General features: G+C 45.6%; 1 long non-coding RNA gene and 1 other non-coding gene across 3 annotated transcripts; one reads left to right on the top strand and one right to left on the bottom strand.

The window, feature by feature from the left end:
• The first annotated feature begins 42,991 nt into the window (after positions 1 to 42,991).
• Positions 42,992 to 85,426, top strand: LOC148138550 (uncharacterized). 2 transcript variants are annotated; one of them, XR_015753923.1, is made up of 5 exons: positions 42,992 to 43,099; positions 45,800 to 45,882; positions 47,601 to 47,696; positions 48,585 to 48,671; positions 84,665 to 85,426. It is a non-coding gene; the product is annotated as an uncharacterized LOC148138550 (long non-coding RNA). The 2 variants fall into 2 exon arrangements; XR_015753924.1 differs by lacking the exon at positions 84,665 to 85,426 and adding an exon at positions 64,891 to 65,000.
• A 52,654-nt stretch (positions 85,427 to 138,080) lies between these two features.
• trnah-gug (transfer RNA histidin (anticodon GUG)) lies at positions 138,081 to 138,152 on the bottom strand. Its single transcript has one exon. It is a non-coding gene; the product is annotated as a tRNA-His (tRNA).
• Between the last annotated feature and the right edge of the window lie 6,027 nt (positions 138,153 to 144,179).

Genomic DNA, 144,179 nt, shown 5'->3' with positions numbered 1-144,179 from the left:
GAAAACAAGTTTGCAGATGTTACAGAGATAGGAATGCAAGGCTGGAGATGTTACAGAAATAGCACATCCAGGTTGGAGATGTTGCAGAGATAGGAAAGCAAGTTTGCAGATGTTACAGAGATAGGAATGCAAGGCTGGAGATGTTAAATAGATTGGATTGCAAGGCTTGAGATGTTAATGAGATAGGAAAGCAAGGCTGGAGATGTTAAGGAGAGAGAGGAAAGGAAGGCTGGAGATATTACAGACATAGGAAACCAAGTCTGGAGGTGTAACGGAAAGAGGAAAGCAAGGCCGAATATGATACAGAGATAGGAAGGCAAGGCTGGAGTTGTTACAGATATAGGAAAGCGTGACTGGAGATATTACAACGATAGGAAAGCAAAGCTGGAGATGTCTCAGAAATAGGAAAGCAAGGCTGGAGTTGTTACAGAGAGTGGAAAGCAAGCCTGAAGATGTTACACAGATAGGAAAATAAGTCTGGAGATGTTGAGCAGAGTGAGGAAAGGAAGGCTGGAGATGTTATAGAAAGTGAATAGCAAGGCTGGATATATTTTTGAGACAGAAAAGCAAGGCTGGAGATGTTACAGAGATGGGAAAGCATGTCTGGAGAGGTTACATAGATAGGAATGCAAGGCTCTAAATGTTAATGAGATAGGAAAGCAATGTAGGATATGCTCTGGAGAGGGAGGAAAGCGAGGCTGGAGATGTTACAGAGAGTAGAAAGCAAGGCTGGAGATTTTACAGTGATAGGAAAGCAAGGCTAGAGATGAAAAAGAGGTAGGAATGTAAGGCTGGTGATGTTACTGAGATACGAAAGCAAATCTGGAGGTGTTACAGAGATAGGAATGCCAGGCTGGAGATGTTACAGAGAGGGGAATACAAGTCTGGAGATGTCAGAGATAGGACTGAAATGCTGGAGATGGTACAGAGAGAGGAAAGCAAGGCTGGAAATATTGTTGAGATAGGAATGCAAGGCTGAAGATGATACAGAGATAGGAAAGCATTCTGGTAATGTTACAGAGTAAGGGAAGTAATGCTGGAGATGTTACAGAGAGAGGAAAGCAAGGCTAGAGATGTTAAAGAGATTGGAATGCAAGGCTGGATATGTTACGGAGAGAGAGGAAAACAAGTCTGGAGTTGTTACAGAGATAGAAAGCAAGGCTGGAGATATTACAGAGAGAGGAAAACAAGTTTGCAGATGTTACAGAGACAGGAAAGCAAGACTAGAGATGTTACAGAGAGAGGAAAGCAAGGCTGGAGATGTTCCAGTGAGGAAAGCAAGGCCGGAGATGTTTCAGAGATAGGAAAACAAGACTCGAGTTGTTACAGAGAGTGAATAGCAAGGCTGGACATATTACCGATACGGGAATGCAAGACTGGAGATGTTACAGAGATAGGAAAGCACTGTGGTAATGTTACAAAGATAGGAAAGCAAGTCTGGAGAGGTTACAGAGATTAGGAATGCCAGGCTGGAGATGTTAATGAGATAGGAAAGCAAGGCCGAAGATGCTACAGAGATAGGAAAGCAAGGCTGGAGATGTTACAGAGAGAGGAAAGCAAGTTTGCAGATGTTACAGAGATAGGAATACAAGGCTGGAGATGTTACAGAGAGAGTAAGGCAAGACTAGAGATGTTACAGAGAGGGGAAAGCAAGACTAGAGATGTTTCAGAGAGTGGAAAGCAAGGCTGGAGATGTTTCAGAGAGTGGAAAGCAAGGCTGGAGTTGTTACAGAGATAGGGAAACAAGACTCGAGTTGTTACAGAGAGTGAATAGCAAGGCTGGACATATTACTGATACGGGAATGCAGGACTGGAGATGTTACAGAGATAGGAAAGCACTGTGGTAATGTTACAAAGATAGGAAAGAAAGTCAGGAGATGTTACAGAGACTAGGAAAGCAAGTCTGGAGAGGTTACAGAGATTAGGAATGCCAGGCTGGAAATGTTAATGAGATAGGAAAGCAAGGCCGAAGATGCTACAGAGATAGGAAAGCAAGGCTGGAGATGTTACAGAGAAAGTACATCAAGGTTAGAGACGTTACAGGGATAGCAAAGTAATGCTGGAGACGTTACAGTGATAGGAAAGCAAGGCTGGAGATGTTACAGAGATAGGAAAGCAAGGTTAGAGATGTGACAGAGATAGGAAAGTGAGGCTGGAGACGTTACAGAGATAGGAAAGCATTCTGGTAATGTTCCAGAGATAGCAAAACAAGGCTGGAGATGTTAGAGAGAGAGGAAATAAGTCAAGAGATGTTACAGAGATAAGGAAAGCAAGTCTGGAGAGGTTACAGAGATAGGAATGCCAGGCTGGAGACGTTAATGAGATGGGAAGGCAAGGTAGGAGATGTTACGCAGAGAGTGCAAAGCCAAGCTCGAGATGATACAGAGAGGCGAAAGCAAGGCTAGAGATGTTACGGAGTGGAAAGCAAGGCTGGAGATGTGACAGAGAAAGTACATCAACGTTAGAGACATTACATGGATAGCAAAGTAATGCTGGAGACGTTACAGTGATAGGAAAGCAAGGCTGGAGATGTTACAGAGAGGGGAATACAAGTCTGGAGATGTCACAGAGATAGGACAGAAATGCTGGAGATGGTACAGAGAGAGGAAAGCAAGGCTGGAAATATTGTTGAGACAGGAATGCAAGGCTGGAGATGATACAGAGATAGGAAAGCATTCTGGTAATGTTACAGAGAAAGGGAAGTAATGCTGGAGATGTTACAGAGAGAGGAAAGCAAGGCTAGAGATGTTAAAGAGATTGGAATGCAAGGCTGGATATGTTACGGAGAGAGAGGAAAACAAGTCTGGAGTTGTTACAGAGATAGAAAGCAAGGCTGGAGATATTACAGATAGAGGAAAGCAAGTTTGCAGATGTTACAGAGATAGGAAAACAAGGCTGGAGATGTTACAGAGAGAGTAAAGCAAGACTAGAGATGTTACAGAGAGAGGAAAGCAAGGCTGGAGATGTTCCAGTGAGGAAAGCAATACTGGAGATGTTTCAGAGATAGGAAAACAAGACTCGAGTTGTTACAGAGAGTGAATAGCAAGGCAGGACATATTACTGATACGGGAATGCAAGACTGGAGATGTTACAGAGATAGGAAAGCACTGTGGTAATGTTACAAAGATAGGAAAGAAAGTCAGGAGATGTTACAGAGACAAGGAAAGCAAGTCTGGAGAGGTTACAGAGATTAGGAATGCCAGGCTGGAAATGTTAATGAGATAGGAAAGCAAGGCCGAAGATGCTACAGAGATAGGAAAGCAAGGCTGGAGATGTTACAGAGAAAGTACATCAAGGTTAGAGACGTTACAGGGATAGCAAAGTAATGCTGGAGACGTTACAGTGATAGGAAAGCAATGCTGGAGATGTTACAGAGATCAGAAAGCAAGGTTAGAGATGTGACAGAGATAGGAAAGTGAGGCTGGAGACGTTACAGAGATAGGAAAGCATTCTGGTAATGTTCCAGAGATAGCAAAACAAGGCTGGAGATGTTAGAGAGAGAGGAAATAAGTCAAGAGATGTAACAGAGATAAGGAAAGCAAGTCTGGAGAGGTTACAGAGATAGGAATGCCAGGCTGGAGATGTTAATGAGATGGGAAGGCAAGGTAGGAGATGTTACGCAGAGAGTGCAAAGCCAAGCTGGAGATGGTATAGAGAGGTGAAAGCAAGGCTAGAGATGTTACGGAGTGGAAAGCAAGGCTGGAGATGTGACAGAGAAAGCACATCAAGGTTACAGACGTTACAGGGATAGCATAGTAATGCTGGAGACGTTACAGTGATAGGAAAGCAAGGCTGGAGATGTTACAGATAGAGGAAAGCAAAGCTGGAGATCGATCAGATAGTGGAAAGCAAGGCCGGAGATGTTATAGATAGAGGAAACCAAGGCTGGAGATGTTACAGAGATGGGAAATCAAGGCTGGAGATGTTAAAGAGATTGGATTGCAAAGCTTGAGATGTTAATGAGATAGGAAAGCAAGGCTGGACATGTTACGGAGAGAGAGAAAAAGAAGGCTGGAGATGTTATAGATATAGGAAAACAAGTATGGAGGTGTTACAGAGAGTGGAAAGCAAGGCTGGAGATGTTACAGAGATAGGAAAGCAAGTCAGGAGATGTGACAGAGAGTGGAAAGCACGACTGGAGAGGTTACAGAGATAGGAATGCAAGGCTGGAGATCTCACGGAGAGAGGAAAGCAAGGGCGAAAATGCTACAGAGATAGGAAAGCATGGCTGGAGTTGTTAGAGAGATAGGAAAACAAGTCTGGAGATGTTGAGCAGAGTGAGGAAAGGAAGGCTGGAGATGTTATAGAGAGTGAATAGCAAGGCTGGAGATATTTTTGAGACAGGAAAATAAGGCTGGAGATGTTACAGAGATAAGAAAGCATATCTGGAGAGGTTACAGAAATAGGAATGCAAGGCTGGAGAATTTCAAGAGATAGGAAAGCAAGGCTGGAGATGTATCAGAGAGAGGAAAGCAAGGCTGGAGATGTATCAGAGAGAAGAAAGCAAGGCTGGAGATTTTACAGAGGGAGAAAAACAAGGCCGATGATGCTACACAGATAGGAATGCATGGCTGGAGTTGTTACATAGAGTGGAAAGCAAGGTTACAGATTGTACAGAGATAGGAAAGCAAGGCTGGAGATGTTACAGTGATAGGAAAGCATTCTTGTTATGTTGCAGAGATAGGAAAGCAAGGCTGGTGAAGTTACAGAGAGAGGAAACAAGTCAGGAGATGATACAGAGAGAAGGAAAGCAAGTCTGGAGAGATTACTGAGATAGGAATGCCCGGCTGGAGATATCAATGAGATAGGAAGGCAAGGTAAGAGATGTTACAGAGTGAGGAAAGCAAACCTGGAGATTTTACAGTGATAGGAAAGCAAGGCAGGAGATGTTACAGATAGAGGAAAGCAAGGCTGAAGATGTTACAGAGATAGGAATGCCAGGCTGAACATGTTAAGACACAGGAAAGCAAGGCTGGAAATGTTACGGAGAGAGAGGAAAGCAAGGCTGGAGATGTTACAGAGAGGAAAGCAAGGCTGGAGATATTACAGAGAGAAGAAAGCAAGGCTGGAGTTGTTACAGAGAGTGGAGTGCAAGTCTGGAGAATCTATACTGGGTGGGCCATTTCAAATCCATCACCCAGAGAGGCTCAGCAGCAGCATTGCCGATCGACATGGTCGTGTCCATAAGGTCATAGCTGCTTGACTGGGTCTGCACCGGGTCGGGAGGGAATGACTGACAGGGAGAACCACACTTTACCTCATCTTCTTCAATCTACCGGCTGCGGACACATTGATGATGGCCTTATTGGGAACAGTGACTGCTGCACACAGTATTTCTGGAGACAAAGCCCCACTTTCACATTGTGAATATTGTGTTAGTGTGTGTTTGTGTGTGTGTGTGTGTGCGCGCGCATGAGCGCACATGTGAGTGATGCTATCACTATTCGAAACGGAACAGATTTCAGAGATCTCGAACTCAGCACTGGCCTGTGTGAGGTGATGTGGATTATTACCTACAGAAGCAGATTTGTACTCTTGCATAATTTTCACTGTCCACGCCTGGCATATGCTCCACTTTACCCTGACCATCAGGCTAGTGGATAAACCCTTGTTCAATGGGGAATACAGGAGGACGATCCAAGAGCAGCACCAGGTACACCTCAAAATGAGGTGACGTTACCAAACAGGACCACTTACTCACCAAATAGCATAAACAGCTAGTGAAAGACATACCTAAACAACAAATCAGACCTAATCTCTGCAATGCTGTCACATGCAGTCAGGTTGAATTGTTTGGTCAATCAAACAACTCAATAGAGAAAGAGGATCCCACATACCAACTTCCTCAATGATGGAAAAGCCTAGAACAGCAATAGAAAAATTTAGGCTCAATCATTCGCAATAATGTTCTGACAGAAGTATCGATGGGATGATCAATTTTAGTCCCCTCCATGTGGCATTCTTCAGCTAATTCGATACACTGTATGTGGTATCTACAAACGGCTGGAGGGATTGGAGAATGCAAAGGCTGTGGGCCCTGATAACGTTCCAATCAATCTGTTCCTGCTGGGATACAGCACTGGCACCTATCTGACAATGTGGGAAACTATCCGGGTGTGGGTTCAATGATATGGTCAGTCCAGTTCTAGATAACGGTAATCCCTGGGATATTGCTTGGTGGGTGCTCAGTGACGGTGGCATTGAAATTGGAAGATATGGGTGTGTCCGGGTGTGTCCTGTACACACACTGTCAAAACATCAGGCAATCAATGATTGCCCTAATCCCAATCATTAATAAAGTGATGAAGATATCATCTACAGTGGGATCAAGCAGCACTTCCTCAACACCAACCTGATCACTGAAGCTCAGTTTGGGCTCTCATCCCTTGGGCTCATTGAACCCTGGGTTTAATGATGCACAACAAGAAAACTAGAGGGGACGCGACAGTGACTGCACTTAACATCGTCATAACTGCATTTGACCAAATGTCGTATCTAGGATTAACGGCAAAACTGGAGCAAATAGGAATCATCTGCACTGGCTGAAGTTATTCCTGAAAGGAAGGTGGCTGGGGTTGATGGGGAGCAGATATCTCAGCTCCAGGACAGCTCTGCAGCAGTTTCCCGGGAGAGGGGTTTCTGAGTAAACCTGTAGATCAAAATTGGAAAGGTAAGGCACCATACTCCTACAGGATGATAGGGCTGCTCTCTCGTTAAACAGAGACGACTGGTGGCAGTTTATCTGGACAGTCATCATGCCTCAAGTGAGGGAGAGGTTGAGTAGGACAGTCCTTTGGTCACCCCAGTCAGTGAAGAAAGTAAATCCACACTGTTAGCATTAATATCTAGCCGTCCAATTGATTGAGCTAACCAAGTCCTCCCTCAGCTTCATGGGGAAGATACTGTAACATTATTCTGCTCAGATATGTTGTTAGACACCTCTGGAGCAGGTGGAACTAGACGCAAGCTTCCTAGCTCAGACAGAGGGACAGCATCAGTGAGCTCTCAGAGTGCTCTCTGCCCCAGGCCCAATCATAAATGACCATCCCTACACTGCAAAGTCACAACTGGGGATGGTTGCCAATGATTGGATAATGTTCAACACCATTCATGATTTACTCAGAGACTGAAGCAATCCTTATCCAAATGCAACAAGGGCCTGAAATATGAAGGAGTTTGCTTAACAGTGGCAAGTGCCATTTCCATTACACACGTGCCAGACAACGATTACCTTTAACAATAGAAAATTTAATAATTCCTTCCAATGTTCAATGCCACCACCATCACTGAACACCCACCGAGCAATATCCCGGGGATTCCCGTTATCCAGAAAAGGTCTGACCATATAATTTCATTACCCATTCCTGTGAAGGGTTTATACTCAAACGTCGACTCTTCTGTACCGCAGATGCTGCCTGACTTGTTGTGCTTTTTTCCAGTGCCACAATGTGATACATATAAATTGATTGGCAACAAGAATATGTCAGGAGCTAGGAATCCTGCAGAAATAACTCACCTTGTGGTTTCCGAAAGCCTGCACGCCATCTATAAGACACACATTGAATGTGTGTGTGATGGAATAGCCACATTTGCCTGTGTGAGTGCAGCTTCAACCCTCATCCACTGGCACTCAGTAGCAGAAATGTCTGCCATCTACACGGTGCTCTGCTGAAATTTACCAAGGCTCCTTACAATGTACTTCCGAAACCAAGACCATCAAGAAGGACAAGGGAAGTAGACACACGGGATCATCACCATGTTCACGTTCCATTCCAAGCCACCCAACATCCTGATTGGGAAGCATATTGCGGGTCTTTCAGTGTCACTGTTTCAACGTCCTTCCGTAATGCACATCTACAACACATGGACTGCAGCGGGTCAATGCGGCAGCTCACCCCCGCCTTCCAAAGGCAATACGGGATGGGTAATAAATACCATCCCAATCATATTCCATGAATAAATTAAAATGAAAAATATTGTCATGCCCAATGCTGGACACTGTGCTTTGGGTTTTGTCTGCTCAGGCTGGTGAGGTCCAGGCAGTAACTTGCTTTACGTGAACAGCTGAAGGAAAATGATGTTTGAAACAATCTGTCCATCTCTCAGATGCATGATCTACATACCGAGCATTACACAGACACTGAAATTCATATCCCACATTAATGAGCTCTGAGATAGACAGAAGCAATTCAAAATGCACCCCTATCAGACTGTAACTTGTTTAAACACACAGTGATATTGTTGCCACGAAAATGATTGAGTGCGCATTAACAGGGAGAAAGTGAACACTGCAGATGCTGGAGATCAGAGTCAAAACGTGTGGTTCTGAAAAAGTACACCCGTTCAGCTTGCATCTGAGGAGGAGGAGAGTCGACTATTCGTTCACAATATTAACATAACGGAAAATAGTTGCATATTTTCAAAGTCCTTGTACTTAATAATAATGTGGTCTTGGTAGTGGTAGAGTTGGGCACTGTTTTCATCATATTGTTGTTATAAAAGTGAACTGTATAAAGGGGGGATATAATGTTTATTGGACAATCTAAAAGTTGGTATTAATAAAGGCTGTTAAACTTCAGCAAAGAGACTTTACTGTTCAATGTGAGAACAATGCTGCAATCATTTACACAGAGATTTCCAGCTCAAGTCACACACAAGGATGTTGGGCTGGGATCATACTGTCCATCAATGGAGCTGCACAATTCTGTTTGGATACTGACATTGTGGGGCTAACATACACTGGATATGGTTTATGAGGGATTCAATGTAAGATGCCATGTGCTGCAGGAGCCCACTACCTTTATAACACCTTCATTCAGGATTGTGTCTAAGGTATAGGATTACAGAGTTTAGGTGGCACACAGAAGAGATGCTTGTTTACAGGTCATTGTTACAAATGTTGGACTGCGTCTGGACCAGCGACATGTGCTAGTCCATTGACCAGTATGCCCCACACATATCTCCCCGTTGTTCAGGTATGTCTCTAACCAGTCTGTTGTGAGGCATTGTGTGAGTAACAGCCCAGCTCCAGTTTAGAAGCTCTCTGAACAGATTGTGAAGATAGCCAGTGTTTTGGAGGTCATGATGAGGCTTAATAACACTGTGTCTGAATTCAGGCTTTTTTCTCAAAGTCATTTTCGACAGCTTTGCTGCCTGCAAGATGGTGTGTTCACTGATCTGAACATGAATCGGCTGTTTACTACAGTCACTGAATTGTGTAATAGTTAGCTGTGTACTCTGGTATTTTAATTATTGTTCACTTCAATTGTTTTCAACTGAAAAACAATGATGTTTGGTTTATTTAAAAATATGTAAGAAACAAAGCGATATTAACTCTTCATTATACAAAATGTAAAAGTGACCTGCTGTATATTTCCCTCAGAGTAACCAAGCAAAAGTTAAAAATTGCCTCTGAAGCAGGATTATGTGAACAGGACTTTGTCCCAGGCAACATCACCATCCTCTCTGGTAGGGTCTGTCCTACGAACAGGACACAGCCAGGCAGAGAGGGCAACTCCTTGGTAAATAGTCAATACAGTGCTCAGCATTGATGCTGGATACTGTGGCTGCGAGACTGCTCTGTGGCAGGTTATGGGGAAATCAATAAAAGGGAAACATATCATTGACCACATCGTCACCGATCTGCCTGCTGCAGATACACTTCTCCATTTCATATATCGGTAAGAATGGTCACTGCACAATGGGAAGCAAGGGCACATTTTTCAGACACTCCTCATGATATGAAGCCCTCTGGGCAATGAATGGGATAAACTTTAAACAGATTGAGCAACAAATTGATGAGGCATCCATGAGATGCAATGGGCCATCGGCAGCAGAAGAATCGTGCTCTGTACAACTCATACAGTCTGCAACTCCATGGCGCGACATACCATCTAGTGCACAGTAACGATCACGGTTCGACCTACCTCCATCAGTACAATAACCAGCACGGCCCAACATACCACCCACTGTACAGTAACCATTACGGCCCGACATACCTCCCACTGTACAGTAACCATTACGGCCCGACATACCTCCCACTGTACAGTAACCATCACGGCCAGACATACCACCCACTGTACAGTAACCATTACGGACCGACATACCTCCCACTGTACAGTAACCATCACGGCCCGACATACCTCCCAATGTAAAGAAACCATCACGGCCCGACAGACATCCCATTGTACAGTAACCAACACGGCCCGACATACCTCCCACTGTACAGTAACTGTCACGGCCAGACATACATCCCACTGCACAGTAAACATCATGGTCCGACATGCCTCCCACTGTACAGTAACCACCACGGCACGACATATCTCTCTCCGTACAGTAAGCGTCACGGCTCGAAATACCTCTCACTGTACAGTAACCATCACGGTCCGACATACCTCCCACAGTACAGTAACAATCACCACCCGACGTACCTCCCACTGTACAGTAACCATCACGGCCCGACACACTGTACAGTAACCATCACCACCCGACATACTCCCCACTGTACAGTAAACATCAAGGCCCGACATACCTTCCACTGTACTGTAACTGTAACAGCCCGACATGCCTCCCACTGTACAATAACCGTCATGGCCCAACATTACCTCCCACTGCACAGTAACCACCATGGCCGGACATATCTCTCTCCGTACAGTCAGTGTCACGGCTCGATATACCTCCCACTGTACAGTAACCATCACGGCCCGACGTACCTCCCATTGTACAGTAACCATCACGGACCAACACACCTCCCACTGTACAGTAACCATCACGGCTCGACATACACCCCACTGTACAGTAACCGTCACGGCCCGAAATACCTCCCACTGTACAGTAACGATCACGGCCCGACATACACCTCATTGTACAGTAAGCATCGCGGTCCGACATATCTCCCACAGTACAGTAACCATCAAGGCCCCAAACACTTCCCACAGTACAGTAACCATCACGGCCCGACGTACCCCCCACTGTACAGTAGGCATCACGGCCCCAACATACCTCCCACTGTACAGTAACCATCACGGCCCCATATACCTCCCACTCTACAGTAACCACCACGGTCCGATAAACTTCCCATCGTACAGTAACCATCACAGCCCAATATACCTCCCACTGTACAGTAACCACCTCGGGCCAACATACCTCCCACTGTACAGTATCTATCACGGCCTGACGTATTTCCCACTGTACAGTAACCATCACGGCCCGGCATACCTCCCACTGTACAGTAACCTTCACGTCCCGACATATCCCCCACTGTACAGTAACCGTCACGGCCCCAAATACTTCCCACTGGACAGTAACCACCACGGCACGACATACCCCCCCACTGTACAGTAGCCATCACGGCCCCAACATACCTCCCACTGTACAGTTAGCATCACAACCCGACATATCTCCCACTGTACAGTAACCATCACGGCCCGAGATACCTCCCAATGTACAGTAACCATTACGGCCCGAGATACCTCACACTGTACAGTAACCATCACAGCCCGACATACCTCCCACTGTACAGTAACCATCACGGCCGACATGCCTCCCAATGTACAGTAACCATTACGGCCCGAGATACCTCCCACTGTACAGTAACCATCACGGCCAGACATATCTCCAAATGTACAGTAACCATCACGGCCAGACATACCTCCCACTGTACAGTAACCATCACGGCCAGACATATCTCCAAATGTACAGTAACCATCACGGCCAGACATACCTCCCACTGTACAGTAACCATCACGGCCAGACATACCTCCCAATGTACAGTAAAGGCCACGGCCCGACATACCTCCCATTGCACATTAACCATCACGGCCGACATACCTACAACTGTACAATAACCGTCATGGCCCGACATACCTTCAACTGTATAATAACTATAAACGTCTCAAATAACTTCCACTGCAGAGGAACCATCACGGTCCCAAATGCAAACCACTGTTCAGTAACCTTAACGGCCGGTATACCTCCGACTGTACAGTAACCATTATGGCCCGACATACTTCCCACTGTACAGTAACTGTCACGGCCAGACATACATCCCACTGCACAGTAAACATCATGGTCCGACATGCCTACCACTGTACAGTAACCACCACGGCACGACATATCTCTCTCCGTACAGTAAGCGTCACGGCTCGAAATACCTCCCACTGTACAGTAACCATCACGGTCCGACATACCTCCCACTGTACAGTAACCATCCCCACCCGACATAGCTCCCACTGTACAGTAACCATCACCACTCGACATACCTCCCACTGTACAGTAACCATCACCACTCGACATACCTCCCACTGTACAGTAACCATCATCACCCGACATAGCTCCCACTGTACAGTAACCTTCCTGGCCCGACATACCTCCCACTGTACAGTAACCTTCCTGGCCCGACATAGCTCCCACTGTACAGTAACCATCACCACCCGACAGAGCTCCCACTGTACAGGAACCATTACGGCCCGACATACTTCCCACTGTACAGTAAACATCACGGCCCGACATACCTTCCACTGTACTGTAACTGTAACAGACCGACATGCCTCCCACTGTACAATAACCATCATGACACGACATTACCTCCGACTGCATAGTAACCACCATGGCCCGATATATCTCTCTGCGTACAGTCAGTGTCACAGCTCGAAATACCTCCCACTGTACAGTAACCATCACCTCCCGACATACCTCCCACTGTACAGTATCCATCAGGGCCCGACATACCTCCCACTGTACAATAACCATCACCTCCCGACATACCTCCCACTGTACAGTAACCATCACGGCCCGACATACCTCCCACTGTACAATAACCATCACCTCACGACATACCTCCCATTGTACAGTAACCATCACGGACCAACATACCTCCCACAGTACAGTAACCATCATGGCTCGACATACAACCCACTGTACAGTAAGCATCACGGTCCGACGTATCTCCCACTGTACAGTAACCGTCACGGCCCGACATGCCTCCCACTGCACAGTAAGCATCACGGCCCGACATACCTCCCAAAGTACAGTAAGCATCACGGTTCGACTTACATCCCACTGTAAAGTAAACATCACGGCCTGACATACCTCCCACTGTACAGTAACCATCACGGCCCGACATCCATCCCACTGTGCAGTCGACCGACACGGCCCGACATACCTCCCATTGTACAGTAACCATCACGGACCGACACACCTCCCACGGTACAGTAACCATCACGGACCGACATACCTCCCACTGTACAGTAACCGTCACGGCCCGACATACTTCCCACTGTACTGTAACCATCATGGCACGACATGCGTCCCATTGTACAGTAACCGTCACGGCCCCAAATACTCCCACTGTGTAGTAACATTCACTGCCCGACATACCTCCCACTGTGCAGTAACTACCACGGACCGAAATACCTTCCACTGAGCAGTTACCATCACGGCCGATCATAGCTCCCACTGTACAGTAAACATCACGGCCCGACATACCTTCCAATGTACTGTAACTGTAACAGACCAACATGCCTCCCACTGTACAATAACCATCATGGCCCGACATTACCTCCCAATGCACAGTAAAAACCATGGCCCGACATATCTCTCTCCGTACAGTCAGTGTCACGGCTCGAAATACCTCCCACTGTACAGTAACCATCACGGCCCGACATACCTCCCACTGTACAATAACCATCACCTCACGACATACCTCCCATTGTTCAGTAACCATCATGGCTCGACATACACCCCACTGTACAGTAAGCATCACGGTCCGACATATCTCCCACTGTACAGTAACCGGCACGGCCTGACATACCTCCCACTGTACAGTAACCATCACGGCCCGACATACACCCCACTGCACAGTAACGATCACGGTTCGACATATCTCCCACTGTACAGTAACCGTCACGGCCCAACATACGTCCCACTGTACAGTAACCGTCACGGCCCGACATACCTCCCACTGTACAGTAGCCATCACCTCCCGACATACCTCCCACTGTACAGTAACCATCACGGCCCGACATACCTCCCACTGTACAGTAACCGTCACGGACTGACAAACCTCCCACTGTTCAGTAACCATCCAAGCCCGACATACTTCCCACTGTACAGTAACCATCACGGCACGACATACGTACCATTGTACAGTAACCGTCACGGCCCCAAATACCTCCCACTGTGTAGTAACATTCACTGCCCAACATACCTCCCACTGTACAGTAACTACCACGGACCGAAATACCTTCCACTGTGAAGTTACCATCACGGCCGGACATACCTCCCACTGCACAGTAAGCATCACGGTCCGACATGCGTCCCAATGTGCAGGACCCGTCATAGCCCGGCATACCACCCAATGTACAGTAACCGTCACGGTCCGACGTCCCTCCTACTGAACAATAACCACCAAGGCCCTACATACCACCCCTCCACTGTACAGTAGCCATTACGGACCCAAATACCTCCCACTGTGCAGTAACCATTCATAGCCCGACATATCCCACACTATACAGTAATCATCACGGCCCGACATACTTCCCACTGTACAGTAACCATGACGGCCCCATATACCTCCCACTCTACAGTAACCATCACGGTCCCACATACCTCCCACCATACAGTAACCATCACAGCCCCATATACCTCCCACTGTACAGTAACCACCACGGGCCAACATATCTCCCAATGTACAGAAACCATCACGGCCTGATATACCTCCGAATGTACAGTAACCATCATGGCCCGGCATACCTCCCTCTGTACAGTAACCATCATGACCTGACGTCCCTCCCACTGTATAGTAACCATCACGGCTCCCAATACTTCCCACTGTACAGTAACCACCACGGCCAGACATACTCCCCACTGTACAGCAGTCATCACTGCCCCAACGTACCTCCCACTGTACAGTAACCATCACGGCCCCATATACTTCCCACTCTACAGTAACCACCACGGTCCGATATACCTCCCATCGTACAGAAACCATCACAGCCCCATATACCTCCCACTGTACAGTAACCACCTCGGGCCAACATACCTCCCACTGTACAGTAACCATCACGGCCTGACATATCTCCCACTGTACAGTAACCATCACGGCCCGGCATACCTCCCTCTGTACAGTAACCTTCACGTCCCGACATATCCCCCACTGTACAGTAAACTTCACGGCCCCAAATACTTCCCACTCGACAGTAACCACCACGGTCCGATATACCACCGATCGTACAGTAACCATCACAGCCCCATATACCTCCCACTGTACAGTAACCACCACGGGCCAACATACCTCCCACTGTACAGTAACCATCACGGCCCGGCATACCTCCTTCTGTACAGTGACCTTCACGTCCCGACATAGCCCCCACTGTACAGTAACCATCACGGCCCCAACATACCTCCCACTGTACAGTAACCATCACGGCCCGAGATACCTCCCACTGTACAGTAACCATCACAGCCCGACATACCTCCCAATGTACAGTAACCACCACGGGCCAACATACCTCCCACTGTACAGTAACCATCACGGCCAGACATTCCTCCCAATGTACAGTAACCGCCACGGCCCGATATACCCCCCACTGCAAATTTACCGTCATGGCCCGACATACCTCCCACTGTACAGTAACCATCACGGCCCAACATATCTCCCATTGCACATTAACCATCACGGTCCGACATACCTACAACTGTACAATAACCGTCATGGCCCGACATACCTTCAACTGTATAATAACTATAAACGTCTCAAATAACTTCCACTGCAGAGGAACCATCACGGCCCCAAATGCAAACCACTGTTCAGTAACCTTAACGGCCGGTATACCTCTGACTGTACAGTAACCATTATGGCCGGGCATACCTCCCACTGTACAGTAACCGTCACGGCCAGACATACAACCCACTGCACAGTAAACATCATGGTCCGACATGCCTCCCACTGTACAATAACCATCATGGCCCGACATACATCCAACTGTACAGTGACCATCATGACCTGACATCCCTCCCACTGTCCAGTAACCTTCACGTCCCGACATACACCCCACTGTACAGAAACCGTCACAGCTCAACATACCTCCCACTGTACAGTAACCATCACGGCTCCAAATACTTCCCACTGTACAGTAACCACCACGGCCCGACATACTCCCCACTGTACAGTAGTCATCACTGCCCCAACGTACCTCCCACTGTACAGTAACCATCATGGCCCCATATACTTCCCACTCTACAGTAACCACCAAGGTGCGATGTACCTCCCATCGTACAGTAACCATCACAGCCCCATATACCTCCCACTGTACAGAAACCACCACGGGCCAACTTACCTCCCAATGTACAGTAACCATCACGGCATGACATATCTCCCACTGTACAGTAAGCTTCACGTCCCGACATATCCCCCACTGTACAGTAACCATCACGGCCCCAAATACTTCCCACTGTACAGTAACCACCACGGTCCGATATACCTCCGATAGTACAGTAACCATCACAGTCCCATATACCTCCCACTGTACAGTAACCACCACGGGCCAACATATCTCCCACTGCACAGTAACCATCACGGCCGGCATACCTCCTTCTGTACAGTAACCTTCACGTCCCGACATACCCCCCACTGTATAGTAGCCATCACGGCCCCAACATACCTCCCACTGTACAGTTAGCATCACAGACCGACATATCTCCCACTGTACAGTAACCATCACGGCCCGCGATACCTCCCACTGTACAGTAACCTTCACGGCCCGACATACCTCCCAATGTACAGTAACCATTACGGCCCGACATACCTCCCACTGTACAGTAACCGTCACAGCCAGACATACCTCCCAATGCACATTAACCATCACGGCCGACATACCACCAACTGTACAATAACCGTCATGGCCCGACATACCTCCCACTGTACAGTAACTGTCACGGCCAGGCATACATCCCACTGCACAGTAAACATCATGGTCCGACATGCCTCCCACTGTACAGTAACCACCATGGCACGACATATCTTTCTCCGTACAGTAAGAGTCACGGCTCGAAATACCTCTCACTGTACAGTAATCATCACGGTCCGACATACCTCCCACTGTACAGTAACAGTCACCACCCGACATACCTCCCACTGTACAGTAACCATCACGGCCGGACACACTGTACAGTAACCATCACCACCCGACATAGCTCCCACTGTACAGGAACCATTACAGCCCGACATACTCCCCTCTGTACAGTAAACATAACGGCCCGATATACCTTCCACTGTACTGTAACTGTAACAGCCGGACATGCCTCCCACTGTACAATAACCGTCATGGCCTGACATTACCTCCCACTGCACAGTAACCACCATGGCCCGACATATCTCACTCCATACAGTCAGTGTCACGGCTCGAAATACCTCCCAGTGTACAGTAACCATCACCTCCCGACATACCTCCCACTGTACAGTATCCATCAGGGCCCGACATACCTCCCACTGTACAGTAACCATCACCTCCCGACATACCTCCCACTGTACAGTAACCATCACGGCCTGACACACCTCCCACTGTACAGTAAGCATCACGGTCCGACATACTTCCCACTGTACAGTGACCATCACGGCTCGACCTACACCCCACTGTACAGTAAGCATCACGGTCCGACATACTTCCCACTGTACAGTAACCATCACGGCCTGCCATACCTCCCACTGTACAGTAACCAACACGCCTGACATGCCTCCGACTGTACTGTAACCATCCCAGCCGGACATACTTCCCACTGTACTGTAACCATCACGGCACGACATACATACCATTGTACATTAACCGTCACGGCCCCAAATACCTCCCACTGTGTAGTAACATTCACTGCCCGACATACCTCCCACTGTACAGTAACTATCACGGACCGACATACCTCCCACTGTACAGTAAGCATCACGGTCCGACATGCCTCCCAATGTACAGGAACCGTTATAGCCCGACATACCACCCAATGTACAGTAACCGTCACGGTCCGAAGTCCCTCCCACTGAACAATAACTACAAAGGCCCTACATACCACCCCTCCACTGTGCAGTAGCCATCACGGATCCAAATACCTCCCACTGTGCAGTAACCATTCACTGTCCGACATATCCCACACTATACAGTAATCATCACGGCCCGACATACTTTCCACTGTACAGTAACCATGACGGCCCCATATACCTCCCACTCTACAGTAACCATCACGGTCCCACATACCTCCCACCGTACAGTAACCATCACAGCCCCATATACCTCCCACTGTACAATAACCTCCACGGGCCAACATATCTCCCACTGTACAGAAACCATCACGGCCTGACATACCTCCGAATGTACAGTAACCATCATGGCCCGGCATACCTCCCTCTGTACAGTAACAATCATGACCTGACATCCCTCCCACTGTACAGTAACCTTCACGTCCCGACATACACCCCACTGTACAGTAACCGTCACAGCTCAACATACCTCCCACTGTACAGTAACCATCACGGCTCCAAATACTTCCCACTATACAGTAACCACCACGGCCCGACATTCTCCCCATTGTACAGTGCCCCAACGCACCTCCCACTGTACAGTAACCATCACGGCCCCATATACCTCCCACTCTACAGTAACCACCACGGTCCGATATACATCCCACTGTACAGTAACCATCACGGCCTGACATATCTCCCACTGTACAGTAACCATCACGGCCCGAGATACCTCCCACTGTACAGTAACCATCACGGCCCGACATATCTCCCTCTGTACAGTCACCATCGCGACCGGGCATATCTCCCACTGTAAAGTCACCATCACAGCCCGATATATCTCCCACTGTACAGTCACCATCACGGCCTGACATACCTCCCACTGTACAGTAACCATCACGGCCCGGCATACTTCCCACTGTACAGTCACCATCAAAAACTCAGTGCTTTTCACTGCTGCCTCACCTCAGTCCTAGTTTCAATTCTGGCCTTGGGTGACTGTCTGTGGAGTTTTCACATTTACCCCGTGTCTGCGTGGGTTTCCTCCGGGTGCTCCGGTTTCCTTCCACAGTCCAAAGATGTGCAGGTCAGGTGAATTGGCCATTCTAAACTGCCCATTGTCTTTGCTGCATGAGTCAGGGTTCAATATCGTGCAAGGGCATGGGTCTGGGTGGGTTACTCTTCTGAGGGTTGGTGTGGACTGGTTGGGCTGAAGGGCCTGTTTCCACACTGTAGGGAATCTAAACTAATCTCCAAGGTTAAAGTCAGGAATGTGATGGAATAAACACTTGTCTGAATGATTGCAGCTCCAACAGTACTCTAGTATGGACTTACTCGCAACAGGCAACACAGTTTTGTGGGGAATATCCTGTCTTACAAACTTGATTATTTTGGGGAAGTGAGACAATTGAATGATGAGGGCATGGGGCTGGATGCTGGCGTTTTGGACCTCAGCAAGGCCTTTGATATGGTTCCTTATGGCAGGCTCATACAGAAGGTGAAGTGAAGTTGGATAGTTAGTAAGATGGATCGAGAACTGCTTGGTCATAGAAGACAGAGTATTGGTGGAACAGTGTTTTTGTGACTGGAGATCTGTAAATAGATTGGTGGAGTTGCAGCTTGTGAGGATGATTGCCAGAGAATACAGCAGGATGTCGGTCAGCTGCAGACTTGGACAGAGAAAACACAGATGTAACTTTATCTGGACAGTTGCGACGTGATGCATTTTAGAAGGTCTAATGCAGGAGAGAGGTACAAAGTGGATGGAAAAACTAATGGCTGCATCAACATCCAAAGGGATCTAGTTGTCCAGCTTCACAGTTCCCGGAAAGTGGCAACACGGGTGGATAGGGTGATCAAGAAGACTGATGGCAAACTTGCAGACAAGCATCAGAGTATGCAATATGAAAATTAGCAGGTCATATTGCAGTTGTAGAGAAGCTTAGTTCGGGCACATTTAGAAAATTGTGTACAGTCCTGGTTGCCACACCAGCAGAACGATGTGGAAGTTTTGGAGAGGGTATGGGAACGTTTTACCAGGATTTTGTCTGGTTTGGATGGTATTAGCCAGAAGGAGAAATTGAACAAACATGGTTTGTGTGCAGCTGGGCATCATTGGCTATGGGGCTACACGATAGATATTTACAAAATTATCAGAGACATAGAGAGAAGGACAGTTAAATACTTTTTCCCAGAATAGAAATATCAATTACTCAGGACTTAGGTAAAGGAGAAAGTTCAGGAGATATACTTGGCAAGTTTTTTTTTGCTTTTCCAGATAGAATGTGAAAGTGACTGGAATACACTGATAAGAGGGGAAGAAGCTAATATCGCAAGGTTTAAGAGGCATCTTGATACAGAGTAGAGACAGCAACGAATTGAATTACATAGAATGTGTAGAAGCAAAACCTTTCGTTTTAATTTTAGAAGGGCATCATGTGTCATTATAGGATGTCTGGGTTGAATGGCCCGTTCCTGTACTTAACTGTTCGTTAAATAAAGATTTGTGCAGCAGTGGCGAGATGCTCAGTGAATGATTACTGATGATTAATAACCACATTATTGTTGATCTCTCCTCATGAACTTGCAGGTTTATGTCCTATCTTCCACTGTCGGGAAACTCATTACGGAGAATTGGACGTGAAAGTCCGAGCTGGTAACTGGTAATTCCATCTCGCCCCTCGCTCCTACGGCCTTCTATCTTGGACCCCAACGTCTCAGGGGACACTGCACTAACAGAAGCTGCACGTATGCCACATCCCCGACGTTGGCATCTGGCATATGCCAGCCTCACCATGCCATCTCAGCACATCTCCGACCCACTGACAGTACACGTGTACTTCCATGCTGCAGCTCAGAGTGCACTGACAACTCTCATTGCAATGCTGCTGCAAGTACACTGTGCTCAGGGACACAGACCCAGCTCATGGGCTGCTCAGTTCTTGTCCGTACACATTCACTTTGAGCTGACTTGAATGCTCAAAGAATTATTGCCTTGCCTTACCCTGCCCTCAGCAGTGTTTCCCCTCAGCCAGAGCTACCAGGCTTACCCGCCTGCTGTACTGTCGTGGTGTTTCTCACAGACACAAACCAGGAAGCTTGATATCATTGTCCACAGTCAGTCACGGTGCCCAGCACAGTGAGTCAGGGGGAGTCTCAGATCCCAGTCCGGGAGCTTGGACACGGTCAGTCAGCCTATCGTGGTTGTTAGGGTTGGATACATCCCCTGTGAGAGGGTGTGGAGCTGAATGTTGGAGAGACCCTTAATCCTCTTGGCTCTTTCTCTCCTATTGTGGGATGGTTCCATCTGGAATGTGAAAATTAGCAAGAGGTATTAAAGGAGATGGAAACGGTTGGTACAGCTTTTAGTGCTGAGACAGCTGAAGGAAAGGTGGGGAGGTGTCCTGAGTGAGTGAGTGGGCAGCACAGACACCAGGCAGAGTTGGGGAGAGGGACCGAGAGAAGGTGCTGCATTTAGGGAGAGTGGGAGATCATGGTGGGAGGTGGGTGCAGTAACAGAGAGAGAGTGAGGGAGAGGGCACGAAGTGTAGATGGTTGCACTTACCCTGGTGGAGGGGAGAAGGTCACTGACCTCCTTCCTGCACTGCTGGGCATTCACCCAGAAGGCTGGCACCTCACTGACGCATGGGGCAGCTTCGGACCAAGCAGGCAGGGTCTGGTGTTGTGGCCTCCCCTGCCAGTCCTGGAGGAAGATAATGTCCCTCTCCTGCACCATGCACTCCACCAGGACCTCAGGGATTTGGCCACAAAGTGGGGCCCCAGGTTTACCGTGTCTGCCATGTCCAGGCCAGTTTTGAATTGTCAATCTAAGATTGTACTTTCATTTTAATAATGGCACCAAGAACAGCGAGGCGGGTTCATTCTGGGATATCCAGCAGTGGGCAGTTGTTATGACGAAGGGGAAAATCATTGCGTAAGTGTCAGATGAGAGGAAGACTACCTGGGCATGGAGGGTAGTTAATGAGTCAGATTGCGGATTGTATCATGAGAAAGTGCACTTCACCTTGTGGAGAGAAACTCTCCATGAAACTAGACTAAAATGAGACTTGACCAAATCATAAGATGGTTCAGGCTTCTGTCTGTCTGAATCAAAATAGGGATGCAGTGTTAAATATTGGGAACGACAAACTTGGAGCGGAGAACTTTATAGAAGATTCATATCCTTAAAATGGGGTAACACAATGTTCCAGACTGTTAAAAGAAGCCGGCGAAAATTTCCTTCCTTATAGTTAACCACGTTATCCAATCCTCACTGGATGCAGGGATGGTGCCGGTGGACTGCAGAAAGGCTAACACCGCACCTTTGTTTAATGTGGAGCAAGGGACTGACTGAAAATATCGAGGCTGGAATTCTGAGACAGTGGATAAAGTGTCACTGAGGTAGTCCCACGGACTCCAGGACAGTCGGTCTGGATTTATTCAAGGAAGTTCGTGTGCAATTAATCTGACTGTGTCGGTTTGAGGCACTAACCTGTAACTGCATGTGACTTACTTGGATTTAAGGAGAGACCCCATGGCAGACTGTTTAAAAACAGAAAGTATGGAGTCCAGGTGAATGTAGCGAACAACCCAGCGAAGTGCAAAGCAAGGCATTTGGGGACATCGACAATAGAGAGAAATGTACAATAAATGAGAGTATGGTCAATGTGGGCAGATAAACTAAGGTAGCTGGAAACACTAATAATCTCGTTAATGTAGCAAATGGCATTATTTCCTCTATCAGACAAAATAATGAACTTCAGAGCAGGAAGCTGATGCAGGAACTGTATAAATAATGAGTTCAGTCACAGCTTGGGGACTGTGTACAGTTCTGGTCACTCCATCACATGGAAGGATGGAATTGGACTGGAGAGGGTACAGAGGAGATTCTTCACCCTGTGACAGTGGAAGTGCAGTTATGGGGAAAGATTGGAACGGAGGATGCTGAGAGGAGATTTGATTGGGGTGCACATATTGTCAGGGACCTGGGTGGAAAGGGAGACAACATCTTGTTGCTGTTAGAGAGCTCAGTTACCAGCGGTGAATCTTTAATGTAATTGGATGAAATATTAGAGAAGTGGTGAGGAAAGTTGTTATTTCACCCAGAGTATGGTCGGGATCTGGGAGTCACACATGGAAGCGGAGTCGAGGCAGAAATTCTCAAACCATTTTATAAAGGTGCCGGGTTCTGCACCTGAAGACCTACACTATCCGGGGAGACAGAACTAGGGCTTTAACAAACGTTACATCTTGTCCAATGCAGACAGTGGACAGAGTCATCTCCTCTATACTGTGCTATTTTCTGAAGTTTTCAAAGGTTACCAATATCTGATAGCATCAATACGCAGTGATGATGGATGAAGACAGGGAGGAGCAGTGTGTGAATTAATTAGCATCACAATAATACTGATCCCATCCTGTATACACAATGCTACTTCACTGTGTTGGCCTATTTACCCTTCCTGTAGAAATGGGGAAAACCTTTGATTATCCAATTCTTAGTCGTGGTCACACTGCAGCCCCATATCCATAATCCCAGCTCAATCTGACCTGGTTCACACTATTTAAAGCTACCATTTCACTGGCCTTGTTGACAAGTTCCCAGCTTCATTCTTGCTCCATTGAAGGCTGCACTCAGTCAACTAATGTTTCTCACTCTCAATTATTGCATATCATTCTCTACCATCATGCTGAACTTTACAAAAAAAAAGATCGCTGCGCCCCAAAACGTTCCTCTACTGACACTAGATCCACTTGCCCCACCTCTTTCCCAAGGACCAGTTCCAACACTACATGCTGTCTTAGGCTGGACACATACTCCTGATGTGAGCTCTCCTTCATGTAATCCATGGGCGTTGGCCCCTCATGACCCTGCACCAACAGTAACCATGTCAATATATGGATAAATTAAGTCTCTCAGTATAACTAATCTGTAGTATTGTCATCGCTCTCAAATGACCCTGCATATTTATTCTCTTCATCCTTTCCAATGGTTGCTGGCTGATAGACTGTACCTCACAGTTTAATTGTAAACTTTTTGTTCTGTAGCTCCAACCAAATTCATTATGTCCTTGGATGGATGCTCTTTCTCTTGGACTCCTTAACTAACGCTAATCTCAACCAGTACTTCTACCTTCATCCTTTCTCTTCCCTTCTATCATTTTGGAATCCTTTATCCCCAGCAATATTTAACACCCAGTCCTGCTATTCCTTGAGCCAGCTCTCGGTGATCAGTACATCAGATTTCCACACACCAAACTGCATTTGGAACTCCCCACTTGGGAATACAGTAAGGAATCTAATCTAAACTCTCCCTCTGCGTTCCATTTTACTGTCCCTAAATATATCCATAAACAGCCCCAAACCCTTCAAACCTCCAAGTCTCCGTGAACTCCCACAGCTCCAACAATGCCACACCGATCCTCCAAAGGGTAACTCACCCAGACCCACTTATCGCTGACAATGCACCTAACACTATGGGCAATTTAGAATGACCAATCCACCTGACCTGCACATCTTTGGATTGTGGGAGGAAACCGGAGCACCTGGAGGAAACCCACGCAGACATAGTGAGAATATGCAAACTCCACACAGATAGTCACCCAACGCTGGAATCGAACCTGGGATCCCTGGCATTGTGAGGCACCATTGCTCACCACTGAGCCACCGTGCTTCCCCAAATTGCAGAATTACATGACGAGATATTGTTTGAGGTGCTGGGAGGGCTGTCGGGAGTGGAGGAGCGAACAGAGATGTGGAATGCTGTTGCGGCTTGGAAAGGGTCCGGAAGTGTTAATACAGATAAGGAGGTCTGTTAGGGATGGGAGAGGTCGTGTGGTGCTATAGGCCAGGAGTGTTTTAGGGCCTGCAGAAGGTTACAGTGATATCATGTTTCCTTGGGGATTAAGGAAGGTACACAGGTGGGTGCTTTGGTCCAGGCTGGAGGATTTTACAGTGACGGGGGCACTGTAAGTATTGTGCAAGACTACAGAAATCGGGATTATTGTACTGAGATTAGTGAGATTGGGCATGTTATTGACACTGGAGCAATTTACATATAGGGAGAGTCGTCAGCATTGGAGTAGTTTTCAAATATACAGCAGGAATATGGGAGGGGTGGAGGTTACAGAAATAGGAACATTTCTGGGAATAACAAGCATTCAAGACAACACGTTGGACCAAAAGGCATGTTTCTATGCTGTATAACTGCATCACACGACAAGAGACAGCGTGAGGAGGGAATACAGAACAGAAAGATCCCAGGTTTCAACACCATCTCATTGAGAGAGGCCTGCTTCCCCCTCTGTTGAACTGATCCTCACTAAGACAGCACAAGCCTGGATTGTTAACTGTGAACTTCCTATATTGTCAGATGAAGTCTCAGTACAGCAGAGACGAAAATTAACAAGACGGTGGGGATTGAGGCTGGGACCATCATGCTCTGTGTTCGTTCTTCAACACCGTATCTGTGTCATGTCTTCTGGACCAAAGTTAGATCCCTTAAATGCACTCTGTTCTGTTCACTGTGAGTGATCTTACCTATCTGCAGGATTTACTGAAGGCTCCAGATCTCTCTCTCCATCTCTCTCTGGCTCACCAACTGTCTTCAATGTGGTGATGAAGGAAACAGGAATTTGGAATTCTGCTGAGTCAGGAGCATTCTCAGTACCTACAGGATACAGAGCAATGAACAGAATTGGAAATTAGACTGATGCAGTGAGGATTACCCAGGGAGAATGGCACTGAGTCTCACAGAGATCTGGAAAATCCCAGTCTCCATCCCTGGCCTGTGCTGCCCGTCTCGATGGAGTGGAGAATTCTGTTGCCTCAGGATCTGGAGTAGCTGCAAAAGGTGCAGTCACTGGCATCAATTAGACCCTCACAGTGACATATACCACACGGAGAGATACTGAGTGATATCACGAGAGTGCAGGAAGGTCTCAGGATCAAACCACGGTCAGGAAGAAGGTGCACTGGGAGCAGTACTCAGGGATGAGGGAGCTATCAGTTGTCCAGGCAATGGCTTAGTGTTACTCTCACTCGACTGTTCATCCAGAATTTAATGCCAGTAGCAGGGATACCCATCTGACTGCTTAATACCCTTTAAGTAAGGAAATCTGTTATGGGCTGCCGGTCTGGCCTACATATGAATCGAGACCCAGAGCAAGGAGGTTGACTCTCAACTGCCCCCTGAAATGATCTGGCAAGCCACTCAGCTCAAGGGCAGCTCGGAGGTGGGCATGAAATGCTGGCCAGCCAGAGACAGCAAAATCCCACGAGTGAATTAAAAACAACACTGCAGGGAGCAGTGTCCTGGCCAATCATGTCGGTAGGTTTATGGACAGGGCTTTAAACTGACAGAGAGGATGCAGGGACAGGGTTCAGGTGAATGGAGCTTTCCAAATCCGAAGAGAAAAGGTGACCCATCAGAACAGCATAAGGACGTGACTGAATACAAGCAGAAGGGAACGGGAAAGGGACAGAGTTTAACTAAAACTGTACACCAGTGAATTCGACTTTGACAGCAATTTCTGGGTAAAAGTTTTTTTTTGGAATTGTCAAAGTATCAGCAATAACTTGTGACAGAGGGATAAATAAGATTTGGTCACCAGAAAGATGTGATTACAAGAGAAACTGTGCTGTGTTCTAAACAAGGAGGGATACAATGGCAGGAAGAGGTTTCAGGAGGCTGACAAGGATGAGATCTGAACGAATAGACACAATTAGGAAGATTTGCTCGGAGTGCCAGGGGTAACAGAAACACCAATGGCCTGATCTGAAACAGATGACCCAGACTGGGATGGGTGTGGGGATTGGAGGTGGCTTCAGAGGGAGGGTTTTGGGGGCGGCCGGGGTGTTCTGTTCGAGGCGGGCGGAGTGTGATGTTGGATGGGTTTGGGGCGGGTTTGGTGCTCTGTTGGAGGCGGTGGAGGGTGATGTTGAATGGGTTTGGGGGCGGGCGAGGTGCTCTGTTGGAGGCAGTGGGGGCTGATGTTGGATTGGTTTGGGGGCGGGCGAGGTACCCTGTTGGAGGCAGTGGGGGTTGATGGTGGATGGGTTTGGGGCGGGCGGGGTGCTCTGTTGGAGGCAGCGGAGGGCGATGTTGGATGGGTTTGGGGGCGGGCGGGGTGCTCTGTTGGAGGTGGGCGGAGGGTGATGTTGGATGGGTTTGGGGCTGGGCGGGGTGCTCTGTTGGAGGTGGGTGGAGGGTGATGTTGGATGGGTTTGGGGGCGGGCGGGGTGCTCTGTTGGAGGTGGGCGGAGGGTGATGTTGGATGGGTTTAGGGGTGGGCGGGATGCTCTGTTGGAGGTGGGCGGAGGGTGATGTTGGATGGGTTTAGGGGCGGGCGGGGTGCTCTGTTGGAGGCGGGCGGAGGGTGATGTTGGATGGGTTTGGGGGTGGGCGGGGTGCTCTGTTGGAGGTGGGCGGAGGGTGATGTTGGATGGGTTTAGGGGCGGGCGGGGTGCTCTTTGGAGGCGGGCGGAGGGTGATGTTGGATGGGTTTGGGGTTGGGCGGGGTGCTCTGTTGGAGGATGGCGGAGGGTGATGTTGGAGGGTTTGGGGGCGGGTCGGGTGGCAAGTGGAGGGTGGCGTTGGGCGGTTTTTGTGGTGGGTGGCTGGTGTGGGTTGGTATTGGAAGGGTTTGAGAACGGGTAGGGGCGATGTTGAGGTGTGGGTGGGGGGTGTTGGAAGGGTTTGGGGGCGAGTAGCGGGGTGTTTGTGGGGGTTGGCGGGGCTTGAGGGCTCACGCATGGTTTGCTGCTGCCTAGTCACCTCAACAGGGACTAGACATTACCGAAAACTCCGAGCCCCAGAGGAAAGGTATGGAATTGATTAATCGAGTGACCAATTATCTGAATGTACTATTGCCCGCTCATCTCGTTCAGATAATCGAGGTTCCTGTGTAAACCAGCTGGATGTTAACCTGGTGTTGTGTGATTTTTACCTTCACCCAATGAACCCTTGATCGATCCTTCTGAATGGCTCCAATGTTGGCCCTGTTCCAGTTTAAGACCTTAATCTGTGGATCTGTCTGATCTTTTTCCATAACTATGTTAAAAATAAGACAGTTGTGGTCACTGGACTTAAAGTGCTCTCTGACTGACACTACAGTCATTTGCTGGAAATGTGTTGCTGGAAAAGCGCAGCAGGTCAGGCAGCATCCAGGGATCAGGAGAATCGACGTTTCGGGCATAAGCCCTTCTTCAGGTTTCCTGAAGAAGGATGTATGCCCGAAACGTCGATTCTCCTGTTCCCTGGATGCTGCCTGACCTGCTGCACCTTTCCAGCAACACATTTCCAGCTCTGATCTCCAGCATCTGCAGACCTCACTTTCTCCTCACTACAGTCATTTGCCCGACCTCGGTTTCTGAGGGGTGATCCAGTGTTGCCCCCGCCTGGGTAGCATAGAGCCCTCTCCATCTTGATTTAGGAAACATTCTTCGACATATTTGACAAATTCCACCCCGTATGGTCCTTTTACACTCTGGGTGACCCAGTCAATCCATGGGAAGTTAAAATCTCCATCCAATACGACTCTATTATTTTTATAGGTACCTGCAATCTCACTGTGCATTTTCTCCTCTCGTACCCGCTGGCTATTTGGGGGACTAGAACACCATCCCAGCAGACTCATCCCCCCCTTTTTGTTTCTAACTTTTAAAAATATGGCCTCTTTTGATGACCACTTAACAAAATTGTCTCTCAGCACTGTTTTTCTGTCCTCCCTAATCAAAGGGACAACTTCCCCTCCTCACTTACTTGTCCTTCTGTCACGCCTGTAGCTTCTGTATCCTGGAACACTGTGCTGTCAGTCCTGCCCTTCTCTCAGCCATATTTCTGATATAGCTGTAATATCACAGTCCCCGGAGCTAATCCATGGTCTGAACTTGTCTGCCTTACCAGTCAGGCCTCGTGCGTTGAAATTAATGCCCTTTAAGCCAGAAGTATTTCCCCTCCCTATACTGTGCCCAGATATCCTGGATAGGAAACTTGCACTCAATGGCTCATGTATCTTCCCCTGATTAGTTGATGGTCCCTGTCATATTCAGAGTCTCAATTCCCTGCCAAACTAGTTTAAATCCTTCCGGGTAATACTAGCAAATCTCACCCAGGGATACTGGTGCCTCTCTTCTTTCAGTGCAAACCATCCCCCTGGTACACGTCACCTCTACCCCAGAAGAGATCCCAATGACCTAAGAACGGAAAACCCTACCCCCTATACTAGCGCCTCAGCCACACCTCCATCTGGCCGATCTTTCTAATTCTATCCTCACTGGCACGTGGCACTGGGAGTAATCTGGAGATGATTAACCTCAATATCCTGTTTTTTAACTTCTTACCTAACTCCCTCTACTTATTTCATAGGGGCCTATCCCTTTGTCTACCTCGGTCACGTGGGCCGGTGTGCACAATGACCTCTGAATGTTCACCCTCCCCTTCAGAATGTTCAATAACCTCTCAGAGACATCCTTGACCCTGGCACACTGGAGGCAGCACACCATCGGGGGTCTCTTCTGCAGCCACAGAGTCTCCTGTCTGTCCCCCTCACAACTGAGTCTCTTTTCAGTATTGCGATCATTAGACAGGATCTGGCAAACAGACAGGGAGGAACTTCCTGCAGTTGGGTCGATATGAGGAAAGTGGGAGTATTTAAAAGTGATGCTGTGAAAACTTGGGGCCAGTGCGTTCCTTGAAGAGTGAATAGTAAAGGCAGCAACTCCAGCGAATACTGATCAAGGGATATCGTGAGTTTGATAAAGAAAGTACAGTGCAATAAAATCAGGTGAAGCCATTCACAAGTATAGAGAGGGCAAGGGGATTTTAGAAAATGAGGGACAAACATTGGTCATGAAGTACATTTGGCAGATACAACTGAGGAAAAACCACAAGGTGTTTCATCACTATCGTTAGCATAAGAAGCTTCCCAGCGAAAGAGTGGGGCCTGTTAGAAACGAAAGGGACAATCTATGCATGGAGCCAGAGGATGTAGGTGAGGTCTTCAATGAATACTTCCCATCTGTATTCACACAGGAGAAAGGCAATGTAGCCGGGGATTTCAGTCGTGATGGTGAGGTTCTAGAACATGGTAAGATCAATAAGGAGGAGGTATTAAATGTTTTCACAGGCATAAATAGGTCGAGAAATCCCCAGTGCCCAATGAAATGTACCCCAGGCTGCTATGGGAGGTAAGGAGGGAGTTTGCTGGGGCCCTGGTGGATATATTTAATACTTTGCTGGCCATAGGTGAAGTGCCGAATGACTGGAGGATCGCTAATGTGGTTCCTTTGTTCAAGAGCAGCAGGGATAGGCCAGGTAATTACAGAGCAGATAGTCTGACAGCAGGGGGAGGGAAATTATTGGAAACAATTCTGAGGGACAGTTTCAATTCATAACTGGAAAGGCAGGGATTGATTAGGGTTAGTCAGCACGGATTTGATACCGGAAGATTTTGTCTGGTGAAATCAGTTCAGTTTTTTGAAATGGTGTCTGAAAACATTGATGAGGGCAGTGAGATGATGTGGGTTCCATGGAGTTCATTAAAGCCTTTGACAAGGTCCCACATGGAAGGCTGGTCCAGAAGGGAAGAGCCCATGGGATCCAAGGCAAGTTGGCAATTTTGATCCATAATTGCTGGAGGGTTGGTTTTGTGATTGAAAGCCTTTGCCCAGCGAGTGTACCACAGAGATCTGTGCAGGAGCCATTGCTGTTCCTTAGGGACATTAATCACTTGGATATGAGAACAGAAGGTATCATTATTAGGTTTGCAGATGACATGAAAGGTGAGGGTGTTGTCCACAGTGAGGGGGATGGTCTCAGGCTACAGTCTGAAGGTTGAGGCTGGGACAGAATTTCAACAGAGTAATTTCAATTGATAACCAGGCTCGAGCACAGCAGGCAATGAGGGAAAACTGATTAATTAAATTGCATTTACTTTGATGTAAAATGCCTGACAGGAAAGGCAGATGAACGCACGGCATGGATGCAAACATAGGACTGGGAAATGACAGGAAATGCAGAAACACAGCTGAGGGAGGGACAGGGCTCGCAGATCATTGTTCCGGGCGACAGATTCAACAGGAAGGATGGAAGGGGAGGCAAGGGAGGAGAGGGAGTGGAGTCTTTGATCAGTGAAAACATCACTGCAGCACTGAGAGAGGATATTACCGGGGATCGCCCAGTAAAGCTGTTATGGAACTGCGAAATAAGAATGAATAATCAGTTTGATATGACTGTACTACAAGCCTGCAGTAGTCAGCGGGAAATTGAGCAGCAAATATGTCAGAGATCTCAGATATCTGTAAGAAGGATAGGGTTGTCATGGTCGAGGGATTTTAACTTTCCAAACCGAGACTAGGGGACTGTCAGTGTGTTCACAGCTTGGTTGGGAGGGATTTGTTCAGTGTGTTCAAGAAAACTGTCTCGATCAGTATGTAACTGGCCCGACTGGAGAAAAGGACCTGACCTCCCTTAGGGGAACAAGGTAGAGAAAGGGGCTGAGGAGTTTGTGGGGCAGCACTTTTGCAAAGTCACCACAATTCTATTAGTTTGAAAATAGCGATGGAAAAGGACAGGCCTCGTCCACAAGTTAAAGATCAAAGCTGGCCTTGCCCCGTCCAGAAGGTATGAGGCAAGACTGTCAAAAAATTGATTCCTGGACGCTATTTGCAAGTAAACGAACGTCGGGCAAGTGGGGCTCTTTCAAAAGAAAGATAAATTAATATTTCAGGGCCAGCATATTGCTGTTAGTGTGAAGAACAATGCTGACACAAGTGGGATACACTGGATGACTGTGGATATTGAGGTTCTGGTCAAGACAAAAGGGGGCACATGTCCTATATAGCCAGCTAGATTAAGTCAATCCCTTGAAGAATATTGTGGGTGTAGTAATACTCTTAAGATGGAAACCATGAGCTCCTAAAGGGGAACTGACAGAGCTTTAGCAGAGAAGGTTCAGGAAAATCCAGAGAGATTCTAAAAGTATATTAACAATAGAAGATTAACTTGTTCAGAATGTGACCCCTTAAAGTCATCTATGTGTGAACCCACAGGAAATGGGTGAGATCCAAAACAAACACTTCACGTCAGAACCTACTGTGGAAAACACAGTGGGGAAGCAGGGAAATAAACAGTGATATTTTCAAACGAGTCCACATTGGAGAACAGGATGTGCTGAAGGTTTTCAATCACATTAAAATTAGACAACTCCCTGAGAACCAATCAAGTATATCCCAGGACATTGGGGTAAGTTAGGGAAGAAACTTACAATGATATTTCTATCACTGACAGCCACGGGTGGTGAGCTCGGAGCCTGGAGGTTGCCTAATGTTGTGCCAGTATTTAGGAAAGGCTACGACGGAAAGCCAGGGACATAAACACCAATTAGCTTGATGTCAGTAGTGTCAATGTTGTTGGAAGCAATTCCGCAGGACAGGACTTGCATGCATGTGGAAAGGCAACGCTTGATTAGGGAGAGTCAGCACAGCTTTGTGCATACAAAGTCATGTCTCTCAAATTTGATAGAGTTTGTTGAAGACGTGACCAAGAAGATGGATGAAGGCAGAGCAGTAGACGTTGTCTATCCTGACTTCAGCAAGGCGTTTGACAGGGTTAAGCGTGGTGCACTGGTTCGTAAGGTTAGATCACATGGGATCAGGGAGTGCAAGACAAACGGACACAAAATTGACTTGACAGTAGGAGACAGAGGATGGTGGGAGAGAGTTGTTGTGCAGACTGGGGGCCTCTGACCAGCGGTGTGCCATAAGCATTGGTGCTGGGGTCACGCATGTGCATTATTGACATAAACAAGAATATATAAATTATTGTTAGTAAGTTTGTGGATAGTAAAATAAGTGTTATAGTGGGCAGTGAATACAGTTATCAAAGGTGCTCTTAACCAACGGAGCCAATGGGTCAAGAAATGAAAGATGGAGCAGAATTCAGGTATTGGATTTTGTTAAGATAAACCAAGGACGATTAATACAATTAATGGCAGAGCTCTAGACAGTGTTGTTGAACGGAGAGAGACCAAGGGGTGCAGTTACATTGTTCCTTGGAAGTGGTGTCACAAGTGGACAGGATGGGGAAACCAACATTTGGCACACTGGCCCTCATGGGTCACAGCATTGAGTACATGAGTTAGTACATCATGATACGGCTGTTTCAGACATTGCTGGGACACCTGTTGGGGTACTGTGTAGAATTCTGATCCTCCTGCTTTAGGAAACATATTCTGAAACTGTAAATGGAGCAAAGATTGACGAAGATGTTACTGATACTGGAGCGTTTGACAGAACAGAGAGGCTGGATAAGCTGGAAAGCAACATGGGTGGAATGAGATAGATTTGGCAGATAAGGTTAAGGAGAATCCAAAGAGATTCTACAGCATACAAGTACAAAAAGGCTACTAGAAAGACAATAGGGCCCCTCAAAGATCAATAAGGTCATCCATGTCTGGAACCACAGGAAATGGGCGCGACCCGAAATCAATTTTTCATGTCCGAATGTACTGTGGACAAAGACTAGGAAACAAAAGGAAATAAATAGTGATGTCTTGAAAAGAGTCCCCATTACAGAAGAGGTGGTGCAGGGGGTCTTAGCACACAAAGGTATAGAAAGCCCTAGGTCCTGAACAAGTGTATCCCAGAACATTGTGGCAAAGTTGCAGTGGGGACCGTGGCAGAGATATTTGTATCATTATCCTTCGTATTTCCATTGGGTGTAGGTGGCTGAGGGGTGACCTTATAAAGGTTCATAAAAACATGAGGGGTATACGTAGGTTGAACAGTGAAGGTCTCTACAGCAGGGTAGGGGAATCCATAACTAGAGAGTAAAAATATGAGGTGGGAGAGGAAATACTTAAAAGCGACCAGAGGAGCACATTTCCACACAGAGAATGGTGCACATATTGAATGAGCTGCCGCGGAAGTGGTAGAAGAAAGTACAATTACATCATGGAAAAGATATTTGGGCAGGTACATGGAGAGGAGAAGGTTTGACGGGATCGGGACCAAACGCAGGCAAATGGGACTCGACCAGGAACCGTGGTCAGCATGGCTCTTTTTCCAGTTATTGGAGGAGGAGACTACTGAGATAAGGCATGTTGTAGGCACTGAAGCAAGTTACAGAGATAGAGATGGTAGTCTGGAATGCAGTATATTTCAAATATGTGGAGGGACTATCGGGAAGGGAGAAGGTTACAGGGACAGGAACTGTGATAGGAGTTAAAAATTATTGAAGACACTGGTCCACGAGACATTGTATACGTACAGTTAGGGAACACAGAGCAGAAAGATCTCAGGCAGCATTCCCACACACTCATGAGAAACCTGCTTTCCCCTCTGATGTTCGCTAAGACATCACAGGCCTGGATTGATAATTGTGACACTCCTGATGCTGTCTCAATGCAACAAAACTTACAGTAGGGCTGGTGATTGACCTGGGGTGTGTCTGTACTGTGCTCCCCCTCCAGAACTGTATCTAAGTGATGTCTTGTTAGCCGATGTTTGGAGCCCTCTCAATGCTCTCTGCTCTGTTCACTGAGTGATCTTACCTCACTGCAGGATTTATTGAAGATTCTAGATTTCCCTGCCCTTTGTCTCTCTGGCTGACCAACCATCTTCAATGTGGTGATGGACGAGACATACTGTAGTTGGGAAGTCTATTGAGTCAGGAACTTCCGGATTACCTGCAGGAGACAGAGAAATAGACAGGATGGGAAATTAGACTGATGTAGTGAGGATTACACATGGAGAATCGTCCTGAGTAAAACAGAGATCTGGAAAATCCCAGACTCCGTCCCTGGCCTGTGCTGCTGCGTCTCTCTGGAGTGGAGAATTCTGTTGACTCAGGATCTGGACTAACTATAAGAGCGAGGGAAATTGACAGAGGCAGCAATTAGATCCACACAGTGAGGGATACCACATGGAGAGAGATATTGTGTGATATCACCAGAGTGGTCAAACAATCATGTCAGAAGGCCTCAGAATCAATCAATTGTGTGGGAAGAAGGGGTTCCGCTTCATGATGATATAACTGGTCAGGAAGGAGCAACCAGTGAGCAGGCGAAGTGATGGCCCAGTGGCATTATTGCTAGAGCATGTGTCCAAAACCTCAGCTAATGTTCGGGGAGACATGTTTAAATCCCACCATCAGAAATGGGGGAATATGAAAACAATACTTTTAAAGATAATAATTAATAATCCATAAATAAATATAAGACAACTGCAGATGTACAAAAAATACAAACACTTGTCATTTCGAGAAGGACACCTGCCTATCCTCACGTGGTCTGCACAAAATACCCACAGCAAAGTGTTTGTCTCACAATGACCCTCTGAAATGGCTGAGCAAGTTACTCAGTTCAAGGGCAGCTCGGGCTGGGAATGAAAGGCAGGTCAGACAGAGATACCAACATCCCATAAGTTAATAAAAACAATCCCGTTGCACTGGGCCCCACTGGAACCATGATGGGACAAATGTCCTGGCCAATCATGTCGGTAGGTTTATGGACAGGGCTGTAAACTGACAGAGAGGATGCAGGGAATGTGCCTGAAGACAAGCAGAAAGGAACAGGATTGGAAAAACGTTTAGTTAAAACTGTAAATCAGTGAATCGGTTTGTGACAGGAAATTGTGGGAAAGAGTAAGTTATGTTTTGTTTGGAATGGACAAAGTCTCTGCAATAGGGTAGATGGACACAGAGATAAAAAAGATTTAGACAGCAGTGAGACATGGTTCCAGGGTGAGCAAAAGGTGGAACATAAATATTCAATGGTTCACAACATTGTGGAAATTCAGGCAAAATGGGCAACGCTAACAATTTTGGATAACAAAGGCATTACAGAGAAAGCAATTGGCATCAGAACATGAAGTAGAGTCAGTCTGAATGTAAATTCTGGCTACTACTTGCCAAGGACACAAGCAGCAGAACAGTTTTAGCCACCGAACAGCGTTTCATTGCTCATCATTGCAATAAACAGGAATCAATTAGAATTTTTAATAAAAGCATTGTGATAATTTTGGGAAACTTCAATATTCCCAAAATCTGGGACATTCACACTGACAAGAGCGATATTGAAAGAGGAGTTCAGAGATTTTTTTCAGTGTTTCTTTGAATAAAACATTGTAGAACTGTCTAGGGATGTAACTATTTCAGAGCGACCGTTGTGTGATGAAACTTAGTGAATGAGTAATGTCACCTGGAGAGATCCTCTGGGAAATTGTGAGAAAGTGCAGTTTAAAGAAATATATAGTTTTAAAGTGAATCACAGAAAGGACAAGCTACGACTAGAAACAAAAACAGCCAATTACATGAGTTTGATTGGAGAATTGACCAAGGTAAACAGGCGAAACATACTGAAACATGTGTCTGTAAATGAACAGAGGAAAACATTTGAAGGAACAGTGTAAAATATTCAACAAACGGACATTCCATTGAAACAGACAAAACCTCGGCAAGAAACTCCCTCCCATCCCTCATTAAGGACAAAATTGATCATATTAAAATTATGAGGCTGAGAAGATCACTACAAAGTACTTAAAATCCTGAAGTGAGAGAGTGTTTTAGGAGCATGTTTAAAAGGAATTGCAGCGGGTCTGCTAGCAGGAAGGAGCCAGTGGGAAGGGGAATCATTGTCAAGGCTTAATGACACGATATGAACAGGGAGAGATGAAGGTGCTGGAGGTGGTGAGAGTGTTACAGAGAGTGGTCAGGGCCTGAACAGTGTTACAAAGCCAGTCCGGATTGCTGCAGCTGGAGGGGTTTGCAGAGGTAGGGAGGGACATATGTATTTTTATTTATTCATGCATGGGATGTGGGGGTCAATGATTGGACCAGTATTCTTTGCCCCCACTGCTAATTGCGCAGAGGGGAGTTCAGAGTCGGCTATATTGCTGTGGGTCTGGATTCAAGTGGAGGCCAGACCAGGTTAGAATGTCAGATGTCCTTCACTAAAGGAGGTAAGTGAACCTAATGAGTTCTTCCTGCTGATCAACAATGGTTTCATGGTGGTCTTGCCAATGTCTTGTACAGATACAACATGACATCCTTCTCCTACTTTCAATGCTCTGACCAATGAAGGTAACCATCCCAAACGCCTATTTCACCAGCCTGTCTACCTGTGACACCACTTTCGAAAGAACTGTGTACCTGCGTCCCTGGGTATCTGATGGACAACATTACCCAGGGCCCGAACATTAACCGTACCAGTCCCACCCTGATTTGTTTCACCAAAATGGAACACTTCACATTTATCTAATTAAACTCCATCTGCTATTCTTCAGGCCACTATCCCAGAAGTACTGTTTATCCTGTTGAACCACAGATAACCTTCTTCACTGTCCACTTTGCCAGCAACTTCAGTGCCATCCAGAAAACTTACTTACCACAAAACCAATATTCCCATCCAAACCACTTATCCAAACGACAAACAATAGTGGGCCCACTACACCGCTTGTCACATGCCTCCAGTCAAAAAAAACAAAATGTCTCTCATCACCCGCTGTCTCCTACCATCAAGTCCAATTTTGTATCCAGTTCCCTCGCTCCTCCTGAATGCCATATTCTTTTACATTGATCTGAGCTTATTACCCAGTTTATCATACAGGCACAGAACACAGAACAGAACAGTACAGCACAAGACCCTTCGGCCTTGATGCCATGCCAACCCTTTATCCGACTGTATGATCAAACTAACCTACATACCCTTCATTTTATTATCATCCATGTGCCTATCCAGAAGTATATTAAATGTCCCGAATGCATCTAATTTTACTGCCACCACTGGCAGAGCATTCCACTCACCCACCACTCTATATGTAACGAACCTACCTCTGAAATCTCCCCTTAGCCATCCGAGAATCACCTGAAAATTATACCCCCTTATAATAGCTATTTATGTAAGGGTAAAAAATGGCTCTCACTATTCACTCTCTCGTGTTCACCTCTACCAAGTCACCCCTCAGCCTTCTTCACTCCAATGAGAAAAGCCCTAGCTCTCTCAAGCTTTCTTCATAAGACATGTTCTCCAGTATAGGCAGCATCCTGTTAAATCTCCTCTTTACCCTCTCTCAAGCTTCCACATCCATCATGTAATGAGGGAACCTGAACTGAACACAATATTCCAAGTGGAATCTAACCAGGGCTCTATAGAGCTGCATCATAATTTCACGGCTTTAAAACTCAATCCTCCAGCTAATGAAATCTAGCACAATATATTCCTCCTTAACAAGCCTATCAGCTTGGGTGGCTACATTGAGGGATCTAGGGACTTGGAACCCAAGATCCTTCTGTTCCTCCACACTGCCAAGGATCCTACCTTTAACCCTGCATTATGCATTCAAATTCAGTCTTCCAAAATGAATGACTTCACATTTTTGCAGATTCAACTCCATCTGCCACTTCTCAGCCCAGCTCTGCATGCTGTCATTGCCCAGTTGCAACCTACAATAGCCCTCCACACTATGAGCCATTCCACCAACCTTCGTGTCATTGCCGAACTTACTAACCCACTTTTCCACTCACACATCCAAGTCATTCATAAAACCACAAAGGGCAGAGGTCCTGTAGCCTCTCCCTGCAGAAAACCACTGGTCACTGAACTCCAGGATGAATGCTTTGCATTCATTATCACTCTCAATCTTCTATGAGCCAGGAATTCTGTATCCAGACAGACAGGTTCCCCTGTATCCCATGTCTCTGTACTTTCTGAATGAGCCATAAGGGTGTTTTGTCACATCGCCAAAGGACTCAATAAGATTTGTAAGGCATGACCTGCCTCTTACAAAGCCATGCTGACAATCTCTAATTAAACTATGGTTTTCCAAGGAATTATAAATCCTGTCTCAGAGTCCTCTCCAATAATCTGCACACCACAGACATAAGACTGACAGGTCTGAAATTCCCAGCGTTATCCATATTCCCTTTCCTGAACAAGGGAATAACATTTGCCGCCCTCCAATCATCTGGTACAACTCCAGTGGTCAGTGAGGGCACAAAGGTCATCGCCAAGTGCACAACAATCTCTCCCCTCACTTCATGTCGTAAATTTGGACACATCCCGTCTGGTCCAATAGACTTATCTATCCTTATGTTTTACACAATGCTCAGCAAATCCTCATTGTTAACATCAACCTGTTCACATATATCAGCCTGTTTCACGCTGTCCTCACAATTAACAACGGCCCCTCTCAGGAGTGAATACTGAAGCACAGTATGCATTAAGGAAATCCCCTACCTCCTCCGACTTCAAGCACAAGTTCCCTCCACAATCCTGATCGGCACTACCCTCACTCTGGCCATGCTCTTGTTCCTCACCTAAGTGGAGGATGCCTTATGGTTTTTCTTAATCCTTCCCAATAATGCTTTTTCATGCCCTCTTCTAGCTGTCCTAAGTCCATTCCTCAGTTCCTTCCTGGCTACCTTCAGGGAATCCCTACAGTGTTGAAACAGGCCATTTGGCCCAATACCTGCATATCAACCCTCCAACCTGTACCCCAACCAGAACCATTCTCCCAACCTAATTCTCTCCATTTGTCCCAGCTAATTCGCCAAACCTACACATCCGTGAACACTATGGGTAATTTAGCATGGCTGAGTCACCTGACATGCACATCCTTGTGCTGTGGGCGAAACTGGAATACCTAGGGGAAACCCACGCAGACACGGGGAGAATGTGCAAACTCCACACAGACAGTTGCCTGAGGCTGGAATCGAAATGGAGTACGTGGTGCTGTGAGGTAGCAGTGCTAACCACGGTGCCGTCGTGCTGCTCCATGTTACCCTCTAGAAACCTGTCTGATCCTTGCTTCCTCAACCTTAAATAAGCTTCCTTCTTCCTCTTGACTAGATGTTCTACATCCCTTCAAACTCTGTTAAATGCTTTGCTGAAGTCCATGTGGCCAACGTTGACTATCTATCTCTTGGTCAACTCCTCAAAGAGTCAATCCAGTTTGTGAAACACGGTTTTCCACTCACAAAGCCATGCTGACTATCTCTAATCAGACCTTGTCTTTCCAAATATATGTAGCTCTTTTCTCAGAATCTCCTCCAACAATTTCCCCATCACTGGGCTGTAATTTCCTGGCTTTTCCCTGCAACCCTTAAGTGATGGAACAGCATTATCCTCCCTCCAGACTTCCGGTACCTCACTGTGTCTGTTGAGAATAGAAATATCTCTGTTCGGGACACTGCAATCTCTTCCCTAGCTTCCCACAATGTTCTAGCATAGAGCTAATGAGCTACTGAGGATGTATCGAGCTTTATTTGTTTTAGGATTCCAACACTTGCTCTTCTCAGTTGAGGATTCTTTACAAGACATCACTATATTTTTTCCCAAGTTCCTGAGCTTCCATATTTTTCTCCACAGTAAATACAGACAGATTGTTTTGTCCAATATATCACCCTTCTCCTCTGGTTCCACACATAGCTGACATTATTGATATTTAAGAGGCCCTATTCTCTACTAAGTTACTCTTTAGCCCTTATTGAAACTTGCGTAAAGGCTTCTGAAAAATCAAATACACCATATCCCTCGTACCACTACACCCCTCCTACACACTTACAATGCTGCCATTTATACTCACACCAACAAATTAAATCCAACAGGCTCAAAAAAACATTCTCCTTTATAAAATGTGTTTCTAAGGGTCCAGTTATTTTTTATTGACCTACCCCTTCTCACTCATTTCAACACGCTCTTGACTTACAGTCAGGTTAACACTCTTTGGTTTCAGACTGGAAGCAGGTTGTGGGAGATCTTGTTGATCAATCTGAAAAAGGTAGCTTACAGGATCAGCAGGTAATAGAGAAGGCAAATCAAATGCTGCCTTTTATTACAGAGGGAATGGAGTTAAAACTAGGGAGATCTTGGTAAAATGACGCAAGGTACCCATAGTTTACACGTGTACCTCAGTATTTACAAATTTACGACAGTTCATTGAGGAGACAACAAGCAGGGCTGATAAAGGGCAATCCAATGATGTTCTGTATTTGGATTTTAAAAATGTAAATGATAAGGTGCTACATAAAAGTTAATTGCACAATTTAGGAGCTCATGGTATTGGGGTAATGTATTAGCATGGACTCAGGATTGGTTAACCACACTGGCTTTTGCTGAGTCCTCACTTAAAGTACTGTATACAATGTTAGCTCCCATATTTAATAAAGGATAAACCAACACCTGAGACCATTCAAAAAAGATTCACTTAGCTGCTTTGAGGACGAAAGGGTTGACATATCAAGAATAGATAAGCAGGGGTGATCTTATGGAAACAAGATTCTGAGGAGCTTGACAGGGTAGATGTTAACTCGATCTTCTAGCACCAGTGAAGTCTCAAAATAGGGGACATTACATAAGGGAACATTCATTTTAGAAAAAGTAAAGAATTTTTTCTCTCAGTGAATGGCGAGAGTTTTCTCGCCCAAACAATTGTGAAAGTTAAATGTGGGAGGGGAATGGTTGGGTTACTCTTCAGAGGGTTGTTCTGGCTTGTTGGGCTGAAGGGCCTGTTTCTACACAGTAGGGAATCTGTGATTCTATCTCAAATTATTTTAAAAGACGGCAGATAGATTTTTGAAATATTGAGCAGTTGAGGGCTATGCGGATCAAGCATAAAAGAGCTGTTGAGGCCTGGGTTGGCCCAGCTGTGATCTGATAGAATGGGGGAACAAGCTGAAGGCGATGAATGCCCTACTCCTGCTCCGATTCCTTGAGGCTCCATTTCATGTTTTTTTTGTTTCCGAGGAAGAGCGTGATACAATGTGCTAAAGATCTCAGATGTTGTGAAAATGGGGTGTTTATGTACTGATTCAGATGGCATTGATTCATCAATCACAGCTATGCAGTCATGAGTAGGAAGGCAATTCCCTCCATGAATAAAGGAAATCTACTGCAGAGCTCACACAAAGGGAATTCTTAGCCCTCAGTAAACTCTCCCATCACATTACCCAACATATCAGCTAAAGCAGGACGCACTGCGCATGTTCTCGCCAACAAAGTGACCCGAAGTTGATTGATGTCAGCACCGGACCAATGAAAGGACGGTGGGCGGTGTTGGAGGACCTGGCGGGGCGGTTGGTCCTCCAAGCAATCAAAGTGAATGATGGGCGGAGCTAAGCTAAACCATGTGATCACGAGGTAAAAACAATGACTGCAGATGCTGGAAACCAGATTCTGGATCAGTGGTGCTGGAAGAGCACAGCAATTCAGGCAGCATCCGAGGACAGGCAGTGCTGCCTGAATTGCTGTGCTCTTCCAGCACCACTGATCCTAAACCATGTGATCACCCTCGCGCGCGGCGCACAGTCGCTGTAATGAATGCTCGGCAAGATATGGAGAGAAAGGATACGGTAAGGAAAGAACTAAACAGGGAAACGGGAGAAAAACTGTATTGCTATGAGCGGAGAGGTTTTACAAACAAATTGTGCACGTCGGAAAACACAAATTTGAACGTCCCAGTCCCGTGTTTGCAGTAAATGGGGAATTGCCTTAGCGCGGCTGCAGGCCTGAGTGAGCGCCGCCATCTTTATTCGGGACAACGATTCACTGGACATGTGCACCGCCGCCATCTTTGTAGGGGGCAAGGTGCAGCCAGGCGCATGTGCAGCCTTTCTGTTGTATAGAATCTTTGGGATCATAGCAGTCAATACTGCTCTGATTCATCTCTGGGCCCCCTCATCACCACTTTGTCAATATCTAGCTTCCTTAGTCTCGAACCATGAGTGTATTTTTGACCTGTTTACGACTGTATTATTACTATTATAGACCCTTTGCAAATGAGTTATTCACTGCGGCCCAGCCCCTGACCATGTGCTGCTCTATTATCAGATTACTTTTTTTCTTGAATATTTTTGACAGTCAAGAATTCTTTTTTCCAACAAGCAAGTGTATTTTCCTTTCATTTCTGACTATCAAATTTTGCACCATTTTCATTCCCTGTAATCCATTTTGCACTCCCTCAAACATCAACTGTGTTTCTCCTTCCACAGATACCAGTGGTTAATGCCAAAGCCCTGTTGCTTGTGGAGAGGGTGATGTTTGACTTTCTTGTACAGCTGCAGTTTGTGTGGTGAAGGTGCTCTCACAATGTGGTTGGGTAAGTGGCATTATAGATTATTCATTACAGCAACAGTGATGATTTGAAAATAATGTCAAATCAACAACAGTTTGTATTTTTATTATCATGCTTATAAATTCACAAAAAATACTATTGAGAACTTTAGACATAAGGCCAGAGATGGAGATATTAGGTCAGGTGACCAAAAGCAGGTTTTGAGGGATGTCTTCAAGGTGGAAAGCAGACCTGAGAGGTTTTGGCTGCGAATTTCAGACCATGCTGCTTCAGCAACTGTAGAAACAGCCACACAGATGAAGTAATGAATTAACAAATGGTTGGGAGTCTCAAAGAAAATGGGTTGTTGAGGTCTCAAAGTGTGTGTGGTGCAGGGAGCTAGGGATTATCACAGCCAGGAATTAAATCAAGTGTGAGAAATTTAAATTGAGGGATATTGGCCACATGCTGGCAGGTGAGACTAGATTGGGTTGGGATATCTGGTTGGCATGGACGGGTTGGACCGAAGGGTCTGTTCCCATGCTGTACATCTCCATGACTCTATGTTGTTGCTTATGAATAGGAGACTTTTGATGAATCAACAAGCAGATATTTAGATGTTCTTGAGATTACAGGGAGGTTGAATGTGGGAAGTTGGCCAGGGAGTGAGTTTGGATAATGAAGCCTAGAGATAACACAATGTGGATGAAAGTATATGAGCTGAGACAAGGGTGAAATCAGCTTGAAATAGTGGTGTTAGAATGGGACTGAGCTATCACCCTCACCTCACCTCTGGGATTCAGCTGGTTGTCAAGTTGTGAATCAGGGTGGTAACACAATCGGGAGCTGAGTGGCCCTGGTGGTGCCTAAAATGAGTGTCACTCAGCTGACTGTTGCAGAGCAGCTGCTGATTGATTTCCCGTTAATGACATTTTCCATCACTTTACTGCTGATCGAGTGTAGACTGTTGGAGGGAAATTGCCTCGGTTGGATTGCCCCGTGTTTTTGTGTTGAACATCCCTGGGCAATGTTTTGCATTTTTGGTAGATGCCAGTGCTGGAGCGGTACGTGGCTTGGTGGGTGGCAAGTTCTGGAGCGCAAGCTATCGGTATTATTGCCAGAATGTTGGCAGAATCATAGCCTTTGCACTACTTAACCATTTCTTGATGTTATTCAAACTCAGTCGAACTGACATCTGTGATGTTAGAAGCCACTGGAGAAGGCTGAGATGGATCATCTCACTTTACACTTCTGGATGCAGATTGCTGCAAATGCTGTCATCTTATCTGGTGCATGGATGTGTGAGGCCCCTCCATCAGTAAGGGAGGGGATATCTGTGATGCTTCCTCCAGTGAGTTGTTTAATTGTTCATCACCGTTCACAACTGGGTGTGGCAGAACTGCAGAGTTCCGATCTGTTCCTATGGATGTAGGATCATGTAGTTCTGTTGCTTGCTGCTGATGCTGTTTGAAAGGCAGATGGTCCTGTTTGGTAACCTCACCAGGTTGGCACTTCATTTTTAAGTCAGCCTGGTGCTGCTCATGGCATGCCCTCCTTTACTGTCCATTGTGATGGGTGAGTGCGGGATTTACAACCCCATGAGATTACAGATTGTGCAGGAGTACAGTTCTGCTGCTGTTGATGTTCCACAGTACCTCATAGATACGCTGTTTGAGATCCTACATCTCTTTGAAGTCTGTCCCATTTCGAACGGTAATAGTGCCACTCAACACAGTGGAGGTTTTCTCAACTTTAAACCAAGACTTGTGTCTCCAAAAGGAACGTGTGATTGTCGTTCTTACCGATACTGTCATGGCCAGATGTATCTGCAGCTGGTCAATTCATAACAATGAGATCAAGTATGTTTTTTCCCTCTTGTTGGTTCCCTCACCACCCGCTGCAGACTCAGTTGAGCAGCTATGTCCTTTAGGACCTGGCCAGCTCAGTCAGTAATTCTGTTGCAGAGCTAGTCTCGATTGTGGACATTGAAATCCTGTACCCAGAGTACGTTTGACACCATTTTGTTGCCTCAGTGCTTCCTCCAAATGTTGTTCAACATGAAGGAGAAGTAATTCATCAGCCAAGGGAGGACGGTACATGGTAATCAGCAGGAGCCATGAGACTCCCAGGGCGAATCCTCCCTGTCTGTACACCACTGTGCCACCACCTCTGTCTGGTCTGTGCTGCCGGTGGGACAGGACATATCCAGAGATTTTAGGAGAAATTGAAGACTGCAGATGCTGGAGGTCAGAGTCGAGAGTGTGGTGCTGGAAAAGCACACCAGATCAGACTGATGAAGGGCTGAGGTTCAAAACGTCGATTCTCCTCCTCTGATGCTGCCTGACCTGTTGTGCTTTTCCAGCACCACACTCTCGATATCTAGGATGGTGATGGTGGTGTCTGGTCTTTGTTTGTAAGGGATCATTCCGTGAGTATGACTATGTCAGGCTGCTTCTTGACTAGTCTGAGGTACAGCTCTCCACATTTTGGCACCAAAAACTAGATGTTAGTGAGGAGGATGTTGCACCATCTAGAGGGCTGATTCTGTGGTTGTAATTTCTAGTGCCTTGTTAGATGCCACATGGTCCATCCAGTTTCATTCCTGTGTTGAGACTTTGCAGTGATTAGTACAGTGAGTCGCTGGCTGGGCTGCTGTCAGGTTGGCAGGATTTTTTTTCACCATTGACAATGGTTTCATGGAAATCAGGAGATTCGTAATTCCAGTTATTTTTTTCGTGAATTCAGATTCTACCATCTGCCAAGATGGGATTCGAACCAGGACTTCAGTCGCTTGTTTTAATATTCTGGATAAAAGCTAAATACATCAGGTTTGTTCACTCATTTTAAATATCACTAACCCTGAATTTGTTTCTTGTAAAACACTGTCCATCATCCTGTCTCCTCTATCCTCCCCTCCAACAACATGAGTGAGGAGCACATGGAGTTTCTCTGTCACCATGACTGAGATAATCCGATCTGCTGCTTCCCTCCCTCCCACTAGCCCACTGAGCCAAACTGCCTCACGTAGTGTTCCTGGTTTTTGTCCTAAACCTACATCTTTCTCCAGTCTCTTGTTAAGCCTTATCAGAGCTCCTCTTTACAATTTACCCAAAGCTCGCTAAACCACAGACTTTCCAACACTCTGTCTCCTCCTTCTCACCGATTCACAGATATTGTTCCTTGTTCTGTCTGTCTGTCTTTTCTGGTTATGCCCTTCTCTCCCCTTCTTTGAAAAACTTCCTTTTGACCTCACGGTTTTTGGAAAATCCTGCTCCATTTCCACTGTCTCTTTCCTTTCTGAATTCCTTGCATTTGGTGTCCCTCCAGTATCTATCCTTGCTCTCTCCTGTATCTCACCTACATACTGCCAGGAGTTGACATTGTGAAAAAGCACCATGTTAGGTTTCACATGGACAATGACACTGCCCAGCTCTCCCTCCCCACCATCCCTCTCCATTACTCCACTGTTACTCAGTTACCAAACTGCTTATCACATTCCCACTACTCGATTAGCTGCAGTTTCCTCCAATGAAACATTGTCATGGTTAAACCCATTGCCTTCAGTTGTTATTCCAAATTCCTTTCTCTTACTGCTGAGCCTCTCCCTCTCCCTGGTAACTGTCTGAGGCAGAAATACGTTCTTCACAATATTGCTGTTATATCTGACCCCAAGATGACCTTCTGATCAGACATCTGCACAATCCCAAACACCAGGAATTCCAATCTCTTAAACATTGTTTGTCTCCTCCTCACCCCAGCTTCATTGCTACTGAAACCCCTTACCTGCCTCTGTGTCGCCTTAAACTTGATGAATCTGAAGCAGAACCCTTGATTCCGCGACTGACCCAGAATTTGGTTCCAGACTCCCTTTTCAGTATTAACACTCGGAAACGTCCACTCAGTATTTATCCTGTCAAACCCCTTAAGAATCCCATCTGTCTCAATGAGATCACCTCTCTTTCTCCAAACTCTAGTGAGTAGTGTCCCAACCTGTTCAGCCTTTATTTAAAAGATAATCCCTCCAAACCAGGGATCATCCCAGTGAATCTCCCCTGCTGAAAAATGTGTTGCTGGAAAAGCACAGCAAGTCAGGCAGCATCCAAGGAGCAGGAGAATCAATGTTTCGGGCATAAGCCCTTCAGCTTATGCCCAAAACGTTGATTCTCCTTCTGCTTGGATGCTGCCTGACCTGCTGCGCTTTTCCAGCAACACATTTTTCAGCTCTGATCTCCAGCATCTGCAGTCCGCACTTTCTACGAGTGAATCTTCCCTGAAATGCCTCCAATAAAGTGACACATTTCCTTATCTAAAGGGACCAAAACTGCTCACTTTACTCCAGATATGGTGGTCTCACCACCACTTCCTCACGTTACTCTCAGGTATATACTCCAAACTCTCATACTGAAAACCCTCTGAACAAAACACTCCATTCCCCTTCCTGATGACCTGTTGTAACTATGTACAGTAATCCTGCGCCAGGAGGAGGGGATGGTGTGGGTTTCTAACTTGAACTGAGAGTGACAGATTTTATAAACTTGTATTACAGGATATTACAGGTGGACATTCAGATGGTAATCTCAGTAAATGTTCTGCCAAACTCTGATTGAATTACTCAGTACATCAGGACCTGGATATTCGCATTGTGAGTATTGCATTCCAGATCAATCCCCTTTGCTGCTTAAAATTTCTCCTTTGAATCATCACATTCTCTCAAAAGGTCTCCCCAAACCATCATGTGTTATGTAATCCTTTTATGATGATGTGATGAATGTAATGTTTATTATTCGAATGTGTAATTTTTGTACAAGGATGCCTCAGAGAGGGAGCAGAATATTCTTAAAGGGGAGAATAACCATTTTGAGGGGTGGCTGTTGTTTATTGGTATCAATGACATAGGAATAGAAGAGTTCACATTGTTGGATCATTCGAATCTCTTGTGGGGTAGAATTGACCTCCATCAGAAGGATGGATTGTACCTGCACTGAAAGGGAAGAGTTGCTAGTGCTATTCAGGAGGCATTAAACCAGTGAAGGAATGGAGGTAAACTCAAAAGAGTGAGGAAAGAGCCAAGTCTGAGGCTGGTACAGTTCAGGCGTCAAACAGTCAAGGCAGGCAAAGGCAAGGCACAGAATGAGGTAGGACTGAGCAGTTACACTGCATTTATTTCAATGCAGGAGTCCCGATAGCTCAGGGTATGGTTTTGAACATGGCACTGGGATATTACAGCAATTACAGAGGTATGACTTAAGCTGCTGGTCCTAACCATTCCTAATGTTCCAAGGTATAGATGCTATAGCAAGGATAGAAAGGGGGCAACAGAGCGGGGGGGTGAGGTGGTTTTGATGAGGGATAACATTATGGCTGGGCTTCAGGAGGATATTCCTGGAAGTACATCCAGGCAAGTTGTACAGGTGGAACTGAGAAATAAATAGTCAGCCGGGAATTGAGAAGCAAATTTACTAACAGATCACTTGTCTGTAAGAATAGTATGATTGTATACAATACTTGACCTTTTTTAATTCATTCACAGGATGAGGGTGTCACTGGCTGGGCCTCAAGGGCAGTTAAGATTCAACCATGTTGCTGTGGGTCTGGAGTCACATGTAGGTCAGACCAGGTAAGGATGGCAGATTCCTTCCCTGAAGGATATTAGTGAATCTCATGGTTTTTTTTTTTTGCAACAATCAACAATGGATTCATGGTCTTTAATAGATTCTTACTTCCAAATTTTTATTGAATTCACATTCCACTGTCTGCTGTGACGGGATCCAAACTCTGAGCCCCAGAACGTTATCTGGGTGTCTGGATTATCCATCTAGCGATAGTATTACTAGACCATTGGGCAGGGTGAGTGACTGAGGTATCAATGGGGCAGCACATCAGCACCAAATATCCCATGGTCTCTGTGGAACATAGAAAGGGCTGGGGAGGGAGATATATCCCTGGTGGTGGGGTCTGACTGTAGGTAGTGGAAATTGCAGAGGTTAATGCGCTGTATCTGGAGATTCGTGGGGTGGCAGGTGAGGACCGGTGGATTATATTCTTATTGTGGTTGGAAGGGTGGGGGGAAGGTGGAGGTACGGGATGTGGAGGATATGCATTGGAGGGAATTTTTGATCACGTGGGAGGGAAATGCAGTCCTTGAAATAGGAATCCTTTCTGGGATGTCCTGGAGTGGAATTGCTTCTCCTGGAAGCAGATATGGCAGAGGCGGAGGAATTGGGAGTACAGGTTCATGTTTTTACAGGAATATACTCAAGGGAAATCAGATGAGCAAAAAGGGAACATGAAATATCTCTAGGAAATGGTTTAAGTAGAATCCAAAGCGATTCTACAAATATATCAAGGATAAAAGAAAAAATAGACAAAGAATACAACTTCTTAAAGATCAAGAAGGCCATCTATGGAACAACAAGAGGTGGGAGAGATACTATGCTACTCTTTTCTGGAGAGTTTGGAGAACTTGATACTTAACAACAGTGATAACTTGAAAAGTGTCCATGTTACAGAGGAGGTGGTACTGGATGTCTTAAATGGCATCAAGGTGGATAAATCCCTGGGTCCTGATCAGGTGTATCCCAGAAATTTGTGGGAAGCTAGGAAAACAGTGCCCCTCCCTGAGGTATTTATATCATCGTTTGTGACAGGTGAGGTGCTGGAAGACAGGTGTTGTTATTTTAAAAAGGTGGTAAGGAAAGGCCAGGGAACAACAGAACAGGCAGCCTGAAGTCAGTGGTAGGCAAGTTATTGGAAGGGATTCTGAGGGATAGGATTTACATGTATTTGGAAAGACCAGGAAAGATTAAGGATAGTCAACATGACTTTGTGTGAGTAATTCTCTCTTTCTAACTTGATTGAGTTTTTTTGAAGATGTGACAAAGATGATTGATGAAGGCAGACTGTGGACGTTGTCTATATGGACACTGAAAGATGTTCCACAAAGCAGACTGGTTAGCAAGATGAAGTAGGCTGATACAATTACAACATTTGAAAGGCATCTGATTGGGTACATGAATAGGAACGGTTTCGAGGGATACGGATCAATAGCTGGGAATAGGATTCCATTAGTTTAGGATTCCTAGTTGGCATGGACAAATTGGACCAAAGGTCTGTTTCTGTGCTGTACATCTCTATGACACGAATAAATGAAAATAAGATGTGTTCCTCTTTTGTAGAGAGCTATCAGAAGCACAGATAATTGTATTTGGAGCTGAGAAGGTTAAGCAGTGAGTTTGACCAGTTGCAAATTTGTGTCTTGGATATTTAATTTGCAGAGAGAAGGGAATTGTGAACAATGCCACAATTTTAGTAACTATTTTCAGGTAATTTGCAAATAATATGTGAACATGTGAACATTATTTTATTCAGTCAGGTCTGAGCATCTGGAACTGTCTGATTGGCAGCTGGACACAGACTCAGCAGTTATTCATAAACAGATTTGGAATTTTACTTTTTAGGGGAAGATTTGGGGGGCTATGGGCAAATGGGAAGGGAATTGGGACAGATGTGCAGCATCTCCAGAGGGAGAGAGTACAGTCCCAATGGGCTGAATAGCCCCCAGCCCCTGTGCTCTGTGATACTGCCCCATTCACTGTGAATGATGAAGCTCTTCCCAGGGCAGAGAGAGGGAGGATCCCACCACTCACCTCACAATGGGCCCCGATGATTGATGTCAGCGCAGGCCAATAGGGGGCAGAGGGCAGTACTAGAGGACCAGGTCGTACCAGTTTGTCTTCCAACCAATTGGAGTGAATGAGGGCAACCTCAAGGCTGGAACTAAAGAAAGGCACATGTAGCAGAGATTTGAGAAACTGGAGGACATGAGATAGGGAGCGTTCTGTGGCTGGTGAGGAATTATATAAATAAGGAAGAGTTGTGAGGCTGGATGAGGTGACAGTGATCAGGAGAGTTGAGGATGGAGGAATTTAGAGTTAGTGAGGATTAGACTCATAATGTTATACAGCAAGGAAACAGGCCCTGTGGTGCAACCAGTCCATGCCAACTATAATTCCAAACTGAACTAATTGTACCTGCCTCCGCTTGGTCCACATCCATCCAAATATTTCCTATTTATGTACTTATCTGAATGTATTTTAAATATTGTAATTGTATTCACAGCTACCACTTCCTCTGGAAATTCATTCCACACGTATATATTTTTTAAAAACCCTTATGTCTTTTCTCAAACCTTTCTCATTTCTTCTCAAAATGAATGCACCCGAGTTTTGAATCCCCCTCTCCTCCGGCTATTCACCTTATCTGCACTCTTTTTCTGATTTTATAAACCTCTAATAAGGTCACCCCTCAACCTCATGCACTGCAGTGGAAAAAATTCCCAGCCTATCCAGCCTCTCCTTAGAACACAATCCCTCCATTCATGGCAACATGCTGGTAAATCTCTCCTGACCCTGGTCCAATTTAATAATATCCTTCCTATAAAAGCACAACCAGAACTGGACAGAGTATTCCAGAAGAGGCCTCTCCAACATCCTGTACGTTCTCAACATAACGTCCCAACTCCTGTACTCAAAGGTCTGAACAATGAAGGTAAGTGTGCTAAGCACCTTAACCACCCTGTCTACATGTAACACAAACTTCCAAGACGTGAAGCCCTCTGTCTCTTCGTTCCCATATCACTACTCAAGGTCCTACTTTTATTGAGTGTCAGTCCTACCCTCGTTTGTTTTATCAAGATGTAATATTTTGCATTTATTCCAATCCAAAACATTTTCAAGTATAAAGGCAGTAGGAGTATAATTTAAGAAGGAAATCAGGAGACAAAAAGGGGACGTGAGATAGCTTTGGCGAATAGGGTTAAGGATAATCCAAAGGGCTTTTGTAAATACATTAAGAACAAAAGGCTAACTAGGAGAAAATAGAGATCAGCAAGGCAGTCTTTGTGTGGGGCTTCAGGCGATGGGTGAGATAGGGAAACAAGTACTTTGCATCAGTGTTTACTGTGAAGAAGTACATGGGAGATATAGAATGTGGTGAAATAAATTGTGATATCTTGAAAAATGTCCATATTACAGAGGAGGAGGAGGTGTTGGAAGGAGCTGGTGCAGGGGAAAATGATTCACATTTTTGCATCATTGTGATCTCCTCTGGAGTAGAGTTGACCTGCATAAGAAGGATGGATTGTACCTGATTTGGAAGGTGTCTAATATCTGGGCAGGGAGATTTGTTAATGCTACTCAGGAGGCATTAAACCAGTGAGGGAGTGGGTGTGATTGCAAATAGATAGTGAGAAAAGAGGTATGTCTGAGGCTGGTGCAGTTCTGAGGTCAAATAGTCAAGGCAGGCAAGGGCAAAGCAGAGAATGAGGTCAGACTGAGTAGTTACACTGCATTTATTTCAATGCAAGAGGCCTGACAGGGAAGGCAGGTGGGCTTAGGGTATGGTTTTGAACATGCCACTGGGATATCATGGGTATTACAGAAAAGTGGCTCAGGGATGGATAGGACTGGCAGCTTAATGTTTCAGAGTATAGATGCTATAGGCAGAATAGAAACGGGGCCAAGAGAGGAGGGGGAGTAGTGTTTTTGATTAGGGATAGCATTATGTTTGAGCTTAGGGAGGATATTCATGGGAGTACGCCCAGTGAAGTTATTTGGGTGGAACTGAGAAATAAGAAAGGGATGATCACCTTATTGGGGTTGTCTGCGTGGATTTCATCCGGGTTCTCTGGTTTCCTCCCACAGTCCAAAGATGTGCAGGGTAGATTGGATTATCCAGGCTGAATTGCCTGTAGTGCTCAGGGATGTGTAGGTTGGGTGGCCCTGGAAAATGCAACGTTACAGGGGGAGGTTAGGAGGCTCTGAGCGTCAGTATCGATGTGATGGGCCGAGTGGTCTCATTCCACACTGTTGGGATTCTGGGATTCTCTGATAATTCTACTAGTTTTAAAATAGTTACAGAAAATAATAGACCAGATTGTCCAATTTAGAAACTTAACTTTTCAAAGGTCAATTTTGATGGCACAAGGCAAAAACTTTCATCTGGCCCCTCAAACCTGCTCTGCCATTCAATAAGATCAGGGTTGATCTTTTCATGGCCTCCGCTCCACATTCCTGCTCTCTCACCATAACCCTTAATTCCTTTCCTGTTCACAAATCTACCTTTTGCCTTAAAGGAAATAAAGTTGATAGCTCAACTGCTTCACTCAGCAGGGAATTCCACAGATTCACAACCCTTTAGCTGAAGAAGTTACTCCTGAACTCAGTCCTAAATCTGCTCCATCTTATTTTGACGCTATGTTCTCTAGTTTCACCCACCCCTGGTGAAAATAAACTCCCTGCTTCTATCTTACTTACTCCCTTCATAATTTTGTTTTTTTACCCCATCCAACCTCCCATTCTTCTAAATTACAATGAGTATAGAACCAGTTTTCTCAATCTCTCCACATACACCAACCCTCTCAACTCCAGGCCCAAACTAGTGACCCTCCTCTGCACCCCCTCCAGTGCTAGTACATCTTTGCTGAAGTAAGGACATCAAACCTGTACCCAGTACTCCAGGTGTGGCCTCCCCAGCACTCTGTACAGCTGCAGCATAACCATCCCTCTAGCAAGGAAGCACAATATTCCGTTCACTGCCTTAATTACCTGCTGCACCTGCAAACCAACTTCCTGTGATTCATGCAGAAGGACACCCAGCTCCCTCTGTACAGCAGCATGCTGCAAGTTTTCACCATTTTATCATCCAGTTTGCTGTTAGTTCAACCAAAGTGGATGACCCCACATTTCCCAACATTGTCCTCCATCTGCCAGATCCTTACCCACTCACTCAACCTATCTGTATCCCTGTGCAGACTTACGGTGGCCTCTGCACACATTGCTCTACCTCATCTTTGTATCAAATCTGAACTCTGACACCGTACACTTGGTCCTCAACTCCAAAACATTTGTGTAAATTGTAAACAGTTGTAGTGCCATCACTAATCCAAACACCCATTTATCCCCATTCTTTACTTTTTGTTGGTTAACCCATCCTGTATCCCTGCTAATACATTACCCATAACGCCGTGCAGCCTTTATCTTATACAGCAGCCTTTCATGTGGCAACTTGTCGATTACTTTCTGGAAATCCAGATACACCACATCCACCGGGTCCCCCTTGTCCAACGCATTTGTGATGTCCTCAAATAGTTCAAGTAAATGCGTTAAACATGAGCTGCCTTTCATGAATCCATGCTGTGTCTGCTCAATGGGATAGTTTCTGCCCAGATAAATCGCTACTACTTCCTTGAGAGGTTCAAGCATTTTCCCCACTACAGAACTTAAACTAATGGGTGTTTTTCTTTTGAATAGTGGCATCACATTTGCAGCTTTCCAATCTGTCAGATACGTCCCAGAGTCCAGCAAATTTTCGCGAATTATCATGAACACATTTGCTATTTTCCCGGCCATCTCTTTTAGCCCCTGGGATGCATTCCATCACGGCCAGGCACCCCTTTTACCTTTAGGCTGTTACCTTTCCCAACACTTCCTCTTTACTGAGAATGATTGATTCTCTGTCCATATCTGCCATTGCCTCCATAGGCCTGTAAAAATGAGACAATGAGAGGACACAAGACAGTATGTTCCTGTTAAGGGCAAGGCTGGGAGGCGTAGAGAATGCTGCCTGTCAAGAGAAATTGAGGCTCTGGTCAAGAAAATGAAGGAGGGATATGACAGGTACAGACAGCTGGGTTTGAGTGGATCCCTGGAGGAGTATAGAGACAGGAGGAGAATACTTGAGGGAAACTAGGAGGGCAAAAAGGGGACAAGCGATGGCTTTGGGAAATAGGTTTAAGGAGAATCCAAAGAGATTCTAGAAATACACTAAGGACAAAGAGTGACCAGGCAGAGAATAGGGACCCTCAAAGACCAACAAGACTGACGATGGAACCGCAGGAGTTTGGAAAGATTCTATATGAATATTACACATTGGTTTTTACTGAAACACGATATGGAAGCTAGAGAATTTGCACAAATAAATAGTGATAACTTGGCAAGTGTCCATGTTACAGAGGAGGATACTCCGAATGTCTTAAAATGGATAAAGGTGGATAAATCCCTGGGACATGATCAGATGTATCCGAGAAATTTGTGGGAAGCTAGGGAAGTGATTGTTGGGCCCCTCCCTGAGATATTTGTGTCATCAATAACCACAGGTGAGGTGCTAGAAGATGTGTGCCATTATTTGAGAAAGGTGGTAAGGAAAAGCCAGAGAACTATAGACCAGTGAGCCTGTAGTCAGTGGCAGGCAAGTTGTTGGAAGGGATTCTAAGGGACAGGATTTGCATGTAATTGGAAAGGCAAATAATTGGGGAGAATCAGCATGGCTTTGTGTATGGACATCGTTAACATGGACTTCAGGAAGACACAATGTTCCACATAACAACAGACTGGTTAGCAAGTTCAACATCATAGAATACGGGGAGAACTAGCTATTTGGATTTTAAAAAAAAAGGCTGAAAGGTCATTCATCACAGAGATATACAGCACAGAAACAGACCCTTCGGTCCAACCCATCCATGCCAACCAGATATTCCAGCCCAATCTATCCCACCTTCCAGCACCTGGTCCATATCCCTCCAAATCTTTCCTACTCATAAACGTATCTCGATGCCTTTTAAATGTTGCAATTGTACTAGCCTCCACCACGTCCTCTGGAAACTCATTCCATGCACGTACCACCCTCAGCGTGTAAACGTTGCCCCTCAGGTCTCTTTTATATCTTTCCCCTCCCACCCTAAACCTATGCCCTCTAGTTCTGGAAGCCCCCACTCCAGGGAGGAGACTTTGTCTATTTATCTTAATTATCCTGTCCATGCCGCTCATGATTTTATGTACCTCTGTGAGGTCACCCCTCAGCCTCCGACACTCCAGGGAAAACAGCCCCAGCCTATTCAACCTCCCCCTGTCGTGATTTCGACCAGGAGCAGATTTGTCTCCAGGATATTTAGTTGACAGAGAGGGAAAGTAGAAAGTTTGTCACAATTTTTAGTAACTGCATTCATGTAACTGGCAAATAATGCAAGGTAAAAATGTGAAGATTATTTTACTGAGTCAATTCTGAGCATCTGGAACAGTTTGAACAACAGCTGAATGCAGATTCAACAGTTACTGTCAAAACAAATTTGGAATTCAACTTTTTAAGGAAAGATTTGGAGAGCTATGGACAGATGGGAGGGGAGTTGGGACAGATTTGCAGCATCTGCAGAGGGAGAGAGTACAGCTCAAATGGGCTGAATAGCGCCCAGCCCCTATACTCTGTGATAATGCCCCATTCGCTGTGAATGATGAAGCTCCTCCCACCGCAGAGCCATCGAGCCATAGAGATGTACTGCACAGAAACAGACCCTTCCGTCAAACTCGTCCATGCTGACCAGAAGTCTTAACCTAATCAAGTCCTATTTGCCAGCACTTGGCATATATCCCTCTATACCCTTCCTATTCATATACCCATTCAGATGCGTTTCAGATGGTGTAATTGTACCAGGCTCCACCACTTGTCCTGACCGAAAATTCAATGCATGCAGCATCCTCTGATTGACAGAAGTTGCCCCTTAGGTCCCTTTTAAATATTTTCCCTGTCAACTTAAACCTATGCCCTCTCGTTCTGGACCTGTCTATTTATCCCATTCATGCCCCTCATGGTTTTATAAAACTCAATGAGGTCACCCTTCAGCCTCCAACACTTATGGGTGGATCCCACCAACATGACATAATGGGGCCCAGGTGATTGACAGCAGCTGCAGACCAATAGGAGAGTTGGCGTGATCCTCCAGCCAATAGAAGTGAATGAGCGGTGTGGCCAGCAGGCCAACACGTGACCATGAGCTGTGCAAGCGCAGTGTCACTGTGAGGGGGGGTGGCAGTGAGATGGCAGTGGCATAGACTGGGAGAAAAATGGAGTTTGTGGGTACTGGGGCAGTTTATAAACACACGGTGTAGGCTGCTTGACATGAATTACAAGCTCCCGCTAAATAAAAACCAGAAAAAAATTGTGGATGATGGAAATGATAAACAACAACCAGAAAGTGCTGGAAAAGCTCAGCAGGTCTGGCAGCATCTGTGAAGACAAGTCAGAGTTAACATTTCTGAACCTATGAACCTTCCTCAGAACTGATGTGACTGAGGAAAAAATGTTGGTTTATATGCAGAAGGTATAGGCTAAAGAGTAAGTGATTGGGAATAGAGCCCAAAGAGAGAGATAGGAGAAATTGGACAAAGGAGTGTATATCGATCTGGCTGGGGGAGGGTGAATAGCTGTTTATGGGGACTGTTAGTGGCTAATCACAGATAGTGTGTAATAGCATGCTATGTAATAACAAGGCCTGGTGTGTGGGGTAGGGGGCTAGGATGCTAGGACGTGGGAGAGTTCAGGATCTAAAATTATTGAATTTGATATTGAGGCCAAAGGGCTGAAGGGTCCCCGAGTGGGTGATGAGGTTTTGTTCTTCCAGCTTCATTAACATGTGGCACTGGAAACGCACAGCAGGTCAGGCAGCATCCAAGTAGCTGGAGAATCGACGTTTTAGGTATATGCCCTTCATCAGGAATGTGCGGTGTGGGAAAGAGTGCTGAGAGATAAATAGGAGGGGGTGTGTAGGGCTGGGGGGTGAAGGGAGCTAGGAAAGCAATAGGTAGATGCAGATGGGAGGTAATGGTGAGAGGGTGGAGTGGATAATGGGGAAGGAAGATGGACAGGTGGGTCAGTTCAAGAGGCCAGTGCCGAGTTGGAGGGTTGGAGCGAGGATAAGGAGGGGTGAGGGGAGATGAGGAAACATTGATGCTGTGTGGTTGAAGGGTCCCAAGGCGGACGATGAGGTGTTATTCCTCCAGGCTTCGGGTGGCTTGATTTGGCGATGGAGGCAGCCCAGAACCTGCATGTCTTGGCGGAGTGGGAGGGTCCGTTGAATATGTCGGCCACAGGGCAATGGGGTTGGTTGGTACATGTGTTCCAGAAATGTTCCCTGAAATATTCCGCAAGTTGGCGTCCTGTCTCCCCACTGTAGAGGAGACCACATCGAGAGCAAAAAACTCAATAGGTGAGGTGTTTGAATGTAAGAACTATCTCTGCTGAATGTGGAAGGATCCTTTGGTGTCTTGGATGGAGGTGAGGGGAAGGTGTGGGCACAGGTTTTCCACCTCTTGCAATGGCGAGCGAAGGTGCCTGGGAGTGGAGGATGGGTTGGTGGGGAGCGTGGATCTAACAAGGAAGTCACAGAGAGAATGGTCTCTGAGGAATGCTGAAAGGACTGGGGAGGGAAATATATCTCTGATGGGGTCTGATTGTAGGTGGTGGAAATGGTGGAGGATGATGTGTTGTACCTGGGTGGAATGTGAGGACTTGGGGGATTCTATCCTTGTTGCAGTTGAAGTAGTTGGGTTCAAGGGTGGAGGTGTGGGAAGTAGAGTAGATATGGTGGAGGGTATTGTTGACCACATGGGAGGGGAAATTGCTGTAATTGAAATACGGAGCCATTTGGTATGTTCTGGAGTGTTCTGCCAGTTTGTATCAAGCTTCCCTGGAACATTGCAGTAAGTATGAGACAGGGATGTTGGCCAGGGAACAGGCTCGTGTGTTGAAGTGGCAGGCAACTGGAAGCTCAGGGTCTGTTTTGCGGCAGAACGTACATCAGCCACCATTTCCATCCCATCCACTGAGATGCTGCCAGACACCGGTTCCTGTTCCCTCCATTAACAGCTATGCACTCTCCCAGCCAGATCGCTATCCAGTCCTTTTTCTTTCTAAATGTTCCTTTGGGCTCTGTCCCCACCTATTATTCACTCTTTAACCCCTATCTCCTTTGCCATTGCACTGGGAGCTAAATTGCCCCTAGTTTTCAGAGATGTGTAGGTTAGGTGCAAGATAAATATTTGTCTTTACTATTCATCCTGCACTGACTGTGAGTTTTGTTGTGTGAATTCATTTTATGGGATATTAATTAAGACTGGGATCTCAAAAACAGGTTTTTACAGTCAGCAGAGACATCAGGACCTGAATATAATTGGCATTTAACTGTGGAAACAGAAAGGTTTTTCTGTTCTGTTGTCAAGCAAAAATCAGAGAGATGGACAAATTTGTGGCTGGATCACCCTTTGGGTGTGTGCTCTGTTCTGGGCCCTACAGCTGCGGAAGGAGATATTGGCCTGAGAGGGAGCACAGATTTATCCAAATTGCACCTCATCTCTTTGCAGGAACTGTCAGATTTAGTCCCCAATCACCCACTTCGTAATGTTAACCTGTAAACTCCTTATTTTCAGTTCTCTGCAAACTACCCACTAAAATTCCTTATGGACTCAAATTCCTTATGGACTAAAATTCCAGCATCTTTTCAGGTGGAATGTTCCAGATTCTGACAACTAAAAATGACAGGGCTGCACTGGGAGTGCTGCTTGGCTCAGTGAGTGTGTTTTGGAGTTGGGTGAAAACAGTGAGGTGAGATAGGGAGAAGGTGATGCTGAAACTCGGGTTTAGTTCAGGCCATTCAGAAATTCACATGCTCCCAATGGGAATAGCCAATTTTTATGAGATACCTGCTGAATATTTTGTAACAGGTTTTAAAGTATAACATGTCAGCTTAAGTAAAGGTCTGGGCTTTAGATTATAATGGACATGCTTGAAGTGAAGAAAGGTTGCTAGCTCATTAATGTTCTCGCGATGGGAGAACTAACTGTATCTAGAGAGACATTGTTACAGGAGACCTCAGATCCGCGGTGTTCTCCTCTTGTACAATGTGGGAAATAAGGGATGCTTCCAGTGTCCCTGGCGACAATATGTGCAGGAAGTGTGCCCATCTGCAGTTACTGGGAAACTGCTTTTCAGATCTGAAGCTGTGAGTGGACTCACTGTAGCTCATCTGCAATACTGAGGATGTTATGGACAGCACGTTCAGTGAGTTAGGAAAGGGAATGGATGACTATCAGATCAAGTAAAAGGCTCAGGAAGGAAATGCAGGAGTTCCCAGTGATCATCCCATTATCAAACAGATACTGTATCCCGCTTTGGATTCTGCACAGAACAGGAGGAAAGAGAGTAACGGGGATTCAATAGTCAGGGGTACAGACAGGCACTTCTGTGGCCACAGACATGAATCGAGGATAGCATGTTACCTCCCTGGTGCCAGGATCCGCGATAGCATGGATAGGTTATTGGACATTGTGGAGCTGGAGGGTAAACAGCCAGTGGTGGTGGAATCCTCTCACTATGCAGACCATGTATCATTTACATTCTCCACTGCTTCTCACTCATGTCTGCTTCAAAAAGAGGGAATCACTGAGAAACACGGAATAAAATGGGATCAGAGTCTCGGGTATTAAACTGTTGAACACAATGCCCCCATCTTATCCATATTGGTCATCAAGCACACATGCCCGCTGCGATCATCTAATACCTTTTTGATATTAGAATAGATGATAGATGATTGGTTAATGTTTTGGGGAGGCAAATGAGCAGAGAGGTTTAGTAGGAAATTCTGGAGCTCAGGGTGCAGGAATCTGAGTTAAAAATGGGCTATCCTCAAGGCTGGAATTACAGAAATGCACTTAGCAGAGAGATTTGTGGGGATCGAGAGTACAGAGATAGGGAGGATTGTGTGATTGGAGGATGTTACAGAGATGCTTATGATAGCAGAGATAAGGAAGAGTTGTGAAGCTTCATGAGGTGACAGTGATAGGGAGAGTTGTGAGCATGAAGACACCGAGAGTTAGAGTTTCAAAGGTATATATCATGGAAACAGACCCTGTGGTTTAACCAATCCATGTCGACTATAATTCCACCTCAACTAATCACACCTGCCTCTGCTTGGCATATATCCCTCCAAATATTTCCTATTTATGAACTTATCCAAATATCTTTTAAGTATTGTAATTGTATTCATAGCTACCACTTCCTCTGGAAGTTCAACCCATAAGTGCAAAAATAGAAAAGCTCATGTCTTTTTAAAATCTTTGTCATCTCTTCTCAAACTGTATGCACCGGTGTCTTGAATCCCCCTCCCATGCAGCCATTCATCTTATCTACACACTCCATGATTTTATAAACCTCTAATAAGGTCACCCCTCAACCTCCTGCTCTCCAGTGACAGACATCCCAGCCTATCCATCCTCTCCTTCTAAAACAATCCCTCCATTCATGGCAACATCCTGGGAAACATCTTCTGAACCTTCTCCAATTTAATAACATCCTTCCTCTAATAGGGGGACAAGAACTGAACACAGTGAAGAGGCTTCACCAACATCATGTATAACCTCATGACAGTGTCCCAACTCCTATACCTAAAGGTCTGAGCAATGAAGGTAAGCGTGCTAAACACCCACTTAACCACCCTGTCTACATGTGACACAAACTGCAAAGACCTGAACCCCTCGGTCTCTTTGTTCCACATCACTACTCAAGGCCTTATTTTTAATTAGTGTAATTAATTAATGAGGCTAAAGGAGATGTTTGTTTTATTAAAATATAATATCTTACATTTATTCAAATTAAATTCCATCTGCCACATTTCAGCCCATTCACCCAATTGATCAGGATCCCTCTGTATTCGTGGATAACCTTTTGTTACTGTCTACCTTAACAGTTTTTGATGTCACGCACAAACAAACCATGCCTTGTATATTCTAATTCAAATCATCTACACATTGGACAAACAAAAATGGACTCAGCACCGATTCCTGGAGAACACTGCTGGTCACGGGCCTCCAGTGTGAAAAACAACCCTCCACTATTACTGTCTCCTATTGTTAAGCTAATTTTGTATCCAGTTGGCAAGCTCTTGCTGAATCCCATGGGATCGAACTTTACAACTTCGTCTCCCCTGCACAACCTTTTTAAAGGCTTTACTAAAGTCCAAATAAACAATGTCTGCCACTCTGCCCTCATCGATCTTCTTGGTGACTACCTTAAAAATCTCAATCAAATCTGTGAGACACCCTGTTAAGTAACCATGTTGAGTGTCCCTAATCATTCCTTAACTCTCCAAATACATGCAAATCCTATCCTTCCGAATCGCCTCCAGCGGCTTACCCACCACTGAGGTCTACAGTTCCTAGGCTGCTCCTTATATCCCTTCTTTAACAAAGGTACAACATTAGCCACTCTCCAGTCATCAGGCAGCTCACCTGTAGTTATCGATTATACAACTATTTCTCCGTGGTGCCCACAATTACCTCTCACCCAAACTGTTACCGTCCTATCACTTCCGTCACTTGCCCTGTCTGATCAGACAAGAAAAGGTCAGGTGTTGCTTGCTTCCTGATAGGAACATTTAAATATTGATAAAGAACATTTCTTGAACTCATTTAACACATTCTTTCCCAACCAAACCTTTCACACTATCGTAATCACCTACTACTATAACCTTATTGTTGTGAGTGTATATCGGAGATCTCTCTGTATATTTGTTCCTTATATTCTCCCTGATTATTGCATCGTCTATAGTGCCATCTGACCAAGGTGATTTTGTTTTAAAGTTTGAAAACACAATTTAGTTTTTAAAAAAGCTTTCCTCTGCGATTTAAATATAAATCTCTTTTTGTTTATTCTCTCAGATGTGGATGTTTACCCTGAGGGCAGTTGAGAGTTAACCACATTGCTGTGGGTCTGGAGTCACATGTTGGCCAGACCGGGTGAGGATGACCGTTTCCTTCCCTAAAGGGCATTAATGAACCAGATGGGTTTTTTCCTAACAGTCGATAATAGTTTCATGGTCATCACTAGCCTTTTCATTTGAGATTTTATTGATATCTGATGCCACCATCAGCCATGATGCTACCATCTAACCGTAATCCTCGGAAGATTGCTCATTTTACTCGTCTAGCAAGAAGTATCATCTGGCCATTGCCTCCCTTTTTAGCAATATATTATTTTTTTAAAAAGCTCCATCATTCTCCGTGTACAATTTGAGGTAAAATTACACACATGCAATTTCTGAAGCCGGAGGGGGATTACAGAGACAGAGAGGGATGTGGGTCTAGTGGGGGATTGTTGTCCAAACATCACTGTGGTGTCCATGGACTGCAACATTTCAGGGAGGCCGTTCACCACCACTTTCTCCAAGACACATAAAGGTGGTCAATAAATACTGGTCTGGACAGCAAAGGCAACCTCCTGTGAATAAAACCGAGCAGTGACCTCTCCCAGCTGTCTGGTTGTGAAGGTATAAACCGCTCGGAAATGCAGCTTGGAAAAAAGAGAAACAAACAGTGACATTTCGCAGCTGCCCTCAGAGAGACCTCGCTCTCTGAGCTCACAGCCGGATCAGCTCAGTGAGTTTCAGTCTCTTGAAACATCAATTTTAGACGGTTTTATTATATTAATAGTGAGAAAGGTGAGGGTTTCTTTTTTATGTCTTTCGGTCTGTTGTTTAAATGTTTAAAATATAAAGCATAAGCATTAAGTTATTCTCGGGCGGTACTTTTCGAGCAGTAAGACTGTGCCTTTGTCTTGATCTGTAGATTGTTAAGGCGGAGACGTGGCCTGTTGTAGAGTGTTGTGCTGTTCCTGTCGGATGGGGGAGATTAGGGAGAGTTTCAATCATCCTGATGATTGTGTCTGCAGGAAGTATGTTTGCAAATCCTATCAGATCACATGGATTGGTGAAGGAGTGATTAAAGGCAGTGAGGAATTGACAGGGGTCAGGGGGTGTGATAGGTGGCAGTCTCAGGATTGCAGGATACTGCAGATACAGTCAGGTAGATGGGTTACCGCCAGGAAAACTAGGAGGGGTAGGTCGGTACTACAGGAATATCCAGTGGTTATCCCCAGCTCAAACAAGTGTACTGTTTTGGAAAATGTAGGGGGTAATAGACTTTCAGGGGAATATAGCACTGACTGCCAAGTTACTGCAACTGAGACTGGCTCTAACCTAATGTAAGGTATACCCAGTTCCACGCAAACGATGGTGTTAGGGGACACTCTAGTCAGGGACACAGTCTGCCATTTAAGCAGCTGACAGTGAGACATCAGAATGGGGTGGTGCCTCCCTGATGCTAGGGTCAAGGATGCCTCGGAGAGGGTGCAGAATATTCTCAAAGGGGAGAATAGCCAGTGGGAGGACATTGTACATTGGTACCAATTATTGAAAGGGGAAAGCATGGGGTCCTGATGAGCAGGGAGATTTGCTAGTTCCACTCGGGAGGCATTAAACCAGTGAGGGAGTTGGGATAAACCTAAAGAGATAGTGAGAAAAGAGGTATGTCCGAGGCTGGTACTGTTCAGATTAGACTGTCAAGGCAGGCAAGAGCAAGCCACAGAATAAAGTGGGACGGACCAGTTACACTGCATTTATTTCAGTGCAAGAGGCCTGACAGGTCAGGCAGGTGGGCTCAGGGTATGGTTTTGAACATGGCACTGGGATATTACAGCAATTACAGAGGGATCACTCAGGGATGGATAGGACTAGCAGCTTAATGTTCCAGGGTGTAGATGCGATAGCAAGGGGGCAACAGTACAGGGGGAGTGGCGTCTTTGATTAGGGATAACATTACAGCTGGGCTTCGGGAGGATATTCCTGGGAGTACATCCAGGCAAGTTACTTGGGTGGTACTGAGAAATAAGAAAGGGATGACCGTCTGACTGGGATTGTATTATAGACTCTTTCCCAATAGTCGGCGGGGAATTGAGACACAATTTTACCAGGAGACCTCAGTTATCTGTAAGAATAATATGGATGCAATGATAAGGGGTTTTAACTTTACCAACATAGGCTTGGAGTGCTATAGTGTTAAGGGTTTGGATGGAAAGGTATTTGTTCAGTGTGTACGAGAACGTTTCAGATTCAGTTTGTAGGATGTACCTACTAGAGAAGGAACAAAACCTGACCTGTTTTCTTTGTTCATTCACAGGATGAGGCTGTCACTGGCTCGGCCAGCATTTATTGCTTCGTTTAACCAGAGGGCAGTTAAGAATCAACCACGTTGCTATAGGACTGGAGTCGCATGCAGATCAGACCAGGTAAGGATGGCATTTTCCTTTCCTAAAGATCATGAGTGAACCAGATGGGATTTCCCAACAATTGACAATGGATTCATTGTCGTCACAAAATTAATTTTCCAGATATTTATTGAATTCACGTTCCAAAATCTGCTGTGATGGAGTTCAAACCCAGGTCTCCAGAACGTTATCTGGATCTCTGGATTAATTGTCTAGCGATAATTTCACTCCGTCATCGCTGCCTCTTAGGAAATGAGGCAGGGTGAGTGACCGAGGTATCAGTGGGGCAGCCCATCAGCACCAAAGATCCCACAGTATTGTGGCTCAGTGGTTAGCGCTGCTTCCTCAGCACCAGGGACCTGGGTTTGATTCCAGCCTCTGGCGACTCTGTGTTGGAGTTGGCACGTTCTCCCCAGTGTCTGTGAGGGTTTCCTTCGGGTGTTCCAGTTTGCTCCCACAGTCCAAAGATGTGTAGGTTAGTTGGATGAACCATGTTAAATTTCCCATAGTGTCCAGATGGAGTAGATGAGGTTTTGGGATGTGCGGAGAAATCTCTGCCTGATGTGAAAAGATCCTTTGGACAGAGGTCAGCGGGAGGTGTGGCCGCATGTTTTACATATCCCGTGGCGGCAAGGGAGGGTCAAGGGTGTGGAGCGTGGGTTGGTGGGAGGGTGTGGGCCTAACAAGGGTGTTGCCGAGGGAATGGTCTCCGTGCAACGCAGATAGGGGTGGAGAGGGAAATATGTCTATGGTGGTGGGATCCGACTTTAGGTAGCAGAAATAACAGAGGTTAATGCACTGTATCTGGAGATTAGTGGGGTGGAAGGTGAAGACTGCAAGGTTATAATCTTATTGTGGTTGAAGTGGTGGGATAAAGGTGGAGGTGTGGGAAGTGGAGGGTATGCATTGGAGGGCATTGTTGATCAAGTGAGAGGGAAATTGTGGTCCTTGAAGTAGGAGGCCTTTCTGGGATGTCCTGGGGTGGAATTGCTCCTCCTGGGAGCAGATATTGCAGAGGCAGAGGAATTGGGAGCACAGGATCACACTTTTATACTTGAGGGAAATCAGGAGAGCAAAAAGAAGACATGAAATAGCTTCAGGCAATGGTTTAAGTAGAATCCAAAGAGATTAAACAAATATATCACAGACAAAAGTTTAACTGGACCAGAGAATAGGACCCCTTAAAGATCAACAAGGCTGTCTATGAAACCACAGGGAATGGGAAAGATATGCAAATATTTCATATCATTTTTTACTGGAGAAGGATATAGAAACTCGAGAGTTTGGAGAAATAAACAGAGATACCTTGAAAAGTGTCCATGTTACAGAGGAGGTGGTACTGGGTGTCTTAAATGGCATCAAGGTTGATAATGTCCTGGGACCTGATCAGGTGTATCCCAGAACTTTCTGGAAATCTAGAAGTGATTGTTGGGCCTCTCCTGAGATATTTGTATCGTTGGTAGCGACAGGTGAGGTGCCATTATTTTAAAAAGGTGGTAAGGAGAGGCCATGGAACAAGAGAACAGTGAGCCTGAAGTCAGTGGCAGGCAAGTTGTTGGAAGGGATTCTGAGGGACAAGATATCCATCTATTAGGAAAGGTAAGGAATGATTAGGGAGAGTCAATGTGGCTTTGTACATGCATAATTGTGTCTCACTAGCTTAACTGAATGTTTTGAAGTGACAAAGAAAATTGATGAAGCCAGGCGGTGAATGTTGTTTATGTGGACATTCAACAAGGTTCCACAAAGCAGACTGGTTAGCAGGGTTAGATAACATGGAATGCAGGGAGAGCAAGCCATTTGGATACAAAACTGACTTGAAGGTAGGAGACAGAGGGTGGTGATGGAGGGTTGCTTTGCGGACTGGAGGCCTGTGGGCAGCAGTGTGCTACAAGGATCGATATTGGGTCCTTAAATAATTGACTTGGATGTGAATGTGTAAGGTATGGTCAGTAGGTTTACAGAAGGCACCAAAATTGGAGGTGTAGCGGACAGTGAAGAAGGTTAGTTCAGAATACAACAGGATCTTGATCAGATGGGTCAATGGCGCAAGGAATGGCAGATGGAGTTCAATTTAGACAAATGTGAGCTGTTGGATTTCGGAAAGGCAAGTCAGGGCAGGACCTGTACACTTAATGGTAAAGTCCTGGGGAGTGTTGCTGAATAAAGAGACCTTGGAGTCCAGGTTCATAGTTCCTTGAAAGTCGAGTCACAGGTAGGCGGGGTCGTGAATGCAGTGTTTGGTACACTCCCCGTTATTGGTCAATGCATTGAATGCAGCTGTTGTGACGTCATATTGTGGTTGTACAGGACATTGATTAATGCTCTTCTGGGATTCTGTTTTCAGTTCCAATCTCCCTGTTCTAGGAATGATGTTGTGAAACTTCAAAGGTTTCAGAAAAGGTTTGCAAGGACTTTGCCAGGGTTGGACGGGTTGAGCTATTGGAAAATGCTGAATAGGCTGGGACTATTTTTCCTGGAGAGTTAGAGATTGAGAGGTGACCTTATAAATGTTTATAAAATCATGATGGACCTGGATAAGGTGAGCGGTCAGGGACTTTTTCCCGGGTTCTGTGGGTTCAGAACTAGAGGACACAGGCTTAAGATGAGAGGGAAAAGATTTAAAAGGGATCATTTTTCTCAATGAACAGAGTTATCAGAATCTGGAACATTCCACCTGAAAAGGTGCTAGGATTTGAGTCCATAAGGAGTTTACAGGTTAACATTATGAAGTGGGTGATTGGGACTAAATCTGACAGTTCCTACAAAGAAATGAAGTGCAATTTGGATCAATCTATGCTCCCTCTCAGGCCAAAAAAGACCCTGAGCTCCCGGTTGCCTGCCACTTTAACACACGAGCGTGTTCCCTGGCCAACATCTGTCTCATGCTTAGGTGCAGTGTTCTAGTGAAGCTGGCAGAACACTACAGAACATACCAAATGGACCATATTTCAAGGACTGCAATTTCCCCTCTCATGTGGTCAACCCCAATGCCCTCCAGTGTATCTCCTCCACTTCCGACACCACTGCCCTTGAACCCCATCCCTCCAACCCTTAACTCACACACATTGTTATCACATTGCCTGCCATTACACACTACCCACGATTAACCATTAATTGTCTCCGTTGACAGCTATCCCCCACCTACATCACTCAACGATTGGAGCTGCCAAGGACACAAACCTCTGGAATATCCTCCCTAACCCCCTCTGTCCTCCTTTAAGATTGTTGGGCCTCTCCTGAGATATTTGTATCATTGATAGCGACAGGTGAGGTGCCATTATTTTTTAAAAGGTGGTAAGGAGAGGCCATGGAACAAGAGAACAGTGAGCCTGAAGTCAGTGGCAGGCAAGGTTGTTGGAAGGGATTCTGAGGGACAGGATATACGTGTATTTGGAAATGATTAGGGAGAGTTAAAGTGGCTTTGTTTGTGCAAAATCGTGTCTCACTAACTTGAGTATTTTTTTTCCTTGAAGATGTGACAAAGATGATTGATGATGGCAGCCTGTGAACGTTGTCTCCATGGGAATTGAACAAGGTTCCACAAAGCAGACTGGTTAGCAAGGTTAGATAACATAGAATGCTGGGAGAACAAGCCATTTGGATACAAAACTGGCTTGAAGGTAGGAGACAGAGAGTGGTGATGTAGGGTTGTTTTGTGGACTGGAGGCCTGTGAGCAGCAGTGTGCTGCAGCAATGGATATTGGGGCCTTCAATAAATGACTTGGATGTGAATATATGAGATATGGTCAGAAGGCACCAAAATTGAAGGGGTAGTGGGCAGTGTAGAAAGTTAGTCCAGATGGGCCATTGGAACGAAAAATGGCAGACTGAGTTCAATTTAGATATATGTGAGCTGTTGTATTTTGGAAAGGCAAATCAGGACAGGACTTATGCACTTAATGGTAAAGTCCTGGGGAGTGTTGCTGAACAAAGAGATCTTGGAGTTCAGGTTCATTGTTCCTTGAAAGTAGAGTCGCAGGTAGGCAGACTAGTGAAGGTGGTGTATGGTATGCTTATATTTATTAGTCAATGCATTGAATACGGAAGCTGGGAAGTCATATTGTGGCTTCACAGGACATTGATTAAGCCATTTCAGGAATTCTGCTTTCAGTTCGAATATCCCTGTTCTGGGAAGGATGTTATGAAATTTGAAAGGAGTCAGACAAGATTTGCAAAAACATTGCCAGGGTTGAAGGATTTGGGCTACAGGGAGAGACTGGGGCTATTTACCCTGAAGAGTCAAAGACAGAGGTGACTTTATGGAGATTTATAAATCATGAGAGGCATGGATACGGTGAACAGCCAGGGTCTTTTCCCCCCCAGGTGAGGTGGGTCCAAAACAAGAGCACATGGGCTTAAGTTGAGAGGGCAAAGATTTAAAAGGGATCGAAGGGGCAACGTTTTCAAGCTGAGTGTGGTGTGTGTGTGGAATGAGCTGCCAGATGAAGTAGTGGAGACTGATGCCATTACAACATTTGAAAGGCATCCGTGAATGGGATGGGTTTTGAGGGATAGGGCCCAATAGCTGGCAAATGGGACTCCAGTAGTTTAGGATCCCGAGTCGGCATGAACGAATTGGACCGAAGGTCTGTTTCTGTGCTGTCCATCTCTATGACACTAATAAATTAAGATGCGTTCCTCTTTTGTGGAGAGCGAGCAGAAGCACAGATAATTGTCCTTGGAGCTGAGACGGTTAAGCAGTGATTTGGACCAGGTGCAGATTTGTTTCCAAACAATTAATTTGCAGAGAGAGAGGAATTGTTAGCACGATCACAATTTTTCGTAACTACTTTCAGGTAACTGGCAAATAATGCAGAGTGAAAATGGGAACATTATTTCACTCAGTAAGTTCTGCGCACCTGGAATAGGCTGAACGGCAGCTGGACACAGATTCAGCAGGTGTTCTCAAACAGATTTATAATTTTACCTTTTAAGGAAAGACTTAGTGGGCTTTGGGCAAGTGAGAGGGGAGTTGGGATAGATTTGCAGCATCTCCAGACGGAGAGAGTACAGTCCCAATGGGCTGAATAGCCCCCAGCCCCTGTGCTCTGTGATACTACCCCATTCACTGTGAAGGATGAACCTCATCACAGGGCAGAGAGAGAGAGGATCCCACCACTTACCTCACAATGGGGCCCGGCTGATTGATCTCAAACAAGTACACTGTTTCGGAAAGCGTCGGAGGTCACCCTCTCAGGGGCATATCGCACTGACAAGCAAGGTACTGGTACAGAGACTGGCTCCAATGTAATGTGAGGTATATGAGGTTCCTGGTGATCGATGGTGATAGGGGATTCTCTGGTATAGGGCACAGACTGCCGTTTCTGCAGCTGACAGTGAGACATCAGAATGGGTGGTACCTCCCTGGTGCCAGGGACAAGGATGTCTCGGAGAGGGAGCAGAGTATTCTCAAAAGGGAGTATGATCAGTGGGAGCTCATTATACATTAGTACCAATGACATCGGAAGAGGAAAGGATGAGGTTCTGACGAGAGAATATAGCAAATTATCCTGGAGGATAAAAAGTAGGTCTTCGTGGGTAGTAATATCTGGATTACTCTTTGTGCCGCATGCTAGTGAGAGTAGAAACAGCAGGATAGAGCAGATGAATGTGTGGCTAAGGATCTGGTGCAGGGGAGAAGGATTGCCATGTTTGGATCATTGGAATCTCTGCTGGGGTAGAATTGACGTGCATAAGAAGGATGGATTGTACCTGAATTGGAAGGTGTCTAATATCCAGGCAGGGAGATTTGCTAGTGCTACTCAGGAGGCATTAAACCAGTGAGGGAGTGGGGGGTAAACCTAAAGAGATAGTGAGAGAAGAGGTATGTCTGAGGCTGGTACAGTTGAGAAGTTAGACAGTCAAGGCAGGCAAGGGCAAGGCACAGAACGAGGTGGGACAGAGCAGTTTCACTGCATTTATTTCAGTGCAAAAGGCCCGTCAGGGAAGGCAAATGAGCTGAGGATATGGTTTTGAACATGGGACTGGGATATCATGGATATTACAGAAACGTGGCTCAGTGATGGATAGGACTGGCAGCTTAATGTTCTAGGGTGCAATAGGAAGGATAGAAAGGGGGACGAGAGGAGGCAGAATGGCGTTTTGGATTAGGGATACCTTTATGGTTGTGCTCAGGGAGGATATTGGGAGTATTTCCAGTTAAGTTACTTGGATAGAATTGGGAAATAAGAAAGGGATGATCACCTTGTTGTGGTTGTCTGCTTGGGTTTCGTCTGGTTGCTCTGGTTTCCTCCCACAGTCCAAAGATGTGTAGGATGGGTGGGTTATCCAGGCTGAATTGCCCATAGTGTTCAGGGATGTGCTGGCCAGGTGGATTGCTGATTGGAATTGCAACGTTATAGGGGTAGGGTAGAAGGCTCTGATGTTCAGTGTGGATGTGATGGGCTGAATGGCCCGCTTCCACGCTGTCTGGATTCTCTGATAATTCTACTAGCTTTAAAATAGTTACAGAAAATAATAGACCAGATCTAATAGGTAGCCTTCTAAATTGGACAATTTCGATGGCACAAGGTAAGAACTTGCAAAATTTGTTTGCGGGAGGTTATTTCCAGGGAAAGGGATGGCTGGACAAAAGAGTAACCAGGCAGAGAATAGCAACCCTCAAAAATCAGTAAGGCTGTCTATGGAACCGCAGGCGGTGGGAGAGATTCTGTAAGTATTTCACATCAGTTTTTACTGAAAAATTATATGGAAGCTAGAGAGTTTGGAGAAATAAATAGTGATAATTTGGCAATTGTTCATATTACAGTGGAGGAGCTACTGGATGTCTTAAAAAGCAGAAAGGTGGATAAATCCCAGGAATCTGAGCAGGTGTATCCCAGAACTTTGTGGGAAGCCAGGGAAGTGATTGCTGGGCCCCTCGCTGAGATATTTGTATCATCAATTGCCACAGACAAGGTGCTGGAAGATGGGTGCCATTATTTGAGAAAGTTAAAAATCACACACCAGGTTATAGTCAAACAGGTTTATTTGGAAGTGTGCTTCCAATTAAACCGTTTGGACTATAACCTGGTGTTGTGTGATTTCTAACTTTGTACACCCCAGTCCAACACTGGCATCTCCAAATCATTATTTGAGAAAGGTAGTAAGGAAAAGACAGGGAACTATAGACCGGTGAGCCTGAAGTCAGTGGCAGGCAAGTTGTTGGAAGGGATTCTCAGGGACAGAATTTACATGTCATTGGAAAGGCAAGAAAAGATTAGGGAGAGTCAGCATGGCTTTGTGCATGGAAGTCATTAACTTGGACTTGAGAAAGACACAAGGTTCCACATAACAGGCTGGTTAGCAAGTTCAACACCATAGAATACAGGCGGAACTAGCTATTTGGATACAAAATTGTTTGGAAGATCAAAGAGTCATAGATGTACAACACAGAAGCAGAGACCCTTCGGTCCAACCAGTACATGCTGACCAGATATCCCAACGCAATGTAGTCCCACCTGCCTGCACCCGGCCCATATCCTTCCTATTCATATACCCAATAAGATGCCTTATAAATGTTGCATTCGTCCAACCTCCACCACTTCCTCTGGCAGCTCATTCCATACACATACCACCCTCTGTGAAAACGTTGCCCCACAAGTCTCTTTAAAGTCTTTCCCCTCTCACCCTAAACCTATGCCCTCTAGTGCTGGGATCCACCACCCCAGGGAAGAGACTTTGTCTATTTATCCTATCCATGCCCCTCATTTTATTTACCTCTATAAGCTCACCTCTCAGCTTCCGACGCTCCAGGGAAAATAGCCCCAGTCTATTCAAAATCTATTCAACCCTCAGCTGAGCTCAAATCCTCCAATCCTGGTAACTTTCTTGTAAATCTTTTCTGAACCCTTTCAAGTTTCACAACATCCTTCCGATAGGAAGGAGACCAGATTTGTACGCAATATTCCAATAGTGGCCTCACCAATGCCCTGTACAGCCACAACATGACCTCCCAACTCCTGTACTTAATGTTCTAACCATATGCCGCCTTCACTATCCTATCTACCTGTGGCTACACTTTCAAGGAGCTATGAACCCGCACTCCAAGGTCTCTTTGTTCAGTAACACTCCTCAGGACCTTACCATTAAGTGTATAAGTCCTGCTAAGATTTGATTTCCCCAAATGCCACTCCTCAGCACATTCACTCATCTGATCAAGATCCCGTTGTACTCTGAGGTAATTGTTTTCACTGTCCACTACACCTCCAACTTTGGTGTCATCTCACTAACTATGCCTGCTATGTTCACATCCAAGTCATTCATATAAATGACAAAAAGTAGTGGATCCAGCACTGACCCTTGTGGCACTCCACTGGTCACCGGCCTCCAGTCTGAAAATCAACCCTCCACCACTACCCTCTGTCTTCTGCCTTTGAGCGAGTTCTGGATCCCAATTGGCTAGTTCTCCCTGTATTCCATGAGCTCTAACCTTGCTGAGCAGTCAGTGTCTTGGTGGAGGGTGCTTTTAGGACTGGAAGCCTGTGGTGAGCAAAATGCTGTCAGGCTGGGTGCTGGGTCCACTGCTTTTTGTCATTTATATCAATGATTTCCATGTGAATATAGGAGCTATGGTTAGTAGGTTTACAGTAGACACCAAAATGTGAGGTGCAGTGGACAGAAAAGTTACCTGAGAGTACAATGAGACTCCGATCAAATGGGCTGAGGAGTGGCAGATGAAGTTTAATTTTGATAAATGTGAGGTTCTGCATTTTGGAAAAGCAAATCAGGGCCGGACTTCTACACTTAATGGGAAGGTCCTGGGCAGTGTTGCTGAACTAAGAGATCTTGGAGTGCAGGTTCATAGTTCCTTGAAAGTGGAATCATAGATAGGCAGGGTAGTGAAGAAGGTGTTTCGTATTCTTGCCTTTATCAGTCAGTACATTGAGTACAGGAGTTGTGACGTCATTTTGCGGCTGTACAGGACATTGATTCAGTCACTTCTGGAATTCTGCTTTCAGTCCTGGTCTCCCCACTATCGGAATGATATTGTGAAACTTGAAAGGATTCAGAAAAGATGTGCAAAGATGTTTCCAGGGTTGAGTGATTGAGCTATAGGGAGAGGCTGAATAGACTGAGGCTGTTTTCACTGGAGAATCGGATGCTGAGGGGTGACCATAGAGGTTGATAAAATCGTGAGGGGCATGGATAGGGTAAACAGCCAGGGTCTTATTCCTGTTTAGGTGAGTCCAAAACTAGAAAGCACAGGCGTGAGGGAAAAGATTGAAAAGGGATATTAGGGGCAAAGTTTCAAGCTGAACGTGATATGTGTATGGAATAAGCTGCCAGAGAAAGTGTGGAGGCTGGTATAGTTACAACATTTAAAATGCATCTCATTGGATATGTGATTGGGAAATGTTTAGAAGGTTATGGGCCAAGTGCTGGCATATGGGACGAGATTAATTTAGGATATCTGGTCGGCATGGACAATTTGGACTGAAGGGTCTGTTTCTGTGTTGTACATCTCTACGACACTAATAAATAAAATTAAGATGGGTTTCTCTTTTATGGAGAGTTAGCAGAAGGTCAGACAATTCTCCTTGGAGCTGAGAAGGATAAGCAGTGATTTCGACCAGGAGTTGATTTGTTTCCAGGATATTTCATTTATAGAGAGACAGAGTGAGAAATTTTTAACGTCACGATTTTTAGTAACTACTTTCAGGTAACTGGCAAATAATGCAGGTTAAAAATGTGAAGATTATTTTACTCACTAAGTTCTGAGCATCTGGAACAGTTTGAAAGACAGCTGAATGCAGATTCAGTAGCTATTGTTAAAACAAATTTGAAATTTAACTTTTCAAGGAAGGATTTGGAAGGCTATGTCCAAATGGGAGGTGAGTTGGAACTGACTGGCACTATCTCCAGAGGGAGAGAGTACAGCCCCAATGGGCTGAATAGCTCCCAGCCCCTGTGCTCTGTGATACTGCCTCATTCACTGTGAATGATGAAGCTTATCACAGGGCAGAGCCATAGAGATGTACAGCATGAAAATACACCCTTTGGTTAAACTGGTCCATGCTGACCAGATATCCCAACCTAATCTAAGTCCCATTTGCCAACACTTGGCACATACACCCTTCCTATTCATATACCCATCCAGATGTCAAATGGTATAATTGTACCAACATCCTCCACTTCCCGACAGAAGATTCCATACACGCACCAACCTCGGTGGGAAAAAAAAAATGCCCCTCTGATCCATTGTAAATTCTTCCCCTCTCATCTTAAACCTATGCCCTCTCATTCTGGACTCCCCCACCCCAGGGAAACGACCTTGTCTATTTATCCTACCCATGCCCCTCATGATTTTATAAACCTCTGTGAGGTCACCCCTCAGCCTCTGATGCACCTGGGAGGATCCCACCACTCAGGTCACAATGGGGCCTGGCTGATTGACACAGCTTCAGACCAATAGGAGATTTGGCGTGATCCTCCAGCCAATGGGAATAAATGAGGGGTGTGTCCAGCAGGCCAACACATGACCATCAGCTTTGCAGGCGCAGTGTCACTGTGAGGGAGGACTCAGTGAGTGTGAAGGGAGTGGGAGAGACAGCAGAGACTGGGAGAGAGATGGAGGTGGTGTGGACTGGGAAGGTTGATAAACACTGTTTCAGTCTGCTAGAGCTGAATTAGATACTCCGGGTAAATTGAAAGAACTGTGGATGCTGTAAATCACACATAACAACTGAAAGTACTGGAAAAGCTCAACAGATCTGGCAGCATCTGTGAAGTGAAATCGGTTCGCATTTTGGATTCGGTGACACATCCTCAGGAACTGATGCTACTGAGAAAAAATGTTGTTTTTTATGCAGAAGGTAGGGGTTAAGGAGTAAATGATAGGGGGGGAATAGAGTCCAAAGAAAGAGATAAGAGCAATTGGACAAAAAGAGTGGATAACGATCTGAGGGGGAGGGTGAATAGCTGTTTATGGGGACTGTTAGCCTGGCATTACACACTACCTATGGTTAGCCACTATGTAATAACAAGGCCTGGTGTGTGGGGTAAGGGGCAAAGACACTAGGACATGGGAGAGTTCAGGAGCTAAAATTATTGAATTTGATGTTGAAGCCAGAGGATTGTAGGGTCCCCGACTGGGAGATGAGGTGTTGTTCTTCCAGCCTGTGGTGCTGGAAAAGCACAGCAGGTCAGGCAGCATCCAAGGAGCAGGAGAATTGACATATTGGGCATGTAAGCACTTCATTAGAAATGTGGGAGGTGGGGGAAGAGGGCTGAGAGATAAATAGGGAGGGATGTTTGGGGTTGGGGGGTAAGGGAGCTACGAAGAGACTAGGTAGATGTAGATGGGGTAGTGGTGAGAGGGTGGAATGGATAATTGGGAAGGAAGGTGGACAGGTGGGACAGTTCAAGAGGCCAGTGCCGAGTTGGAGGGTTGAATCTGTGATAAGGTGGGGGAGAGGAGATGAGGAAACCTTGATGCCGTGTGGTTGAAAGGTTCCAAGGTGGAAGATGAGGTGTTCTTCCTCCAGGCGTGGGGTGGCTTGGATTTGGGGGTGGAGGACACCCAGGACTTGCATGTCCTTGGCAGCGTGGCGGCGGAGGGGATGTAGCTGAAGTGGTCGGCCACAGGGCGGTGGGGTTGGTTGGTGCATGTGTCCCAGAAATATTCCCTGAAATATTCCACAAGTTGGCGTCCTGACTCCCCAGTGAAGAGGAGACCACGTTGAGAGCAAAGGACACAATAGTTGAGGTGTTTGGGTGGGCAGGGAATTCTCTGCTGGATGTGGGAGGATCCTTTGGTGCCTTGGATGGAGGTGAGGGGGAGGTGTGGGCACAGGTTTTACACCACATGCAGTGGCAAGCGAAGGTGCTGGGAGTGGAGGATGGGTTGGTGGGGAGCTTGGACCTAACGAGGAAGTCACAGAGGGAATGGTCTCTGTGGAATGCTGAAAGGGGAGGGGAGGGAAACATATCTCTGGTGGGGTCTGATTGTAGGTGGTGGAAATGGCAGAGGATGATGTGTTGTATCTGGGTGGAAGGTGAGGAGTGGGGGGATCCCATCCTTGTTGGGGTTGGAAGGGTGGGGTTCAAGGGCAGTGGTGTAGGAAGGGGAGGAGATGCACTGGAGGGCATTGTTGACCACATGGGAGGGGAAATTGCAGTCCTTGAAATAGGAGACCATTTGGTATGTTCTGGAGTGTTCTGCCAGATTGTATCAAGCTTCACTGGAACACTGCAGTAAGCATGAGACAGATGTTGGACAGGGAACAGTCTTGTGTGTTAAAGTGACAGGCAACTTGAAGCTCCGTGACCTTTTTGCAGCCACAATGTAACTGATCAGTCACCATTTCCACCACCACCACTGAGATGCTACCAAGTTCCTGTCTCCTCCACTAACAGTTTTCCACCCTCCCACCAGATTGTTATTCACTCCTTGGTCTTTCCAAATGTTCCTGTCTCTCTTTGCACTCTGTCCCCACCTATTATTTACTCTTTAACCCCTATCTCCTGTAGTCCAAAGATGTGCAGGTTAGGAGAATTGGCCCAGCTAAATTTCCCGTAGTGTTCAGGGATGTGCATTAGTCCGGGGAAATGGAGAGTAATAGGGAGGGGAATGGATCTGGGTGGGATGAACTTCAGAGGGTGGGTGTGGAATTGTTGGGCCGAAGAGCCCGTTTCCACGCTATAGGGATTCTACTTTTCCCAGCTGTCTTCGGTTCTGCTGAAGGGTCACAGAACCCGTGATGACCCTTGGTGTTTGCAGGAGGTGGAAAAGGGAGAGTGGCAGCAGAAACCGGATGAGATGTATCAGTGTAGACTGGGAGGGTTTAGTTACACTCTGTGCAGGTCGTTAATCTGAATTAGAAAATCCTGGTCCCACATTTGCAGCAAAGGGAAAACAGCTGTGGGCCTCAGGCAGTGAGCGGTCCTGGGTTATGGCCGCCACCTTTATTTGGGGCAAGGTACAGCAAGGCGCATGCACATGTCCTCTTTTGGGGAGGGGGGCGGGGTGATTTCAAGAGGAGTGTTTACACATCAAACACATTCCAAGAGAAGTGTTCGCCTTCACTATTCACCTTGCACTGATTGTGAGCTTTGTTTTGCGAATTCATTTTCTAGGATATTAATTGAGAATAATTGAGACTGGGATCTCAAAAACAAGTTTTTACAGTCAGCGGATCTGAATATCATTGGCATTTAACTGTGGAATGAGAAAGGTTTGTTCAGTCTGGGAAAATATCACCAATAGTTTTGTCAAGCAAAAAGCAGAAAGATGTTCAAGTTCATGGTCAGAGCACCCTTTGGGTATGTGTTCAATTCTTGGCCCTGCAGCTGTGGAAGGAGGTATTGGCCTGAGAGAGAGCATAGATTTATCCAAATGCCAGATTTAGTCCCAGTCACCCACTTCATGATGTTAACCTGTAAACTCCCGACTTCCAATTCCCTGCAAGCTTCTCATTGAATTTCCTTGTGGACTCAAACTCCAACACCATTTCAGGTGGAACGTTCCAGATTCTGACAACTGTCTGTTCATCCAGAAACTGCTGAAGTCCATGTTGACTCTGGGGTTACAAAGGGCTGAACTGAAAGATGAGATGCTGTTCCTGAGCTCCCATTGAGATGCATTAGAACAGTACAGGAGGCCGAGGGCAGTGTAGGTATGAGCAGACATTGAAAATGACAAGGCTGTACTGTGAGGGCTGCTTGGCTCAATGAGAGTGTTTTGGAGTTGGGTGTAAACAGACTGAGGTGAGACTGGGAGAAGGTGAAGCTGAAACTCAAGTTTAGTTCAGGCCATTCAGTAATTCACGTGGTCCCAATGGGAACAGCCAATTTCTCAATAATACCTGCTGAGTATTTAAGTTTTTAAAGTATGACATATCTGCTGAAGTTAAGATTTTTTTTATTATAATGTACATGTTTGAAGTGAAGGAAGGTTGCTCACTCGTTTAAATTTTCTTAATGGGAGTAACGAGATGAATGTAGAGAGATGTTGTGATAGGGGACCTCAGACCCGTGGTGTGGTCCTCTTGTACAATGTGGGAAATAAGGGACGCTTCCTGTGTGCCTGATGGCTATGTGTGCTGCAAGTGTGTCCATCTGCAGTTACTGGGAACCTGCTTTTCAGACCTGGAGCTGAGAGTGGACTCACTGTGGAGCATCTGAGAATGTTATGGACAGCATGTTTAGTGAGTTAGTCACACTGCAGGTGAGGGCTACACAGGCAGAAAGGGAATGGGTGACCATCAGATCAAGGAAAAGGCTCAGTAAGGGGGTGCAGGGGTCCCCAGTGGTCATCCCCTTCTCATACAGATACTGTATCCCGCTTGGGATTCTGTAAGGGCGGGAATGGGTGGGGTAGCTTCTCGGGAAATCAGCACCAGCTAGGGTCATGCCACCACAGAGAGCTACGCTGCACAGAGTGGGAGGAAAGAGAGGAAACATGGCTATAGTGACAGGAGATTCAACGCTCAGGGTTAGGGCGGGCACTGCTGTGACCACAGACATGAATCCAGGATGGTATGTTACCTCCATAAAGCTAGGATCCGCAATATCATGGAGCGGCTGCAGGACTTTCTGGAGCTGGAGGTTAAACAGCCCATGGTGGTGGAACACACAGATACCAACAACATCGCTAAACAGAGGGATGAGGGCCTGAAAGCTAGATATAGGGAGAGCAGAGATGCATTAAAATGTAGCTCCTGAAACGTAATAATGTCAGACTTACTCCCAGTGCCATGTGCTAGTGAGAGCAGGAATAAGAGGGTAGATCAGCTGGATGTGTGGCTGGGGAAATGGTGTACCAGAGAAAGGTTTAGATTCTTCAGGCACTGGGACCGTTTCTGGGTGGGACCTATACCAGCCTGACCGGTTACCACTGGGCAGAGCTGAGACAAATCTGATGGGGGCTTTTGCAGTTCCATTGGTGAGGTTTTACCTAATCTGGCAGGGGGTTGGGAAATCAAGTGTCGGCTTAGATGGGTCAGATTCGGGTCAGGGAATGGGAGGTAGAATATTAGTGATGTAGTCAGCAGCTCAGAAAGCCAAAGAAAAGGACGATTAAACGAGGATTGAGTCCCTCTTCAGCCATCAGTCCTGCCATCTCAGAAATGTGAGTCAACAAAATATGGAGCTGAATACATGTCTATGACTCTATGTGCTTCAGCAAAATGGTGGAAATCTGCAATAAGAACATAAATTGCTGGACATCCTCAGCAAGTCTGTCAGCATCTGAAATGGTGACAGATGCAGGAAACATTGCAGCCTTGAAGAAGTGTTTAGATGATCACACCAAGATGTTACACGGAGTGCCAGAACGTGGGACTAGAATAAATAGGCGCTTGATGACCAGCATGGATACGATGGGGCTGGAAAGTTGATGTTTCGGGTCAGGACTATTTATCCGGACTGATAAACTGTCCTGACCCAAAACATCAACTTTCCTGCCCCTCTGATGCTGCCTGACCTGCTGCACCTCTCCAGATCCACATTGTATAAACTGACTTCCAGCATCTGCAGCCCTTAACTATCTACACATCCCAGGACTCAGGCTGGTGACCCTCCTTTACTCTCTCTCAATAACCAGGCTAGCTCCCCTTGGGAAAGGGGAACAAAGGTACACACAGTACTCCAGGTGTGGTCTCACCAAGGCCCTTCCAGAAAGGGATCCCTGCTCCTGTACTTGAATCCTCTCACTAGGAAGGTCACACATCATTTTCATTCTCCACTGCTTCCCACTCCTGCCTGCTTCTGAAAAGAGGGAATCTCAGAGAAACACGGAATAAAATGGGTTCAGAATCTCTGGTCTAAAACTGTTGAACACAATGCCCCCATCTTCTCCATACCGGTCATCAAGCGCACGTGCCTGGTGAAATCATCCAAACACTTCTTCAAGGCTCCGATGTTTCCTGCATCTGTCACCATTTCAGGTGCTGCCAGACCTGCTGAGGATCTCTAGCACTTTGTTTTCTCTGTTGCAGAGTACTGAAAGGGGGGATTTGCAGTTGAGAAATTCACATTGAATTTCATGTTCAGTTTTGATAGTTACAGGATCCGTGCTGATCATTGGCCTTTTCATCTGGAAGGAAAGGTGTGCATTCTGTCCAGAGACGAATATTTCAAATGTCAGTGTGGCTGGAAATAGTACTGAGACAGCGAAGTCCATGTTAGCGTGGGGACTGTGGAGAGAGATTTCATTTGGTTTTTGAAAGTTTAAAAAGTCATGGCACATTTCCCAGGAACAGTTAAGCCCCAGATTGGTTTTGTATGAGGGCAATTTACCATGAAACCAGAAAGACAAAAGGATTCCTGCATCATAGAAGAAGCTGTGAAAATGTAATTGTTGTAACGGAGTGAATTGTCGATCATGGATTGTAATCCATTGGTGTTGTCACGTCGGTTCCAGTGCCGTTGGGAAACACGGGAAATGTGATGGATGCAGTGTAGGTTTCAGTTATTCAACTGGAAAGGTGCAGAAGAAATTTACAAGGATGATGCCAGGTCTCAGGGGTCTGAGTTATAGGGAGAGGTTAGACAAGCGAGGACTTTTTTGTTTATCGCAGAGGAAACCGAGGGGGAATATATTAAAGAAGTTAATAAGATCATGAGAGGTCTGGGTAATATGAACGCACTCAGTCTTTTTCCCAGGGAACTAAGGACTGGAGGGTATCAGTTTAAGGTTAGAGGAGAAAGACTAAAAGGGAACCTGAGGGGCAACTGTTCTACACAGAGGGTGGTATGTATATGGAATGAGCTGCCAGTGGAAGTGGTTGAGGCGGGTCTGTTAACAACAAAAAAAGGGCATTTGGACAAATACATGGATAGGAAAGTTTCAGAATCAGATGAGCCAAGTGCATGGTAATGGGGTTAGCATGGATGGACATTCTGATCGGCATGGGCCAGTTTGGGCCAAAGGGCCAAAGGGCCTGTCTCTGCTGTAGGATTTGCTATTTCTCCCCCTAACTCTGTTGGTATCTTGGGATGTATTCCATCAGGGCAATGAGACTTGTCTACCTTTAGCTCCATTAGCTTGCCCAGCTCTAACTCTTTCATGATAACTGTTGTTTCTAGGTCCTCACCTTCCTCAGTCTCCTTATCAATTACTGGCATGGTCTTCGTATCCTCCACTGTGAAGACTGACTGCTGTGTCCTCATATTCCTGAACCCTGCTGGATAGGAATAGCTAGGCACAGAACTCTGAGAGCTCTTCTTTGAGTCTTTATTGATGAGACATGGCAGTTCCCTGGATAGTGTACATGCAGAACACCTCCAGGCAGCATCAGGTAACTCCCCGCCTGTCCGATGTGCCGCTCCCATTCTTATACCTTTGTGGTTTGGGACTTTGAAAAGAAACTGTCTCTCAGTATTATCTCCATGGCAACGGCAGTTTGAAAGTCTAGTTCAGTTCAGCACTTTGTGGTTAAACCACACACCCCTCCCCCCACGCCCCTTTGGCTGCCTCAAGTGCCTGACAGGTGCTTCAGTTTCAATGGGGCTCTCTATCAGGATTCTGATGTGGAGGAGCCGGTGGTGGGTTGGACAAAGTTAAAAACCACACAACACCAGGTTATAGTCCAACAGGTTTATTTGGAAGTACAAGCTTTTGGAGTGTGCTGTGATTTTTAACTTGATCAGGATTATCTCTATGGTAACAGTGAAGTGCTTCAACAATTACAGAGGCCATATGTTCCCAACACAATAGGTTTCCCTCCAGCAGTGTAAACTGCTATTCTGGCCCTGGGGATAGCTACTCATCACTTTTCTCCCCCAATCCCATCTAGCTTTCTGTTCATCTTTAAAGTTTTTCTAATCTCCTTGGTCTTTCGCAATTTGTATGCATTCTATTTCAGTTTGATAGACTCTCTTATTTCCTAAGCCACCCATGGCAGATTATTCCTTTTCCTACAGTCCTTCCTTTTCCCTGATATATACTTTTGCTGAGCACTTCAAAAAGTTGCTTTGATATTCCCCCACTGTCCATCAACTTTCCCACCATAAAGTCTTTGTTTCCAGTCTACGTTAGCCAACTCCTGCCTCATCCTATTGTAGTCTCCTTTTGTTTAACCACTTGGGAGTGGATCTAATCTTCCAGCTTTCCATCTGTGTTCTAAGTTCAGCCAGACTTATCAGAAGTCTTTTATGAGATTACGAGGTGAGACGATGTTATCTGGGTGTTTTGGTTTTCATTGTCAGTGACCTTGGCTTTGTAAAAAAAGTACAGGGTAGATATTCACAACAGCGTACACTGGACGCTGCGAATGTACGACGCAATCTAAAACCATAAATCACTGTCTCCCCTCAGTTTAAAATTGCAAAATCATTATCTCCTACATACTTCCTCACTATCTAAGCTTGGAATGCTAATCCACCTGACTATCTGTCATTTTCCGAAAATCTCCTTTGGTGAATGTGGTGAGTTTTGGATTCAGCATTCCAGTTATTACCGTAAGAAGGTGAGCACAGGGCACAGGAGAACCAGCCCCACTATTTAATATGGTGATGATTGAGCTCACATCTGTCTCAGCTGGATGTTCCCACCTGCTCTCTCTCGCCCTTCATCTCATTGCAAATTCAACATCTGTATCTCTTCATTACATTGGCTCATTGTCCTCGCATCCACCGCATTTTCTATCAAGAATTCCACAGATTCACAACACATCGAGACAAGTACATTCTTCCTCATGAGAATAGAATAGAGTCCCTATAGTGCAGGAACAGAGTATTCATCCATCGAGTCCACACCAACCCTATGATGAACATCCCATTCAGACCCACTCATTCCCTGTAACATTGCATTTCCCATGGCTAATTGTCGAACCGGCACATGAATGGACACTGTCAGCAATTTAGCATGGGCAATCCACCTAACCTGCACATCTTTGGACTGTGTGAGGAAACTGGAGAACTGCACGAAACCATGCAAACATGGGGAGAATGAATAAACTCCACACAGTCGCCTAAGGTCCCTGACGCTGTGAGGCAGCAGTGCTAGCCACTGAGCCACCTCTGCTTAAAACCTGCTGCCCCTTATTAACCTCCCTATCCCACACTTTTCATTCATGTTCCAGAGACAGGGCTCCAGTGCCTGCATGAGGACTGCAACTCCCAAATTCCGAGGCAGGGACCACACATCTGTGGGGAAACCTGGCACTGCACAAGTACAGAATGCGGATGGGTTTTGGAGCATGTGCTTTGGGGTAACTAGTGGAAAGTATTTCACACTTTGATTGTCTGGAGTAGGAACGTATTTGCTTGTAGTATTGATTTGTTGGAGGGTCAAAGTGTCACCACACCCACATGCGACCAAGGTCCATCCCCAACTCGTCATAACACTGGAATCGACCAATAAGAAACAAAGAAGGATCTGACCCATTCTCCAAGACTGAAGGTTCCTCTTCTGTCCAGGATCTGCCACCTCCCTGTCTGTTTCCTTTGGTTTCATTCTGCTATTACATTACTGACTTGCAGCAACTGAGGGAAAGGAAGTGGACCCAGAAAGGGTGCAGAGTCTAACCAGGGACGTGAAGTGGTGGCATAGACCTATTTATCAACAACTCCATGAGAATGGGGAGGGTGTACATTAGGGGGTAGCAGAGTCAGAATGATGGGAGAAAGTAAGTGGGCTGGAGGGTTTCAGCTTTGGGGGAAGAAAGGGGAAAAAGATATTCCAGAGAAACTAGAATTGTCTGCTCTGAATTTCTAATCTGTGCATATTTCTTTATACAGGGTGCTAGATGCTGATGGTTTGCAGACTGAAATCTCAACATCATTTGCCGATCGTGATAAAGTTAACCAGAATTTGAAGAACCAAAGATAGAGAATCACTCGGCCAAAATTCTGCAACACTCTCCCTCCCAGCATTGTCAGTCTATCTGCACCAAATGCACTGTAAATGGTACAAGACAGCAGCTCACTACCATCTTCTCAAGGGTAACTAGAGATGGGGTATAAATGCTGGCTGAGCCAGTGATGCCCATATCCTGGAAATGGTTTCTATCTCTAGTTGCTGAATCCCGGTTGATGTTACTGCAGGATGATGAGGGACGCTGAGTGCATCCTCCAGTAGGCAGCACCATCACATTACCCCTGCCTACACCCACACAGTAACACAGCAACGCCACTGGAACAAAAGGCAGTGAAGCCAAAGGAGGACTTAGATATAGTTCTTTGAGGTAAAGTCATGAAAGGGGATTGGAACACAGCAGGAACAGGAGACTGAGCTGGATGGTCAGCTGTTTCCCATTGAATGGTGGAGCAGGATTGAAAGGCCGAATGGCCTCCTGCTGCTATCTCCCAGGTATGTATATAGCCATGGAGCCCGGGTAGGAAGAAGTGGGCAGAGATTCTCCAGGCGATTGCACCTCCACATCAGTTTTCAGTGAGGGACGGTTTGATGGATTTTATTTAACATTTGTCTTTAACACCTGGTTTGTGAATTTTTGGTTTTAAAGTATTGTAGCTATTTATTCCACAATAAATAAAACTAAAAGAAAAAAAATGAAACTATCTGAATATAACAGTTTTTTAAAATTTCAAACGCCCTGTAAAACAAAATCCTGTCTATTCCCGGACACCATCACTTTCCAGTTACTCAAACTCCAGGGAAATATTCCCTCCCTGTCTGATCCTTTGGTTTGATTTAACTGTTTTTCTGTTCTCCTTCTGTGAGCTGTGAAGTGTTCTTTTCCCCCCCATTTCTCCTACCCAGAAGTGTTCTCCCACAGCTGAGCAAACTTCTCACGTTCATCATTATGCCATTTTGGGTTTTGTTAATATATAATCACCTGCAGTAAACCACCCGTGTAACCAATTGAATATTTACAAACAAAGCCCATTACAGGCAAAGCAAACCATTACAAAAGACAGAGTGGGAAGGGACCAAATCAAAGTAGAGTTGGGGTGAGGCGACAGCAATGGAGATAAAGCACTGTATCCCCTGCGATGCCCACCTCTACCTAAAGGCATCGAGAGCATTGATACATACCAGATGCTCCTTTTTCAAGGACACCCTGCTTTCTCCTCAATCATAGAATAGAATCCCAACAGTGTGGCAGGAGAGCATTGGCCCATCAAACCCCACCAACTATCCAAAGAGCATCCCACTTGGAGCACTCCATCCCTGTAACATTGCATTTCCCATGGCTGATCCACCGAGTCTGCACAATCCTAGACATTGTGGGCAATTTAGCACAACTGATCCACCCAACCCACAAATATTTGAACTGTGGGAGGAAACCAGAGCATCTGGAGGGGGCCCACAGAATCATAGGGGAATGTGCAAACTCCACACAGGCTGTTGACCAAGGCTGGACTCCAACCTTGTACCTGGTGCTGTGAAGCAGTAGTGCTATAATTCCAATTTATAGAACATAGAAGAATACAGCGCAGTGGAGGTCCTTTGGCCCTCGATGTTGCGCCGATCCAAGCCCACCTAACCTACACTAGCCCACTATCCTCCATATGCCTATCCAATGCCCACTTAAATGCCCATAAAGAGGGAGAGTTCACCACTGCTACTGGCAGGGCATTCCATGAACTCACGACTCGCTGAGTAAAGAACCTACCCCTAACATCTGTCCTATACCTACCACCCCTTAATTTAAAGCTATGCCCCCTCGTAATAGCTGACTCCATACGTGGAAAAAGGTTCTCATGGTCAACCCTATCTAAACCCCTAATCATCTTGTACACCTCTATCAAGTCACCCCTAAACCTTCTTTTCTCCAATGAAAACAACCCCAAGTGCCTCAGCCTTTCCTCATACGATCTTCCTACCATACCAGGCAACATTCTGGTAAACCTGCTCTGCTCCCGTTCCAGTGCCTCCACATCCTTCCTATAGTATGGCGACCAAAACTGCACACAATACTCCAGGTGCGGCCGCACCAGAGTCTTATACAACTGCAACATGACCTCAGCACTCCGGAACTCAATTCCTCTACCAATAAAAGCCTTCACCGCACTATTTACCTGGGTGGCAACTTTCAAAGATCTGTGTACATGGACACCAAGATCCCTCTGCTCATCCACACTACCAAGTATCCGACCATTAGCCCAGTACCCCATCTTTTTTTACTCTTACCAAAGTGAATCACCTCACACTTAGCTACATTGAACTCCATTTGCCACATTTCTGCCCAGTTCTGCAGCTTATCTATATCCCGCTGTAACCTGCCACATCCTTCCTCACTGTCAACAACTCCTCCGACTTTCGTATCATCCGCAAACTTGCTCAGCCAACCTTCTAGCCCCTCCTCCACGTCATTTATAAAAATGACCAACAGCAATGGTCCCAAAACAGATCCTTGCGGAACACTGCTAGTAACGGCACTCCAAGATGAACCTTTATCATCAACTACTACCCTCTGTCTTCTTCCAGCCAGCCAATTCCTAATCCAAACCTCCAACTCACCCTCCAGCCAGCCAATTCCTAATCCAAACCTCCAACTCACCCTCCGTATTTTTTGCAGTAGTCTACCATGGGGAACCTTATCAAACGCCTTACTAAAATCCATTTACACCACATCTACCGCTTTCCCCTCGTCCACCTCAGTCACCTTATCAAAGAATTCAATAAGGTTTGTGAGGCGCGACCTGCCCTTCACAAAACCATGCTGACTATCCTTGATCACATTATTCCTATCCAGATGTTCATAAATCCTATCCCTTACAATTCTCTCCAAGACTTTGCCCTCAACAGAAGTGAGACTCACCGGCCTATAGTTACGAGGGTTATCCCTACTCCTCTTTTTGAACAAGGGAACCACATTTGCTAGCCTCCAGTCTTCTGGCACTACTCCTGTAGACAACGAGGACATAAACATCAAGGTCAATGGCTCTGCAATCTCCTCCCTTGCTTCCCAGAGAATCCTAGGATAAATGCCATCAGGCCCAGGGGACTTTTCTATTTTCACCCTTTCCAGAATTTCCAACACCTCTTCCCTACATACCTCAAAGCCATTCATTCTACTTAATTGTGACTCAGTATTCACATCGGCAACAATGTCCTGTTCCTGAGTGAATACTGATGAAAAGTATTCATTGTGTCTCCCCAATCTCTTCAGCCTCCACACGCAACTTCCCACTACTATCCTTGACTGGACATATTCCTACCCTAGTCTTTCTTTTATTCCTGACATTCCTATAGAAAGCCTTAGGGTTTTCCCTAATCCTACCAACTAAGGACTTTTCATGTCCCCTCCTTGCTGCTCTTAGCTCTCTCTTCAGGTCCTTCCTGGCTACCTTATAACTCTCAATCGCCCCAATTGAACCTTCACGCCTCATCTTTACATAGGCTGCCCTCTTCCATTTAACAAGGGATTCCAATTCCTTTTTAAACCACGGCTCCCTCACACGACCCTTTCCTCCCTGTCTGACAGGTACATACTTATCAAGGACACTCAATAGTTGCTCCTTGAACAAGCTCCACATATCAATTACACCCTTGCCTTGAAGCCTACGTTTCCAAGCCACGCATCCTAAGTCATGCCTCAACCGCATCATAATTTCCCTGCCCCCAGCAAAAACTCTTGCCCTGCAGTGCACAATTATCCCTCTCCATCACGAGTGTAAGTCACCGAATTGTGGTCACTGTCCCCAAAGTGCTCACCTACCTCTAATTCTAACACCTGGCCTGGTTCGTTACGCAGAACCAAATCCAGTATGGCCTCACCTCTTGTTGGCCTGTCTACATATTGTGTCAGGAAACCATCCTGCACACATTGGACAAACACCAACCCATCTAACAAACTAGAGCTATTGCCTTCCCAGTCAATATCTGGAAAGTTAAAGTCCCCCATAACAACCACCCTATTACTTTCATTCTTCTCCTGAATCTTCCTCTCAATACTTTCTTCTACGTTTCTAGGACTATTAGGAGGACTGTAAAAAACTCCTAATAGTTTTAGGAGTTTTAGGAAAGGTGAGGTCACCACTAACAGGGTGACCTCACCTTTCCTATTCCTAACCTCAGCCCAAACTACCTCAGATGGCGAGTCTTCATCCATCGTCCTTTCCACAGCTGTAATACGATCTTTGACAAGCAATGCCACACCTCCCCCTCCTTTACCCCCACCTCTGACCCTACTAAAACATTTAAACCCTGGAACCTGCAACAGCCAATCCTGTCCCTGTTCTACCCATGTCTCCGTAATAGCCACAACATCGAAGTCCCAGGTACCAACCCACGCTGCAAGTTCACCTACCTTATTTTGTATACTTCTTGCATTGAAGTGTACACACTTCAAGCCACTTTCCTGTTTACAGGCACCCTCCTTTGAGATTGATGCCATGTTCCTAACCTCCCTACACTCCAGGTCCTGCACCCTAAAGCTACAGTCTAGGTTCCCATGCCCCTGCAGAGTTAGTTTAACCCCCCCACCCCCAAGAGAACTAGCAAACCTCCCGCCAAGGATACTGGTGCCCCTCAGGTTTAGGTGGAGACCATCCTGTTTATAGAGGTCCCACCTTCCCCAGAAAGAACCCCAGTTATCCAAATACCGGAATCCCTCCTTCCTGCGCCATTCCTGTAGCCACGCATTTAACTGTTCTCTCTCCCGATTCCTCGACTCTCTATCACGTGGCACGGGTAACAAACCAGAGACAACAACTCTGTTCGTTCTGACTCTGAGCTTACAACCAAGCTCCCTGAAAGCCTGCCTAACATCCTCAGCCCTCCTCCGACCTATGTCATTGGTGCCAATGTGGACCACGACTTCGGGCTGCCCCCCCCCCCTCCCCCTTAAGGACCCGGAAAACACGATCAGAGACATCACGTACCCTTGCACCTGGGAGGCAACATACCAAACGTGAGTCTCTCTCGTTCCCATAAAACCGCCTATCTGTGCCCAGAACTATCGAGTCCCCAATTACTATTGCTCTGCTCTTCTCCACCCTTCCCTTCTGAGCAACGGGGACAGGCTCCGTGCCAGAGGCCTGAGCCCCGTTACTTGCCCCTGGTAAGTCGTCCCCCCAACAAGTATCCAAAACGGTGTACTTGTTCTTGAGGGAACGGCCGCAGGGGGTCCCTCCACTGGCTGCTTCCTCCCAGTCCCCCTCACTGTCACCCATCTGTCTGCAACCTTTGGAGTTACTGCTTCCCTAAAGCTCCAATCTATGACACCCTCTGCCTCCCGAATGCACCTAAGTTCATCCAACTCCAGCTCCAGTTCCCTAACACGGTCTTGGAGGAGCTGGAGATGGGTGCACTTCCTGCAAGTGTAATCAGCAGGGATGACCATGGCATCCTTCACCTCAAACATGTTGCAAGAGGAACATTGCACTGCCTTCACTGCCATCCCTCTAAAAGTAACCTTTTTTAAAAAAAAACTGGGTCTAAAGAATAGAACAAGCAAAATGCAGCACTTACCTACTTACCACAACGGGTCTCTCTGTAGTGCCTCGGGTTTTTCTCCTGCGCGCTTTTATAGGGAAAAAACCTACCCAGCTGCCCCTCTGGTCTTCGTCACTTCCCCCTGCTGCTCCCGCTCTTTCTGTGAAGAGAAAAAAAAAACACCGCTGCCCGCTACCGGTAAGTAATTTTAAAACAAACAGTCTCACCTTAGCTGTAGCCTTCCAGGTTCCTTTACACTCTGCTGCTGCTCGCACTCAAAATTTAAATCAAAACAGATGACCCCTGCTCATTGCTGTTTGTGGAGACTTATTGCCCAGAGAGACATCCTGAGATTCAGAAAGAGATAATATGAATTCAGTCAACTCCAGCCGAGTTATTGTGATCAACAACAATATCAATATTCCAACAGTGCCATCAGACCTTGTACCTACTCTATCATTTACGATTTTTAACCCATGGGAAGTTTGTTACCAGCTTCGATGACAGCCATAATGCTCTGACCACTTTGACGGAGCCAGTGCAAGTCAGTTCTAATAGTTATCAATAGATTGAATCTAAGCAGGATGCCCCACAACAGGAAGTGCTCTGACACTCAATGCCTGTAAGTCAAGGTCATTTCCCTAAAACCACTCTCGTCTGGCAATACCATTGAAGATATTTTATACAGGAACCTTTCAGTCTCAATTCCAGTCCATGAAGCAGCCAGTAACCTGCACCAGTGAATTGAATTGTAACAGCAGCATTGCCCTGGCAGGAGAGATTGAGGAGCTTGAAGCTGTCTTCTCTGGAGTATCTAAACATGAAAGCCTTCAAAGGAACAAAAATCTTCAAGAGCTCGAGAGGATAGATACAGGAAGGATGTGCTCCCTGGCTGGTGTGCCTGGAATAAAATAAGCACTAACTATGGTATCTTTACCCATCATTCCCTTTCGATGCATAAATATTTAAGATTTATTTGCTGCTCTAAATACACTCCCAGTTTTAACTGCTGTAAAGTTGATGACTATGCAAATATATAAAATATAATTTAATCCATCCCAAAACCTCTCTGTACCTGTGTCTCACTTGTGTTCACCGAGACACTCATTCAATCTGACCTCTTTATAAACCCTGCCCTGATATTTCCTTGGAGGGCTCAGAATTAAATATTCACTGAATTGTTACTGCGCAAAAGGAGGCTGATTGGCTCATCAGCTCTCCAAAGGATCACCTCACTGAATGCATTCTTCTCCCTTTACCCCATAAACCTTCCCATTCATCCTCTTCCAATAACACCGGCGAGTTCACAAGTAACCACGGCGATTGGATTTGTTTTGTTTGTTTGTGGGATCACGGCATCACTTGTCGGGGCAGCATTTGTCATCCATTCTTACGGCCCAAGAGATGGTTCAGAGTCAACCACGTTATTCAGTGTCTAGATTCACATGTGGGCTGGACCAGGTCAGAATTAACAGTTTCTCAGACCCAATGGGCGGCACGGTGGCGCAGTGGCTAGACCCGGGTTCAATTCCCGCCTCAGGCGACTGACTGTTTGGAGTTTGCATGTTCTCCCCATGTCTGCGTGGGTTTCCTCCCACAGTCCAAAGATGTGCAGGTCAGGTGAGTTGGCCATGCTAAATTGACCGTAGTGTTAGGTATGGGGTAAATGTAGGGGTATGGGTGGGTTGCGCTTCGGCGGGTCGGTGTGGACTTGTTCGGCTGAAGGGCCAGTTTCCACACTGTAAGTAATCTAATCTAATGACATGAAGAGTTGATTTCTGGCCTATTATCTTATTTCTGGAATGATCATGATTAATTTTTGCAGTTGAATTAAAAGTGAAAGACCAAAATATGTTTTATTCTGATTGAGCACATCCTCCTATTTTCTAAGTTGTTATTGACAGTCTTATTCCCCTCGCACCAGAACCTGTTCCAGTGTTACAGAAAAGGCAGAATGGCCAGCTGCAGCTGGTCACCTGACCGGTCACTGGAATCTAATCTGTGAATCTGTGGTTCACTCTCCACAGATGCAGCCAGATCTGTTGAATTTTTCCAGCAATTTCTGTTTTTGTTCCTGATTTCCCAGCATTTGCAGATGTTTCGTTTTTGAATATTGATCTTGTCTGTTGCAGAGGAGTTTATTGATGAATTTGGAGAATTTTGAACATTGCAACTTAGGCCACAAATCAGCCATGATCTCTTGAATGACAGAGCAGTGTTGAAGGGCTGAATGGCCTCCTCCTGGTCCAATGAAAGTTATCCATCTGCAGCTTGTGGTAACATTTCCCCTCAATGCTCACTTCACATTCATGTCTAACACTGTTACTGACTGAACAAACCTCCTGTGTTTGAACTAAACTTGCTAATGTTCAGTGGCTCCCTCCACTGCTACCCGGATTTAACTCTCATCATGGAATGCTGTCTCGTGTGACTACGGGAATGCCCACAAGGACTAATCCTGGAGTCTGTATCCCGTGGGATCCAAAAGTCTCGTCTATTTCCTTCTTCCTATTTCATTCTGGCATTGAACTCTCGGTTTAAATCCATTCTCCTGTCATGCTCTTCAACATGCCCATGTGGGTGGACTAGAGGCAGCTGGCACCTGAGATTGTGGGGGGAGGCAAATTCAATCAGGGATTTGGGAAAACACTCAGACAATGACCTGTGCATCTGATTGTTGACTCAGACAGATAGGCAGAAAGAAAGATGCACATTTAGATAGCACCTTTGATGACCTGGAGCAATGAAACATGCTTCCAACCCAATGATTTCAACCTCAAATCTCTGAAAACACAGACACAAAGCTTCCTACCTGTACCAGGTTGTCTCTCAGCTTCCTCTTTTCTTAAGAGTTTTAAGCTGTTAAGCCTTTCCTGGTGATTATAACTACTGCGTTTCTGTCAGATTTGTGACTGAACCTTTATTTTCCTGTTGTGAGTGATGCGAGTAGCAGAAACAGTTCCTGACTTGTGAGGGGTTTCAGCTGGAGTATTTAAATTTACACATTCATTCCCACCCTCACATACAGTGTGAAATTGATGTAAAACAGAAGGAAAGGAGTGAGTGAGCACCCACAGAAACACAAAAGGCAGCATGTATACCTGAGTTGAATGAACCTGGACTTAGGAAAATGTGACAACAATCACAACTGGTTAGAATTACAGAATCCCTTAGGCGCACAAAGAGACTATTCGGTCCATCTAGTCTGCAATGACCAGCTGTCCCACCCTACCTCCATAACCCCACATTTAGCATGGCTAATCCAACCCAGCTAACCTACACACTGCAGGCCATGTTAGCACAGCCAATCCATCAAACCTGCACATCTGTGGGAGGGTCACATATTATGTCTAAGTGCTCAGGATTGTGGATGAAGGCTTGCAAATACTTGACTCTGACGCAAATCCTCTTTTTTTTCCAAAATAAAATCTGGGGGAAACTGCAGCCAGAAAAATTTCCAATTATCTCATAAGGAAGAGAATTCAAAACTCGTGCCACTGACCCAGGGGGCGCTGTGAAGTCACAGAGGTCTGGGAACCATCAGAAATGTAACAGGTTGTGAGCGAGGTGGGGGTGAGACAAGGACAAAAAGACAGTCTGTCACACGGGGCAAGGCAGAAGAGATTAAACAGCAGAAATGGTAGCCCCTCAAGGCCACGGGGAATGGAGTTAGGGCTGGGAAGGAAACAAGGAAACAAGGTGTGCAGCTGTCAAAGAAATACATTGAAAAAACAGATTATAACAACATGGAGGGCAGAGTACGCAGTCTGAAATTGTTGCTCTCATTGATGAGTACAGAACGCTGTAAAGCCTGGGTCATTCTATTACAGCCAACACATGCAGGGTAGGCCAAGTGGCCTCAATTTGTGCTGTAACTTTCTGATAAATTTATTCTGACATTTGGAATTCAGGTTGGGTGATGTTCATAAATTCTCAAATTGGACTTGAGTTTAATATTCTGGAGAAATGTTAAATAAATCACAATGATCCCATTCTGCAGACTTTAGTCAGCAGCCCTGCATTTTCCAGCATCTCAGTTACATCCATCTCCTTTTATTCTAATGTTATGCAGGTTACTGCCCCATCAATGCGTTCCTGCTCCCCACCATCTCCGAGTGAAATGAATTCTCCCTTCCCCTTCTTTCTGGGAATTAGTTTCAATCTAAATCCTCCAGTTTCTGACCTCTCAGTTAATGAATAGCTCCTTCCTATCCACTCGATCTGGATTCTTCAGCATTTTATCACTTCAAATAAATCTCAGCTCATCCTCCTCGGAAATCATCCCCAGCCTATCCAAACTTTCCTCAGAGCAGAAATTTTCCAATTGTAGAAATATTCTGATCAATCTCCTGTGTACCCTCTCTGGTGTGATCACATCAACCCTGGAATATGGAGATCAGAAGTGTGTGCAGTACTTTAACTGTAGTCAAACGAGTATTCCTGACATTTCCCGTGTCACCTCCATGCTCTTGTGGTTGTCACTCACACAAGAAGTGTCTTGGATTTCCCACATGGAACTGGATGTGCACTCCATGGGGCTGGGATTCCCTACCATGTGTTTATTTGTTAACTAATCCTAAATTAACTTCAGATTAAAACAACATTATCAGCTACCCACCAATCAACTTCTTCCATTATACTCAAGTCACCTTACTTTTTCAACATCTCTTTAAAATTATTACTATCTAAACACAACTGGCTTTAATTTGCTGAACAAGTATTCAGATGTCTCCACTAATACAATCACTTGAAGATTATCTTTACGTTCAGCTACATTTGGTGAATTGAACACTGATTGTAAATATATGAATATCAAACGGACTTGAGTTTTATGATAATTAATCCAGTCTGACATTCTTGTTGGTTAATATCTTGAAGAGAACTGTCCTCAGAACTCCAGCTGTGCTCTGACTTCATTCACAACTGGATTTGGTTGGACTGCAGATCTTAGATCTGTTCTGTTGTTTCCCGGATTGCTTCACTCTGTCTATCACTTGCTGCTTATGCTGTTAGGCACACAAGTAGTCCTCTTTGAGAACTTCATCAGGTTAACACATCATTTTTAGGTATTCATGTTGCTGTTACTGACATGCCCTCCTGAATTCTCTCAGTTGAATGAGGATTGATACTCTAGTTTGATGGTAAGAGGTAAATTGGGGGATATGCTGGGCCGTGTTTCTATAAGTTTTGTTGTAGCACAATTCTACTGCTGTTGGTGGAAGGAAAGAGCTAAACTCTTACACTGTTGGCCCATATACTACATGCAGTATCATGAACACTGATAGGCCAAGACATGAAATACGAGCAACACTATACAATGATGCAGGATCACAACTGCAGTAAGGGGATTTTAAGATCCAACTTGACACAGGATTAGGGAAAGAAGCAGCAGATCAGATTGCCTCATTCATAGTCACAAAGAGACTCTATGAGATCATTGCACTGTTGGGGGTGAGGATGGAGGAGGTTGGGGAGATGGAGAGCCCTTCAAAAGAAACTAATCTGCCTGAGAGTTGTGAGATAGAATTGATTGCCATCATTTAACAGAAAGTTAATTGAAACTGTTTTTATCCCCAAAAGACAACAAGACTGATGGTGCTTCCAATCATCACCAGAAACAAACCCAGGATACATGGTTTGGAGATGGATGTCAATTTCCAATCAACATCCAACTCCTGCAATAATTGAGCAAACGAATGTGTGATTACCCAGTTCTGATGAACCAGAAAATCGCTGTTCACTCTGTGCAGATGGACAGCGATGTGGGGAAGTATTGGCCGAGTGGTATTGTCACGAGACAGTTAATCTAAAACCCCAGATAGTGTTCTGAAGACCTGGGTTCAAAGCCTGCTGCAGCAGATGGGGGATTTGAATTCAATTAAAAAAAACTTGTGAATTTAGAGTCTAATGATGACCATTAATCGATTGTCAGAAAAACCCATCTGGTTCACTAATGCCCTTTCGGGAAAGAAGCTACCATCCTTACCTGGTCTGGCCTACATTGTGACCTCAGACCCACAGCAATGTGGTTGACTCTTACCTGCCCTCTGGGCAATTAGGGATGGGCAGTAAATGCTGCCGGGCCAGCGACACCCTCATCCTGTGAATTAATAAAGGAAAATAAAAATCTGTACCCAGTGTGAATCTGTGCATGCTCAACAATGTTGTGAACATTTCCAAAGCTAAGATCTCTATGTGCACAACTTTATGAGCTGCCAAAGCCAATTTTCATTACTTGGCGTGAAAAAGAGAAAAGAATTCTTCAACTGTGGCTATCAGTAAATTGACTGGTGTCTCAGCAGGATGGATGCCTGAGTGAATACCTTCTCCCCACCTCCCCCCACCCCCACCCCCACCCACCCACACACACACACAGAGCAGGTGAACAGCTTCTCCCCAGTCTGACTGGTTTTGCCAGTTTCCAGGTGGGATGGGTAAAGAATTCCCTTCTGGCATTCCCCATATTTCCAGAGTCGGTCCCTCGTGTGGCTGCACTGGTGTTTTGCCATTTCAGATAAATGCTGGCAGACTGTTACACACACCGTTAGCCCGCCACCCTCCCCCCCCCACCCCCCCACCCCCAAAAAAAAAAGAACTCACTATAAAGCAGTAAACTTACCTCCTGCTGTGGAGAGACAGCCTGTATTGGTCTGAGTCGGAACACTGAGCAGATTTACCGAAATGACAACTTAATCGGTGACCAGAGCAAGTTAAGCAAGTCCAAATAAAATGCATTACAGCACAGGAAGAGGCCCATCAAATCCAAGCTGGCTCTCTGTAGCAGAATCCAATATTCTAATTCCCCCTACGTACCCCAATCTTTGCAAGTTTATTTCCCTCAGAACTGATCTAATTGTTTTTATCAATCATTGATCTTCTCTACTTGCAGCACCATAATAGGAAACATGTTCTGCATATGTCCAGCCAATACAGTCAGCAGAAACACTTGCTCATCTCCCGCTGTCTCAAAACCTTACATCTGACCTTAACTCTTGTGCCATCACTTATCGAATACAGATATTTTTGTCTGCTATATCTAGGTCTGTTATAATATTATACAGCTCTATCAAAAATATATCCAACTTCTTCACTTCAAAGAAAATCGCAATTTCTTCAAATCAATCCAGTGACTGCATTTTCTTCATCAGTGAACCACTCCAGTAAGTCTGAATGCCACACTCTGAAAATCACTCATATCCTTCATTGTTGATGCCTATTTTGTTCCACAAATCCAGACGACACAAGTTTTCTGCACAACAGCAGTAGCTTTATTATTGGACAGCCGGCGAGAGTTTCAAAGTGTCTCTAAAGTCGCCGAGTGTCTACTTGCAGAGACTCTTCTTCACGAATCTCTGCCTTACCCACAGAGACAGTATATTTAATAGGAATTAGAGAACGGCATATCAGTCACATGGGCGATTGTCAACTGATAGTTTAAAGTGGGTAATTATGACCTTACAAAGCTTGATGAATGCCAATGTCCTGTGATAACGTGCTAATGGATTACAGAAACTGATTCTCGTATTGTTCATGATTATGTGTTGATGGGAAGAAGGGTTCTTCCTTCAGTAAATGGGGGATTCACTTACCTATGCTCATATGGAGGGGAGATAAGACAATGGGAGCGGGAGGCAGTTTAACAGGGTTTTGCCCAGGGCTCTCTGTCTGGGGTTACGGGGTAATCCACATGTGTGACTGCAAGAAATTCTATTTTGAGATACTGTCAGCCTCCCACCCCCACCCCCTTCTGTGGTGTTCTGTCTGTATTGTAAGAGTACAGGCCTTCAGTTGATGAAATAAGGCCTTTGGCAGGGGAATGTTTAACCCTTGAGACCCCACGGTGTCCTGAAAGAGAAGCAAAAGGTATGGAACTGGCCCCATCTACGGTATGTTAACTTCCTCGTCCTGAACTGGAATCTGTTGACCACAATTGAATGCAATGATTGACTGTGACCTAACTAGAGCTTTGTCAAGGGTCAGCATCTTTTCCCTGAGTCTGTTATCATTCCCCCATTAATGAAGCCCAGCATCCCATTTGTTTTACTCAAAACACTTTATGTTTTCTCTCCTTTAATGATTGGTACACATTGTCCCCCATTCCTGCTATCCTGCTCTCTGTGTCGGTGCCACTCAAATATATATTCCCTTTCTACATTGTTTCTCTCAAAATGCATCAACTTACTGTGTATTCTAATGAAGAGACATATTCCACTCAATATATTATCTCTCTCTCCACACATTCTCCCCCCTGGAAAACAGAACAGTACAACACCGGAATAATTGGCCCACCATGTCTGTGCGGATCATGATGCTGTTCCAAACTAATTCCATCTGCCTGTACATGATCCATATCCCTGCCAACCCATGCCTGCTTATGTGTCAGCCCAAATACCTCTTAAACGTTGCGATTGTTTCTGCTTTTCCCATCTCTCCATAAAGTACATTCTTTTCACTTACCACCTTCTGCATAAGAAACTTGTCTGACACAACTCTCTTTAAACTTGCACATGTTGTTGGAAATGCTCAGCAGATCATGCCGCATCTGTGAAGAAAAATCAGTTAATGTTTTGGGTCTGGTCACCATTCCTCAGAAACGTTAACTTTAATTTATCTTCATAGAAGCTGCTAGACCTGCTGAACTTTTCCCGAAAATTCTTTTGTTTCTAGTTTACAGCATCTGCAGTTGTTTTGGATTTCATTTCCTTTAAACTTGCCCCCTCTCCCCTTAAATCTATGGCCTCTAGAATTTGCCATTTTCACCTTGGAAAAAGATTCAGATTATTCACTCTGTCTGAGCCTTTCAGATCACCCACAGCCAATGACTTTCCCAAGACAAAAATCCAAGACTTTCCAACCTTTCCCAATCCAGGCAACATCCTGGTAAACCTGCTTTCACGCTGTCCAAAGCCTCCACATCCTCCTTTTTATGTGGTGATCAAAACAGCACACAATACTCCAAAGGTGGCCTAATGACAGTTTTATATTCAATCCCTGACAAAAGAAAGCAAGTATGCCATACAGATCCTTCACCACTTTCAGGGAGCTGTGAACTTGCCCCTGAAGATCCCTGTGTACATCAATGCTGCTGAGAGCCCTTCGGTTTAGTGAATACATTCCTCTTGCAATGAGCCTCCCAAAATACATCACCTCACACTTGTCTGGATTAAAATCTATCTCCGTATGGGTTTTCCAACTGATCTCTTTCTTGCGGTATCCTTTGACAACATTCTTCACGATTCACAACTTCATCAATTTGTACCATCGAGAAACTTGCTAATTAAATTGTTTACATTTCCATGCTAATCATTGATATATGTTACAGACAATAGATGTTCCATTTCTGATCGTTGTGGAAGAACACTGACCACAGAACTCCAGCCAGCAACATGCTGTGGAAGGAACATATTTCATTTAGTCAGTCAGTCGGAAAGCATTTCAGGTATTGGTGTGGCACGAGATGTTCCAAGATATTCACAATCCTGGTTAAAACACCCTGGAGCAGATTTTCAGTTCTGTGTACACTCCCTGGGGACTCCCCCAGAACCAAGTATAAAGCAGTAAACATTATCTCCTGCTGTGGAAGGACAACCTGTGTTGGTCTGAGCATGAACACAGAGCAGATTTAACCCCTGAAGACAAATAACCAGAACAAGTTAAGCAAGTACAAAAAACATGTGTTATGGCACAAAAAGGGGCCCATCAAATCCAAGCTGGCCCTTTGCAGCAGAATCCCTTTTTCTCATTCTCCCAACTGTCCCCAAAACCCTGAAAATTTATTTCCCTCAGATCTGATATAATCGTATTTGTTAATCATTGATCATCTCTACTTGCACCACCATACTAGGCAGAATGTTCTGCATATTTCCAGCCAATACAGTCAGCGGGAACATTTGCTCATCTCCCACTTTCTCAAAACGTTATATCTGATCTTAAATTTTGAGCCATCACCTATCAAATACAATTTATTTTATTGTCTGCTCTATCTAGATGTGTTATAATCCATTTTAATCTATTTTAATCTATCAAGATATATTCAACTTGATTTCTTCAAAGAAAATAGCATTTTTTTCAAATCAATCCAGTGACTGCATTTTCTTCATCAGTGCACCACACCAGTAAGTATGTACTCCACACCATGAAGATCACTCAGATCCTTCCTGAGCAGGAATCTGTTGATCTGAATTGGATACAATGATTGACTGTGACCTAACCAGTCAATTAAATTGTTTAATGAAACCCAGGATCCAATATATTTTAATCTAAACACTTTGATTATGTCCTCTCTCCTTTAAAGAATTGTACCCATTGTCCCCCCTTCCCTCATTCTCTAGTCTTTGTGTCTGTGCTATCCAAATATATACTTCCTTTCTACATTGCTTCTCTCAAAATGTATCAACTCACTGTGTGTTCTAAAAAATATTAACTCTCGCTCCACACATTGTACCCCCTGGAAAACAGAACAGCACAGCACCGGAATAATGGGCCCATCATGTGTGTGCAGACTATGATGCCATTCCAAACTAATTCCACCTGCCTGGACATGATCCATATCCATGCCAACCCCTGCCAGCTTATGTGCCTGCCCAAATGCCTCTTAAGCATTGTGATTGTTTCTGCATTTACCACCTCCCAGGAGAGTACATTCCAGTCACCTACCACCTTTTGCATAAGAAACTTGCCTGTATAACTCCCTTTAAACTTTCACATGTTGTTGGAAATGCTCAGCAGGTCTTGCTGCATCTGTGAAAATAAATATCCGTTAATGTTTCGGGTCCTTCATCAGAAACGTGAACTCTGATTTCTCTTCACAGATGCTTCCAGACTGGTTTAGCATTTCCAGAAACTTCTGTTTTTGTTTCTGATTTTCCGCATCTTCTGTTCTTTCGGTTTTTATTTATTTTAAATTTCCCCCTGTCCCCTGAAATCTATGGCCTCTAGAATTTATCATTTCTACCTTGGAAAAATATTCAGATTATAGAACATAAAACATAGAACAATACAGTGCGGAACAGGCCCATCGGCCCTCAATGTTGCGCCGACCTGTGGAATTTTCTCAACTCGTCCCCCTACACTATCCCAAAATCATCCATGAGCTATTCTAAGGATTGTTTAAATCTCCCGAATGTGGCTGAGTTGACTACCTTAGCTGGTAGGGCATTCCACACACTTTCCACTCTCTCTAGGTAAAGAATTTGTCTCTGACATCTGACTTAAATCTATCACCCCTCAATTTGTAGTTGTTGCCTCTCGTACAAGCTGACATCATCACCCTAGGAAAAAGACTTTCACTGTCTACCCTATCTAATCCTCTGATTATGTTATATGTCTCTATCAAATCCCCCCTTAGCCGCCTTCTTTGCAATGAGAACAGATCCAAGTCTCTCAGCCTTTCCTCATAAGACATTCCGTCCAGACCAGGCACCATCCTGATAAATCTCCTCTGCACCTTTTCCAATGCTTCCACATCCTTTTTGTAATGGTGCGACCAGAACTGTACACAATATTCCAACTGTGGCCACACCAGCATTTTGTATGGTTGCAGCATGATATTGCTGTTCCAGAACTCAATCCCTTTACCAATGAAACCTTACACACCGGATGCCGCCTTATCAGCACAATCCATCTGGGTGGCAAATTTCAGGGATCTATGTAAATGGACTCCAATATCCCTCTGCACATCCACAGCACCAAGAATCTTTCCATTGACCCAATATTCTGCCTTCCTGTTATTCTTCCCAAAGTACATCACCTCACATTTAGTTGCATTGAACTCCACTTGCACCTCTCGCAAGAAGTGAGACAAATCAAACATAATATGAAGATCCATCAGTCACTAAATTCACTTGAACATAAAGGGAACATGATTATCTGGTATATCAGTGAGCAAAGGTTTTAAACAACATTCTGTGTGGTCAAACACCAACACAGACACATGCACACACACACATATAAGAGTGTGAGTGTTCCAGTGAACTGACTGCAGAAATGATTTACCATTATCCAGTTAACAATCTAAAAACATTCACAAACAGAGAAGCCATAAATATGTTGTATTAATGGGAAAGAATTCACCAGGTCATCCAACTTGGAGATATGTGAGGAGATGGGCACCATGGAAATGTCTGGATTGTGAGAAGAACTGCAAATTCCCAGACCTACTGGAGACTCATTGACACAGACATTCTGTGTAAAGAGATTTATTTTGTCATCCAGCTTCATGTCACACCAGTGGCTTTACACTGACAAGAGACCTTTCCCCTGACTGTGGGGGGAAAAAAACTTTAAGATCTGTAAAGGTCTTAAATTCAATTGTCTTTATTTAACATCAGCCTTCTTCAGGGCTGATGCCCGAAACGTCGATTCTCCTGTTCCCTGGATGCTGCCTGACCTGCTGCGCTTTTCCAGCAACACATTTTCAGCACATGGGGGAGAAGTCATTCAGCTGTTCCATGTTTGGGAAGGTATTCACGTGGGGATCCAGCAAAGCCTTTCTCTTTCTTCTTGATAACAGACTCCATCATTTTCCCCACTACAAATGTTACACTAACTGATCTATACTTCCCCATCTTTTGTCTACCTTCCTTTTTAAATAACGGCGCCACTGTATTCCAATCTGCAGGAACTGCCCTTGAGTGCAGCAAATTGGGAAAATTACTGACAATGCACATGTTCTATCCCCCGCTGTCTCTTTTAAAACCCTGGGATGCATTACACCAGGACCAGGAGACTTGTCTATCCTTAGCTCCATGAGCTTGCCCAACACTAGCGTTCTGGAATAATGTTTGTTTCCAGGTCCTCACCGACTCCATCTCTTTGTCAATCACTGGCATGTTATTCGTGCACCCCACTGTGAAGGCCGATACAAAATACCTGTTCAGTGCCTCAGCCATTTTATCACATCCCATAACTAAATGGCTCATCCTCTGAAGGACAAACATTTACCTTAGCCAGTCTTATTCATTTAAAGTTTTCATAGAAACTTCTGCTATCTATCTTTAAATTCCGTGATGCATCTTTTCTCTCCTGTTCTATCCTACGGTTCTTCATCGCTCTTTTTGTGGCTTTCTTCTGATCTTTAACGCTTTCCCAATCTTCCAGTTTCATGCAGTTTTTGACCACTTTGTTTGCCTCATCTTTCAATGTGAGAAATGGGGAGGGAGAGTGGGGAGGGGAGGGGGAGGGAGAGGGGAGGAGAGAGGGTGGGAAGAGAGGGTGGAGGAGGGGGAGGTGCGGGGATAAGGGGATTAGGGAAAGAGGCAGGGCAGAGGAAAGAAGGGGTGGAGAGAGGGCTGTAGGTGATGGGGGTAGGAGGGAGCTGGGAACGGTGGGTGAGAATAGGAGGAGGGATGGGAGGAGAGAGTAGGAGGAGTTGGGTAGGAGAGGGAACAGGAGGGCGGGGTTGAGACGCGAGGTGTGGATGGCGTGAAGGGGAGTAGAGGGGTGTAGGGTGTAGGGGAGGGGTGTTGTAGGAGAGAAGGAGAGGAATGAAGGACAGTAGAGGTGCGGAGCAAGTGGAAGGTGGAGGAGGGGAGGAGACAGCGAATGAAGTGGGGGGACAAGTGATGGGGTGAAGAGGGAAGTAGAGGGGTTAGGAGAGAGGGGAAGGAGAAAGGGGAGGAGAAAGGGGAAGAAGCGAGGACGTAGGGGAGTTTGGGGTGGAGTAGGAGAGAGGGTGTGGAGAAGGGGTGGGAGGTGGAGGAGAGAGGGACATGATGGATGGAGGATGTGTGGAGGATTGGGGAGGAGAGAGGTGAAGGTGAGGGGGAGGGGAGGACGGTGGGAGGTGAGGGGGAGGAGAGAGTGGGGAGGAGAGGCGGAAGTGGGGGAAGGAGGGGGAAAGTGAGGAGGGAAGAGGTGCAGAGACAGGGAGGAGAGCCAGGGAGGAGGGGACAGGAGAGATGGGAGAGTAGAGGGGAGGACAGGTTGGAGGAGTGGATACGAGGGGAGAACAGGGGGGTGGGGAAGGAGTTCGGGAGAAGGGGTGAAGAAGAGGGGGACGGGAGAGGGGAAGATGTGAGTGTGGAGATGAGGGGGAGGAGAGGGCGCGGAAGAGGGAGAGCAGAGGAAGGAAGGTGAAGAAAGGAGAGGGTGGAAGAAGAGAAGGAGTAAGGAGAGTGGATGAGGATAGAGGGGATGAGGATAGAGGGGAGAGTGGAGCGGTGAGCAGGAGAGGGGAGAAAGAGGAGAGGGGAGTGATGAGAGGGGAGAGGAGACAGTGATGAGGAGTGAGAGGAGTGAGTAGTGAGAGGAGGGGGAAGAGGGAAGAAGGGAGAGGAGAGAGGGAGGAGGAGAGGGGAGAGGAGATGAGGAGAGAGGGGAGACTGGAGAGATGAGCGGGAGAGGGGAGGAAGGAGAGGGGAGAGGTGAGGGGAGAGGAGAGAGGAAAGAGGAGAGAGGGAAGAGAGGAGAGAGGGAAGAGAAGAGAGGGTAGAGGAGAGAGGGGAGAGGAAACAGTGGTGAGGAGTGAGAGGAGTGAGTAGTGAGGAGTGAGAGGAAGGGGAGGGGAGAGGACAGAGTGGAGAGGTGAGCGGGAGAGGGGAGAAAGGAGAGCAGAGGGGAAAGGTGAGAGGGGAGAGAAGACAGGGGAGAGGGGAGAAACGAGGGGAAGAGGGGAGCGGAGAAAGGAGATAGGAAAGATAGAAGAAGGGAGACGGAAGAGGAGAGAAGAGAGGAGAGGAGAGATGAGGGAGCAGAGAGCAGGGAGGGGAGAGGAGACCGTGATGAAGAGTGAGAGGAAAGATTAATGAGGAGTGAGAGGAGGGGGGAGAGAAGAGAGGGAAGAGAGAAGAGGGGAGAGGAGAGAGGGAGGAGGAGAGGGGAGAGGGGATGAGAAGAGTGGGGAGAATAGAAGGGGAGAGGAGAGAGGGGCAAGGAGAGACGAGAGAGGGGAGGGAGAGAGGGGAGAGGAGACAGTGGTGAGGAGTGAGAGGAGACAGTAGTGAGTAGTAAGAGGAGAGGGGAGAGGAGAGAGGGAAGAGGAGAGAAGGAGGAGGGGGAGGGAGAAGAGGAGAGGGGGAGGGGAGAAGAGAGAGGGGAGGGGGAGAAGAGAGAGGGGAGCGGAGAGAGGGGAGAGTGGAGAGTGTGGGGGAGGAGAGGGGGGATGAGAGAAATGGGGCAGAGAGATTGGGGAGAGAGGGGAGGAGAGAGAGGGGGAGGAGAGTGAGTGGGGGGAGAGGGGGAGGACGGAGAGGGGGAGGAGCGAGAGAGGGGAGGTTACGGGGAGGACGGAGAGGGGGAAGAGAGAGAGGCATAGGAGAGTGAGGGGCGAGGAGAGAGAGGGGGAGGAGAGAGAGGGGAGGAGAGAGAGAGGAGGAGAGGGGGAGAATGGAGAGGGGGACGAGAGAGAGGGGGAGGAGAGAAGGGGTGGAAAAGAGGGGTGGAAGAGAGAGAGGGAGAGAAGAGAGAGAGGTGGAAGAGTGAGGGGCAGGGAGAGAGGGGGAGGATGAGGCAGAGAGCATCAGGGGCAAATGAGGTGTCAGAGATGGGGAGGAGGAGAGCGGGTGAGGTATGGGGGCGAGGAGGAGGAGAGCGGGGGGATGTTAATGGGGATAGAAGTGATGAGGGGGAGGAGGTGGTGGCGTGGAGAGAGGGAGTAGACAGCAGGAGGTGTGAGAGCAGAAGAAGGTGGCGAGGAGAATTCGGAAGGACAGAACAGTTGGAGGTGGGGGAGGAGGAGGAGATTGGGTGAAAGACAGAAGGGCAGATGGGTAGGACAGTGAAAGTGGGGGAGGAAAGTTATGAGAGAATCGGTAAGAAGGGTGACGGCAGGGTGGCAGAGGGGAGGGGAGTAGGAGACTGGGGGAAAGAGAGGGGTGGGCAGATGGGTAGGAAGGTAACCCACCCAGACCTTTCTCCAACTGAACAGTTCACCTAACACAATCACCTGATGAAGAAGCGTCGCTCTGAAAGCTAGTGTGCTTCCAATTAAACCTGTTGGACTGTAACCTGGTGTTGTGTGATTTTTAACTTTGTACACCACAGTCCAACACCGGCATCTCCGAATCACCTAACCCTAATGGGCAACTTCCCCATGACTAGTCCACCCTGACCTGCACACCATTGGACCGGGCGAGGAAACCCACGCAGACATTGGGGAGAATGTGCACACTCCACATAGACAGTCACCTGGGGCAGGATTTGAACAGGGTCCCTGGCACTGTGAGGCAGCTGTGGTAACCACTGAGCCACCATGCGATCCTAATGAGAGAGAGAGAGATGAAGAGAGAGTGGGGAGAGAGAGAGGAGAGAGGGGGAGGGAAGAGAGAGGGGAGAGAGAAGAGAGGTGTGAGAGAGAAGAGAGAGGGGAGGAGAGAGGGGAAGAAGAGGGGAGGAGGAGAAGAGAAGTGAAGAAGAGGTGGAGAATAAAGAGCAGAAGAATGAGAGTGTGAGAGAGAAAACGAGAGAGGAGAAAGAAGAGAAAGAGAGAGAGAGAGAGAGAAAAAAGGCAAAAAGGGAACAAGTGACCCCCAGCCCTTACAGACAGACAGAGACAGTAACAGGTCAATACTTCCCCGGGTCAGCCCGAATGGCGTGAGGGTAATGGCTGACTGAGCTAGGTTCAAAAAACCCCAGAGACTGTCATTCAAACCCCATCTCCTCCCCAACCCAGTTCATCCTGTCAGCTCCCAGCTTCCTCTACCTGGAAGACACCTCCCCCCAGGTATGGGACACATCAACAATCACCTAAGACTTTGGTACAGCTCATCAGGGAGGATATGATGGAGAAATTATATGCAGTGATTGGTAATGACTGAGGATGCAACACTCAAACGCCAGTTGTTTTCAGTTTCTGATGAATTGATTGATCATGTCAGATTTCGATTAAATATTTCTTTTTAGTTTCCTGTCTTTGAATCTTCTTCAAATATTCAAACAAGTTTAATAAAGGCAGTGTCAGTTCAGGTGAGAAATCAGCCAGACAAATAATTCCCTTTGTTGATGTTTTTGTGTGTATGTCCTTCCTTACAATCCGCAGAGAAAGAAGCTTCAAAATCCATCTTTATTAGGGCAGAGATAAAAGAATAATCAAAATAAAGTAAGAAATTGTCTCTAAACATGAACATTATTTCTCTCTCCCAAAATGTGCCAGTCCTATTGGATTCCTCCTGCAACCTCTCTTTTATTTCAGAAACTCGCATTATCCCTCCCCCTGGCCGAGGGTTATCAGCATACAGAGATTGTGCAGGATGGCAGGGTCCTGAGAGGGGATAGGCTCATTCATTTACCAGAAAGTTTCAGGAGTGATTCATGATGCGATGGAGCAATTGCAGTTGAAGCGAGATGCGACAGAGCTTATTGGCTTATAGTTGATGTAGATCAGGAAGATGAAAACAAGATGTTCACATTAACTGGCGAAATAGACGATGAGATACAAAAATTAAGATTTTGGATAGATTGACAGCGAAGATTTGATGAAGTGGTTATATGGAAGGGATTCATTAACCACTGTATCTTAAAGGTGTGCATTTGGACTGAACAGCCTGAAGTTCTGTATTTAATTTCCAATTCTGTCAAGCCGTGGGCGTGAATTATCCCAAAACCAGAGTCATAGTGATGTAGCTCAGGCAGTCACATTGAAGGGCCTGGTAACTTCCAATTTGTGATGGTTCCTTTCCCTCTGGGTGTTTGCAGACCCCTCAAGCTCTCTGACACTCTTGGTGATGAAAGCAGGAAAATTGGTGGCAGACTCTGAAAACAGTGAGAGCTCCAGTTGTTCCACCGCCCTTCAGATCCCCGCTAACATTCCTGCTTTAAGGAAATCGGCACGCCTGGTTGGTGACAGGCTGTGTGGCTCAAATGGTCAGCAGCGGGCTGCAAGATAAAGGTTGGTAGTTTGAGACCATCCAGGAATGGAGCTTTGGTTGTTCCAGATCAGACTATGGGAATACCACCCTACCTCCATTTAAACCGGAAAATCCATGGCAAGGTTGAATTACAGCCCAAACCATTGATGATCCTGTAAGATAGGGACAAACACAATTTTCTCTCCAGACCCCCTCTGTCAACAGAAAGTGGCCGCTGCAGGTCCCTGCACAGCCCTGGGACACAGCTTACAGAAACTCCCTCCTCATGAACGGCGTTTCTTGTGTGAAAATCTTTACATTTAATGTGGTAACAGCTGCAATCCAACCCCTGTCCCCAAGATTAGAAGCTGCAGGATTTTGTGATGAGAACAGTGTTATGAAGTTGAAGGCGTGCCCTCCACCTTGAAATGAGAGTGAATGCTGTTCAGAACTGACAGCTGACAAATACCTGTGATGGCCAGCTAGCAGTGTCAGCGTGTACTGGAAAATTGGAACGATGTAACGTTTGGCTGTGAAACAAACCTGAGTTGGTTGATATTTGTAAACAATTCCTATTTTACCAATCAATTTATATTATGCCTCAGAATACTAAAATCCAATCGCGCTTGAATTTAGGGTTTAGAAACACTGCAGAACCGAGGACTTCCATAATGTTACCCCCACTGACCATTCCCCATGAAACATGCCCAGGACCTCAGTTGAGGATTTTTGCTGGGAACCTTTGCTCCTTGGCTTTGAACCGGACCGCCTGCCCAAGAAAAGCAAATGTGGTACTGCATTTAGTGGAATGATCAGTCAATCCACTCTGAAACAGAATCAGTGCTGTACACATCTGTGCATATTCAGAACCAGGCTGGAGAAAACCGTAACAATGTTTCACACAGTAATGAAACGGGATCGCATTCCTTTTCACCACTCGAGCATGTATGAGCGAGTAAATTCAAAGCCAGGTTTGCTGATGTGAACAGCAAGTTAGAAAGCTCTGCTCACGTCAGTCTTAAAGGCTGCCATCGGGAATGAGGCTATTCGTGCCGGATTTTGAAGTGGGGAGTTTTGAAGTGAGGTGACTCCAACAGCCACTGCACTACAGGAAGCATCTCCGCGAGCAGCTGGTGTCCAGCGTCGGCCAGCACTAAAATGTATAGCCGTTCAACGTCTCACCTTTCTGTTTCCAGGAGCTGGTCATTCTCCAGCGTAATTGGCATCATTAAAAAATTAAGAAATTCACGTGAAATTGCTCACAAAATATAGGCAAGGATGCTGTCAAGGGTGCACATTTTGGAATGCAGGACGAGTCTGAACATGCTGGGACAACTTTCCCTTCATCGTCGGGCATGATCTTAAGGAAAGTTTGTCAACAGAATATTTAAGTTTTTGTTTTCCGCAATATGGGGCGAGTTGAAAACTGAAGAGCATAGTTTTGAGGTGGGACGGATAAAATATAAAAGGGACTTGAGGCACCTTTCCTACGCAGAAGATTGTGCGTGTATGGAATCAGCTACCAGAGGAAGTGGAGGAGGCTAGTACACTCAGAAGATTTCAAAAACAACCGGATGTGATTCTGGGTAGGAAGGGTTTAGTGGGATAGGGGACAAAAGCTGCTAAGTGGGAGTTTGTTTAAAATGCATTTCCAGAGATTTCGAAGCATGAATGCTGTTCTGGTAATCAGCCATAAACGTCTCCCAGATTCTTCAGCAGAATAATTTCAAACTGTGCTTCCAACATATATTGGAAATTTAGTGTACCGCCACCTCCCGAAAAACTCTGAAATGAGGGAAAACAAAGAACCGAACATGAATGAGCCATGAAAAGTGAAGATTCCCAAACACAGTCTCGATAAGATTAGTTTTCTCATCCGATCAACAATGTGGCAGTGCCTGTTGCCCACGTCTCCAGGACAGATGTGAAGGAAATGAGAGACATTGAAGACCATATAACATTGCAATTAACTGGAATGATTTTTCCATTCACTAGAACACCAAATAATGAGATGTAAAGTCACTGCAGGATTAGGTTTCACACCAGCGATGAAATCCCAATCTCCGTTCGGTTTCAGTGGAAACAGTGAACAACACAACTTGGCCAGAACATGATGCAGCAGTGGAACCGCTTGAGGTCCGAGCTTTTCGTGTGGGAGGCGAATGTGATCACTACAGCATGGGCACTGGCACATTGGAGAGAGTGCATTCCCCCAAATCAGAGATACATTTCCAATAAGCAAAGTAAATTGGTCATGTTGGAATTTAAACACTGAACATTAACACGCTGCAGTAAAACCGGCAACGCACACAAAGGGTGGGATTCGAACACAACCCTCATTAGAGATTTATGTATAACACAGCGCCTTCGACCACGCGGCCAGAAGACCAACCACCACAGTCGCACACTTTCTTACACTTTCAATGGCGTGCCTGCAAAACAACAGAATCAAAGTCACAGGGAAAGAGTTCCACGATCCCTGCTCTGCTCGCACTACTGCTGGGATCTACAATATCAATTTTGCAGCAGATAATGATAACCCTTCATTCACATAAAAAACAATGGGAAGCTGATCCTATCTTCTGAGACTCGTTTGAGCCACAAATGTAATGTCTGTATGAGAGAATAGAAATTCGATTCTGATTCAACAAAGAAACCAAGAGCTGCGTGACATTACTGCAATTTCGACTCTTGCTTTGGTAAATGATTTCGCACATTGCTCGAAACAGGACAACTTTCACGTTTGAACGGAACATGAAACACACCGGACTACAGGAAAAATGCACAAAGCTGAGCAGGCCGTGTTCCACATCAGACCGTGCAGCATACTTATGGTTACGACGTCTGTTTTGCAGATTAAACGTCCCAAGGAATGTTATCGAATGGAAAAGTGGAGGTAACAGTACAATCCGAGAAGGACAGATGACATTGTGACGATGCTCAAACCTCGGTGCCAGTTCGAGTTGTCGCTTGCCTTGCCTTATACCTTAACCGTGCAACTTGCTGCAGAGATGTCTCCACCTGGACATGAGCCTGACGGCTGCCAGCTTAGGTGGAAACCAGTGTGGGAATCAATGGAAAGTGAGTCAGAAAGTTTACTAAATTCCATGGTGCTTATTAGAAATGCAGTTTCTGTTCACCTCAATCTAAAAGGCAGTTTCCGAGTATATTAACAGAAGTCAAAAGGTGATTACCTAACCCCCACACATGAAGATGTCAAAGAGGTGCTTACTGCCCTTGAGTGCTTTTTGTTCTCGATGTGAAGAGCTCTCACGCCTGAGTCACCTTCACGTCTCTGGTTGCTGAGTGAATCACACCGAAGGAATTTCACCAGAGCTGCAACTGCCTCACTTCCCCACTCGCCCTCCCCGTTTACATTTTCCTGCTCGTCAGTGATTTAAGGAAAACCAAATGGATGCGATGTCATTCTGTAGCCTCTCTGTCGATTCCTCCGTTTCAGTTCCGACATGGCTTAGATCTCGGGGCGCACCTTAATACTAGCGACGCTATGAAAGCACAGGTCGAGAGGTTCCTCTGAGAGTGTAATTTCTTTCATTGCTGTTGCTGGTTGAATGAGCCACTAACGTGCGAACTGCTCCAAAACATGATTCAGGAACTCTGGTGCCAATTCGCGCACGTTGAATAACGACAGCTTCCAAACGAGGCCTTTCAGAGACGACTTTGGGGTACATTTGACAGCCAGACTAGTTCAGGAATCCGTGGTGCGCTGTGACACCAGCGCATCAGTTTCTTCCCTGTCTTTGAACCGAGCCGCTTGCACAAGGAATGCAAATGCGGTACTGCTTTTCGTGGAAGGATCAGAAGGCGGTAACTACACTCTCAAACAGAAAGGCATATGATCAGAACCAGGTTGGAGAACAACTTTACAATGCTTTGCACTGTAATTAAATGGAGTTGCATTACATTTCACTGCGAGAGCAGATTCGTTCAAGCAAATTCGAAGGCAGGTTTGCAGATGGGAAAGCAAGCAAGAAAGCTCCGTACTTTTCCATGGAAAAGGCTGCAGTTGAAGAACAAAGCAGTTTCTGTCCAAATTCGAACTGGGGACCTTTTGCGTGTGAGGCGAAAGTGATGACCACTACACTATAGAAACAAACCCCAGCCGCCCGTACTGCGGCTCAGTGGCATCCAGCACTGACAGTTGAAGCCATTCTTCGTTTCACCTTTCTGTTTCCAATAGCTCGTTGTTGTCCAGCGTAATTGACATGTTGAAAACTTAAAAAAAAAGACACGTGAAATTGATGACAAAATATAGACAAGGATGTCGTTAATGTTTGGACCGTAGGGCGAGGTGGAATAGGCTGGGACGACTTTCCCTGCAGCGTAACGGCTGCGACCTGATCTTATGGAAGGGTGGTAAACTGAGCATTTACGTGTTTTACCCAAGTTGGGGTGAGTTGAAAACTCGAGAGCACAGGTTTAAGGTGAGTGGGCTGAAATTGACAAAGGACCTGAGGCACATTTCCCACACAGAAGGTTGTGCATGTTTGGAATGAGCTACAGGGAAGTGGAGGAGGCTCAGAAAATTGCAAAGGTAATTGGATGAGTTTCTGGATAGGATGGGTTTAGAAGGATTGGGGCCAAATGCTGGGGAATGGGACTTGTTTAATTTTGGTTATGTGGTGAGCATGGACGAGATACCCCAAAGTATCTGTTTCCACGCGGTGTGCCCCAATAACGTTGTGTTGCTTACACCGGCTTTAAAGGATTACTTTTTAGCGGAGTTTGCCGTCGCAGTCTGTGGCACAATCATTTAGTCTGTTCGACTGCTCACAGGAAAGGTGGTATTGTGAAACACTGCAGAAACGAACGAGTTCCTTACTTTAGCTCCGACTGACCATACTCCGTGAAATTTTCCCAGATCCTCACCTGAGGATTTTTGCTGCTGGAAGTTACCTCAGAAACCCTGTTAATTCGTAATGTATTGAGCGAATCGCAAAACAGAAAGCATTTAACACGGAACACAAACAAAACTGTCATCCCTAATGCATTTTCAGACACAGAATTGCATGAATGCTAAATGTGAGACAGTCCGGGGGCATGAGCCATAAAGTAATCTCACAATTAACAACAGGGCAATTCCAAACTACTCTTTCAAACATACTGCAGCCTTAGTGCACCACCACTTCCCAGACAATGCTGAAAAGAGAGAAAGAAAGAACATAATAAGAATGGGCCATAAAAAGTGAATTTCACCAATCACAGTCTCGATTAGATTACCTTTCCCTTCCGATTTCTCCAGGACGGAAATGAAGGAAATAGGAGAAATTCAATAACATATGAGACCGAAATTCATTGGAACGATTTTCCCATTCGCCAGAAAACCAAATAATGACGAGTCGACTCACCGCAGGAGTTTGTCTCACAACAGCGATGAAATAACAGTCTCCATTCGGTTCCAGTAATAACTCAACTTGCCTGGAACATAACGCAGCAGTAGAGCTGCTTGTGGTTTTCCGTGCGGGAGGCGAGCACTACCATGACAGCACAGACAAATTGAGACAATCTGTACTCTCCCACACCACAGTTAACTCTCCAGGAATCGTACCTCAACTTGCCTGGAACGTAAAGCAGCTTGAGCCCGCGATTTACCGTGTGGGAGGCGAACACGATCATAGAACATAGAACATAGAAGAATACAGCGCAGTACAAGCCCTTCGGCCCTCGATGTTGCGCCGATCCAAGCCCACCTAACCTACACTAGCCCACTATCCTCCATATGCCTATCCAATGCCCGCTTAAATGCCCATAATGAGGGAGAGTCCATCACTGCTACTGGCAGGGCATTCCATGAACTCACGACTCGCTGAGTAAAGAATCTACCCTTAACATCTGTCCTATACCTACCCCCCCTTAATTTAAAGCTATGCCCCCTTGTAATAGCTGACTCCATACGTGGAAAAAGATTCTCACTGTCGACCCTATCTAAACCCCTAATCATCTTGTACATCTTTATCAAGTCCCCCCCAAACCTTCTTTTCTCCAATGAAAACAACCCCAAGTGCCTCAGCCTTTCCTCATACGATCTTTCTACCATACCAGGCAACATCCTGATCATGACAAGATGGACACTAACCCCCGTCTCCATAAAGCAAATTCCCTGTCCTGCTTTTTATTTGAACACGCTGCAGCCACAGAAATTGCTGTGGGGGGACTCGAGCCTAAGTTTCTTTAGTAGTTGAGTTCTGAAGCAGGCGCCTCCGGCTCCTTGGTTACCCTTCATAGGATTGATTCGGTTCGAATAGTGAAATTTCCTGCGTCTGATCCGCAGGACACCCTGCAGGATTTTCAGACAGCGCCATCCCTACTGTGACATGTCCGTGTTTGATAATATTCTGCGATGTAGATGTGTCCCGGCTTTGCCAATATCACCGTTGTTTAACTCCCTACATCCTGTTGGTTGAACTGTGATTCCAGTCAGAATCACAAATGTGTAGCAAAACACCTTAGCTGTGCTGGTTCTCTACAGAGATAAACGTGCTTCTCTATTCGTAGCATTCTCTTGCCTTCTCCCTGTAACTCTACGCATTTTTACTTTCAAGATGAACATTGAATTAGTTTTTCAACAACGCGATTGAAACTGTGTCTTTGTCAATATCAGACCATAACCATTCCCGATGTGAAAACATTTCTCATCATGTACATTTTTATTCTTTTACTAATGTCTTTAAAACTCTGCCAAATCGTTCTCGATCCTTTCAGGCGTAGGGAGCATTCCCCCTTCCTTATTCCCTCTGTCTAACCCACACATGTCTTGGAAAGGTTTAACAAGGCCAGCTTTCGGCCTTCTGCTCTCCAAGGAGACCTGCCCCAACTTTCCAAATGACCTTTATTGTTGACATTCCTCGTACACCACACCATTCTCATCAACGTGTTCAGCGCTGTTTCCAATCATTTCACGTTCCCACTTCCTAAAGTTTCACACCCAGAACTGTGCGAATATCCAGATGGCGGATTTACTCAGAGTGGGATTCTGTGTGGGTGAACATCCTCTAACACTTGTTTCACTTTCACCACATGTGGTACTGTGCCATGCTCACTACAATGACACTTCTCACCCCAAAACTCAAAGGAATTTCAAAGGGTGCAACTTAATGATTTACATCCTTTTATCAAATAGTTGATCGGACGACCGGGCAAAAGTGAAATCAAACAACCAGGGTTCGATGGCGACTTGAAGTCAGTCATTCTCCCATGCCAGTATTAACACAAGCTACTAAGCGAAGATCGTGCCCTAGACACTCTTACATTGCCAACACCAAACCAGCTGAGATTCGGTCAGGTCCAACTACATCCTAATTTGTCCTCAGATTTCTAAGCATCAAAGTGTTTTAAGAATATCGCCTTCTCATTCCATCTCCTTGTTTACGGGACAGTGCTGTTTAACCCTTCCGTTTGCACTAAGTTGTCTCCATTGGCAGAGTATTCAGCTATTTCCCTCCATCGGCAAGCAGTGTGAGGGGAGGCAAGCGCGGACATACTCGAAACCTCGCTCACATCGCACAGCCAGTTCCCTCAAGTGTTGGGAATCAGCAAGTTTGGTTGGGAGCTTCCTGCAAATATCATTTATCTGAGAAGCGATAAAGATGTTGAGCTGATGGGTAAGACACAAGTGTACTCCGGACTCTCTACCCTCAGGTAAATTCATGTGAGGGCATTTTTGTGCAGCCTGTTTGCTGTTCAAAATCCATCTTCACGCAGCAATTCTGCAGAAAGACTTTTGTAACAGTAACATCGGCTTCTTTGCTACAATCAGGCAGCAGTGAACATCTGAGCCCCTACATTCCCAGATAAAAACAATCCGAGTGAAAGTCTCACTCACTGAGAGTCATCCCTGAGCTGCGGGGCTGCAGACAGTTTAATGCAAAAGATAGGGTTAACAATGAGACTTTGTTTCACCATCAGCAACTCTGTCCCAGAGACAGGAAGAAGGACAGCATCAACGTGTGGCGTCACTCACGCACCGACAGAAGCTGTTCAGCCCATCGAGTCCATAGCGACTCTCTGACGCTTGTGTATCCCTGTGGTTATTCATAGTTGGTGATGTATATCTTAATAATGCGGAGCTGTCCCTGTATCGCAATTTTGTCTCCAACAAATTGATCGAATTGTAATTCACAGCTTTTCATATCACAGGGAGAACACAACTATGTGAAACGGCGTGGGGACTGACTGCAGGGCGTCATGCGCATAGAGCACTCTACAACTGATGTGTCTCACCTTCACCAGTTTATTCCCAGCTCTGGTAAGAGCACACCGACAGAGAACAGGTAAAGAGCTTCCAGAACTTCACAAGTGTGTTTCCTCATTTGTGTAAATTTCCCGTGTGTATCGGTATGAAATATTCATTTCAGATACATTGAATGAAAGGAAGCGGAAAGTGAAACAACACGCAATGCGTAGAATGGAGATCTATTATAGAGAAACACTGGAGGGGGCAGTACACACACTGAAACATGGAATTGTCAACGAGTAGAGGATGTTTTCAATCCATTAATTTCATGGTTATGAGCCCAATACGCTCCCGCTGGGCCGCTCTGTTAGCGCTGACCGTAGCAGTTTCACACAGTCTTCAGCTTTTCATCTGGAGTGTGGCATGTACCTCAGAGGATGATTTCAAAAGGTCTTCACTATTATTGTGTGACACTCTGTGGTACAGATGTGTCCCGGCTGTGTCAATATAACCTGTGCCTAACTTACCACATCTGTTGGTTTAACTGTGATTTCACTCAGAATCACAAAATATGTCACAGTGCAAAGTGAGGCTATGCAGCCCCCAAACAATAAGGAAATGTCTATGGCTGTCGATTGATTTACTTTATTTGATTGATTGATTGTCCCATGAACCTCAGTACAGTGAAAACGTTTGTTTGCGATTGGTAAATGCAGATCATACTAATCAAGGACATGCAGATCACAGCATGAGTAAAACAGAATTTTGGACAGATTAAGGCTTTCAGGTTACTATGCACAGGACGTGCACTCGGCAAAATCCACATTAACAGGATCAGCATCATTTGAAGTTAGGGAATCCATTTCTCAGTCTTGTAACGACCTCCAAGAAGTTGCTGTTGTGTGTCTTTAAGCTTCGGTACCTTGTTCTGAACTCGAGCTCATCAAAATTATACATTCTGAGTCAAACATACAAACAAATGCAAAACTCCAGTGCTCACGTGTGACTTCTCACAGGTACATCACCCACCCGAGGCGATATCACACCCAAGACCAACAAGCCAGAACCGGAACAGAAGCATGATCCATAAATCAGGTGAGTTTCCTTGCTTAAAAAATAGGGGTTTTCTGTTGCTTCGGAGGGAAGGCCGCACTGAGTTTTAATAACAGCTCCTTGCCATTCTGACTTCCGGTTCCCCGGAGGCTGTGCGAGCCACTTCTTTTGTGAGCGGGCTCCCATCATTGGCAGCTGGACGAACTCATCTTCAATTGGCAATTAGTGTTGTGGGAGAGAAACATGAACACGCTTTTCAGCCCACTATCAAACACGGGGTTGTGGAGCGCGGGAGGGGGTTCGAGGTAGTGGGACTTATGGAAATTCTGGAAAGCTGCACAAAAGAGAGATCGCACATGCACAGGACCTAATATTCTTCAGGGAACCTTGTGCAAATAATGCCATCTGAGACAGATAGAAATGTGAAGAACTGCAGGGAAAGAGAGAATCTCTCCCAGTCATCTGTGTCTGCGTCCTTCTCGAAGTCACAGCGAGGGCTTTGCTGTCTGAATCAGCATGGGATGTGACTGCAGCGAGTCCTGTCGCTCAGGCACTTTGTACCTGATGTGTATAAGTTTTATCCCGTTACCGCCAGCTCAGAGAACAGATTTCAAAGCTCACATCATCTCGGAATGACACGGAACAGAAGAAAGCGATTCAGACCATCATCTCACCACCTGCTGGGGAGAAAACGGATGTGGGAGAGCAAACAGTCACGACCAGTGCATGTTCCCAGCATTTACAATCTTGGTCTGTGTGACAACAAAAGCAGGAACCAGGAACTGTTTATCTTGCTTCTTAAAACAGGCGGGAACATTTGCAGAGCATAGATACATCTACATGCAGTTAGTGAAATGATGAAAAGCAGAGTACAGTTTACAGAGTATGGTCTAACCTCTGGGTTATGGGCTCAGCACGCTCCAACTGTGAACCTCTGCTCACCGGATTTGAACAAAAACAAAGAAATGACTCAGTGACAAAATCTGTTGAAATGGAACTCTGTGAGGAATTGAAAGCAATGGAATGAAAAGCCCCTTGAGAGCGGCATGTAACATTATCTGTGTTGGGATCGTTTTCCAGACTGGAGGAGAGTGCGCAGTGCTGTTTCATGTTATTGTCGGGAGCCCTGTCGCTTAGACACACTGCACCTTTTGTACAATGGCACAAAAGCACGGACGTTTTGTGTAGAGGGGACAACTTCAAAATCGTTAATGAGGCAAAATGCACAAATGAGCAAAACAACAAAGCAACCACAGAAACTGGTGCTACGTGACGGGGTAAACCCCCTCTGCTAATGGAAACCAGCAAAGCAGAAAGGATTCACCCCCGTACTGTATTCTGTTAAAATTCCAGAGTCAAAGAAACAACCCAAAAATCACTACTTAAAATTAAAAATAACAACGTTATTGCTTTTTATTGACAGAGAATAATCAACCTACAACTCCTTTCTCTAAACCTTCTGCTCTGCAATACCTTCCCTCACTCGATCCCAATAACTTTTACAAAAATGTTCAAATTTAAAAACCAGATAGTTGTCGAATCTTCTCTTTGTATCTTCCTCTGTAGATGTTTTCTCCAGGTCGGTGTTGATGCTTTTTTTCTATCCTATCTATTTCTCCAGATAGGCACTTCTTGGAGATTTTACTGGTATCCTACATCTGTTGGTCTTTTAGCTGATCCCTTTGCTGTTCTTTACCGCTCTGGGTAACTGTTCCAAATGTCCGATATTTGTCCCACAAAACATCGGACCGTTTCATTGGTTTTAACATTGTAAAAATACCACATTCAAACATGTTGGGACATAATTTAAACTGATTGGCCGAATTCAAATTTGTTTTTTGTATCCATGTAACACAGTTCTTAGTGTTTTCATCAAATGTTATGTTGTTGTCTTGTTCTGGACTCCTTGTGCTAGCCAGACATTTCAGCACCATTAAAAGTACGTTACACCCACAACTTCATAACACCGGCATTTGCCAAGACAGTTTATTTCTCTCAACATCGCTCTCTATCAATCTCATGTGCCTGAGATTTGAACAATCTCTGGCCAATGTTAATCAAAACTGCCCTATTCTCATAACCTCAGATTTAACATGCCCCTTACTTATGTCTAACAATATTAATTTATTTCGCACTGTGTTACGTCAGCACACGTTGAGAAGAAATAAAAATGAGAACAACAGTCACCTATGTGACTGCGATTTGACCCAATGTTGCTGCAGCCAACAGATTCAGCTTTAATTGAAATAGCCTTCATCTTTCCTGTACCAGTAATGAGATTGCATAGCATTGTGGTAAGTTTTCATGAGTTGAATTAGACCCAGCATCATTTTACTGATGAAATACACGGGGGTTGGGGAATTCAATTTGGTTAGGAAGGACATGGTCAGAGTTCCCTTGATACAAAATCATTAGAGACGATGGAAATGAGATTTACTGGGAGGTATAGCCACGAGAAAAGAAAAGAAGGGGTTTAATGGGATGGTGGAAGATTCACGCGACATAAATCAGGAATGACTGAGTTGTGTCCTAATGGAGGTTTTCCAGCGGATGTGAGGTTGGTAAGGGTAACTAAGAGGGAAATTACCTCGTTCAGGTGAGTGTATAACTAGAGGTTAGTGCTTTAAAACCAGCGAGGAACGACAACGATGGTTGCAGCAGGTACCTTTTATTCTGGGTTTTTGATATTGGAGATTACTTTTCAGACAGAAAAAAAAAATTAGAAGATGATTCCAGCATATTTCAAAGGCCAGTTGCAGACACACAAGGAGCGAATTTAACAGGGGCAGGGATTCTGGGCTGCCTGGATGGGGAGACAAAAGTGACACGCTCACAAATTGTTTAGCGTTCATCTGAAAGAAATTGGATAATATCTGCAACTGAACATGTTAAGTGTAAGAAGAGCTGCTGGTGGTGAAAGGTGTAGCAGCTGATTCGACGTGAACTACTACAAATTGTTAATGTACTGAGCTGTTCGTTTTAGCTTTGCATTAAATGGAAGCAGGTTAGCTCAGTCCGCTGGCTAACTGGTTTATGTTATGGAGTGAGACTAACATCGTGGGATTAATTGCCACACTCTCTCAGGTTGCCATAAGGATCATCATCTCCACCGCTCAAGCGATCTGTAATGCGATTGTGACTCTAGTGAGTAGGAATGGACCTGTCAATGTCAAGCACAATTATCTTTGCAATCTGTTGCCTTGAACATTTGGTCACAATGACCAGGAACGGGACTGAGTCCATTTAATACTCACTGATCTCCTCCCGAAAAATCCAGCGACAAGACTCGTCCTTATTCCTGTTGGAACTCTCTGTTCTGCATAGCAGCAAAACTATTTGTCATGACTACCACATTCACTGACGACATTCAGTCTACCGAAAGAGATAAATCTAATTCATTTCGAACGGTTTAATGAGCTGTGTGAGTTTGCAGCAAACCAGGATTATCTGAAACGAGTTTGACAGCCTTTCCAAGAATGTAATCCAGTGCAGTGTCAGAGATTTGAAAAAGGTCATCAAGCTCAAATATCACCTCTGTTTCTCGATCCACATGGATAATTACCTGGGGAATACGTGCAGTTTTACGGTTAATAATTACTACCTTTCCCAAAGACAGAGCAATCCCACAAATCAGAAACAGGAGTTTTAGAATAGATGCTGCTTTATTCGACATTATTCTTCAACTACGCCTTAGTCTGGTGCTCCAATTATTCCTGATCAACGTCAGTAAAACCAGCTTTAGATAAGGATTGAAATTACAACCGCGGCATTTTAACACACTGTTCAGTGCCAAGCGCTGATCGGTTGCTCCACTGGAGCCGCCGGTAGCAAGCCGACAAAGTGCCCTACTCGTACCTCTGGGACCTTCGACCCGCCTGTTCTACTTTTGCTGTGGTTCTGAAATTAAAGCTAAGGCAGAGGAGAAGCAACTGATATGGACCTGTGACTACTCGAGCATCAGGTTCAGGAAATGGGACATAGAAAACTGATGTACAAAGTAGACTTGATTGAAAACTGGGTTTCTGTGGGTCGCTGCGTTGTTTCCAGGAAATGTTATATTTTCGCTGTCACAGGGCTTCTCATTCAGTCTGCTTCAATTTGGCACAGAATTCGATTCAATGACACTTCACTAACCTCCTTCCGCAAGTTCTTACAGACAACATGAGACATACTGCACTCATCATCAATCTTCACCATGGCTACATCCAAGGACATGTTGCACGGTTTTCAGGAATATTTAAGATATAAGAATATCATGCAAGAGTAAATTGATTTTCAGTTTAAATTGTAAAGTGATAAGAATCCACAGTGAGATAGATAATGCCCGAAATTCATGTTTATTCCCGTGGCCAGAACTCTAGCCAGGAAAAGGGAAAATCTGTCACTGAATCCCCAATATCCACACGCTTGCTTGCTCCATGTGTCCAGTGGGAAGCCTGTGTGAAGGAGCATGTAGTCTGACAGAGCGCCTGGGAGAATCCTCCACTGTCTGATCTAAAGCTGCAACAGGAGCTGCGTATTCCAGCTGTGAGAGCAATGGGATAAAGGGGAGGTCCTTGGTTTTCCGTGGTGTAGGTTCACAGTGTCCTCATCATGTTATTGTTTAAAACCCTCTGTCACAAACAGCACAGACAGGGAGGAATAGGAGGGGGGCATTTCCCCCACCAGCACTACCCCGCCAATTGATATAATTATGGCTGAACGAACAAGTCAAAGTCTTTTCCCAGCCCATCCACATCAACCTGTCGCCCAAAGGGAAAAAGACACTGAATAAACCGAAAAACTCTGTGCAACTGTGGGAGCAAAATGTGTTTAGAGTTAGTGAGCTTATGCAATGGGATTCTTGGCTGATCATGTTTTAAATGATACGATTCCATCAAAACTCACCACCAAGAAGGTGAGGAGTCCTCTCTGGTCAGTAGCAGGGACGAGAACTCCAGACGATGGGAAATGATGATGAGTCAGCAGAACAATCATTGATTCAGCTGAAATCTGAACTACACTCCGATTCTGGTGGGACTCAAACCCACAAACTTTGAATCGCAATCTTAACAATGCAGTAGAGGTTCAACACGTCTCTCATTGGGCTGCAGAGCTGCGCTAACCTCTATTTTACTGCACCCAAAGTTATGGTGTTCAAGTCTTTCATCTAACTTCGGTTTATCCTCGTCCTACTTTCCAGTACCTGGGCCTTGTCCGTGCATGCTCTAGCTCCTCAAGTGTTCAGCTAAATACTCCTGAAGTGTTTTGATGACTCTAAGCTTTACCACACGTTCAAACAGTGAGTTCTAAACAAACAACACTCTCAGGATGTAAACATTCTTCCTAAATCTTCTCTGAACATTCTCTCTCTAGCTTTTCATCGATATCCCTGGTTATTAACCCTTTCCATAAGAAGTTTATTACTGTCACACATACCTAATCCCTTTCTGTGCACATTAATCAATTTCTCTCTCAGCTTTCTCCGCTCTCAGATAAAGAGGCCAAGACGAGCTCATCCATCTTTGCAGTGGCGTGCGTGTCGTGCTTTAAAAGCACAGCCGGTCAGGCAGCCTCCGAGGAGCAGGAGAAGCGATCATAAGCCATTCATCAGGAATGAGGATTTTGAGTCGGGGTTGAGGGAGAGGAATGGGGTTCGTGGTCAGGTGATGAGAAAGTGGATGAAGGTGAGGGAGAATGTGATAGTTCAGAAGGAGGATTGATGGACGGGCCCGGAGAGCAGAGCCTAGTTGGGACTGGGATAATGTGGGGGGAGGCGAAATGAGGAAGCTGTTGAAATACATATTTATCCCGAGTGTTTTCCGGGTCCGAAGTTGGAATATGAGACGTTCTTCCTCCAGGCATCGGCTGGTTATGGAATGGCGGTGACTTGTGCCCAAAACATCGATTCTCTTCTCCTCAGATGCTGTCTGACGTGCTGTGCTTTTGCAGCACTACACTCTCGACTCTGAGCTCCAGCACCTGCAGCCCTCACTTTCGCTTATCTTCGCAGAGGGAATGGCCTAGCTCAGGCACCACCTTGGTAAATCTACTCTGACCACGCTCCCGTGTAAACACACGTTTCCTTAAGGCTGGCAATCAGAACAGAACAAAATTATCCGAAGAAAATCAGAAATGCCTCAACAAAATCAGCAGGTTTATTGCAACTAGGAGAGAGTTTCGAGCCAGACGATCCGCCTTTGGAACGAATGGTGTGTGTAGGTGGGGTAGGAACGTGAAAGAAGGTGGACAGGGTCTAAAATGATGGAACTCGATGTTGGGTATTGAAGATTGTACGGTCTGTCAGCAGGAAATGACGTGCCGCTCTTTCAACTCGCGCTGTGCTATGCGGGAGCTGTGCAGCAGACCAAACTGAAATGGAGGCATGGGAACACATTGGGCTGTTGCAGTGACAGGAACCTGGAAGCTCAGGGTCTTTGCTTGCAGACAGAACGTAGGTGTACACACATTTGTCACCCACCCTGTTTTTCTGTCCCCAATCCAGACGAGAACACATTGTGAGCAGAAAATGCAGTTTGCTAAATTGAGTGATGGGGAGATAAATCACTGGAACCTTACACAATGAGGAGGGACATCATAACCGTGCAGCATTACACCTTCTGAGATTTCGTGGAATGGTGCCATGTGGGAAAGTTTTCGAGGTCAAGGAGGATTGCACGAGGATGTACAGAGAGAAATTGTCCTGCATTGTGCCAGTATTCAGTTGTATGGGCTACTGGGGAAAGGGCAGTAGAATGCATATCTTCCTGAGCCTCCTGCTATAAGCAAATACCTAATTACGGAGCAAAATTACTTAATGATTTTCATGCCAACACCGACACTAGGTACAGCTGACAGAAGTCACGTGCTTACACTGTCACTGTCAGTCTGTCTCCCCGGGAGCAGTAGTACTCCCCCACGCTGATTCAGATAGCACAGTTCTTCCTGTGATATATCCCTTCGAGAATGGAAGGACAGCTATTAATAACCTGTACTTAGCACGGAGTATCTGTATTGCTCAATAAGAATCGCGCAACTATCCTAACTCCTTTTTAATGTCACTTGACCCATAGCCTTGTATGTCTTCGCATCACAAATTCACATCTGAATACTTTGGAAAGTTATGTGGATTTTTGCCTCTTCGAGTCTTGCATACACTGTGTTCCAGATTTCAACCACCCACTGTTTGAAAACGTTTTTCCACGCATTCACTATAATCTTTCCGCCTCTGACCTTAATTCGGTGCCCCCGCCCCCCCCCCCCCCCCGTGATCGAAAGCTCCATCAAATTAAACATTTATTTCAATCTATGCTATTCATATCTCTCAGTGCTTTGTACATCTTAATCATGCCGCCCCCCCCAATCTCCTCTGCTCTAAGAAAAACAACTCCAGCTTGTCCAATCTCTCTTCTTCAGCTCAGACAATATCCAGGCGAATCTCCCCTGCATCGTTTCCAGCGCTGTCACATCCCTGCTATAATGTGAATTGCATAACTACACACAGCAGTCTCGCTAGAGCTGAATGAACAAGTAAAATAAATGATGCGAAAATCCATAGAAACTGATGTTTTTGTGAATAAAGTTTCTTTTCCCCAATGCTGTCCTGTGCCCTTTTCCTGAGCCTGATGTTTCAATAATCGCTGATCCATGTCAGTAAAAGCTGCGACATGAGGATTGATCTCACAACCGCGGTATCAAAATGGATCAATTGGTTTGAAGGTCCCGATGGTGAAACTTGGGCATGGTCACGCAGCAACAGTGAGCGCAGCAGCACAGGCTGAAGGAGGTGAATGTGAAAGTGATTGTAAGGGAAATAGGAGGGGGAACTTAAATGAATTAAGTGATTGCGGGTGGGAGGGAATTCTCCGAGAATGGGTGAGTCTCAATCCTGATATATGACTCGCAGAGATGTGAGAGAGAGAGGGGTTTGATGGGAAAAATCATAATCCCTGAGAATGCTTTCATGTAAAATCAACTAATTCCTTTCTGTGTTTGTTCAGCATGAGTCACAAGGAGTAAAATGCAGTGGCTCGGATTCGAACGAGCTGACTGCGGCCACAATGGAGAATATTTTAACATTCAAACCATCACTGAGTCATGCAGAGCCACGCGTTTAAAAACAACAATAACTACAGTGACAGAAGAGATGTTAGGAAGAGGAGCAGATGCACAACAGGAATATTAGGTGCGCAATAGCAGATATGTGGGAATTCAGAATTAGCTGAATCTTTAAATTCGATATCCCCAGACGCTGTGGTGGTTCCATCGAGGACTGCGTGTTGAAGACTGAGTTTGATAGATTTCCAGAAAACAAAAGGTTCAGGGGATAGTGCAGGATATTGGTGTAATTTACGTTTCAATAACAATGTGTTATTAACATTGTGTTAATAACAGTTTCTTCACCAACTTCCCCACACAAGGAAGCACCCATTGCTGCAGTCAGTCACATAACCCTAGTCCCTAGAACCGGAATCAGCCAAACTTCGTGGCGCAGCCGGGAATACCAAACCGGAAGTGAGAGTGGAAATGAGCATGTGAAGCTATTCTGTGGCACCAGTGACATGATTGGTAAAGGCGCCATCATGGAGTCATAGAGTCATAGAGATATACAGTATGGAAGCAGACTCTTTGGTCCATGCCGACCAGATATCCCAACCCAATCTAGTCCCACATGTCACCCGGCCCATATCCCTTCAAACCCTTCCTATTCATATACCCATCCAAATGCCATTGAAATTTTGCAATTGTGCCAGCCTCCACCACTTCCTATGGCAGCTTATTCCATACATGCACCCCACCCTGTGTATGAAAAAAGTTACCCCTGAGGTCTCTTTTAAATCTTTTCCTTCTCAATCTAAATCTATGCCCTCGCATTCTGGACTCGCGACCCCAGGGAAAAGACTTTGCGACTTATCCAAGAGCGTGAAATGCTGAGGCTGGGAGTGCTTCTGGTCAATTGGCTCAGAGGATGCGTGCTGGAGCTTCAAGTGAGAGGTCGATGTGTTAAAAGCGTTCTAAGAGATTTTCCTTAACAAAGTAGTATTTTGTTACTTTGACAGTAAGAACTGCTTTTGCTCACATCGTCCCCACATCAGTCTCTTGCTCCAGTAAACACTCCAATCCAGCGTACATTGCTTCCATTCCACACAGAAACGCGTCCTATTCTCGCTCCATCTGGGATAATCTGAATTGACAATGTCATTCTTTGAATGGAGAAATGCAGCAGGGAGTTGTTAGTGCAGCGGTGATCTATTGGGCTAGTAATCTTTGGAGACTGGAACGTGGCTGCTGCTGTTCGTTAAATTCGATGAATAAAATCTGGAAAATAAACCCAATCTCAGGAACAGAGAAAACAACTTTATATTGCTAAAAACTTATTCATTCGTGTCCCTTCGAAAGGGAGATCTGCCGACTGTCAACAGTCCTGTCAACATGTGACTCCAGACCCACAACAATGTGGTTCAGCCATGAATGCCCTCTGACTCAGTTCGAGGTGAATTAGAATGAACAATAAATGCTCTTCAGACCAATGATAGCCACATTCCGTGGGAGATTAAGGAAGAATAAAAATGCATGGACAACAGGCGAAGGGGGAATCGTGTTTGTGTGGACTCGAATTCAACTGATTATCAAACTAAATAGACACAAGGATACCCACAGCGCCAAGAAGTCAGGGCCATAGGGTGACGGCAGGAAGGGATTCAATTACGCGCTGAGGTGTAAACTCACTTACTCAGTCACAGTGCGCATAGGTCATTCACCACTCCCATATGTGAGAAGTGATCCCTCAGAAGACCAACTGGCAGAGTCACCAGCAAGTTTACAAATGACAGCAGAAGTTCGATTCTGCTGTTATTGCAGCCGTTAATCCCAACCAGCAATGAAACCTGTTCGCATGCGTGTTTCCAGTGGAGTTCCACTGTTTTCTGATGTAGATCAGTGAGTTAGACTTAGTTGTAGGAGCCATGGTTTAGAACTTTGCTGATGATGCAATAATTGATTATGGTGAAGAATGCCAGGGACTGCAGGGATGTATCAATCAGGTAGAAAGATAAAATGCTCAATAGATTTGAATCCAGATCAATGAAAGTTAATGAATTTTGGGAGAAGCAACAATAACAGTGAGTATTCTGTGTGGTGTAGACGGACAAAGAGATCATGGAGTGGGAATTCACGATCGCTAAAGTTCAATGGACAGGGGAATCATTTGGAAGGAAGTACGTTCTGCAGATTTTGGGAATCAGAATCAATATTAGAGTGGTGCTGAAGAAGAACAGCAGGTCAGGCAGCATCTGAGTTGCAGAAAAAAATGACGTTTCGGTCAAAAGCCCTTCATCAGGAATAAAGCTGCGAGCCTCGAGGGTGCAGAGATAAACGGGAGGACTGGGTCTGGAAAGAATTTAGCTGAGAGTGCAATACGTGGATAGAGATGGGGTTAAAGGTGATAGGTCAGAGGAGAGGGTGGAGCGGATAGGTGGGAAGTAAGATAGACAGATGGGACAGGTCAATAGGATGGTGCCAGTCTAGAAGGTTGGAACTCGGATAAGGTGGGCGTGGAGAGATAAGGAAGCTGGTGAAGACCATATTGATGCCCTGGGGTTGAACATCCCAAGGTGGAAGATGAGGCGTCAGGTGTTGACGGAATGGCGGTGGAAGAGGCGCAGGAACTGCATGTCCATTGGAAAGGGGGGGGGGGGAGGGGGGAGAGTTGATGCGTTTGGACATGTGGAGTTGAGGTTGAATGTTGCAGGTGTACTGGAAATGTTCGCTGAAGTGCTCTGCGAGAAGGTGTCTGTTGGCCCCAATGTAGAGGAGACCAACCGATGCAATAAATGACATGTGTAGCAGTGCGGATTCACATTTGATGGATGTGGAAGGATCTATTGGAGCCTTGGAAGGATGTGATGGGGAAGATGTGGGTGCAGGTTTTGCAATTCCTGTGGTGGCAAGGGAAGGTGCCGGGAGGGGAGGGTGGGTCATTGGAGGGCGTGGACTTGACTAGGTAGTCGTGCAGGAAACAGTCTTAGTGAAAAGTGGATGGGGTGGCGAGGGAAACATATCCCTCAAGTTCAGTGTTACTGACACTTTTACAAACTCACTGACTCCCACAGCTGTCTGGATTATACCTCCTCCCACCCCGTCTCTTGCACAAATGTGATCCTATATTCCCAATTCTTCCACCTCCATCGCATCTGCTCCCAAAGGAGAAGCACAGCGTTTCAGGCACCATCCGAGGAGCAGTAAAATCGACGTTTTGGGCTAAAGCCCTTCGTCAGGAATACAGTCAGAGAGCCTGAAGGCTGGAGAGATAACTGAGAGGAGGTTTGGGGGGGTGGGGGGGGGAGAAAGTAGCATAGAGTACAATAGGTGAGTGGGAGAGGTGATGAAGGTGATGGGTCAGGGAGGAAGGTGGAGTGGATCGGTGGAAAGGAAGATAGGCAGGTAAGACAAGTCATGGGGACATTGCTGAGCTGGAAGTTTGGAGCTGGGATGAGGTGGGGGAACGGTAAATGAGTAAACTGGTCAAGTCTACATTGATGCCCTGGGGTTGCAGTGTTCTGAGCAGAAGATGAGGTGTTCTTCCTCCAGGCGTCGGTTGTGAGGGAGTGGCGGTGTAGGAAGCCGAGGAGCTCCATGCCCTCAGCTCAGTTAGAAGGTGAGTTGAACTGTTGGGCCACTGGGCAGTGTGGTTGCTTGGTGCGTGTGGCCCAGAGATGTTCCATAAAGCGCTCTGCTAGGAGGCGTCCTGTCTCCCTAATGCAGAGTAGACCGCATCAAGAGCAACGGATACAATAAATTATATTGGTGGATGTGCAGATAAAACTTTGATGCCTGTGGATGGCTCCTTTGGGGCCATGGATGGAGGCGAGGGAGAAGGTGTGGACGCAGATTTTGCAATTATTGCGGTGGCAGGGGAAGGTGCCAGGACGGGAGGATGGGTTGTTGGGGGGCGTGGACCTGACCAGATAGTCACGGAGGGAACGGTCTTTGTGGAAGGTGAAATGGGATAGGGAGGGAAATATATCCCTGGTGGTGGGGTCCGTTTGGAGGTGGTGGAAATGTCGGTGGATGATTTTGTTTCTGCGAAGGTTGGTAGGGTGGAAGGTGAGCACCTTGTTATTGTTGGAGGGGTTGAGTCTGAGGGCGGAGGTTCAGGATGTGGACAAGATGCATTGGAGGGCATCTTTAACCACATGCGAAGGGAAATTGCGGTCTCGAAAGAAGGAGACCATCTGGTGTGTTCTGTATTCTATGCTACTTTCTCTCCACCACCACCCTACTCTCATTTATCTCTCCACCCTTCAGGTTCTCTGCCTGTGTTCCTGATGAAGGGCGTTTGCCCGAAACTTCGATTTTTCTGCTCCTCGGATTCTGCTTGGACTGTTGTGCTTTTTCTGCACTGCTCTAATCTAAACTCTGCTTTCCAGCATCTGCAATCATTGTTTTTACCCTCTGCTCCCAAAGGACAAGTTCCACCACAGAACATACCAGATGGCCTCCTTCTTTAAAGACCGGAACTTCGCAATCTATGTGGTTGAAGATGCCCTCCAACGCACCTCATCCATGTTCCGTACTCCACCCATGAACCCCAAACCTCCAACCACAACAAGACAGAACCCCCAGGTATCATCTTCTATCCCACCAACCTCTGCATAAATCACATCATCCGCTGACAGTTTCGCCAACTCAAAACGGATCCCATCACCAGGGATAGGTTCTCCTCCCCAGCCCTATCCACTTTCCACCAAGACCATTCGCTCTGTGACTACCTAGTCAAGTTCACGCCCTCCAATGTCCAACCCTTCCCTCCCAGCACCTTCCTCTGCCACCGCAGGAATTGCAAAACCTGCGCCCACATCTACCCTTTCATCTCTGTCCAAGGCTCGAATGGAGGCTTACAAATCCATCAAAGTTTCACCTGCACTTCCACACATGTCATTTCTTGTGTCCGTTGCTCCCGATGCGGTCTACTCTAAATTGGGGAGACCGGATGTCTTCTCATAGAGCACTTCAGAGAATATCGCCAGGACACCCACAAGAATTAATCCCAGTGCCCTCATGGCCAAACATTTCAACTCCCCCTCCCACTCTCCCGAGCACATGCAGATCTTGGGCCTCCTCCATTGGGCCTCCTCATCTTCCGCCTCGGGACCCTTCAAACCCAGGGCATCAATTGGGACTTCACCAGTTTCCTCATTTCCCCTCCCCCGACCTTACCCCAATTCCCAACCTCCAGCTCATCACCGTCCTCCTGACCTGTCCCACCTGTGCATCTTCATTCCCACTTTTTCACTACACCTTCTTCCCTGAAATATCATGTTCACCCTCCACCTCTAACCACTTACTGCACTCGCAGCTACCTTCTCCCCAGCCCCGCCCCACTCCCATTTATCTCTCCAACCAATATGCTCCCAGTCCCATTCCTGATGAAGGGCTTTTGCCTGAAATGTTCATTATTCGTGCTCATCAGATGCTGCCGGACCTGCTGTGCTTCTCCAACACCACTCTAATCTTGAGGGGAATCAGTTGATTGGGAGCGTTTTCGGATATTTTCTATTGTTGACCACTTTAGCAACTACCAGTTTAGGGAACAGCTAAAGGACTGAGCACAAGTCAAGTCACCACATAAACAATTTTTTTTTAAATTGTAAGATAAAACATGGAAGGCTGAAGTATGCAACTTTGCCCATCAATACTGTTTCACCAATGAGTTTATCACTGATTCCTTTCCAGGTCAGAGTGCTATGGGCCTTGGAGGGGAACTTGAAAATGCTGGTGTTTCGTTGCAACCTCCAATCTTGTCCTTTTGGTCAGTACAGCTATTGAGCTTTGAAGGTTCTGTCAAATATGCCCAGATGACTTACCCCAGTGCATCCTGTAGTTGGTGCACTCTGTTGCAATTGTGCCTAAGTGGTGAAGAGAATGAATATTGCAGGTATTGACGAGGGTACAATCAAGTGACTGCATTGTCGTGGACCGTGTCCAGTTCCTTAAGTGTTACTGAAGTTACACCTATCGAGGCAAATGCAGAGAGTTATGTTCCACGTCTCATTTGTGCCTTGCAAACGATTTAAGATTCACGGAGACACAAGCTGAGTTTATAATCAAAAAATGTCTACCAAAGGACATGTTTTTGTTGTCCAATTGTTTATATAGCCAGTTTCTATCTGTTTATTTTTCTAAATACTAGCTCTGTGGACTATTACACTGGATAATTTGGTTACAGTAAAGCCATTGAATGTCAGTGGAGTGGGATATGATTAGATCCTCATTTGTCAGAGTTATCATTATTCTATTTCGTCCTTGTGTGGACCAATCTGATTCCAGTCGCTGTCTGATTTCAAGTTTCAATTCCCGTCTGTGCTTGAAGTTTCAATGGTTTCTTTGCATAAATGTCTCCACGTGCCGTAATAATATGTAAGGACGCTGCAGGGGACAGCAGAGATTAATGAACATGTTGTCAACAGAGGAGAAAATGGAGCTTCGTGGGATGATTGGTTAGGCTGGGATTATTCTCCTTGAAACAAAGGACGCTGAGTGCAGCTCTATAATCACGTAATAACATTTATACACGTTCAATATTCATGGGAACTTGACAGGGTAGTTACTGGCAGGTGGTTTACTCTGGTATGAGGGGAGCACCAGAGGACATAAACTCAGAATTAGGTATTGCCAATTTAATTCAGAAACGGGGAGTAATTTCTTTGCTCAGGGGCCAGTGAATCCGTGGAACTCCTTACCAAAACTGTTGTTGAGGCTGAGTTGCTGTGTATTTTCAAACTGTGCCAGACAGATATTTAACGAGAAAGACGATGAAGCTTTGTCGAGGTAATGCAGGAGAATGGAGTTGAGGATTATCAGATCAGCCATGAGTTCATTGAATGGTGGAGTTGACTCGATGGGCTGAATGGCCTACTTCCAATCTTACATCATGTGGTCCTACTCCTTACTTTATTGATAAATTTAGAATTCTAAGGGGATGGGATGAAGTGATAGAAAGTGTTTCCAAACTGATCAGACAGATCAGGAACTAGGCTCATAAGCTCATGAACAAGAAATGTGCTGTGGCCTGGAGACAACAAATGCCACTGGGCACACCGTAGATGGGTATGTGCAGAAGTTGTGTTTGCTAAAGAAAATTGGTGGATCTAATATTGTTGCCAACTTGGTGATCACGCTGGATGATGGATCGCGGTATGATTCACACAGCAAAAGGTTGTGAAAGAATGAAAGATTCGTTTCATTGGAAAATTTTTCTGTGGTTCCAATTCCAATTGACTGTTTGAAATACTGATCAGAAAGTTGTGTGGAATGTTACATTAAAATTCACAATCCCACTGGATAAACTATTGCATCCAATCTCTCCTTATTTGTTTGACTTTCATTCGAAGTAAATTCATAGAAAGTCAAGATGGAATGAAAGGAGGAAAGAAACATTTGCACTCCTTTTCATTATCCCAATTTAACTTACAACAGAATCAAATTGCTTTATTTCGACTTTGATGAGGTATCAATTTATCACAAATCTCCAATGCAATGAAGGACAAGAGCAAGATTCTCCATCCAGTGTATCCTAAAGATGCGAGGTACAAAGGGAAACCACAGCTGCGTTTGATAGAAGTAACAGCCAGAGTAGGATTCAAATCCACACATGCACAATGAAAGAGCAACCTGTCGCGTTAAACTCTGGGCCACTTAAGTCCATGGAAAAGGGGCTCACATATAACCACATCAAGATTACATATGGTGCACCTCGGGGAGAAGAAATTCCCTGAGCAGAATCGAATTCACACCATTATATTTCTTCTTTCAGCGGAATAATAGTATCAGCAAAATCCAAGGAATTGACCTCGTCCTCGGAAGGAATACCCTGTCCTTGATTTATTCCGAGTCGGTACTGTCTCAGAATGAACCAGCAAACATGTAATTCCCGTCACATTCATACACTTAGTCTTGACGCATAATTTCTTCAGACAGTTTCTCTCTCACGTGAAGAAGTATATACGGAGAGAGAAGTGAAGGTGATGTTTTAGATCGATGGACTTTCTCAAATGGATGAACCTGAAGTGGATAAAATTCCCGGAAATGCGGTGTTGTTCGTTTCATTTTATTAATTTTGCTGCAACTTCACTTTGTTCATTGCATTGATCGGAAGTGAATTGCATTTACATGATTGAAATGTTTAATGTTGTATTGAATTTTGCTCCGAATTCATTCCAGCTTAAAGAAAATACTGATGAGAAAACAGAAGGTTAAATTACAAAACAAGATGCCAGTTTTGATGCTCAGTTACGTTTGCAGATTTCAGTGGGTATCAAATGAACCCAACATCATGGCGATTGTCGTCCCACCTTTAAACCATGGGATTAAAGCACGAAATCGATCTCTAAGAGACGGGTCACTTCCTATTCATTATGGAATTTCTTTCCTTGACAATATACAAAATCTGCTTAGTTCCATTTGTAATGCTTCATGTGAAATATTAATAGAAATCTTTCAAAACTCTGAGGTTTTTTTTTGCTGAATCTTACTCAGCTGCATATGTTTGCGATATTTCTTTATATCTGAAGTCGTCCAAATTAGACATTGTTTCCTCGCACCTTCCACCCCCACATCCCACTTTTACACTTTTACCCAGCCACAGGTTGTCGCTGTCCTGGAAAAACTCACTGCTTGTGTGTCTCTAAATGTGCCTTTCCAAATATTTTGGAAACGGATTCTCTGAGTGACAGAAATTCTGCTCCCATCATTTCTTTGTCCTACATCGATGGTTTTGAAAGCCTGACGTTCAGAAATATACGAACTTGAAATAGTGAATTTACCACCTATTTACTCTCTCCAAACCTCACATACTCTGCAAAACTTGCATTCGGTTTTCCTTGGTTCAGTTTCAAGTTTTCCAAAACACAAATAACTAAAATGCCATCCCCACTAAACGCCGTCAGCATAATCTCTAATGCCTTAGCTCCCCAGTAAAAGCTGGCAGTGTCCTCTCTGATAGAATCACAGATTCTCTGCAAGGCAGAAAGTACAATTCAGCCAATCGAGTCTGTAGGGACACTCTGAACAGCATCTCAACCAGACCTAGCTCCCCTCTCTATCACTGCAGGCCTCTGGCTTGTGATTTTAAATAAACCTGCTGCAATAAAACCTGGCATCGTGCGACTGCTGACCTTATCACTGCGTTACCCATGGCTAATTCACTTAACTTACTGAATTCACTCCCTGGACACATCAGCGCAATTCAGCATTGCCAATCCATCTAAACTATAGACCTAACAGCAGTGCGACCCCTGAGGAAATGTACCATCACATTGAACACTATCTGTGTCATGTGTAATGGCTTTACACACTGGTAATTCCGCCTAGTGAAAGCAAGCTGCCCCCGTCAACCCGAATTCAATGCATTCAAACGCGGTTCTACGCTGTACATCCTCATTAGTGCTGCCGGAAATGTTTCTGCACTCGGATCTGAGTGAGTTTACTCTTTTTTCTTACTCAGATTCCTGCTTTAAGTAAACACATCAGTCAGGAACAACTCTATATAATGGTTTTCATTGCAACACAAACACAATGTGCAGTTTGCAGAATTACGTGCTTGCACTTTCACTGACGCTCTCTGCCCCAGGGGCTGCAGTCCTTCCCCAGCTGATTAAGACAGCACTGTCTTTCCCGTGACATATCCAATCGAGAATGGAAGGCCAGGCATTAATAACCTTCACTGGGGAATAGGGCTGCAGGTTTAAAACTTTCACGATGCCCCCAGCGGAGAATTGAGCCCTGTGACAAGAGGGGACACTAACCACGATACTGTGGAGGACAAAAACATCGAAGGAAGCCCTTCAGCCTGTTGTGGCTGCACTTGTCCAACACAACGGCTTAACGACCTGAATCAAGTTTTTCATTGTTTATATGTTTTGGCATCACAAATTAACATCTCAATTTTTTTCAGGTTGGAAGGGTTTCCACCTCTCTGACCCTTTCCGCACATCTACTCAAAACTTTCTGCCTTTTCCCGAAATCTCTTGGCCCCAGTGTTCGATCCCCCATCAATAACAAACGCTTTTTTCAGTCTATCTTATCCATATCCCTCATTATTTTGTACATCTCAGTCATATCTTCTCCAATCTCCTCTGGTCAGCGACAAACAACCCCAGTCTGTCCAATCTCTCCTCATAACTGAAACTCTTCAGCCCAGACAATATCCCATTGAATCTCTCCTGCAACGTTCCCAGTGCGATCACATCATTGCTATACTGTGAATTGCAGAACTGCACATAGTAATCTAGCTAGAGCCGAATTAACTTTTTTTTTCTATTCTGTTACAGTATGAGGGCAGCGCTGGCTCGGCAGTATTGATTGTGATCCCTAATTGCACAGTGGGCAGTTGACACTCAACCGTATTGCAGTGAGTCTGGAGTCACATTGAGCCCCGACCAGGTAAGAATGGCAGGTTCCTTCCTCAAAGGACGTCAGTGAACCCGATGGTTTTGTTTTTTCAACAATTGACCATGGATTTGTAGGTGTTATTAGATTCGTAATTCCAGATATTTATTGAATCTCAATTCTAACACCTGGCATGGTTGGAGTCAAACCCGGGTCCCTGGTTCGTTTGCTTATTGTCTGAATTAACAGTCCAGTGGTAATAGTGCTCAGCCATTGCAGAAATCCCGTGAAACTAATCTTTCTCAATGAAGTCGCTTTTCCTCGATATTGTCCTGTGTCATTTTCCTGAGCTTGACTCCCAATAATCGCAAGTCCATATCAGTAAAAGCTGCTACCTGAGGATTGGCCTCACAACAGCGGTAAGCAAATGAAGCAACTGGTCTGCAGGTCCCTATGGTGGGGTTGGGGCACGTTCACCCAGCAACAGTGACCGCAGCAGCACAGAGTGAAGAGTATCAATGTGAGAGTCTGTGTAAGATTCTGCAGTGCCTTAATGAAATAGCAAATGACTCCACAACTACACGATGAAAGAGCAGCGCTCCCAAAACTAGTGCCCAGTTAAACCTGTTAGACTCTAACCTGGTGTTGTGTGATTTTTAACTTTGTACACCATAGTCGAACACTGGCATCTCTAAATTAATGAAATGGGGGTGTGGGACGGAAAGTTCGGTTAGTGATCGAAGGAGGGAGAGAAATATCTGAGAACGGGTGGATTTGAATTCGGAAATATGAAACACAGAGATGTGAGCGAGCAGAATTTGAAGGGAAAAGATAATCACCTTTGGAGAAAATTACCATGTTGAAGCAACTGATTCCTTCGTGTTTCACAAAAACTGGGGCAGTTAGAGCAATTAGTGCCAGGACTCGGATTCGAACCGAGGTTGCTGCGACCACAACGCAGAGTACTAACCACTACACGATCATGGCACTCCACAGACGCGCACTCTGACAGTGGGCAATAAGTACTGTATCATAGGAAATGTTAGGCAGCGCACCAAATGAACAATATCAGTGATGAGCGAACAGTGGCAGATACGTGGGAACTCAGAATGGGCTGACCGTTTAATATCGGTTCCCCCAGTGGCTGTGGTGATTCCATTATTTATATGCTTTAGGCTGAGATTAATAGATTTCTCGAAAACATCAAAACCTCCGGGGACAATGCAGGTGTTGTTGAAATGTATGCTTCAATAGTAATGCAGTTTAACATCGGCTACTTTACCAGGTTCCCCCTGACACACACACACGGCAGTAACCACTGCTGCCACATAGTCCCAATTCCCAGCCCCAGAATCAGAGGAACTGAGTGACGCAGTCGCGAAGATCCAACTGGAAGTCGGGATGGGAATGAGGTCGCAGAGATACTCGAAAACTCCAGTGACACAACCGGTGAATGCAGGGTATTTCTATGACGGTTTCGAGGCGCAAGTAATTCCGAGGTTGGGAGTGCTCCTGGTCAAAGGCGGGGCAGAAGGGTAATTTTTTCCCGTTTATAGCAATCTACAGTGCAGCTTGCTGAGACAGCTGAGTGCCACAACTGGAGCGTGGGCGGCTGGTTTGAAGTTTGAACTTGCTTCACTGTCACCAACTTGCCTGGAATGAATTGCTTTCACTATTTTTCTTTCCAATTGTTTAATATCTCCCTGCAGTCTGCTGCTTTCTTCCTCATGGGTAATTACATGACTAACTGTTGTATGATCTGCACACTGCTAACTCACGGCCACTACAAGTAAATATGAATCATTGATCTATATGAGAAAACAGTGGAACTCACTGCAGGCATGCTTTGTCGGTTTGCAGGCGACGCCAGAATTGTAGACAGTGATGAAGATTATCTAAATTTCAAAAGGATCTTAATCCAATGAGTCGTTGGACTGAAAAATGTAACATGGAGTTCAATCTGGATAAATGGAAGGTATTGCATTTTGGTATAACAACAAGAGTAGGGCTTTGCGTAGTGTTGGAGAACACAGAAGCTAGGGGTGCAGGTGCATAATTCCTTGTAGTTTGCATCACCTACAGACAAGATGGTTCAAAGGCATTTAACATACTTCCATACTTAACATATTTAACATACAAGGCAGTGTTGTGTGATTTTTAACTTAGTACACCATAGTCCAACACTAGCATCGCTAAATTAATGAAATGGGGGTGTGGGACGGAACGTTCAGTTAGTGATCGAAGGAGGGAGAGAAATCTCTGAGAACGGGTGGATTTGAATTCTGACATATGAAACACAGAGATGTGAGCGAGCGGAATTTGAAGGGAAAAGATAATCACCTTGGAGAAAATTACCACGTTAAAGCAACTGATTTCTTTGTGTTTCACAAAAACTGGGACAGTTAGAGCGATTATTGCCATGACTCGGATTCGAACCGAGGTTGCTGCGGCCACAACGCAGAGTACTAACCACTATACGATCACGGCGTCCCACAGACACGCACGCGCGCAGGATGCAATAAGTACAGTATCATAGGAAATGTTAGGCAGCGCACCAAATGCACAATATCAGTGATGAGCGAACAGTGGCAGAAATGTGAAAACTCAGAATGGGCTGACCGTTAAAAATCGGTTCCCCCAGTGGCTGTGGTGATTCCATTATTTATATGCTGAAGGCTGAGATTAATAGATTTCTCGAAAACATCAAAAACTCCGGGGACAGTGCAGGTGTTGTTGAAATGTATGCTTCAATAGTAATGCAGTTTAACATCGGCTAATTTACCAGGTTCCCCCCGACACACACACACGGCAGTAACCACTGCTGCCACATAGTCCCAAGTCCCATCCCCAGAACCTGAGGAATTGAGTGGCGCAGTCGCGAAGATCCAACTGGAAGTTGGGATGGGAATGAGGTCGCAGAGATACTCGAAAACTCCAGTGACACAACCGGTGAATGCAGGGCATTTCTATGACGGTTTCGAGGCGCAAGTAATTCCGAGGTTGGGAGTGCTCCTGGTCAAAGGCAGGGCAGAAGGGAAATTTTTTCCCGTTTATAGCAATCTACAGTGCAGCTTGCTGAGACAGCTGAGTGCCACAACTGGAGCGTGGGCGGCTGGTTTGAAGTTTGAACTTGCTTCACTGTCACCAACTTGCCTGGAATGAATTGCTTTCACCATTTTTATTTCCAATTGTTTAATATCTCCCTGCAGTCTGCTGCTTTCTTCCTCATGGGTAATTACATGACTAACTGTTGTATGATCTGCACACTGCTAACTCACGGCCACTACAAGTAAATATGAATCATTGATCTATATGAGAAAACAGTGGAACTCACTGCAGGCATGCTTTGTCGGTTTGCAGGCGACGCCAGAATTGTAGACAATGAGGAAGATTATCTAAATTTCAAAAGGATCTTAATCCAATGAGTCGTTGGACTGAAAAATGTAACATGGAGTTCAAACTGGATAAATGGAAGGTATTGCATTTTGGTACAACAACAAGTTGCGTAGTGTTGGAGAACACGGAAGCTCGGGGTGCAGGTGCATAATTCCTTGTAGTTTTCATCACCTACAGATAAGGTGGTTCAAAGGCATTTAACATACTTCCCTTCATTGTTCAGTCCTTCGTGTATAGGAGTCGGGACGTTATGTTGAAGCTTTGCAGGACATTGATGAGGCCTCTTCTGCAGTATTATGTCCAATTCCGTTCGCCCAGTTGTAGGAATGATATTATTCAGCTGGAGCAGGTTCAAAAAAGTATGCACGCATGTTGCTGTGTGTGGAAGGTTTGAGTTATAATGAAAGGCTGGACAGGCTGAGACTATTTTCAGCTTCGAGATCGGGGTGCTGGAAAACCACAACAGGTAAGGCAACATCCCAGGAGCAGGAGAATAATTTTTTTGCGCAAGTGTTCTTCATCAGGCTCTTCTCCGAAATGTCGATTCTCCCGCTCCTCAAATGCTGCATGACCTGTTGTGCATCCCAGCACAACACTCTGGATTCTGATCTCTCATCTGCAGTTCTCACTGTCCCGAAGTTGAGACTGTTTTCACTCTAGGTTAGGGGTTTGAACGGCGACCTGACAGAATTTGGAAGAAGATTTGTAGCTCGGGTGCTCGTTGTTGTGATTCTGTTCGCCGAGCTGGAAATTTTTGTTGCAAATGTTTCGTCCCCTGTCTAGGTGACATCCTCATTGCTTGGGAGCCCCCTGTGAAGCGCTTCTGTGGTGTTTCCTCCGGCATTTATAGTGGCCTGTCCCTACCGCTTCCGGTTGTCAGTCCGGCACAATGCAGCACACAGAACTGCAAAAAGAGGAAGAGGAACACATGTACAAGGTATTCGCCAAAAACGGATAACCGCGCAATTTCATCAACAGATGCCTAAGAGAAAGACAACGGAACGAGGACATGCCGCAACCCAAAGGACTAGCCACACTACCATACATCAGGAGCATTTCAGAACTGACAGCCAGACTACTTCGACCCCTAGGACTTATAACAGCACACAAACCAACAGCCATTCTCAGACAACAACTCACCAGAACGAAGGACCCGATACCCAGCATGAGCATAAACTAATATAGTGTACAAAATCCCATGCAAGGACTGCACAAAACACTATATAGGACAACCAGGAAGACAGCTAACGATCCGCATCCATGAAAATCAACTAGCCACGAAACGACATGACCAGCTATCCTTAGTAGCCACACACGCAGACGATTAGCAACATGAATTCGACTGGGACAACACTACCATTATAGGGCAAGCCAAACAAAGAACAGCCAGGGAATTCCTAGAAGCATGGCACTCATCCACAAACTCCATCAACAAACACATCGACCTGGACCCAATATACCGGCCACTACAGCGGACAGCTGAAACTGACAACCGGAAGTGGCAGGGACAGGCCACTATAAATGCCGGAGGGAACACCACAGAAGCGCTTCACAAGAGGCTCTCAAGCACTGAGGATGTCACCTAGACAGGGGACGAAACGTTTGCAACAAAAATTTCCAGCTCGGCGAACAGCCACAACAACCTGACAGAAGTTTATGAATTATTGAGAGACAAGTTAGAGTTAACGATAGCTGCCTTTTCTCAGGATGGGGATTTCAAGGTGAGAGGGCATATGTTTAAGATGAAAAGACAGAGTTTTTTTTTTAAAAAAGTCATGTGAGGCTTTTTTTAAGGAAGGTGTTTTACGTGTGCAATTAACTTGCTGAGGAAGTGATGGATGAGGGTGTGTTTGCAACATTTAATGGACAATTGATTCCAAATATGAATGGGAAAGTGGGATTTTTAAAATAAATTTATTCATGCCTAGTAAATCAGTTATTTTCCAGAGGACATTTAAGAGTCAACCGCGGTATTATACATCTGGAGTCTCCTGTGGGAAAGAGCAGCTGAATATGACAATTTGCTTCCCGAACTGGCATGAGTGAATCAGATGGGATTTTCCATACAACTGATTTAGGTCATCACGAGATTCTTCAATTCCAGGTGCTTATTGAATTCAAACTCCACCATCTGTCATGCCAGGATCTTAAATCTTTGTCCTCAAAATATTACCTGGTTTTTTGGATTAACAACACAGTAATAAAACTACAAGGGCATTATAACCACCCAACGGGTACAGGAGGAGGCAGATGGGAGTAGATTAGTTTGGCAGTATGTTCAGCATGGATTGGTTGCACTGACGGGCTTGTATGCCTTCATGCTGTATGACTCTATGATTGACGCTATGGAGCAAATATCTGGTTGGGATTAACAGCAGCACTGACAGCATAATCGAACACCTGATGAGAAATGTAATCCTGCTGGAGTCTCGGAGGTTGTTTTGCTCAGTCATCCCTTCCCACACACGGGACTGGTGAACGGCCTCTCCCCAGTGTTACTGATTAAATGAGTTTCCATTTCTGTGGTTAATTGAATCCCTTCCAGCAGTTCCCACATTGCCCTGCTTTCTCTGCGGTATCAGTGGCCATTTTTCTACACAGGGTGAACGATCCTTTCACATTGTGTCCACACAGGTTCAAATCCCGTTTTCCATGTTGTTAATGTGTTTTCATTCTTCCTTATTCACCCACAGGGTGTGAGTATCACTGGTCAGAACAACATTTATTTTTCGCCCCTCGTTCGTTGCTTTCTGGCTACACCACAGACCTGGGTGCGATCCCAGCCTCGGGTGTCTGTCTGTGGGCAGTCTGCACATTCTCTGTGTGTTTGCATTTTTATTTCTCCCTCTGACCAAAGGTGTGCCTGTTACAGGGATCAACAATGGGAAATGCAGGCTTATGGGGCAGGGAATACCCTGGGGTCTGGTGGGATGCGCTTCCGATGTACCTTGTGAACTGGAAGGGCCGACAAGCCTGCTTCCCCACATGATGGGGATTCCTGAATTAAGGGTCAGCTCATTTTTTTTCTGGTCCTGGAGTCTCTCGTAGGCCGGACTGGGTGAAGATGGTTGAATCCCCTGCATAAGGGACATGAATGAATGAGATTGCAGGAAATTAAAATCATGATCTCTGTTCCTGAGGTCAGGCTTGCATTTCAGGTTTTATTCGTCGAACGTAAGCATCACCTTTTCCGTGTTCCAGTCGCTAAGGATGACTAGTTTAAAATATCACCCCAACACCACCTTCTCCAGGTTGAAGCCTTGACTGTGTGGAAGAAACTGATACTGAGCAGATGCGAGCAAATGCAGCTGCCACTGCCAGTGTCGGAAACACAGATCCAAATAGAAAAATCATCTTTTAAACCCAGCACTGCAAAGTTAAGGGCTCATCACGCTCCACTTGTGCCACTCAGCTGTCTTAGAAAGATGCACCGGAAATCGCTATGGTAGTATAAACGGGGACAACCATTCCCTTGAGCAGGAGCACACTCAACCGAGGAATTTCTTGCGTCTCTGTACCATCACAGAAGGACAAGGCGCTCACCTATTGCATCACTGGAGCCAGAGAGTAACTCTGCGTACTCATTCCCATGAGATGGAAATGTGTTGCTGGAAAAGCGCAGCAGGTCAGGCAGCATCTGGGGAACAGGAGAATCGACGTTTCGGGCATTAGCCCTTCTTCAGGAATTCCATCTCTGATCTCCAGCATCTGCAGACCTCACTTTCTACTCATTCCCATCCCCATTTCCAGTTGGATCTGGGCGGCTGTGCCGATGTTAAGCTAAAATGCTATTGAAGAAAAACATTTAAACAATATCCTGTACTGTCTCCCGAGTCTTTGATGTTTTGTCGAAATCGATCAATCTCAGTTTTCAACTTTCTCATTCAAGGGATCTCCACAGCCTCTGAGGACATCGAACTGAAAGATTCAGCTCATTCTCAGTTCCCACATGTCTGTCACTGTTCGCTGAGTACTGATACTGTACATTTGCTGTTTTTCCGAACATTTCCTCTGCTAGTATACTTATTGCTGCTTGCAAGCATCCTGTTCTGTGGTAACTGTGATCGTGGTTGTCGGTATTTTGTATTGTGACCACAGCAACCTCGATTTGAAACCAAGTCACGGCACTAAATGTTCTCTCCGTTGTCCTTTTTGTGACACATGCTAAGATATTAATTGTTTTACCTTCAAATTCCGCTCTCTTACATCTCTGCGTTTCATATATCAGGATTCAAACATACCCGTTGTCGGAGATTTCTCTCCTTCCCACGATCATTAAACCTCCTTTCCGTCCCTCCTCCCATTTCTCTGGGGCAATGCTCAATCTATCATTTTGTTTCACAATCATACTGTTCTGTCTGTGCTGCTGCTGTGGTGACTGTTGTTGGGTGAACGTGCCCCAATACCACCATCAGGACCTTCAAACAAATCGATCCATTTGAATACCGCGGTTGTGAAATCAATCCCCATGTAGCAGCTTTTACTGACCAGAGACAATTGTAGCGTCAGGCTCATGGAAAATACCAGGGCAGTTTTGGTGAAAAGACATTTTATTGTTAAAGATCAGCTTTTATGGCTTTCTACGTTGGTCTTGTGATAATTTCATAGGACTGATAATCCAGAGACCGAGGTAATAGTCTGGGTACTCGGGCTTGAATCCCATCATGCCATAATTGTCAAATTTGGATTAAAAAATTATCTGCAAGGAAGAATCTAATGACTACTATAGATCCATTGACAATTGTTGAAAAAAAAATCTGTTTCACTTATGTAATTGCGGGATGGAATTTGCTATCCTTACATGGCCTGGGCTGCATGTGACTTCAGACCCACAGCAATATAGTTAGGTCTCAACTGCCCTCTGGGCAATTAGGAATGGGTAATAAATGCTGCTTAGCTAGAATCGCCCTCATACTAATCCAGAAATTTTAAAACAAATGCTCATTAGGCTCAAGCAAGAGTGTTGTGTGCAGTTTTGCAAGTCACATTATAGCAGGGATGTGATCACACTGAGAAAATTGCAGGAGATATTTACCGGGATACTGTTTGGGTTGAAGAGTTTCAGTTGTGAAGAAAGACAGGACAGAGTGGAGTGTTTGTTGCAGTGCAAAGGAGATG

The sequence above is a fragment of the Chiloscyllium plagiosum genome, unplaced genomic scaffold, assembly GCF_037043375.1.
Source record: "Chiloscyllium plagiosum isolate Xiang-an unplaced genomic scaffold, Cpla_swu_hap1 HiC_scaffold_40, whole genome shotgun sequence".
Lineage (NCBI taxonomy): Eukaryota > Metazoa > Chordata > Chondrichthyes > Orectolobiformes > Hemiscylliidae > Chiloscyllium > Chiloscyllium plagiosum.
The sequence above is the reverse complement of the archived record's forward strand: the minus strand, read 5'-3'. Positions and strand labels throughout refer to the sequence as shown.